At 39.4% G+C, this 144,179-nt stretch overlaps 7 protein-coding genes across 10 annotated transcripts in view; 4 read left to right on the top strand and 3 right to left on the bottom strand.

Annotated features, from left to right (window-relative positions):
- Positions 1-5,883, top strand: part of TMEM183A (transmembrane protein 183A) — an 11,694-nt gene extending 5,811 nt beyond the window's left edge. For 2 of the 3 annotated variants that reach the window (XM_083357767.1, XM_083357769.1), the window contains 4 exons: positions 1,155-1,335; positions 3,307-3,381; positions 4,197-4,352; positions 5,636-5,883. In XM_083357767.1, the coding sequence (XP_083213893.1) occupies positions 1,155-1,335; positions 3,307-3,381; positions 4,197-4,352; positions 5,636-5,818 (595 nt within the window). In that variant the 3' untranslated portion in view covers positions 5,819-5,883. The remainder of the gene's footprint in view (positions 1-1,154; positions 1,336-3,306; positions 3,382-4,196; positions 4,353-5,635) is intronic. The other variant, XM_083357768.1, reaches the window with a different exon arrangement.
- A 5,796-nt stretch (positions 5,884-11,679) lies between these two features.
- Positions 11,680-13,570, top strand: LOC310638831 (putative G-protein coupled receptor 139; the record flags this gene model as incomplete). Its single annotated transcript, XM_083360191.1, has 2 exons — positions 11,680-11,752; positions 12,642-13,570. The coding sequence occupies 2 exons, from the start codon at positions 11,680-11,682 to the stop codon at positions 13,568-13,570; spliced, it is 1,002 nt and encodes a 333-aa protein (XP_083216317.1).
- Positions 13,571-38,465: 24,895 nt separating this feature from the next.
- Positions 38,466-44,160, top strand: LOC310637266 (alpha-1,6-mannosyl-glycoprotein 4-beta-N-acetylglucosaminyltransferase-like; the record flags this gene model as incomplete). Its single annotated transcript, XM_083357619.1, is given in 4 exon segments — positions 38,466-38,513; positions 38,516-38,620; positions 39,465-39,612; positions 41,644-44,160. Coding segments are annotated over 4 exon segments (1,449 nt in total). The 3' UTR covers positions 42,792-44,160.
- A 2,424-nt stretch (positions 44,161-46,584) lies between these two features.
- Positions 46,585-58,712, bottom strand: LOC310638807 (tetraspanin-18-like). Its single transcript, XM_083360165.1, has 6 exons — positions 58,527-58,712; positions 56,224-56,298; positions 54,110-54,208; positions 48,257-48,436; positions 47,292-47,375; positions 46,585-46,680 (listed from the first exon to the last, which is right to left on the bottom strand). The coding sequence occupies exons 1-6, from the start codon at positions 58,686-58,688 to the stop codon at positions 46,630-46,632; spliced, it is 651 nt and encodes a 216-aa protein (XP_083216291.1). The 5' UTR covers positions 58,689-58,712; the 3' UTR covers positions 46,585-46,629.
- Positions 58,713-69,399: 10,687 nt separating this feature from the next.
- On the bottom strand, positions 69,400-78,871 carry TIMM17A (translocase of inner mitochondrial membrane 17A). Its single transcript, XM_083357618.1, has 6 exons — positions 78,769-78,871; positions 76,245-76,344; positions 72,849-72,912; positions 71,703-71,831; positions 70,668-70,778; positions 69,400-70,259 (listed from the first exon to the last, which is right to left on the bottom strand). Exons 1-6 carry the CDS (start codon positions 78,792-78,794, stop codon positions 70,189-70,191), a joined length of 501 nt encoding a protein of 166 aa, XP_083213744.1. The 5' UTR covers positions 78,795-78,871; the 3' UTR covers positions 69,400-70,188.
- A 5,147-nt stretch (positions 78,872-84,018) lies between these two features.
- On the top strand, positions 84,019-113,680 carry LMOD1 (leiomodin 1). The gene is made up of 3 exons (XM_083361065.1): positions 84,019-84,522; positions 110,720-112,246; positions 113,059-113,680. The coding sequence occupies exons 1-3, from the start codon at positions 84,262-84,264 to the stop codon at positions 113,083-113,085; spliced, it is 1,815 nt and encodes a 604-aa protein (XP_083217191.1). The 5' UTR covers positions 84,019-84,261; the 3' UTR covers positions 113,086-113,680.
- Positions 113,681-123,184: 9,504 nt separating this feature from the next.
- SHISA4 (shisa family member 4) lies at positions 123,185-140,934 on the bottom strand. Of its 2 annotated transcripts, none has more exons than XM_083361066.1 (5): positions 140,860-140,934; positions 130,199-130,370; positions 127,713-127,846; positions 126,795-126,971; positions 123,185-125,860 (listed from the first exon to the last, which is right to left on the bottom strand). In XM_083361066.1, exons 1-5 carry the CDS (start codon positions 140,915-140,917, stop codon positions 125,814-125,816), a joined length of 588 nt encoding a protein of 195 aa, XP_083217192.1. In that variant the 5' UTR covers positions 140,918-140,934; the 3' UTR covers positions 123,185-125,813. The 2 variants fall into 2 exon arrangements, with proteins under 2 accessions (XP_083217192.1, XP_083217193.1); XM_083361067.1 differs by having other exon boundaries at positions 123,185-123,527.
- Positions 140,935-144,179: the final 3,245 nt, after the last annotated feature.

The raw sequence follows: 144,179 nt of genomic DNA, 5'->3' as shown, positions 1-144,179 counted from the left end.
GAGTCATATGATCCTCCCTTGCGTATAAAATAAATTTACAGGAATGGTTTCAATTAGAATTGGCAGTGCTATGTTGATAAGGAGCATTGTGCAGGAATTTTTCCGTTTTTTGTAACTTTCCTTGTTTAATTCTTCAGTAAGAAATAGAATTCAAAGTTGTCTTTCTTTTTGATAAACATAGTATTCTTAACATTAGTCTTTTAGCTGGCAACCCATGATCTGTTGAGTCATTGTTTCAGAACTTTCCTTATCAGATTCCTCAATGCTTTCAACAATGGCTGAACCTCAAATTTAGAATAATCAGAGATGTATCTGCCTTCAAAGTTGAACTATATAGTACAGTCAAATATCAGTGGTTGACAAAGTCAGCCAGAAGTAATATTTTATAATGTTTTGAATTATGTCATAAACTATTTTAAAAATTGGTCAAATTTCAATTTTAACGAAATCATGGATCCTGGAGTTAAGACACATTCTATGAGTTATCTATTTGAGGTACCTTGGATAAAAAATGTTGCGCTGTGATGCATTGTTTCACCTAATTTGAGGTTATGGGAATAAGAGTTTTAGTAGCATATAAATGGCTTAGAAGTATTATTTAACCTATAGAAGAGTGCCTAAATGCAACTGACAGAGCAAAAACGGAAGTATTTGATAAGAAATAGATAAATGAGGATTAGGGAAGAGGCATCATGATAGTTGGAGCATTCAACTAGAATACCCTCTTAATGTCTTCCCTATGAGAGTTCTGGAGATGCACCTTGACCTTCTGGAGGACTTCAGTTTGCAGTGATGATTGATACAAGGTTGGAACTGCACTGCTTAAGTTGTACCATTATTATTATTATTATTTTGTTTTTGAGAAGTTAAGGATGGGATTGTTGTCAGGAGGTCTTTAGTCCCCCATCAATGCAATGTCAGTGCCATAATAACTGACAGTATGATCTCATAAGCATCACAGAAAGGGGCAGTTAAAAGTGAGAATGAAAACAGTTTACTTCCCAGATGCCTCTTGCTTCTATTCCTATCCTTTACTTTGAAAAAAAAATGCCACCAAAGTCAGCTATTATGCTTCCAGATTTCAGTGGCATGATCTCAAGAGTGCAGGGTGTGCATTTCATCCCTATCTTACAATTTCTATTTTTTTTATTTAGGCATTACAATAGGAGTGCATCCCTCCCAATCCGTTTACAGCCAGAATCAATGGAAAAGATGCATTGCCTTCGTGCGTGTGTAATTCGTTCCTTATACCATATGTATAGACCTTTTGTTTCCCAGATAGCCAGAAACCCAACTATCCCGGAGACTACTCCAAGCAGTCTAAAAAATTCAAAAGTAAGTAACACTTTGAGAAGAAGAATTATTCCATTGAATATTAGCAGATTTCTTTCAAGCTAGTGAAAAGCATGCAACTGTCCAGTTCCTAATACATATTTTAGACAGATGTTGCCTTTTCTAGGGGTGATTTTGTAACCTCTACAAGCTTGTTATTAATGCTTGGCTACTTATTCTACCAATGTATTCTACCAATGCAGAAATCAAAATTTTAAACCTTAAATACAGGTATATTATTTTTGGTTTCCTGTTTGAGACATCATAGTTTTTTTGTGGAGTATCCCTTAAGCAATAAGATAAGCGATGACTATCATCTGGATCAAGCAGTTTTATATTGTATTAAAAAATAAATAACAAATTCAGCTCATTTAAGTGGATTTAGTTGATGCCCAATCCAGTACAAAAAAATGGATTTGTATCTTAAATGCTTTGTATTCACATCACAACGGCTTTGGTGTCCACAGTATCATACTAACCATTTGTATATCCTTTTGTGGGTAAAATTGGCATTAAAAAGGAAATTAAATGTAAAAAATCTGTATTGCAGTAACAGTTACAAATTTGGTTACATTCCAAAACCATAGAAATGATTCAATTGCTCCTTAAAATCTTCCATATGTGCGTGGCACTATCTTTGTTCACTGTATAGTTACTGAGCCTCTATGCTTGGACTTAGTTTTTTATTCATTGAGAATCTCCCCTCATTTGTGGAGTTCACCACCAACATTGAGTATGCAAAGTAGGAAGAGACTGGTATTTTTCTTTTTGGTTACTGAATCCAGCTTTTTCCTATTTAATTTCCTTTTCTCTTTCTCAGTGTAGCTTCTGTGGGACACTGGAGCTGTTGTGGTGTCAGCAAAGGTTGCCCTTGGAGCAGCATACCAGTTGGTACACATCTGAAGGGTAGGACAGCTGGCATGTGGATAATTTATGTCTTAGGAAATTTTTAAGCTACTTTCCTCCTTTTAACTAATACTCCAGGTTTCACAGAGGAGAGGCCTAATTCCACTAGCTGCATCCCTCTGAATCTAATGCAGATAGTCCTCTTTAGTGACTGCCTGGTTTAGCAACTATTCACGGTTATGACAGTAATAAAAAGTTAGCGTTGTGACCAGTCCTTGCATTTACAACCTTCACATGTCTGTAAAGCAAAGGAAAGCTGAAGTAAGATTATAAGTATATTTGCAATTTTTCTTAGTGATCATTTTGCTTGTGATCGCTAAATAAGGGTTACTCGTATGCACCTATAATAATTGGTTTTCTAAAGATGAGGTGCTTACTCCTCTATTAATATATATATATATATTGCTGTGCATGTCTAGACAATACTTTTGATAAAAGAATATTCTATCAGTTACGTTAACAAGATCTACCTCTACTTATTAACTTATTCAAACTTGTATGCCACTCAGTTCCCAATAACTCTGGGTGGCTCACAACAATCAACACAAAAAAATTGCAATAAAAGGATAAAAGATTAAGCTGGGATTGTATTAGTATTTTCACTGTAGATCAGCTTTTGTCATAAGAGGTGATACATTACTTTTCAAATGTGATTTTTTAATAAAGCTGTGAATGGGCATCTTGTATGACAGTTACCTTCTCCATAAACTTCTGGAATGTCTTTGCCCTATCCTGGTTCCAGTAGTTTCCTGATTTTCTCTTGATAAAGCTAATAATTAGTGATTCTTAGCAATATTTTGAAATCATTTACCTCTAGATTCAATTGTGGAAATATTTGTTTAAGTTCAGCTACAGCTTGGATTTTATTTCCATTTATCTATTTATGTTCAGAACGTAAGTGCACAATTATAACATGATACCTTATCCTTAGACTGGATTGTTTTAATACATTTATGTTCAATAATCCAAGATCTTCATTCCAAAGAGGTTGGAAGCCTAGTGCTTTATTGCTTTATGTCTGTATAACACTGTCCACAGGCCACAACTCTTTTTCTCTTGCTCAACTAGTGCCTGCTCTTCTGGTCTAAAAGGATTAACAAGCAGTCTTCTCTGTGGGAATTCAGCTTCAAATTCCAAAGGCAGGTACGAAAGCTAAATATTTATATTAATTAATTAATACTTGTATTACTTTATAACTCATTGTTCTACTTATGCATATAACTGAGTGCATCTTGCTTGGCAAGATACATGTCTAGATTACGGTCCCAAAAAAAGATTCTGCTCATATTGTATAGTGGAGAATTTGGGTATTTTGTGCATTGCTGCCCTATCTGTTCGCTTTCCTTGCTGGTGATCAGGCTTGTACTATTCTTACCAAGTTGGAACATTTTATTAAAATTGTGGCACAAAATGTACATTTCCCCCAAAAAAACCCTTCATAAGAAACAAAACAGCATGAAATAGCATGTAACAAAACTGATATAAACTGCAAAAAAATTTGTTATTGTGAGGGGTGGGGGGGTTAATGTCAAACTTGAGTGCAATATTTCTTATAGGTTTTTTTCCTCTAACAGTATAGCCTATAGATATTGTTTGTAGTTTACTTAAAGTATATCAGGGTTGTTGCTAATTAATTCAGTGTGCTGTTAATCGTACTAGCTACCACTTGTCGCATTCAGACTATACTCTTAGTCATATCCATAGCAAACGCAAGGGTCGGTGTTCTGACAAATATGACAATCTCCATTATAGCCAAGATTTGTTATATTAAAACTATTAAGTGTCACATTATTTCTCCAGAGAAAATATAACATATGTAAGTCAGTTAATCCTGATCTTTAAAGACAGACCTACAGATTCTTCTGCTTTGATCTCTAACTCTTCTGCGAGCAAGTAATTTGAAAGTTTATAGAAATGGAATCAGTTTCTGGTTAATTGAATGAAATATTTCTCTTGAGTCTCCCAAGTTCAAGAATAAAAGTTTGAAACCACTTCAACCACCTATCCGGTATGCAGATGTTCACATGAATCCTGACCAAGACTGCTGTCTGTTGCAAATAACTACTCTCGACTTTATATATATTCCTATAGTAATGGGCATGACAGTTACTTTGGTAAGTATTGTGATTTCTTTGCTAATTTTCAGGTCTTTATATCACTGCACCACTTAGTAATAAGCCCCAGTTTGGGTCATTAGGTGAGAGTATATGGTCATTGGACAAGGATCTCACACTTCTGCCCTGTGCAAACTGCTTCCACTAACTCCTCTGCCACCCAGTGTTCCATAAAGCCCTGCTGCACCCAGCTGACCGCTGTCTTTCTCCAGCTGCTGGTCGCTTGCTCATTCTCCTCATGCAGACATGTCAAACTCGCAGCATCACATGACATCGCGTGATGTATCGGAGCTTTTTCCCCATTGCCGGCAATGGGGTGGGCGCGGTTTCCTCATGATGCCTCTGGCCTGTGTGCCAACAGTTTGACACCGCTGTCCTAATGCTTTGGGAGACTTGTGAGGCCTTCTGAAACCTGCCGGGCAGCTGGCTGCAGAACAGAGCTCGAGGCAGCTCCACAGTAGTGCTGAGGCTAAAGTAGAGAACCAGAGGCTGTGGCAGCTGACGGACACTGACAAAGACCTCTTTTTTGGCTCTAGTGCTGCTGCCCAAGGAGTGCCACTGCATAGGGCAGCCAAAAGAACAGCAATGGGGGGGAGAAGATAGTCAGGTAGTGCTCCTGCAATTGTAAGTGTGAGCAGACTGCCAAGCGCCTGAATTATGATGACATGACACATCACAGCATGGCTTCCCCCCCATAACTTCAGGGATTGGTCATAAGTACCATTTGTTCAACATTGCCATAACTTGAAACAGTTCCTGAATAAATTGTCAGGAGCTAAGACAGCCTGCATTTTTGAAATAGAAAAGTCTTCAAGCTGGCAGAGGTAAGAAAAATACAGCTTTGAAAACTATATTGAATAGTCCAATAAGGAATAGCTACCACATGTGATTTTATTACAGGCTACTGTAAAATGTTTCAGGAAAAATATTCACAAGTGAAGGCAAATATATATGTCGTAGGATAATGTTGCAGGATCCAATCTGGGTCGGTCACCAGGACCAGAGGTTTTTTGTCTTCCGAGCTTTTAGACTCATGCTGGAGCCCCCATCCTCAGGGAACATCTCTCTAGCAGAGTATCACCAACCCAGATTGGCTCTTGCAAAGCAAATATTGCCTTAAGCAATATTGACCTGCTTAAAGATACAATTTATTTTTAAAATATTTACAGACAAAATCAGTTTAAAATGTTGAATAAAATGCCATTCAATTTTGGAGTTAAGGAGCCTGTATGATCCAAGTCATTGAATAGCTTCCAGAAGTCTTTTTTCTTTTTCTTTTACAGTTCACAATTAATGTGAGCACTGACATGCGGCACCACAGAGTGAAATTATTATTCCATGATTCTCCGGTATGGAGTGGCAAGAAATCCAGATTTGACCATGGGATGCAGGTTGTAATGGACCCTGTGCATAGCGTGCATCTGTTTGATTGGTGGCATCCACAGTTTCCTTCTTCACACATCTGAAGATTCCCAAGTTTACATCATAAATTGTATTTCATGCTTTTTCCATAAACAACAACATTTGATAAGCCAATTTGTGTATATGTTTAATCACCTCTTGGGGAATAATTTGTGCTAATAAGATTGGAAAGAACTTTTGTAAAGCATTTTATTATATGAAAAATAATTCATCTGCAAATATTTTAGTGCTAATGAAATTTGTCCTTTTTGCTTTTTGATAAAAAAAACAACAGCAAAAATGTGTAACCAAAAGCAGGGCTTTTCAACCAGTGGTACTGGCACCACCTGTGGTACATTGGCACCTGGCAGGTGGTACGCGACTATCCTAGAAAAGTAGCAGGGGAGGGGAATGGCAGCACCACACACGCATGAGCGAGAGATGGCTGGAGCTGCAGGGCTGTCAGGGCTCAACGGAAGCGCCAGGATCAGCGCTTCTTTGGGGCTGTCGGCTCAGTGGAAGTGCCAGGATGAGCACAAGGCTCCAGCTGGAGCTCGGCACTGATCAGCTGGAATGTTGCAGCATCTCCTGGGTCTTGTGATTTACATTCAGATGCTTGGCAACTGACAGTCACAGTGTCCTAGGGTCATGTGAAGTGACCAAAACCTGCTGCAACCACCCAGCAGACGGGAGGAATAAAAACCAAACACAGCACCCCATCCCACCCACCCCCCGCTGCCAATCCTCAACAGAAATGCTCACAACAATGAAAACCTTGGACAAGAACGGCAGGCAGGCAGGTGTCTTGCTCAGCTGTGTCTTGGGGGGGCACTCTTCAGTGCCATTGTCACTTCAAACAGTCACTAAGCGAACTGTTGTAAGTCGAGGACTACCTGTACTTCACTCTTTTTTTTTTTGGTCGTCAGGTTTTTGACACTGCTAGGCGACGTAATACTCGGATGTTGCCATAACCTAAAAGTGGTACAATGGGTGAAAAGGTTGAAAAGCCCTGGCCAAAAGCAAACATGGGTTTGTCAAAAACAGATCATGCCAGACAAATCTTACTGCATTCTTTGACAAAGTGACAAACTTAGTGGACCAGAGAAATGCTGTGGATATAATCTACTTCAATAAGGGATTTGATAAAGTAGACCAAGTCTACTACTTGATAAGATAGAAAAATGTAGGTCTGACAGATTCGTAACTGGCTGACCAACCGCACCCAACATGTAGTCCCTTCCTACATGGAGGGAAGTATGCAGTGGGGTACGCAAGGCTCTGTCTTAGGCCCAACATTCTTCAATATCTTCAGTGATTTAGATGAGATAGATGGAGAAATAATCTAATTTGCAAATGATGCCAAGCTGGCAGGAATAGCCAATGCTCCAGAAGATAGCCTTAAGATACAGAAAGATTTTGACAGACTTGAACACTGGGCCCTACTAACAAAATGTGATGACCTATAAAGCCCTAAATGGTGAGGGTCCGGGATATCTGAGGGAACACCTGCTGCTGGCATCAAGCTCCCTTCATCCAGTGCGCTCCCACAGGGAGGGTCTTCTCAGGGTGCCGCCAGTAAAAGATTGCCAGCGGATAACACCTAGGGGGAGGGACTTCTCAGTGGGTGCGCCTGCCCTCTGGAACCAGCTGCCAGTGGAGCTTAGGACTGCCCCAGACCTCCGTTCATTCCGCCGGGACCTGAAGACCTGGCTCTACGAGCTCTCTGGCCCAGGCTGAGAATTTTAATTTTTAATATTAACTGGGTTTTTTATTTGTTCAGGGATTGATATAATTTTTTAAATTGTTTTTAACTTTTGTATTTTTCGTTTTAATCACCCTGTAAACCGCCCTGAGTCCTTCGGGAAAGGGTGGTATATAAATATAATAAAATAAATAAATAAAAATAAATAAAATGAAATTCAGTGGTGAAAAAAGTAAGGTTCTACATTTAGGCAAGAAAAGCCAAATACACAAGTATAGTATACAGTAGATCAGTGATGGCAAACCTTTTAGAGACCAAGTACCCAAACTGCAACCCAAAACTCATTTATCGCAGTGCCAGGGCCACATCAGCATTGTGGTGCCCTCAAGGGGGGGGCAGGGAGGCACTTCTGAGTGCCGCCTCTGGCATGCAAAAAACGGTGCAAAAATGGGCCACAGTGCTGCAAGGCACAAAAATGGCCGCTGCCACACCACGGTGCAGATACAAGGCGCTGCACCATGGAAGAACGGGGCAGGGCTAGTGAGTATCATGCAGGCACTAGCCCCACCCCATTTGCAGCGCGTGCATACTCGGCCCCATGCGCGCATGCATGCATGTAAAATGCTTCCCCCCTCCCTTTTCTTCCAGTCCACCAATGAACAGTGGTTGGTGACCTCTGCTCTACCATCTCTACTTGAGCTTTCTAGTCAGCTGCTTCGCCTCCTTTGTGCTGGGCAGGGCTCCTGCTCCGGGCAGCGGTGGCGGCCTGATGGACCTGCTACTGGCAGCGGTGGTGTGTGTGCCAGCAGAGAGGGCTCTGAGTGCCGCCTCTGTCACGCGTGCCATAAGTTCGCCACCACTGGTATAGATGGTACCTGGTTCAATAGTAGTAACTGCAAGAGGGATCTTGGAGTCCTAGTGGACAATCACTTAAATATGAGCCAGCAGTGTGCTGCAGCTGCCAAAAAAAAACCAATCCAATCCTAGGCTAGATTAACAAAGGGATAGAATCAAGATTATGTGAAGTGTTAATACTTTATAATGCCTTGGTAAGACCACACTTGGAATACTACATCCTGTTTTAGTCTCCATAATATAAAAAAGATGTTGAAACTCTAGAAAGGGTACAGAGAAGAACAATAAAGATGATTAGGGGACTGCAGACTAAAACATGAACGGTTGCAGGAATTGGATATGTCTAATGAAAAGGATTAGTTGGTGACGTGTTGCAATATATAAGAGGCTGCCACAAAGAAGATGGGGTCAACCTTTTCTCCAAAGCCCTGAAGGGAGAAAGGGAAGTAATGGATGGAAACTAATCAAGGAGAGAAATAACCTAGAACTAAGGAGAAATTTCCTGACAATTAGGACAACTAATCGATGGAACCACTCGCCACTAGAAGTTGTAGGTGCTCAACACTAGAGGTTTTTAAGAAGAGGTTGGACAGCCATTGAAATGACTAGAAGACCACCAAGGTTCCTTCCAATTCTATTGTTCTTTGTAAAGTGGCCCGTTTTAGATTGATCCAATTCTGGAATGATCATTTTCACCAGAAAAGGGCCTATATAAACATCAGGAGGTTATGAAATTTGAAGTAGATTGTCTAGAATTGGAAGATGTTTTTGATGATATGGATATGGACCAAGCCCCAAATACTCGCATCAGCCCATTTCATTTTAGTGTGAACATTCTGGAAACTGAGCAAATATGGGACATTTTAATTACACATTCTTGCTTTGTAGCTAATAACATTCACAGTTCACATAATGGGTAGATATCCATTTCACTTCCACATGCAAAAATGTTTCCAATGTTCCACTCCTATAAAAGTGTTTATTAGTTCCAAAGACTGTCATCATCAATTATATATTTATGGAAAAGAACTTTCAGACTGCTGGCTTATTGATTACATCTTCACAGAATATAGGTAGTCCTTATTTAACAACTGCTTAGTTTAGAGACTGCAGTTACAATAGTGATAAAAAAATAACTTCATGACTACTCCATTGGTACGTCTGTATAGCAAAGCAAAGCTGAAGCTTTAAGCACAGTCATATATCATTTACCAACTGCTTTGCTTAATGACCAAGTTATTAGTCCCAGTTGTCACTTAAGCAAGGACTACCTGTATAGGAAAAACAATGGTGCAGATTCGCTTAAGTAGGAATTTTATAGGTATATTGAGATAGGTTAGACTTTTCATGTTTAAAATAGATTAATTGAGACGCTGAGCTTGTCGATCGGAAGGTCGGCAGCTTGGCGGGTCGAATCCCGAGTGCCGCGTAACAGAGTGCCGCATAACAGAGTGAGCGCCTGTTATTCATCCCAGCTTCTGCCAACCTAGCAGTTCGAAAGCACGTAAAAATGCAAGTAGAAAAATAGGGACCACTCCGGTGGGAAGGTAACAGCGTTCCGTGCGCCTTTGGCGTCTAGTCATGCCGGCCACATGACCACGGAGACGTCCTCGGACGAGCGCTGGCTCTTCGGCTTTGAAACGGAGATGAGCACCGGCCCCTAGAGTCGGAAACGACTAGCACGCATGTGCGGGGGAACCTTTACCTTTACCTTAGTAGATTTTTATCTTGTCTTTTAAATATATAACTCAAGGTAGTAAACATATCTAATATTCCAGCCTTTTGTTTTCCCCACAACTGTGTCGTTGGATACAAAATGGACAGCAAATATATTTCATAAATAAAGTTGTATGAGGTGGATTGGGCCGAGAGAGAGTAACTGGCCCAAAGTCACCCAAATAGTTTTCATGCCTAAGGGTGGCTGAGAATTCAGTTTCCTGATTTGATATTGTACTGAAGACTAACCCCTTCATCCCAATATCAAACTGGCTGTCATTTACATGTGATGAATTTGATACCTATCATACAGAAATGAAGTTTTCCCCTAGAAACAAAGAAAGGCCTAGTTGCTAGTTGTGAAATAAAACAACTTGGTGGCCATGGCTTCAAGAATAGGTAAGGGATAACTGGGTAAGAGATCTTCTGGCTATAGGAAGAAAGAAGATAAGCAAACTAAGAGCAGATAATCAAGTCAGCATAAAAGGAGATATGAATAGGTGTTCTACTACCATTCCTAACTTAAGAGCTTTTTTCCACCTGTACACAACTTCTTGCTGTACAACTTACCTTTGCTCAGCCTGAATCATCACAGAATACAATATATACTACGTGATAATGGAGGTATAAAATGGCCTATAGTATTTCAAACAGGTTCCAGTTACAGATCATTCTTTTAAAGCTTTTCTTATATTCAATATACCTCTTTCAGTTTGGTTACACATTTGTCTAATTTCAGCCATTAATATTAGTGGACTTTCTGCCGGAGGTTTTTTGTTTGTTTGTGTTTGTTTTGCTTCATGTCTTGAAATCTTTGTGGAAGATTTGGAATTTTCAGCCAATTTTTTTTCATGGATAATTTTCTAAAGTATATAGTACCACTAATGTATTTCTTTTTTAGACTCATACAGAACATTGTGATTCATAGAATCTGCTAAACCATATTTTACTTAATCATAGGTTGCTAAATAAAGCCCATGGCTTTATGCATGGGCTCATATTTGAAACTGCAAACTGGTTCACAAATCATAGAGGCTACCATATAAAGCCCAAATTAAACATATCAGTTAGTGAGGGGGATCCTTGGTGCTCTCTGAGCTTGGTTGTTGTTTTTCTAATTAGGTATTTTTGCCCATCCAACTTCCTACCTAAGGCAAGACTAGAATTCATAGTTTCAGAGTTTGTAATCCAAAGTCTTCTTCCACTACACCAAACTGGCTCTCCTATACCAAACTTTATAGGGAAACTAATATAGGATTGTATTTGCATGTTCCTAGAGTATTTTACATATTATTTCTTCATATTTTAAGTGAATGGGTTTTGCTGTTCTTAAGTTAAATTAACCAACTTTGTGGGGGAGGGAAATAACAATTTTTATTCAATAAGGAATCTATAAAAAGATGCAATTCAGGTAATTAAAATTAAACAATGCTAGTATACCTTTTTATTCTTTAGGTTTATGTTCACAGGTAATTTTCTTACGCATAATCTCATCTGCACCTAGATAATAATTTACCAATGATTTATAGATGCTATAATCAGTTCAGTGTTTAATTAAGCATAGTAGATGGAAGATAAGCAGAGGACTATCCTCTCATAAGTAAAGACAGGGTTGGTGCTGTCAGCATTTGTAAAGGAGGACTGGATTTTACAATGAAACCAAGTTATTGGATTACAACACTGAAGAAAGTATTCTACCCTCTTCTAGTCATAATTGGCATTCCATGTAAGTAGGGGAAACAACAGGAGTTGAAGGCTGCAAAATTGGAAGTTATGTGCAAGGTAATACCAACAGGGTGCAAATTAATGCACAATCAATGTTGGAAGGGCAAGAGCCAGGATGATTGGGACACATGATCTAGGGAAGAGAAGAGAACAGGAATAACTGAGTGACAGGAAAGAACAGAAAGATCCTGTGAATAAAATTCATTATTTTTGGATCCTCAACAGCCAGAATGGTTACCTATAAATTACAATGTACCTTAATTCCAAAATGGAATTCAATCTGTATGTTCACTGACTATTTTCAGTTTAATTATGCAAACTGCATTCTATGTTTACATCAAATAATGATAGTGTCACAAGTATCTTAAAAGAAAAGGGAGTGGAAGAGTTGAATGCTTGCATATTTCTGATCCTTACTGAAATCAATAACAAAATTTCCAGCTGCTGATACCAAACTTCTGAAAGGAATCATTGAGCACTTGAAAATTCTGTTTTATCCTTTTTTATTGTAATTTGGATTGTGTGATCTTGCATGTACTGGCAGAAAAGCCCACGATTAATTATTTTTCTTGCCACACAATGTAAGCAGGTATCAGAAATTAGCTTTTTGTTAAGAATATCATGGTAAAAAGAGGAAGGATTTTGGCATTTGGTTCTGGAAGATTTAGAGAACAGCACAGTAGTAGTTTTACTCATTTGTGCTAATCTTTATTGTGACAAGGCCTTTGATAAGCAAGTAAGCTGATGCAATAGGAACATACCCAATAAATAAGTAACAAGGGAACTTTAGTAGCACATGGGAGAATAATCTGGCATGCTGGTCCTGAACTTAAGTAGATGCTTGGTGGATGTCAACAACAAGAATAAACACATCTTATTTTATTTTGCAGCAAACATTATGACATTAGTGATCTTCAGTCAAAAAACTTGTTTTGTTTCCACCTCCAGTCGCTACCTCCTCATGGCTATGTCATTGGCTGACACAGTGGTCCTTATTCTTGTGGTTGGCACTGAGATAATTGTAGAGTGCTTTTGCACAAGTCCATTCTGGTACAGAGATCCTTGGTGCACCTTGCGGGATGTGTTCAACTATGGCGCAGTTAACACTTCCGTCTGGCTGATGGTTTCTTTCACCGTTGAGCGTTTCATTGCAATCAACACTATCAAGCTCAGGATGAAAATCTCTTCTCCTAGAAAAATACTTTGTGTTATTGTTGTGATTCATGTTTGCTGTTATATTATGGCCATCCCCCACTACTGGTCTAACTATTCAGAAATGGAAAATGGTACAGGACATGCCATCTGCAAAGACAACCCTGATCTCCCCAGTGCATATGTAGAAGGACTTGTGTGGTTTCAGACTTCTGTGATCTACATTATTCCATACATCATTATTTTCACTTTAAACAGCCTCATTCTAAGGCAGATAATCCACAATAACAAAGTACACAGTGTCACTTGGGCAGTCTTGCACAGAACCCCACCTACAACCCATTTTCGTAACTGGAAGAAATCAGTCATCCTTTTAGTTACGGTTTCACTGACATTTGCCTGTCTCTGCACCACCAGGTTTGTGACTCAAATCGTCATAAAAACCTCCTACTATGGCATAGATAGGCAAGATTATTCAAAGACCATTAATATCATGGCAGATATTGGAACCATGCTGGAAATGACTAACACTGCTATCAATATGTATCTCTACGCTTGTACCCAGTCTGCTTTCCGAAAGGAGCTTATCCGATACTTGCAGAGAATTCTGTGTTACTGGCCAACAAAAAGAGAGCATCCCCTGAATGTACTTTCAGTATTGCGCTAGATAGGCAAAAGTGGTATTATTTGGTTGAGCTACAAAACACTGGTGTATGGTGTTTTACTTGCAGAAATACTGGACTATCCCCTTTTAATGAGAATAAAGCTGCTAATTCTGCATTAAATTCTCTCTGCCATCATGCCACTAAAAGCATGCATTTCCTCAGCTTCTCAGCCTATTTCCAAACAACATAAATACTTTTTATAAATCTAAATTCTAAATGATTTTCTGTTCATCTTTACTATTCTGGTAGGCCTTAATTCCATTGCTATAGGAAATATTTAATCCAAGGATGAGAAAGTGACTTGAGCCCAACGGTCAATTTTTCTGTCCCCTATCTCTGTATAGCCATAGCAAGCTATATGGTACTAAAGAGATTTGCAGAAGGGTCCCTGCTTCTCTTTATTAATTGCCCATTTCTGCTAGAGTTCTTTCTTTCACATTGAATATTGGAAACAACTGGCCTTAGAAAACTGTATTATTTAGTATGTTTCTTTACTTAACTTAAACTTACTTCTCCTTAACAACCAATACCTGCTCAAGCTTCAGATAATTCTAGTACAAATTTGGAGGATACTACTATGTAACCCTGCCTTCAGCTGGGTTATGCCTTACCTTAGCTCACTAGATGCCTTGGTTATCTTCTTGCTACCATTTCCTTGTTCTTACTCCTATGAGATTGCAGACTTTTGCTCTGAGGATTGGTCACAAGTATAAATGAAATTCTTTGGGCAAAACTCTTATATGCAGTCTCCTAGTGTTAGGGGCCAAGTCCCCTCTTCCCCAGGCTGCATTTGAGGGAAGTTAGGAGAAAAAAGAATAAGAGAGTCACATTGCCACTTCTTCCTGCTAGCACAGCTTAAGCCTGATGAGAGTTTGAGAGTTGTCCCACACCTCAATTGCTCCAAAGTATCTTTAACCTTCAGATTCAGAGGTGATATCCTATTCTCCTTCCATTCAGAAATTCTCCCCGCCCCCCCCCCCCACACACACACCTAATTGTTGGGTTGGCCTAAAAATTAAGCAAACCATTTCTGGGCCAGGGAAATATTTTTTAAATGTGTTTCTTTGATGAATCTAGTGGCTGTCTCAGTTTTTGCACTCTAGGTATGGATGCCTATTTTCTTTCTTCCCTTATTCTTTTAACAAGCCAGGAGCAGGAGAGGAAAAACAATGGCCAGGATACTCGCCAAAGGAACCACTAGTGCCCACAAGGATTTTACTCTCAGCACACCAGGTGCTGCTGGAAAAACAGGTGACTAAGGAGCAGCAGTGGAGGAGGGGGTGGGAAAACAGTAGTTCTTCCCTTCCTTCTCTATCCTTCTTGCTTCATTGTTCCTATTGGGAGCCTCCACCTGAGCTACAATGTCTTGGCTGTCAAAATTCAAAATTATTGCAATTCACAGATGACTCCTCATGCAGTCAGTCCAGTTTGTTGAAAGGATGGGGCAGAGAAAGGGTGGCTAGAAGAAGCCCAGCATGTTTCCTTGTGTCCACAAGCTCTGTGGCAAACATTGTACTTCTCAATATTTATAGCACTGAGTCTGACATACGGTATGTTACCTATTTCTTTATAGCTGTTTTGATTTAAATGTAAGAATCTACAGTACGAGACTTTGGTCTTCATTTTTACATGGGATTAGCAGACCTGGCCTATCAGTGAAGCTACACAGATTTCATTTTTTAAAAATAATCCCAGGATACTTGGTTGTGCTGGGAAGTCATATAATTCATTCTAGTCTCCAGTTATACATTAATCTTGAGCTTCTAATAGATTTTATCAAATACAAAAATATTTTAAAGGAATGTAATATTTTATTCTGTACTCTTTTTTTATTCTGTATTAATCATTTCTATAACTTGCACTTTTTAGTTAATCTGCATACCTATGTGTCCTCTTTCTTTTAATACATTGTAAAGACCTAGGTTGCAAGTTACATTTTCTCAGTTGGTGTATTAAGTCCACCTGGAAAAAGGAATAAATTGGTCATGTCTTTGTACATTGCCACATGATCACGCATGACAAATATGCCTTTATCATTATATTATATTCAATTGACACATACCGTTTTAGGAATATATTTCAAATAGAGAATTGTTGAAAATATGTTATTTTGAAACTCATTCTGAGTTAATCTCCCATGGTCTGGGAACTTTGAATGAAAGAATCATCCACATTTATTTTGTCTCTATGTCTTTCTTATAACTATTTGAAACAAGGGAGCAAAAGTATTATCCTGCATGAAAAATAAAATCTTAAATGACTTATATTGATTAACAATATAACTTTATAGTTTTAATGAAGTGACTTCTATTGTTTATTTATAGTTGGATGAAACTTATTAAGTATACCAACATTCAACAAATATATGATAACATAAACTTTGTCACTTTTTCTGTGTACACATTGGCACACATTGAAAATGAAATTTTGATACCCACTCTCATGCTGTGTATACAATACACATATACAAACATAAATATATTAATCACAGTCTATTTTGACTACATAGTGGAAAAAAGAGTCTTGGGAGTTAGTAAGGTTAATACTGTATGATACAAAGCTTTTACAAAATCTAGTTCTGCTTTGGGTACCACAAAGACTCCTCCTGTAGCACTTGTGTTTGTTTCCTAAGCTGTTTTTTGTGACCAAGACAATATAAATTGCTTATATTAATTCTTACTAAAGATGGAACCACCTTCTATATTTAAAGGAAGTATTTCTCCACATATAAGAAACTTTCTTCTGTTCCAGTGAAAATCATTTGTTTTGTAACAGTGAAAACAGCTTATCTTCAGTCTTGAGCAGATCACAGTTTATCTTCCCAGCCCTGAAATAGGGAATTTCTTGCAAATCTGGAGAAGAAAAGGAATGTTGCCTGCTTGGAGGAAAAGTTGCTGGGCCATCAGCCTCCAACCTGTAGTCCCTTGGGTACAAATAATCCCCAACTTACAATCACAACTGGGACCAGCACTTCCATCGCTACGATAAGTGTTGCAGTTGTTAAGTACATCATCATGTGATTGCGCCCAATTTTGCATCACAATCATTAAGGAAACCAAGCTTCCCCTGTAGACTTTGCTTGTCAGAAGCCAATTGGGAAGGTCACAACTGAAGATCACATGACTTCAGAACACTGCAACTGTTGTAAAGACATGCCAGTTTCCAAGATCACGAACATGTGATCGTGGTGATGCTGCAATAATCATAAGTGTGAGGACTGGTTCTAAGTTGCATTTTTCAGCACAAAATTGTTAAATGAGTGATAAGAAGTCAAGAATGATCTGTATTAGACAATTACAAAATGAACGATCATGCTGACTTGATCCTAACGTTATAAAAACTATATGAAATCATAATCTTACATGGTGTAGGACCGTGGACAGTTCCACTGGTATAATTTGCACCAATCTTTGTAAGACATATTGAGATTTATGACCTCCCACAAGCTAGAAGAGTTTGAGAGGGACAAATTATATGCTGGCAGACTGAATGCAGCCTGCAAATTGCTTTTTTTATTTTCCAGAACTTAGAGCCACACTAAAGAACTAAAGAACTAAGTCCTGGCAATGAAAGTAAGAGCAGATAAAAAAGATAAAATAAGATTTTATTTGCCTGTTTGCCTGCTTCAGTAAAATTAAATCTCTCATACATATTTTATTAATCCTAAATAAACTTGTATCAGAAAAATATGTTTGTGTAACCAGTTCTGTATACATTTAATTTCCTGTGTCACAATAATTCATTATCTGATTGCTGGTTTCCAAGAAGAGGCATCTTAACAGAGGTTTTACAACTTCCTTGGCCTTTCCTGTACAGCCTTTTCATATTTTATTATTAATACTGCTGGTTTTTCTCTTTTCACAGAAATGCTGCTAAGCTAAAAAAATAAAATAGGTACAAAGTGCTTTTTCCCTTGGATTGTTAATTTGAAAACTCCCTGTGTTGTTTTTGCTGCAACAAATGTGGAGGCATGGAGAAGAAACGGGGAGAGGGAGACAGATACAGAGAAGGGGAGACTTAAGCCTGGAAGCAGAGCTTTTACAATAAATGTTAGTCAAAGATGATAGCTAGCACATATGCATGCTAATTCCATAAATACACTTATGGTGGAATAGGCAATGTTTTCTATGTCAAAAAAAAAAAGGTTCTGCTATTCACTTCTAAACCACCAATGTGGTTTCTTGGACCAAATTCAAATATTTCACAAGGAGATACTTAAAATTCTTCTTTTTTTCTTAATTAATTTTAGCAGGATTATTTATTTATTTATTTGTTTATTTATGGGATTTATATCCCGCCCTATCTCCCGAAGGACTCAGGGCGGCTAACAACAAAACATATAAGTACAGAAATTAAGATAAAAATGGCAAATATGTCCAAGATTTCGAAGCCCTGTTTTACTCCCTTCGGTAGGTTTTTTTTACATTGGTCCAACTTCCAGGATGCATTGGCTATGGCCTGTGGAGGCTGCCAGGAGTGGGGCAGAGAAGGGAAGCCTCAACTACAATTTGATTAAAGGAGACTCTATAGCTGGGTAGCCCCGCATTCACTCTATCCACTCCTCTGCTCAGGTTGGTTGATTTCTTTTGTTAGTCAAAGGAACGGAGCACCTCTGAGGCTGCAATACAGTATGAAGCTATCTTTTACACTGATAACTCACACAGCTCTTGTGCTACAGACTGAAGTGTTTTTCAAAGGCAGCTGAGTCACAATTTTTAATGTTCCCAGCATCGCCCAAAAGTTGAGCATGTAAGTGTCTCTTTTCCTTCTGAACTTGGTATAGTGTAGTTAGTATAAGAGGCAAGGGAGCAACTGCAGAACCAGAAACGATATGGTGAGAGGAACAAATAACTTGGACTCAAACTTTTATCTGGAGGACTATGTTGAGGACTAGGGTTTGTCAACCATGCCTCTCTAACCTGGGAGTACCCCAGGTATATGGAGATTCTGGCATTCCCCCCCCCCCCAGCTAGCATGGTCATTACCTCCATAAGACACCAGGGTGGGAAAGGTTGGTCTGTGGAGAAGGAGCCACATGGGGAAAAAGAAGCTCCACACCTTAAAAAGTTTACTTTCTGCCAAAGCCAGGGACATAACAACTTCAAGCATGATTACGAAGAAAAGAAATTAAGTTGGTATGAAAGTGTTTAAGATCATGAGCTGAGTTTCTTCTTTACGGCTCTTTTCTCTGACCTTGATGATCCAAATTAATTATTGTGAATAATATTAATATAAAGCAGTGTTGTATTCATCGCCTCCAAGTGGAGTTAGAATTAAGTCACTTACATTCCTATCTACACTGGCATATGGATAGAAGTGTAATAAAGTGATTTGGATTACCTATTTACATGTAACTATATAAATTATAGCATTTGATGTGGAAAATACTTCATATAGTAGGCATATACAAGGAGAAAGTTACTGCTGCAGAGTGTAAGGAATCTGTGGGTTGTCTGCACCTTGTATCTGCTTCTCCAATTACAGGGAGAGCTTAATTAATTAAGACCCAGGGGAACAAAGATACTCTCCCTGGGTTTTGCCTCTAGACTGCAGTTTCCTGTTTCAGCATTCATATGGCAGAACTGAGACATTTTGTAACTGCAAGCAACAAAATGCCCTGCATTTTATAAACCTATAATCTACTTTCCAGAGTGGACGTAGAAGCAGTGACATATGTGGAGGCTTAGACTTTTGTAATAACTACCTTTTGTGTATTAATAGTTTGAATTTTATTCTTTATAATATTGTATCACAGAAAAATGGAGTAATAGTCAGGGTCATTTCAGTTCTCAGATGCTCCTGCTATCGTACAGTAAGTAGCAGCATTTCTTATATCTTGATTGATGATGGGGGGAAAAAGAATACTCCTGAATATTTCAAATATATTTAGAATATATGTTTATAATTCCTACATTCATAAACAAGCGACATTTTCAAGATTTGGGTTGTTCTTGGGATAGGTTTGAATATAACCATGAGAAAAATAATACGCACAATCTGTTAATATGTAAAATCTTCCTCAAACTGAATTTGACTCTTGGTAACCGGTAGACAAGTCCTGGTTGATGTCATAAGACAACGTTCTTGTCTGGTGTGGACATGTGTGTGTGTGGGGGGGGAACGGGGTTATGCCCTGAAGCACTCTGCAATGATTGCGTATTTGAATTAATACACTTACTGAATTAATCCATTTCTAGGTTGCTCAATAGGAATCAAGCTAACAAAATTTTGGTCAGAAAAAAATAGAACCAATATTAACACTAAGTAAGCTTAGTATGTTGTGCAAATTCCAGCATTAGATCATCTGACCAAATTGAATGTGTTATGCTAATAGAGGCATTAAACTGTTAGCACCACCACATCTAAGCCTATTCACAAGTTTGGCACTGTGCATATTTGTTATATAATCCAATCTGAGACTTTCAAGACTTCTTCTGATAAGGCAGGAAAAAACATGTTTAAAGTTTTTGAAAATCAGGCTAGTTTACAAAACATCATAGTAGGGGTAATTGAGTTGGTAAAAGAAAACTTCTCTTTTATAATACTCTGGGGCTTTTTATTCTAATCTGACGCCTTTTCTGGAGCTACTTAATAATCTGATCCCTTTCATGATGTGCATTCACATAAATAGCCTCTTTCAATTATCCTAGCAACTCCTAGTACACCCTGTGAAAGTGGAATGAAATGGGCAAGAAGCTGCAACAGTCTGCCAGTCACTGATATTTGTAAATTAGACTTAATGGTCATGTTTTGTGTATGTTTTTTTTCCATTATTTACTTCATATGAATGTTGCTCTCTATTTTCTATCTTGTTTCTAAATAACTCAGATGAATCATTCTAAAAATGGAATTTATTATAATAAATTCAAATTATATTATAACAGCTTGGCTCCTGGAATTGTGTGTGCAACATCACTGAGGTTTTCAAGAAAATATTGGACAACTGTTTGTCTGGGATGATATAAGTGCTCCTGCCATGGGTAGTGGGGTTAGACCTCCAAGGTCCCTTCCAACTCTAGGATTCTATGATTCAATTTAAGTTACATTTAGTTGTTTCCTTCTCCCTTCTACTTCTTGTAAATCTACTTTAAAGGTGTGATCCATGGCATGCTAGTCAAACCTTAGTCATTTGTTAAATCACAAAAGGACACATACTCTGATTTATACACTGATACCACTTAAAATATATTCTACATATAAAATCTGACCAAGAATTACAATAGTAGTGCCCCAAAAGCAGGAGATGATGTTTCTCTGAACAGCCTTCCTTGGCACATCAATTACATTAATAGCTGCTATTTCAAACATGTATCTTAGAAATAGGAGCTTTTAGCTTTTTTTATTACTGGAAAAATTATAAAGTGGAGGGGGAGAAATTATAGCAGTAATGTCACAATACAAGCTCCACCCCTTTGTACATGCATTGTGATATCACATGTATATATAAAAGGGTCAGAGCTCATGGCATATTTTAGCAACACCTCCAATCTTGTAGACACCTCCAATTACTGTACAAGAAAGGTAGGAATGTTAGTTTAGATCCACGGTGCCAACTGAATTAAGAACTTTTAAGATATGCCAGGTAATGTGCAATAAAAATGCAACATTAGTTACGTTGTATTCCACTTTAGTGTGCCTACCAAACAAAACTCTCAAACCTACTTATAGTCCTGGGGGCTCTCTGTGTAAGATCACTCAGAGAACACCAAGGACTTAACAATTTTCAATCCTGAGCTACATATATTCCCTTCTATTATTATTCAATTGTCATTCAATTTATAGTTTTTATTCCATTGTTACAGGAGACTATTCTTGCTAGCGGGATTATTATAGCAGGGGAAAGGTGTTCAATGACATTTTCTCACTGAGATAAATTGGGCAAATTTCTCTTTCTTTTTCCTGTCAAACACCCAGTGGCATTTGACATGTCATGCACTTGTGCAAACATCAGAGGTTAGTAATTAGTAATATTGCTAATAAGTGTCAAAAAGTATCTTGCTTCTGCCACACTCTGTATCACTTTACCAATGTGTTTTCCTGGTTGTTGCAAAGTTGTTTCCCCCAAAATGGCTTTCTCCAGATATTTTAGCACTACAGTTCCTAGATTCCAATCCATTCCAAACATGAAAAATGTCTTGTTGGGAAAGGTTATTTTAAGCATTTCTCATTACATTATGGCTTTTTAAACTTGGTTGTCTGTAAATCTGTTTCTCCTAAAGAATTCAGAACAGTTGCCCCACTGCTATAGAATAAAGATTTGGGGCACTATCATAAGGGGCACTCGCTAGGTATGATCCCTGAAATTAGATGGACATGTATGTAGCCTTTTCAATACATTCTAAACTAGATCAAGCAGTGTAATTTACCTCTTTGGGCTCAGTAGTTCAGAGAACTCTATTCCAAATGCATGTAGCCATTACTTGTTTTCCATGTGCCCTTTTTGACTGGTATAAAAGAAATAATAATAATAATAATAATAATAATAATAATAATAATAATAATAATAATAATAATAATAATAATAATAATTTATATACCGCCCTTCTCCCGAAGGACTCAGGGCGGTGAACAGGGCAGATATATAAATAGCCAGTGTCTTATATAAAGTTCTTTCAGGGTAAGTCCGATCAAAAGAGATTTCTTTTTCTATAAGTTTGTTTAATGTCCATTAGAAACCAGAGGTAGATAACTGATATCTTGATTCTAGAAGTATTTTGAATGGCTCAAATATGATTTGAAAGCTATTCTATTTTATCACTCAAAGGTTTAAAGACAACTGCACATAAGTAAACAGATTTTGGGGAAAAAATCAGGACAAGGGTGGAGCACTCTAGTCGGAAGCCTAATTTAGGAAAGATAAAGATTTCATAAACTGTTATGAATGATGCAGCATGATGCACAATTAGGCTTATTATCCAATTATGTTCTGGAGTGAATTCTTTTCTCTCTGCCAATAAATTTAATACAGGATTATCAATATGACTGGAAGTCTCACTGAGACTACAGCAAGTATGTTCTGTGGCTTCAGAATTTTAATGTAAATAATGTGCAGTGTTTATTATGTGCACAGTGGAATTCATCTAGAAGAGTGGGTGATAGGAATAAAAGCAGTGATGGGCAGGTGAAACATGAATTCCAAGTACAGGTAGTCCTTGTTTAGTGATTATAAGTGGTAACAGCAATTGCTTTACTAAGCATCACAATTGGAAATCATGTGACTTGACTTAAACATCACTTCCCATTCACTCATTAACTGAAATATCATTTGACCACAATTTATGATTTTACATCTGTGTTCTCCATTAATTCTACTTGTCACAAGCAGGCTGGAAAGCACACAAATGTCGATCACATGACTTTGGGATGCTGTATTGGTTGTAAATGTGTGCCTGTTAGAAAGTATCTAAATGACAATCAGGTGACTACAGGATACTTCAACAGTCATAAATGCAAGGATTGGTGGCAAGGTTTTCTTTTATAATGTCATAATTTGATAACATTAATAACATGGGAGCTGAAACATGGGTGCCAGTAAGCAAGAACTACCCTGTGCACCCCGGTTAACATCTTGATGTCAACACACTGAGGTTGGGAGTGGAATGAAATGTTTAGAAGAAAAGCAACAAGAAACAATTTAGCCAAACAATATATATGCTGATATGTTTTACGTGCAAAGGGCATACATTTTCTCTGCATGTTCCTACCTGTTTATTAAATTTTCTGTGTGACTTCAAATTTGAAAAAGATTTCCCTCCAAAGGAGGTCGGGGACTCTAATCAGGCTTGCTTGGCATTAGAAACTTAGAAATTAAAATTTCATGTGGTACAAAATCTGCAAGTGCTACAAAATGTTTCCTTGGTCATTTTCCAAAAAATGAACTTTTGGGAAATGACCAAGGAAACATTTTGTAGCACTTGGAGATTTTGTACCACATCTTAATTCCATTTACCTGAGAATTTAATGAGGAGACATATATGGGACAAATAATACAAGATTTACAAATATTGCATTTGTTTGTTTCAAATTTGGTTTGTCAAATCATAGTTGATGACCATAAATCATCATTACTAATCCCAATGCTTGGGTAAAACGCATCACGGTAAGTCAGGCTCAAACAGACAAAAAGATGTAAAGGGGAAAAGGCGCTCTGTGATGCCCAATCCCAATTAAAGATGAGTACAGTTACGGGAGTTGGCAAGCAGAGCTATATATATGCATCCACATCTTTGTCCCTTTGACTCTACCCAATTTACCATGGAAGGGGAACTGCCAAGTAGGAACTCTCAAAAGTTGCAGGCCAGATTGAAGATGCTGAATAAAAAGAGAGGGGGGAAAAACCACTTCCTATAGTTCCCCAGGAAACTTTTCCCTTTAAGCTCCACTGATTTCAGTCCTATTGGAGCAGATGCAGGAGGTGTGGGGAGAGATGGGTGGAGGAACACAACTTGCTGGGAGTCCTGTGTCGCAGGAGAGGCTAGTCCAGGGGTCGGCAACCTCGGCTCTTTTATGACTCGTGGACTTCAACTCCCAGAATTCCTGAGCCAGCATAGCTGGCTCAGGAATTCTGGGAGTTGAAGTCCACGAGTCATAAAAGAGCCGAGGTTGCCTACCCCTGGGCTAGTCAGAAGGTTCGTTGGCAAGGATGGCCCCCTCTACCTTTTCTCACACGTTCGAGGAAAGAGAAGAAACAGGAATTTGGGGGGGGGGGCTGTTTTTTCAGTACCCGCGCCGGAAGCCCGTTGGAAAAGCTGCTTTAAAGTTGGCGAAGAGACGAGAGTAGCCGCGGCGCGCAGAAGGTGCTGGAGCGAGGTGGGCCCAGAGGCGGGCGGTGCTCAACGAGCTTCGGGGGGAGGGGAATGCCTCATCCATGCAAGAAAAAAGAAGCGAAACGCTGGGGAGCCTCGGGGCATCCGCCTCCACCAGGCCACCTCCGAAACGGCTTTCCGCGTTTCGAGCGAGCTTTTTTCTTCCTCAGGCGGGCAAGGCTGCGCCCGGAGGTTTCGGCCAACGGGAAGGCTTCCCGTCAAACATTCCCTGAGACTCAAGTGGATGTTAGTGCCCGGGCGGGCTGCGCGTCGCGGAAAAGGGCCAAGGCTAAGTGGGAGCCGCCATCTCGGTCTCGCCGAGGACGAAGGAAATGAGGAAGACGAAGGTCGGCGTTTCCCTGGGAGACGGCCCCTTTCGGCTCCTCGGAGACTGGAGTTGAAGGAGAAAGAGAAAGAGAAAGAACAAGAACCCGGCCGGCGGAGTAAGAAGGGCTGCGTCGCGGCCGAGCAGCAGCCAGCAACCTTTGCTCGGCGCGGCCACGAAGGGCTCCTGAGGAAAGGGCCTTCTCTGTGGGAGCGCCAGTCCTATGGAATCAGCTCCCCCCTTGAACTTCGGATGGCCCAAAATCTCCCAATCCTTTCGCCGCGGCCTCAAAACACTCCTTTTCCACCAGGCTGACCTGGACCGACAGGCATTTCAATTAATTATATTTACAATTTTTAATTTATTTTTAGTTTTCAATTTTAATTTATTGCACAGATGATTTTAATTTTATCTTTTATCTTTTATTTCTGTACTTAATATATGTTTTGTTGTTAGCCGCCCTGAGTCCTTTCGGGAGATAGGGCGGGATATAAATCCCATCCATCAATAAATAAATAAATAAATAAGGCTGGGCTGGGCAAAAGATGCCAGCTCTCATCTCGAGCTTAGCCACAACCGTTGCCGACCGCGCGGCAGGATAGGCCGCGCTCTCTTTCTGCCCCGAAGTGCATAAATCTCGCGGGCCTTTTCGCTATTTTCTCTTCAAGACTCTGGACACGTGCCTGCGTTGAGATGACATCCAATTAAATCGAGCAGCCTTAAGGCGAGGTCTGCATTCCTCGGCCGGAGGTGGGACTGCTAGGCAAAACAGCGGAAAGGCGCTTTCTTCGGCCGGGAGCGAGGAAGAGGAGGATTTGCGGTGGGGGAAGCTGGGAGGTTCCCCGCCGGGGCGCTGGGAAAGCCGCCTCTTTTTCGGATTGCTCATTGCACGAAGCCCCGAGGGACGGAGGGGCGCTCGGGTTTGTGTTGGGGGAAGTTAACCGGATTCAGGAGCAGCTTCTCGAAGTAAGTGATCATTTGCCCGTCGTTCGTTTTCCTGGTAGTCCTACTCTTCCAAAACCTCGGAAAAAAACTCCACAATATGCAGCCTGTTTCTAAAACACGTTAGCTTCCCTTCAAGAGTTGCTATCTCAGATTTAAAAATATCTGGTGTGGGATAGAGCATTTGTTTACCGCTGATTGTTTAAACCTTCATCTGGGAGCTTAGATCGCCAAAGTTACTTTTCTGACATGTGCTTGTTCACATCTCTTAAGGAAGGCAAGAGCAAAGTTGCCTTTTTATTTGTTTTCAGCGGACCTGTTAACCGTCCCTGGTCTAGGGGAATTGCTTATTGTCAGGCTCTACTGTTGACTTTGAATGTTGACTCATGTAAGTTTAGTGAGTCTAATAAAGTGCTTAGGGACAGAGCTCCATCCTGATGGTGACACTGATACTTCTGTCACTGCTCATTTTGAGAATCTTATTCAGAGCCTACCAAAAGGAAGCAGTTAAACGCATTAATCTGCAAGATGATATGAGCAGGACAACTTCCATAGGAACTCTTATATATAAAGCCAGTCCTCTGCTTCTGGAAATTAATAAAAGTATAAAATCCCTTTTAAAAGAAAAAAAGGCTGGGCATATAGGACCAGCTAATTACAACCCCAGAAGTAAGAGTATAGCCGAATTCTGACTTGTATCAACAACTAGTCTGTGGATTCCAAAACTGCTTAGTTCGGCATTTCATATTCCAGTAGAACTTTGGCAGCTCTTTCCCAAATTTCATGTGCTTGTTCTCAGTATCAGCTTGTACCCAGTCTAGTAGCCGATTCTCAATCCAACTGAGAAATCAACCAAATGAAAGGGCTTAAAATTTCCAGTGCCAATCTTATTTCAGGTAAAATGCTTAAATCCAATGTTGACGTGGGGAAAACAATTCTGGCACTGCTGTTTCCCTTTATTGTAAAAAAACGGTCTAATTTTTAAATGATTGGAGCACAGGCAGACTTTATTTGCAGTAATATAATAAATTGTGCAATAAACATAAGAACTCCACAATTGACAGTTATCAAAGTTATAAAAAAATAAAATGTTGGAGATTCCTGTTAAGTACAGGAAATCAGGTTTATTGTATGCTAATTCTCTCTACAAGAATTTGAACTACTAAGGGTCAAAGCAATTTTGTGGTAGATAAGAATCAACAGATTTCAAGGTGGACTGGACTTAGACCTCTTGTGGGTGCAAAGGAACTTGAGACTGATGGTGGGTTTGACCCCTCCCTTGGGCTCAGCCTGGTTGTCTTTGCAGTTTAATGCCAATGCTCAACTTATGCCAATGCTCAACTTTTTAACCTAGTGATACTATCTTAGTCCCTATTTGGCTTTAGGAGAGCCCAAAGATTCAATATTGGTTTCTGGGCTTAGCCTGTAATTAAATAATTAAAGTTGAAGATTATGGTCTTCACTGACCAACTAGGGATATACAAGCAGTAGTGTTAATTAATAGATTAATTGCTGTAAATAAAAATAGGTGCTAACTGGCTGCTGAATTTTACTGGCTGAAGACCAGGACCTTTTCCTAAGATTGTTTTTATAGTCAAGGAGGCAGGATTGTCACAGTGGTCCTGAAGCCCTTTATAGTCAAATTGCTGGGTGGAGCTCTATTAGACCTTGAAGCTAAGTCCAACATTTCAGTGTCTATTTCTGAGTGCTCTGTTTCCACCAACAAGACAAACGCCTTGTGCTGTATTTTGACTGGAGTCAGAATTACTGAGTGTCGATAGAAGAGTAAACTTTTTCATGTTCAAATACTGATGGAAATTATAATTTTATCCATCAGTTCTAGCCAGATGCATAACTACAAATCACCTATGTACCCAACAGCCAGCTATGTTAAGACTCAGTCTGAATATTTGACAGTAATCTTTAAGCCCAAATATTTCTATCTGCTCTGGGCTCTCTAGTGGGCTATTGAGCAATATAACACTATGTATCTGAAGACTGACAACAGTCAGAACTATTGGATGCATCCATTTTTTCCCCGTAAGCTTTTTCATGAGGAACTGTTTTTTATTTTATTTTATTTATTAAATTTTTACACTGCTTTTCTCCCAAAAATTCTCGGCAGTTCACAGTAATAAAAACAAGAACAACAAACTAGGCAACAACCAAAAGCAAACCACACTACCTAGAAGAGAGCTTCAGTCACCCCTCACCCAAAGCTTGGGCTTCGAGACCCTCTGAAAACAGCATCAGGGTGGGGGGCCATCTACACCTCAGGGTGAACCTCAACATATATCAGCTTTACAATATTTCTAACACAGAAACTTACGATGTTTATTTTCTTTTATCAGACAAGCACTTGATATTACATAACAAAATAATCAAATTCTGTTTTTTTCTAGAATCCATTAGAATGTTCTAGTGCAGGGGTCGGCAACCTGAAAAAGCAAAAGAGCCACTGGGAACCGGTTCCATCACACATAAAAAAAAGTGGGAGCCGCGCGCATGCGTCTACGGACACGCATGCGCAAAAAACAAAACATTTTGTGCATGCACAAAATGTTTTGGTTTTTGCGCATGCGCGTACGCACGTGCGCGGTTCCACTTTTTTTTATGTGGACGCACCTGCACAGCGGCGGCAACGGGTCTCCCTAGTGACAGGCGCTGGGTTGCGGCGCCGCCTTCAGCCTGGGCACCGCCGGAGCCATCCCCGGGACCTCCAAACTGCCGCCCGTTCGGAGAGCTGCGCACGCAACTCTCCAAACCTTTGGAGAGGTGCCCACGCACCTCTGCCCGAACGGGTGGCAGCGGTACCCATTTGGAAAGCTGCCGTGGCCCGTTTGAAGAGCTACCGCCTTCGGAGGAAGGCGGCAGCTCTGCAAACGGGCCGTGGCAGCTTTCCAAAGCGCTACCCTTTTTGCGGCAACTTTCCAAAAGGGCGGCGCTTTGGAAAGCTGCCGCGGCCCGTTTGCAGAGCTGCCGCCTTTAGAGGAAGGCGGCAGCTCTACAAACGGGCTGCGGCAGCTTTCCAAACAGGCGGCGCCACTGTCCGTTCGGGCGGAGGTGCGTGTGAAGCTTTCCAAAGGTTTGGAGAGCTGCGCGTGCACCTCTCTGAATGGGCAGTGGCGCTGCCCTTTTGGAAAGCTGCCGCGGCTCGTTTGCAGGCTGCCGCCTTCCTCTGAAGGCGGTAGCTTTGCAAACGGGCGGTGCCACTGCCCGTTCAGAGAGGTGCACGCGCACCTCCGCCCATTCGGAGCGGTGCGCGTGCACCTCTCAAATGGGCGGCACCACTCTCCGTTTGGAGAGGTGCGCGCGCACCACTGCCCGTTCGGAGAGGTGCGCGCGCACCGGGCCACTGGGAGCCGCAGGAGACGGCTTAAAGAGCCGCATGCAGCTCCGGAGCCACGGGTTGCCGACCTGTGTTCTAGTGGAACCTCTGCCTCATTTATAAATGGGATATTTTTATTATATTTCTGTTAGATTTTAAATTGAGAAATGAAAGATCTTGGACTGTAATAAAGAGTTGTCTTGTGGGACTTCTCAAGTAGCAATTAACATTGCAACAGCTGAGTTGTTCTTTTGAAACACCTATTTGAAAAAACTGCAGAACAAATCTAAAGGGATCAGTTTTTTATCCACTTATAAGTGTAGCCTAAAACATATACATGTGGAAAGAGTTTTTGTCCTGCCTTAGCAAATCTCTATGTATTATTCCCTCTGTTTTTTTAATGAAAAGCATAAGCCTGAATATGTGTATTTAGTATAAGTCCAATTCCACTAAGTAGAAGTCACTCCCATTTCAAGTATCAACTTCTTGAAGCCCTGGTTTTCCACAATTGCTACCTTGGTCAGCCCCTGAGATGGTGCTGTGGCCCCGACCCCCACGCCTGTCCTAACCGAGGAAGAGGACTCTGAGGATGATGGGGAGGGACTGGCAAGGCCTCCCTCTCCGGGGCCCTCCTCTCTGGCAAGGCCTCTGTCTCCATCTGAAGGCCTAGAGGAGCAGCCTGGGAGTAGCCAGGCTGGGAGGGAGCTCAAGCAGCTGCAGCAAATACAGTCTAGTGAAGATGACTCATGGCTAGACCCTCGAGAAAGACGCAAGGCCAAGCGTTTGCAGCCACGTAGGTTGAGTATGAGGGCTAGGGAGCAGCTGAGTCATTGAGCCACACCCCATAAGGTACAAAAGGGGGTGTGGCTGCTCTCAGAACTTTGTGACGAACAATAGTTTAAACAACTTCTGGTCACATCTTTGGAACTCTGCTTCTTGTTTGAAACCCTGGTCTGAATTCTTGGCAACGCTTCTGTACATCTGCTTCTGAACTGTTTGGACTTATCTTATTCCAGCTGACTTTTGAGGTAACGAGCCTATTTTGCTGCCAAGGCCTTATCTGAAGGCAATTAACTAAAGCCTGTAGTATTAACTCTTGCTAGTCGTGCCTGCTTGTCTGTTTGTTTGTACTCCGGGAGGGGGGAACAGAACAGATGGGTTGTATCAGGAAACAGGCAGGGTGGATGAGATTCAGTTGCTCCTCTTAGAAATTTCAGTGTCTTTCTATTTCCCTGCATTATGGTATCCTTCTCAAACAGGCTGCCTGGGCTAAGTACTGGAAGTATCCCTTAGTACTCAGTCTATTCCTGTTGGATGGCTAATTCCAGAACACAGTGCTGTTGGCTTATTGTTTTGTCTCTCTCCGGTGTCTGCATGAAACTATTAAGAGATGATTTGTGGCAGTAGGAATGAAAAAACTGCTGATGTTCAAATCCATATAGTATTTGGCAAGATGGCAAGCAAAGCAATACGTGATGTTGAGTTGGTATAATAAGGATATTACCCTATTAAGTATTTGGAGGTTTTTCTTATGATTGCATTATTTTTCTCAATATTTTAATGTTGTTTTTGGCAAAAGCTATAGGAAAATATGAAGGTTTAATTATGATTATAGGAAGATATCCAACCATTAAGGTATTTAACCTTACAAATACAACAGAGTTTGAAATAGCCTAAGGCAGTGGGTGAGTGATGACACTTTTGGTGATTTCCTCTTCCTCTTTTTTATAGCTGATGGTAATGTTGTTCTTTTAGCATATATTATAAAAATCAATCAAACAGTTGAAGTAATGTACTAATTCAAAATAATTTCTGAAAGTATTAGTAGCAAGTAGCTGAATCAATCAGATGCCACTTCTTTGAGCTCCTATCCACTAAGGCCACTAGATTGGAAGGAGGTAACTCTTTCCAGTAAGCGTGCAGGCTACTTGTCAACATAAATGTCATCTGAATTCAGTTTCCTGCCTACACTTCAAGAAATTCCTTTTAAATAAGAATCTGAGGTTGAAATGTTGACCATCTGGCATCCAGCATTGCTCCCAATTTATAGGGATTGCTTGAAGGTTCTTCAGATTAAGAATAACCTGTAATGCAGGTTATTAATGTTTAACTAAGTTTTCTTGATACTAACAAGTAACAGTACGGTAGTGTAGCAAATCCCGATTTTTCCTGGGTTAAAGGATAAAAGTTGGACTGTGGCTAGTACTCTGATGAATGACCAGTCAGGGCTTCATATCAGATTATCACAATTAAACTCTTCCCAAACTGGCCCAAGAAATTTAGCATAATAGATTTATTGCAGAAAATTAGGAAGCCAATGCATACAGATCTCTCTCTAATAGCAATTCAGAATACTTCCTTCTATAGAAGTTAAAGTTTAAAACCTGCTCTCTTCTTTCCACCTTTGTGAGTCAACAGTCATTTCCTTTTCTCTGAGGGTTTCTACTATATATCTTTTACAAAAATGGCTTGATTTGGTGTGAGAATTTGGTGTGAGAATTTATTCAAAGCATTCCAGAGATATAGGGTAGACTGGGAAGTAAAAAGCCTTCCTAGCAAAGAGGAGAAGGGAAAATGGCACTGAATATACTTCATGAGTATATTCATAAACTCAGTTCAAAGAAAGGTAAATTTCCATAAAGCCACCTCCCCGCAACCAATAAATCACGGATATCTATTGGATCAAGGGCAGTTTTATATAATCAAAGCAGACAAACCAGATTTCTCTCTCTTGCTTCAGAGACTGGAACTATACACAGTCTAAATAAAGTTCAGAGGTTTTTTTTTATATCTGCTATAACCTCTGTAGAAACTCTTTAAGACTCTGAATATCTAATATGGAATTCAAAAAATGCCTCTTTTACTTTCATATCTCTAACTTGGGGGGAAAAACACACCAACGTTTTATACCACTAGTTCAGTTTGTGAAACAAGTAAGATCTCTTCCTTTTTATCTCGCCTTTCTAATTGCCCAATAACCTGAATGGAGAAAAACTCCACTCATGGATTAGACAGTGACCTGATCCTGAATCATCACCTTCCCACTTATAACGCAGTCTTTTCTGCACTTCTAGGAATAATTATACCATTGTATGCCCAGTCAATCAAATGCCTAGCTAGACTCCCACAAATAACCTACTGTAGCTTCTTAGTGGAAATTCCATACCTCTATTGGATTCCTTTTTTCCACTTTCAGGGATACCTTTAGTTTATGACCTCCATTTTTGGGTCTTCATGAAGATAGGTTTGCCTGGCTTTATGGACCTGCTTTTACAGACTAGATACTATATCTGGGAAGAAAATCTTTTTTGCTACTGATGGTATTTCAGGTATCTCTAATATTTCCCTAGACCTGCAACAAACCATGGTGTAATAAATCCATTTTTTTTGCACCACTGAAAGTCTCCTTGGCTAGCAGGCTCCTACAAATCTTTGTCATTGCTTTCTGGGAATATTGCCATTTGAAAAAATGTCTGTGGTGATTCTCACAGTTAGTTGCCTTTAAAAAAGCACCTTTGGGACATGCCAGTTGGAAAACCAGGAAACAGAATTTTGCATTTCTGTGCTGTATTATCCAATTTGATATCCTTCTGTTCCAGTAAACATGGTGAGTCAATGACTTACATATTGAGAGCTATACATCCCTGATACTTCCACCGGTAACCAGAATGGGTCAAGGAAAACTCTGTGCAGGATTAAGCATTCATGTCTCGTCCTTAACATCAAGATTATTAGACTCGATAAGGATCTGTGCCTTGCTTCCATCTCAACTTTCCCAATCAGAATTTGCTGCTGATAACTGTTTATATTTCTCCCACTATCTCTTATCCTCATATTCCAGAAATCTGGTCAATAGCAGATGCCTATAGCATCGGGCTAGAAACAAGGAGACCATGAGTTCTAATGTGGCCTTAGGCACAAAGCCAGCTGGATGACCTTGGGCTAGTCACTTTCTCTCAGCTCTTGGAAGGAGGCAGTGCTAAGCCATCTCCAAAAGAAATTCAGGGACTTGTCCAGGCAGTGTCTGAGAATTGGACCAACTCCATTGTATGATCCTTTGGATTTCCCATGCAAGGCCCCTTTTTGGAAGACCTAGAGAATGGGCCGCCTCACCTCTAGGGAAAGAATATTCCATAGGGCAGGTGCAATGGCAGAGAAGGCTCTTTTCCTAGACCCTGCCAGCCCCGAGTTCTTTAATTGATGGGATCTGCAACATACCTTCCCTCCCTGGGTGGGCTGGGCCAATGTAATGGGGTGAAGCCGCTTCCATAAGCAGCCTAGCCCAGTGATGGCGAACCTTTTAGAGACCGAGTGCCCAAACCTCAACCCAAAACCCACTTATTTATTGCCGAGTACCGGGTGGGTGTGGCCCACTGGGTGGGTGTGGCGGTCATGGCAGAGTGGGTAGGTGTGGCCAAGGTGGGCGTGGACACCTCAATGTTGCTGGTGGGGAGGGACACTTGTGGGGGTGGGCAGGGATGGAGGAAATCCAGGGAGTCTCTGGCAGGCATGACGGTAGGCAGGAGGCTTGTCCTGTGGGGTGCGGCGAGGTAGGGCGGGGGTGCCATTGCCATGGGGCAAGGCAAGGGCCGGGGTGGCTGCTGCCTGACACCATCGGCCCCTGCACACAGAGGCCAGTGAGCGCATGGGGGCCAACGGTGTCTGTCAGCAGCCACAGCCTGCCGGCTCCTCGACCGGCACATTCTGGGGCTTCGCAGCCCACCAGCAGCAGTTCAAAGAAGCTGCCTCTCAGCTGGATGGTCAGCCAATAGCTGAGGAGGCGATGCAGTGGGTCGTGCCCAGGAAAAAGAGAGCATGTGAGGCCAGGAGGGACGGAATGGGGGGGAAGGGAAACCAACCATGCTGGGATGCATCTGGCCACATGGGAACTTGGTGAGTTAGTGGGCGGCTGCTTGAAGAGGCCCGGTTGCCATCTCTGGGGCATGGCGAGCGTGCCCACAGAGACACCACTGGCCTAGCCCAATGCCATGTAGGGCTTTATAAGCCCTAATCAGCAGCTTAAATTAGACACAGAAGCAAACTGTTGCAGCTCACGGAGCAGAGATGTTACATGTGCCCTTCTTTTGGGACCCAAAACAGCTCAATATGCTGCACTTTGCACTACTTGAAGCTGCCAGATGCTTTTCAATATACTGTATACCTAGCTATTCAATATAGGAGTAGTTTCTGGAGTGAGAAAGTTTTATTGCCACAGCTGTATAAAATCTGTCACATTGTTGTATTCATGAAGTAATCCGTAACTGAATTTGACTCAAAATCTAAAGATAAAAATAAATCTTATCCATACTGTTGTTAATATTTCCCATACTTCCATAGAAAACAGTATAAATTTGGGTTGTTTTTCATTTTCTTCTACTTCAGGAATTTTCTTCATATTGAATAAAATACACTCAACTACCTTCTAACCCATAATACACAGAAATTGTTCATAGGATCAATCATCAACAAGCAGTCAATATCTTATAATATCTGTCTATACAGGTATATCATCTTGACTTGTATTACTGCTGATAAAATTATTTTAAGCAGTGTGTTTATTCATTGCTTGAACCAAGAAAGATAATTTACTGCAGAGCTTTATCTATTTAATGGTTTGACAATATATGACTCAGTACCTAACTGCAGTGTGTAGTAGAATATGGTTTTATTAAAAACTTGGCTTATCTCTTCTAATAACAGAGTTTAACTACCTTGGCAGAGGGATAGCAAATAATCTACTCAAATTAAAATAACAGAATTATTTATTGTAAAACAATTAACAAATTATTCCTCTGTTGTTGCAAGCCCAGTTATAGGAATCTATTTTGGATGGTGGACTCCTGGGTGCTCTTTGAGTTTGATTGTTTGCTTGCAGGCATTTCATTAGCCAACTGCGAAAAATCATTGGTATGAGACAGTTTATACTACTTTTATATCGAGTAATTTGGCCCTGCCAGTATATACAGTATTTTCTCCTTGATAGTTCATTGATTAGGGTATTGTTTTCTGCTTAATTGCCTGCTTATTTGGTGTTGGCTGCTGGAAAGGATGCATTCTAGTCTTTTTTGTTTCCTTCTCAGCTTTTTTATAGTCTCTTTTGGATGGATGGAATGAATGGAATCTGTTTGAATGTAATTAGATTCAACATGTATTTTTATAGCCAGACACACTGAGCCACCTATAAATTAGAAGATGAACAACTGCTCAAAGAGGAACTTGACTTTGAGATAACACTGTAGAGAAACATTTTGAATAGCCTTCAAAATCACAATACTAACTTCCTGTCTGAAAACCAAGGGTTAGGTTTACCACTGATCTCTCACAATATAACGCAGCAGCAGTTCAGTTTAAGCGAATTAGCATTGGCTTGAAATACTGTACTGAAATCCCTCTGATAAAAATGTTTTCATCAGAATTAAACTGCTGCTAACTACATTGACTGATTTAACCTCAAGAAGTCTGGAAACAAACAGTTTATCAAATTTCCAAGTGACTGGGTTCACAATTTCCTCACAGTCCTCAATGCAGCCTATCACAAATCTACTTGGTTCAATTACAGCTGAAGGAGGTGTAGTCCTAGATTGTTGTTGTATGGGATATCTTAGGGCTTGACTCTCTCTTCCCTCCTGTTTAACATTTACATGAGGCCATTGGGTGATGTTACCAATAAGCATGGAGTTGGCTATTATGCTTCTTTTGCCCACTGTACCTGAGTTGCCAGTTATACATCTCAACCCCTGACTGCTCAAGTGTTCTGTCAGATGAGATTGGAAGAACAGACATAGACCAAAACGTAGCAAGACTGGTGGTGAATATTGAAACATCCTGGATCTGGAGCAGTGTTTCTCAGCCTTGGCAACTTGAAGATATATGGACTTCAACTCCCAGAATGTCCAACCAGCAAGGGGAATTTAACATTCAGACTTAATGGTATGGTGGGTCCTCTTAGGGCAGTGTGGTGGCTTGGTGTTTAAGACATTGGGCTTGTCGGCTGGAAAGCCAGCAGCCCAGGTTCGAGACCCAAGTGCCACACAATGGCAAGCTCCTTGCCCTAACTCCCACCAACCTAGCAGTTCAAAAGCATACAAATTTGAGTAGATAAACAGGTACTACTTCCATGGGATGGTAGCAGTGCTTTGTGATGTCATGCTGGCCACATGACTGCAGAAATGGCTTTGGAGAGTGTTGGCTCAATGGCCTTGAAACAGATGAGCACCACCCCCTATAGATGGCATCGACTAGCAGAGTAAAATCTGCAGGGACTCCTTTTTCATCTAGAGCGACAAGTCTTTCTTGATAGTAGCTAGCAGCCCTGGCTCAGAGTGCTTTTGCGAAATTGTCTTATGTACCAATTGTACCCAATCCTGGATCAACAGAATCTACTCATAATTGCTCATCCCCTGGTCACTTCTCATCTGTATTACTACAGTGTACTTTATATTGGGCTGCACTTAGAAACTATAGTTGGTTCAGAATATAGCAGTGCAGGTGGTTATGGGGATACCTGGAAATGTCCATGTAACACCTGTATTCATGAGCTGCTCTGGTCACTAGTAGAGTTCAAGGTGCTTTAAGCCTTCCAGGGCCTGGTTATTTGTAGAACTGCCTGTTTCCAAATAACACTACTAATAGAAGATCTAGCTAAATCCATCTCTCAAACAAAATCATCTCAGGATCCAGGAAATGTGCCTTCTCTGTTAACTCCTTATAGAATATTCTCTCCCAAGATCCATATGGCTGTAGCCTTACCTTGATTCTATGAGGCTTTGAAGGTAAAGTCCCCACTCCCAAGCATTGGGTCAAGAGGATTTATGAGTCTGCCCATTCTGATTGTTCTGATTAATGAATTTGCCTCTGGTGGAATATATTTTATGGTGTATTATATTTTAGGTTTTTAAACTTTATGTTGTTTTCCTTACGCCCCTGAATAGTTTTTCGGAGGAGAGCTATATTATATTACTAAATAAATAAAACCAGGTATTTTCTTAACACTTATACTTTATTGATATAGCTAATTAATTTCAGAACATTTGCCCCAAAGATAACAATTGCATTTGCTTCCCATATTCTCCCTAATGCTTAACACTGGGCACAAATAACTGCAAAGATTTTGGCAACTAATATTTATGTGCACTTCAAAAGCCAAGAAGTATGGTGGGAGGAATACTATTGCAAGTAGCTTGAAAATCAAATGTAATGAGTAAGGTATAATTTCTAATTTGAAAGGGTTGTCAAACAGAAAAGGATACACATTTATTATCTATCTGATGGATAGGAAGAGCACAGTAGTAGATTGAAACTGAACGTGTGGAGAAATGTGTTAACATTTCAACCTCTAGCCAATCTTGAATCTTCCAGCTTAACATTATATGATATCCAGTAGGCAGTATTAGAAGAGCGGAGCATGGTGAAGACCTTTGCCTCCCACTTGGAAGGTTGAGAGTTCAATCTTAGGTAGTGGGAGATGTTTCTCTCCTGGGGGGGGAGAATAAATATCTGCTGCAAACTTCGCAAAGGCATCCAGGAAGGACATCCGGCCAGTAAACACTCAAGTCCTTACAGTCGCTCTGATTCTACCCTGAATAGGGACTGCAGAGTCATAAAAAGGGAATTTAGTTGGCAGGATTAGATTAAAAGTATTGTGAGTTGAGTGGACTGGTAATTTGAAATCTCATTAGCCGAATCGTTTTTTCAAAAGTCCCTCAATAAAATATGCTTATGAATGATTGCCTGGCCAGACTAAATATCCTGACATACCCTTCTTTGTAAAGCTGAGATCTCCTATAGAGGCTTTTTCCCTTCAGAGCAGCCTCAGATTTTTAGAGTTTGCCAGAGCCTGGCAATAAATATCTAAAAACTCAATATTTCAAAGCTAGCAGCAGAAAAGGCAAAGATAAGGCTTATATAAATAATCTGTTTTGTAGATGCAAGAAGCTCTTGAATTTTGGAAGGATATCTGCTAGCAATCTCTGTATAGTCTTGACACTTCTGTAATATTAAACTGCCTGACAAGACTGTCAATAAAATCTCATAAGATAAGATAAGATAAGATAAGATAAGATAAGATAAGATAAGATAAGATAACCTTTATTGTCTTTTTTTTTACTGTGGGCACAACGGCACACATCAAAAATGAAATTTATTTGCCCACTCTCAAAGTGAAACACATATATGACACACACCTAAACATACTATATACAACATATGTATAGACCCACACTCCTACTTATACATAACAAATAAATATTAAATGTTTGACTTGAATCATTTTTACATTTCCCAGTTTCTTTATCAATTGTATTTTTTATACTAACAAAGATAAATGTTACAATTTACAATTAACTGATGTTAAACTTTTGGGACCTGATTTACCTCCAATACAGATGTGTTGGCAATACAGTTAGTGTCTGACTCAGGTATGATTGTGGTGTGTGGGGACATTGAGAAGATGTTTATAATATCCTCTTTTTTTCCACACTTGACAGGGTGAGAACTGAATGCCTGCAGACTCACTAGCTTCCAACACTTTCTTTCCAAAGTGTCAGGTGTCATGAGGTGTTCCCTGAAACGATCACTTGCAACAGCCTTTACTCTGTTTGTGTTGCTACTCATCATAAATCTGGCTTCTTGGCACCATGAAGAGGATGTGATGGTAAGTGTAACATAACACATTTGCTGAGAGTGAGGGAGTGAGAGAGGGAAGAGGGAGAGAGAGAGAAAGAGAAGAGAAGAAAGATATCACGTGAAGTGTTAATACCACTTTATAATGCCTTGGTAAGACCACATTTGGAATGCTGCTTCCAATTTTGGTTGCCTGAGATGCTAGAAAGAGTACAGAAAACAAGCAACAAAGATGATTATGGGACTGGAGGCTAAAACATATGAAGAACAGTTGCTGGAATTGGGTATGTCTAGTTTAATAAAAAGAAGGACTAGGGGTGACATGATAGCAGTGTTCCAGTATCTCAGGGACTGCCACAAGGAAGAGGGAGTCAAGCTATTCTCCAAAGCACCTGAAGGCAGGACAAGAAGCAACAGATGGAAACTAATCAAGGAGACAAGCAACCTAGAACTAAGGAGAAACTTCCTGACATTTAGAACAATCAGTGGAATATCTTTTCTCCAGAAATTGTGAATGCTCCAACTTTGGAAAAAGTTTAAAAAGAAATTGGACAACCATTTCTCTGAAGTGATATGGGGTTTCCTGCCTGAGCAGGAGGTTTGACTAGAAGACCTTCAAGGTCCTTTCCATCTCTATTATTTTGAGTTTCTCTTTCTTAAAAAAAGGTTTATTAAACTTTGGAAGCTTGGGTTGGCCATATTTAGTTTCTAAATCCAAATGCATGGGCGGATTTTCTTATCATAAAAATAATTATATTGCAGCACTGCAATGAGAGACAGTGACAAGTTCCTACTTTACTGAAATCATTTCATAGCCATAGAAAGTACTGCACTGATTGGGTGAATATTTACTATTATTGCCTGTTTCTGCACAGAACGATGTTCAGCAGTGGGCTCAGAGAGTGGGTCTGCACCATACTGTGTCTCACTGGACCGTTTATAGCCTCCGAATGTTTATCAATGCCACCAACACATTGAACATCTCTTATGACTACCTTGCTGGTTTGCCTCCACTCCAGAAAAGTAAGTGCCAGCAAAAGGCAGATCAAATACAGGTAATTCTTGACGTATGACCACAAGGGGGACCAGAATTTCTATTGTAAGTTAGTGCAGTCATAAAAGGAGTCATTACATGACCAGACCCAATTTTACAACCATTTTTACCACAGGCATTAAGTGAATCACCATGGATATTAAGCATATCATGCAGTCGTTAAATGAAATCTGCTTCTCCAATTGACTTTCTTTACAGGAAGCCAGCTAGAAAGTTTGCAAATAGCAATCATGTCACTGCAACCATAGTAAGTGCAAGCTGGTTACCAAGTGCCTGAATTGCGATAAGGTGACCATAGAGGTGGTGCAACAGTTGTAACTTTGAGGACTAGCTCCAAAGATAAGTGGAATTCATTTTAGGACATCCAAACAGGCAAGACTTTATGATGGCTAAGATTTTTAAAGCAAAAATAAAGCACTTTTCCTACCTTTAATCAAAAAGTACTCCAAGAGAACAATAATCTTCATGCCAATTTATCTCAATAGATAGGACAACTATGCAGCTTTTCTGCTCAGTGCTAGCCTCATGGTGACATCCAGCAGGTAATAGAGCTAGTAGAACAGAGTGTGTAATGGTAAATCTTTCTTCCTCATTTCTGTTTCCAAGTGGAAACAGGCTGTTGCTATTGCTCAGACTCTCTTCTTAAGAGGATGCAGTTGGCTGGTGCATCTCATTTCTAGCTCAGTGGTTCATTTGATATTTTGTCTCCCCTCTCCTTTAGCAATCAGAATTTTGGTTATATCTCACAATAGTTAAGGAGAGGAAAGGGTGCAAGCAGAAGAACAGGCATGTACTAAAAGTTTTTATCTATACCTTTTTTGGTATGAGTGATGCCTTTGAGTCAGTGTTGACTCCTGAAGGATGCTTGGACAAGTCCCTGAAGTTTTCTTGGCAACATTTTTGGAAATGTTTACCATTGCCTTCTTCATAGGGCTAAGAGAAATTAAGTAGCCCAAAAGTCACCCAGCTGGCTTTGTGCCTAAGGCAAGATTAGAATCCACAGTCTCTGGTTTCTAGCCTAGTGCCTTGACCACTACACCAAACTGGCTTTTATGTCTTTCCTACTGCCTATGAAATATAAAAGGAAGAGGGTACAGTGTCTGATTTAAGAAGGATAAAGCAGTACTTCTGGGTTGTGTGTCTTATGTTGTGGGCACCTGGCCAAATATGCCTTTATGGAACCATTGCCACCTGCACTTCTGATGGAAACGAGAAGTATGCACTATTGGTCTTTAGTCATCTTCATCCTCCCCCATGTTTGTGCTCCTTGTTTATTGTACTTTTATTGTGGAGGACCATTTTTTCCTTCTCTGTTTCTGATTTGACTTTGCCAGCAAACCAATAGCTGCATATTGTAAACTCAGTGAAATTTTTCAAGGCATCTTAAGGAAATGCATTGATGTTCCAGGTAGCTCTAGTTTTTTCTTGGAATATTTAAAGGAAACAAAAGCAAAATATGTCCTAACGTGTTTGAAATTAACAGATTTATTATATTGCAGGATTCTTGTTTCTGTTAAGTGGCCCAGGATTTCCAATCACGTTCCATCTATACCATACATAACAGGAATTCAATTTCCATAATCCTATAACAAGCATGTCTTGTTGGAAAGGCTGACTTAGAGAATCAAATTCATTTAGCAATGCATGAAAGTGATATACATTAAGAACATAATAAAACCTCTGCTGCATAAAATAATTTTTTTGCAAACATACACGAAGGAAATCATTACGTCTACATCTGGACATGGAATTGGTCTAAATATTTTAAAATTACTAGAACTAGAGTTGTTACCATCTCTTGTAATAATTTCCATCAGTGCAAAATTACTTTCCCTGTTTGTTCTAAAACTAGTGACAGTCATTTTTAATTAATGCCCTGGGTTTCTTGTTGATTGATGCATATACCAGCTACATTAAGACTGAAAATATACAGAATAGTAAGTACGTGACTTGCAAGGTTCAAACTTACAAGGTGTATACATTTTTTCTTTTTACTGCAGAGTTTCTGACTTTAGGACTCTGTTCTGTCAAGCGGGTGAGAGTGGACTATCTCCTGGATACCCTGACATCCATCTTTGAACAATCTTCTCAAGAAGAGCTGGAGGAAATGGTGGTAGTGGTACATTTAACAGATCTAGATTATAAATGGAATTCTCAAATGGCGTTGGAAATTGCCAGAAATTTTCCCAATCAGCTCCATCAGAGAAACCTAGTAGTTATCCACACACCTCTTGAGTATTACCCTCCCTTGGAAGGCCTAAAAAGGAATTTTAATGATCCTGAGGATCGGGTCCGCTTTCGATCAAAACAGAATGTTGATTACGCTTACCTCATGAACTTTGCATCCAACCTCTCCACCTACTACCTCATGATTGAGGATGATGTCCATTGCACCAAACACTTCCTCACAGTAATCAGAAGAAATCTGGCATCCGAGGAGGACACCTCTTGGGTCACTCTGGAATTTTCCAAACTTGGGTACATTGCCAAGCTCTACCATTCTAGGGACATCCCCCAGCTTGCTCGATTCCTCATGCTCTTTTACCAAGAGATGCCTTGTGATTGGCTTTTTGTGCATTTCCGTCTCCTGCTTGCACAAAAGGAGGAAATTCGTGTCAGGCAATCCCTTTTCCAGCACGTTGGTCATTATTCCTCCTTCCGTGGTACACCAAACAAACTGAAAGATGAAGATTTTGAAGAGGATTTCTCTAAATTCCCTGACAATCCCCCAGCAGATATAGTAACCGATATTGAAACATTTTTGGGTCATATACCCCGTAAGGCTTACAGTAGAGTGATAGGCTACTTTTGGGGTAAGGCCCCTTCTTCTGGCAATTCCTTCACACTTATCTTTAAACAGGCTGCCCCCATTTTCCGCATCCAGATCCATACAGGCTCTCAAGAATACCCAGATAGCTATCTCCATAATGGGGTTGTAGCATTGGGCACTCACAAATTGCATACATCAAGAACACATTGTGCTAACTACGTCACCATTGGGCACTTTGACAAAGGAAATTTTGACAAGCAGAACCTAGAGAATAGTACCACCTCTGACCCTGACTGTGTGCACATTTTCGTAACTAAGACTCAGATTGAGTCGTTGATCATAAGTAACATAAGCATATGGATAAAGCCTAAATCCTGACTCCATTTGAATGATCAGGATCTCTCACAGTATAAGAACATTGCTTGCAGACAAGATCCTTTCTAGATATAAAAATCCAGGATGCGGTGGAAGAAGTCAATTCTGTGTTTTCAGTCCTAATGATGATATGTTTGTGATCTATTATCTTACAGCATAAGAGCCCACCAACAATGTTTTTCAAAAGAGCAACAACTTGCATTGTCTTCTGCTTGTCAGAGACCCACCTTTTCCAACTGAGTGTTTCCAGGGTTATTTTGCATCAATCTATTTTTCATTCTCCCAGCAACAATGTAGCTCTATATGAAAATACAGTGAGATAGGACAGGGGTCTCCAACTCCCAGGCTGCAAACTGGTACAGGTCCATGGCCTGTTAGACACTGGACTGCATAGCTGGAGGTGAGCAACAGGCAAGCAAAACTGCACATGCATGTGTAAGATCTAGGTTATGTTCTGCATCCCCACCCCACTCTGGTTCTTGAAAAAATTGTCTTCCACAAAACTGGTCCCTGGTACCAAAAAGGCTGGAGAGCACTGAGATTGGATGCTGAAATAAGCTCAGCTGATAGTATTAGGAACCAACTGTGTTTCAAGAACAACTTCCTGTGTTTCTGTTATTCAAGCTTAGTATCTTTAAATGGTAGTTTGGAAAGATGGGGGCTATGTGATAAAAGTTCCTTGAAGCATAATATGTAACTTTAGATCTGTTAACTTCTAAATCAAACTCCAGGATGTGCTCTTTGATTTCAGAGATAGTTTGTTCTAGTTCCATCACTGTTAGTACTTGAATTGAGAAGTCACATAAAGAAAAATGATTGTGTTTGTGTTTGGGGGGGCGGTTTCAGTAAGGTTTTAAATATATGAGAGTAAGTAGGGCCAATGAGTCACTTCTACAATTTTCATCCTTGCAACAGTCTTGCAAATGATAGGACAATAGGTGAGTAACTAACTGTTCACAGTTAGATGAAGTAATTTTTACAGAAGTGCAATCTTTTTTCTAAAACTATATGAACAATAATTTGCACTTTAGCACTGCTGAACAAATATTTTTAGATATTTTTAACAAAATTTGTCCAGACACACATTTAATGATTTTTTCTAATTTAAAATTATGATTGCATAATATGTTTTACATAAAATGCTGACTGATGAATGTAATTTAAACAGCTGTCACCATATAGAAAAATAACTAGGGTTTACTGTTAATTTTATATTTGTTGCATACAGCTTTTTTTCATTTTCCTTTTTCTGTATCTTGTTTGTAATTCTTGCTTTTCTTTATTCTATTCTACGTATTTGTTTTTCATTCTGTAATTTGTATTTTATTTTTGGAAAAATAAAAAAATATTTTTAAAAACTGTAAAAGGTGTTTCAGATTAGCATAAGTTGTGACATTGTCATCTGGAATGCAAATTTATGGCCCAAGTTCAAAGTGAAGCGGTAGTGTAGGTCTTTACAGCTGAGTCAACTGATGACCCAACCTTAAGTTCTAGCTATTCTATTCAGCACTTTCAGCTCTCCATTTTATTCAGCTTTCCTAATTTTCTTTAAACAAACACAAACACATTTAACAACAGTTTTGATCTCTTCGTAAGAATTGCAAAATCCTCGTGGATAGATGAATCCATATTTTTAAAAACTTGGAAGATTTACAGGAAATCATTATACACTAAATTGATTGCCATTTTAACATATATTCTGAATTTTAATTCTGGATTCCTTTTTTGTTCTCTATACTCTGTTCTCAGGCATATTTGAATCAAAATATAACAAAATATTTATACAATTATGTTACATGATAACCTAATGTAACATGGTACATGTTAGTTTTCTTAAAGTATAACTTATTATAAAATGTAACTAATCCAACTAATATGAGTTTACTATGGAACCACCCTTGGTTAATTTATACTGTCTATTCTGTTTTTTATTTTTTTGCCAAGTTAATATAAACCAAAACTTTCTAATCTACTGGAAAAAGGTGACATTCACCTTGTCAGAATCTTAGAAGCACGTTGTTTTGCTCTTGCTTTTGCATAACTGGAAAATTCTTAGCGTGGCCAGTGACTTCCCATATAGGCAATTAACATGCAAATAGAAGTGTCCTAAAATAAAATTAAGGTCACAACAATGTAAACTATGCTGCTTGTATTAACATTTGTAATGCAGCTTTTGCAGAGTACTGAAAATTAGGATCTCTAATGGAGAAGAACACCCTGGAAATAGTTATATGATAGTGTAACTCGCAGTTTGGATTGTACATTTATAGTGATCATATATCCCCTTTTGCATAAGTAATATTATGCAGAGTGAAGGAGAGGAATAAGAAATAATATTTCAAAGAGATTAGAGAAAGGAATAGGGTACCGTATATTTGAATCTGAATTACAGAATATATCTAAAACTGAAGAGTTTGGACAAGAAAGTAGGATTGTACAATGCTTTTAACATTGGACTCGATCCCAAACAATTGCTTCAGAGCTCAAAGGACTTCTTGTCATCAAGTTACTAAAGCAGCTATAACTTTTCCCGGCTCATATGGCTATTTCTGGGAGGCTTTTGCAGCAGCAAACCCTGGAAACAGTTGTGACCACTTTTATGAATTGCCAAGAGGTGTTGCATCTGCATTGTAACTCAGCTTTTCAGCATCAAATCTGGATGCACAAATGCAACTGAAAACCATGAAATGGGTGAAAGTTGAAAGATCAAAATTATACTTTTTTCTATTTGAGTTTGTCAGTAAAAAATAAAACCTCTTTATACAGTATTCTGATCAGAATTTATTTAACTACTATCACATCTGCATTATTAATCTTCAATCTGGTAATAAAATACTGCTGCAAAATATGATCTCAACTCTTCTTCCTGACAAAGTGCACATGAATATCCCTTGGTATATTTCTTAACTTTGCAAACTGCATGTTGATTCCGTATGCTTTTATCAAGTTTCCTTTTCACATCATCCCATTCCAAAAACGGTTGAAGACTGAACAATCTTTCCTCTGGTGTCTTCTCCAGGATCCTCTAGAACTGCTGTAAATCTCAATCATTTTTTCCCAGTCCCTGTAATGCCACAATGTTAAAAAACCTTTCCCATCTATTTATTACTTCTATTTTACTTTCTAAAATTTCCACTTTGTCATTAATTTAACTTCTCCTGTAAATTTATTTTATTATTTTATTTAAATATATATTTCACCTGTAATATTTGGACAAGTAACTCAAGGCAGCGAACATATCTAACACACATTCCTCCTATTTTCCTCAGAATAACAACCCTTTCTTTCACCAACCAGCTGTACAGGTAGTTTTCTGAATTCTTGTCACCATTTTTTTCATTTTTGCACCTAGCATCTGTTTAATGCCCACTGAAATGCCTGCAAACATAGCAAGGCAGATAAAACATTTACAGTGATGATCTAAAATGAGAAATATTAAAATACCAAATCAAGGCATTTAAAGCAGGGCTGAAATACTTCATAAGAACTCAACTTACTTTGAGTCTGTCTCATAAAATTTATTCCGGTGAGTCAACATGTATTTAAAAAGGGGGCTTTTGAAAGCAAGAGGCATTTCTCTTCTCATACTGGCAAAGAAGCACTGAGGTGAAAAAAAATAGAGGCAGGACCAGAGTAGATGACACTGGTGTTCCAACTAGGACCCGCACAGAAATACTAGGGCTACAGGTCCCTTGTACCCATGATTCCCCAGCTGAACCCTTCAAATTATGGAGTATCTGAAAGAGACAGCTTTTATCTTTTCTTTTGAACTGAAACATGAGATACCAATAAAATTACCCAATATTGTATGTTTAATTTTCTCCTGAATTAGCAAGCTAGATCAATCATTTAATTCACGATGCAGGTACCATGCAGTTGCCATAACAAATATCTGAAATAAATATCAAGATAGATATATTAGTTCAACTTCCAACTGTCTCAGGTTTTTATTTAATTAGAACATGACATCAATTTAAGAAGCAAATTTCCTCTTTCCAGAAGGAAATTTTGCCTGATGTAATAAAAAAGAAACAAGAAATCAGAATATTTAGGAATAACCTAGCTCCCCTCCCCATTATTTTTTGTGTAGTCCCATTCTTTCTTTTGGATACTTGCAAAGATTCCTCTATTTTATGTAGAGTCGGCTATATGTTGCTTTATTACATCTTTATTCCCCTAAGAGATTTTGATATATCAAGGGAAGTAATTTTCTGTGGTCATGATTGAAACCCAAAGTAAAACTTATTTAATCAATAAATGTATCCTCCATCTTTTTTGGAGAATCTTCACAAGATGTATAAAGCAAATAAAAAACCAATACAGTACATCAAATGTTGATCACCTGAAGCTATAATTTAAGTTAACAATGGTTTGTACCAAGTCATGACTTTCTGGAAAGACTAACACATTAAATCAAATTAAGTGAACCATATTATTGAATCTAAAGGAGAGGGCCTAAAGAAAATATGAGCTTCCTTCACATATAGACTCATGCTTGCCTACCTCAGCAGCTAATACTCCTAAACAACAGCCCACAAAAGTCCATGTGTACCAATAAAAGAAATATGAAATTGTACGGAAGCAGCCCTGCAATAAATAAAAGAATCATTATGCAAATTTCTCCATCAACTTTAACAAAAGTAACCCAAATACACAGCATGAATCTTTCTTAAGATGTTGACTTGTAGAAGGGCTTATATTATGTATATTATGCTATATTATATATCTTATATTATATATCTGATTAGCAGAGGAACGGTTTCCCATTCTCTGCGTGTCCTGATAATTCCTTTAAAACAAAAGTAGGACCCAACTTAAGTACCCTAGTTGGATTATCTGAGATTTGATACTGGTAATTTCAAACTGAATTTATTTATTTATGCTGAAAAGCAATTGTTAAGTTGGAAAGCTGGTACACACAACTAAAATAGACCTTCAAAGATACTTCAGTGATATCATAAACTCCTTTTAGGGAGGTGGGGTTTTAAAGTTAATTTTGACTAAATCCTGGCGATTACATGGATAAGTCCATGAAGTCTTCTTGGCAACTCATCAGAAGTGGTTTGTCATTGTCTTCTAGGGTTGAGAGAAAATGATTGGCCCAAGGTCACCAAGCTAGTTTCTGTGTTTAAGGTGGGATCTAGAACTTTGATTATGCCAGTCTTAAACCAGCTTCTTAACCATTAGACAGAATTGGCTCTCTTAATAATTGTTGTGTGTGCCTTTGAGTCAGTAGTGATGAATAAGATGTTAACTTTCTAAGAGATTCAACTTTCTCTGTTTGCAGACAAGTGTATGATAATTTTAAAAATGCAAATGCTAATTACTTACATTATCAGAGTCCAAAGCAGGAGAGCAATTATATCAATAAAGGTCCTATTTAACTGTTATCAGTAAATTACTCTGTATAACTCTCTGTCTGAGGATTACTATGATTAAATAGCATGCAGTTGAGCAAACATCCTTACCAAATTATTGACATATCCAACTGTTCCTTCCTGACAGAACTTCACATCCAGAATCTCCTCAGGTGCAGGGGGCTTGGCTCGAGTACAACAAGCACGTGGCCATAAGTCTTGTGGCTGTTTTTCTCTGAACAATTCAGCATTTTTAAAATCTCCAGGTCCTAAAATTCCACAACACTGAAACTAAAAAAAGAACAAAAGTGTAGCAATAAAATCTTAATCCCCTAAAGTTATTTTTTTTATTTTTTTTATTAAAAAGTTTTATAAAAGGTACAATATAATCCCCAAAACCAACCCACCCAAAACCACACCCCTCTCCCTCCCCCACTTCCCAGAGCTGAGTACAGGGTTACAAATATAATAATCATAATCTAATTAACATTAACCAACTATATAGATAACCAAGTTCATAATGCGCTTTAACTCTCCTTTAACATAAATACAAACAAAATAAAAGTAGACATAATAATAATAAAAATATAAACAAATTAATATCCAAGTTATTAAACAATACTACTAATAATAATACCATATAATTAAAATTAATAAAAATTCCACTACTACTAGTGGAATACTAGTAATTACTACTAGTAGTAATAATAACAATCTAAAATTTATTCATAGGCTAGATGGAACTTTTTAGTCCCATATTTATTCTGAATATAATCTATCCATCTTCTCCAGACCGAAATGTATCTTTCTTGTGAATGATCCTTCAGATAAGCAGAAATTTTAGCCATTTCTGCTAAATTTGACACTTTAAACGTCCATTCTTCTATAGTAGGCAAACTATCCTTCTTCCAATATTGCCCTACCAATAACCTTGCAGCTGTTATCAAGTTCAACATCAAATTAGTTTCTTTAGTATCACAATCTGTAATAACACCCAATAAAAATAGTTGTGGAGTAAACTTTATCTTTTTCTTAAAAATCTTTTGAATGTTCCACCAAATTTTAATCCAAAAAGCTTTTATATTTCTACAAGTCCACCACATATGAAAATAAGTAGCATCCAAATTGCCACATCTCCAACATTTGGCCTGTAAATTAGGGTACATACAAGACAACTTTTTAGGATCCAAATGCCATCTATAAAACATTTTATAAAAGTTTTCTCTTAAATTTTGGGCCTGGGTAAATTTTACATTTCTAACCCAAATTACCTCCCATATATCCAATGGGATTGGTTCTTGAATATTTTGAGCCCACTTTACCATACAATCTTTAACTAATTCCATTTCCAAATCCAATTCTATTAAAGCATTATAAATTCTCTTTATATGCGCTCGATTTTGATCTTTAATCTGTTTTACCAAATTTTCATCCGTTAATGTAATGCCAACCTTCTGATCTAACTTCCACCTAGCTTGCAATTGAGTATACTGGAACCAGGACTGTACAATATTTTCTTGTTTTAACTCACCTAACTACTTTAATTGCCAATCATTCCCTACCAATCTAAGTAATTCCTTATAAGAAATCATATCCAAACTCACACCCATAGATACGCCCTCTATCGCGTGTCCAGGAATCCCCCAAATTGGTATTTTATAATTTAACTTATAATAATACTTTTTCCAGACACGCAATAAAGCACTTCTTAAAATAGTCCCCTAACGTTATTTAATTAAGCTAATTTCTTTGGGATTCTTTTTGCTATCTGAATTTCTAAGAGTTTTTGCAACCATTTCTCTTTATAGTTCCTGGGATTATTTATTTTATTTTGCTAATATGTGTTTACAAGAATTCAAAAGTATTGGCATTAGGCTGTCAATAAATAGTATCATGTTCTGATCATTTCGTAAAAATGTCCTGTAGTAATAGTAAATGGTCATAAAGTATTTAGAAATGGTAATTTTCTTAAGTTTGCATTATTTACTAGTTTTCTTTCTTAGAACAGATACATCTTTGGAGATCCTTCTTTCTGTTCTTTCTGTATCAATTGATTCTTATAAGAAACAAGATATAGAAGTAATTGTACTTAAGGATGCTGGACTAGTTTTATATTTGTAATTAGAATGATTAAGCCTATATTGTGATAAAGACTAGTGACTGAAGCTTTTCCTTAGGAATGCTTATTAAGAACAAGTTATAACTCCCATTTTATGCATTGTGTGCACCATCTAGCAATTAATATTCTAATTTTATTGGCTATCACTATGTTTAAGAAACAAGTCAAAGTCCTAAATGGTTTATAGGTAAAGTAAGTGAAGGATCACTTGCTCCCATTTAAAATCTGTACAACTATTCAAAATTTAATCAAAATTTCTCCAACCTTTGTGGTAGTAACAGCTATAAAAGAGCCCCCCCCTCCTTCTTTAAGCAATTTTTCTACTCTGAGGTGGGAGAGGAAGAAGGGGGAAAAACAACTATCTCTGTAGGCATCTTTTAGTTTTTCTAAACTAAATTTAAGAAAGAATGGCTTCAATATATATTATATATTACACAGCAAGGCAAATATATATAGAAATGCATACATGTGTGTGTGTGTGCGCGTGTGTGTGTGCATGCACACACACACACACACACACACACACACACACAAACACCTATGGGTGATATGTGTCCTCCTCTATCTCTGTTCCCCAACCAGAGGCCTGGGAGTTTAAGGTTCTGTATATTATCATACTATCTAGCACTACCTTCTTCTGGACAGAGAAGTCAGATATTGTTCCTGGGATCTGTTGGAGCCCCTAGCCCAGCCTACATGTAGTCACACAAATATAATTTTAAAGATAGCAATATTTTAAAATATATTAAGTATTTCTATCCAAAATATATTTCTATAAATAGAGGTGACCTGTTAAGTTTTTGTTGATACAACTTAAAAATAGAGAATAAATGTGAGTTAAATCTCCTGTTTTAAAAATCAATTAAAGGATTCTTTAAGATTATTTTGTGCTACAGTAATTTTTAATCCATTATTACATATTATAATTTCAAGTACCATGGATCCAAAGAATGACTTTAGCTTTTCATTATTTTGTTGTTATACCTGAGCTGAGACCTAACAACAAAAAAGATGTAACTTATTGTGTTGCCCATTTGTATGTTCTTGGAAAATAGATTTAAAGCTACAGTAATATTAATGATTAAAAACCCTTGTATAATCTTTCCAGTTTCCTCAAAAATGTTCAACTAAATGATAACATGCATCAATTTGTTTACATCTCTTTCAAAATAGTATATAAAAATTTCAGTTTATCTAGTTAAGGAAGTGTACTTTAATAACCAATACTTGGCCATTTTCTGAATTTATTTATTTATTTATTTATTTATTAGTTTTTATAAACCGCCCTTCTCCCGAGGGACTCGGGGCGGTGTACAGAGGAAGGAAGGTATACAGATCGAACAATAAAGATAATAAGAAACACTAATGAACACAAACTGGGACCCCAATTAACGCTATCATGCCAGGCCAGCCTGCTGAAACAGGAAAGTTTTTAAGTCGCGACGGAAGGTACGGAGGTCAGGGGCCATCCGGATTTCTGTTGGTAAGGTGTTCCAGAGGGCTGGCGCACCCACTGAGAATGCCCTCCCCCTGGGGGCCACCAGCCGACATTCCTTGAGCGGTGGCACCCTGAGGAGGCCCTCTCTGTGGGAGCGCACAGGACGGTGGGGTGCTGACATCGGCAGAAGGTGCTCCCGAAGGTAGTCCGGACCCATGCCATGTAGGGCTTTGTAAGTCATCGTTAGCACCTTGAACTTCACACGGAAGGCAGCCGGAAGCCAGTGCAGCGCACGGAGGAGAGGTGTGATATGGGAGTATCGGGAGGCTCCCAAGAGTGTCCGTGCCGCCGCACTTTGCACCAGTTGAAGCTTCCGAGTGGATCTCAAGGGCAGCCCCATGTAGAGAGCGTTACAATAGTCTAGGCGAGATGTCACAAGGGCATGGGTGACTGTACGTAAGGAATCCAGGTCCAGATAAGGCCGTAGTTGGCGAATTAGTCGAACCCGGGAGAAGGCCCCCTTGGTCACAGCTCCAATGTGGTCTTCCAGGGAGAGCTGCGAGTCTAGGAGGACACCCAGGTTGCGGGCCCTATCAACAGGGGGAAGTAACTTGTCCCCAATGTTAAGCAGTGGGACGTTCTGAATCTCCTGGCTTCCCGGTACGTACAGCCATTCAGTCTTGTCCGGGTTCAGTTGAAGCCTGTTTCTCCCCATCCATTCCCGGACCGCTTTCAGGCAGCGGGACATCACGTCTAGGGCATCACTGATATTGTTTGGAGTTGAGATAAAAAGCTGGGTGTCATCAGCATACTGATGGTACCCTACTCCAAAACTGCGAATGATCTCACCCAGCGGTTTCATGTAGATGTTGAACAGGAGAGGCGAGAGGACCGACCCCTGAGGGACTCCGCAAGCGAGAGGCCTCGGGGTCGACCTCTGTCCCCCTGTCAGCACCGACTGCGAGCGACCCTGGAGAAAGGAGGAGAACCAACGCAGAACCGTGCCTCCCACTCCCAGTCCCCTGAGGCGTCGCAGCAAGATACCATGGTCGATGGTATCGAAAGCCGCCGAGAGGTCTAATAAGACTAGGACAGAGGAATGGCCCCTGTCCCGGGCTCTCCAGAGATCATTCATCAGAGCGACCAATGCCGTCTCCGTGCTGTAGCCCGGCCTGAAACCCGATTGGTACGGGTCTAGATAAACCGCTTCATCCAGGATCTGAGGAAGTTGGTGCGCCACCACGCTCTCAACAACCTTCGCAAGGAAGCGAAGATTGGAGACTGGACGAAAGTTATTCAAAGAGGATGGGTCCAAGGTGGGCTTCTTGAGGAGAGGTCTCACCACCGCCTCCTTCAAGGCGGTGGGGAAGTGACCCTCACTCAGAGAAGCAGAGATGACCGCTAGGAACCAGCCTCGTGTCACCTCTCGAGCTGCATAGGCCAGCCAGGAAGGGCACGGGTCCAGTAAGCATGTGGAGGAGCTTAACCTTCTCATAATCCTGTCCACTTCCTTAGGAGTTACAGGATCAAATTCTTCCCAGATGACGTCGACAAGACTGTCCATGTCTTGTTCTTCCATCTCAGCCCAGTTGGAGTCCAGACCAGTTCGAATCCGAGCGATTTTATCCAGCAGATATTGACCAAATTCCTCGGCTCGACCCTGCAAGGGTTCCTCCCTCACCTCTTGGTTTAATAGGGAGCGAGTCACCCTGAACAAGGCAGCTGGGCGATTATCTGCGGACGCGATGAGGGTGGAAAAGTAGTTGGATTTTGCCACCCTTATCGCAGCGAGATAAGACCTGGTGAGGATTCTTAGTCGCAATCGGTCGGATTCGGATCGACTGGACCTCCAACGGCTCTCTAGGCCCCGTCTCCGACGCTTCATCTCCCGGAGCTCCTCGGTGAACCATGGGGCTCGCTGGGATCTGCGCCGGGTCAGAGGCCGCAAGGGTACAACTCGGTCCAGAGCCTCCGTGGCTGCCTTTTCCCAGGCTTCCACTAAGGCTTCCGCCGAGCTGTGAGCAGGGGGTGCATGCGAGTCCCTAAGCGCTGCCTGGAACTTATCAGGGTCCATTAGGCGCCTAGGGCGGTACCATCTGACTGGCACCGTGCACCCACGGTGGGGGGTGGCAAGGGGGAAGTCTAGCCGCAGGAGGTGAATTAGATATAAAAGAAATTTAATGACATGAAGAGTTCAAACTGAGTCATAACATTTATATTAATTCCTCTTTCAATGATATTTTAAGGCTTTCGAGATAACATATTGCATTGGATACAAGACTTTTATATAATTATTTATGTAGTACATTGATTTTACATGTTGTGGTTATATACCATTTACTCTTAATGTTCATAACTAAAAAAATCTCATGACCTTAAGATAAAACTATTGCTCATCTTGCATTACCATGATCATGAAGCCATTTAAAGCTTTAGAGTATACATTTGTGCCATTGTCTCCCTCATACTTCTGGGCCAGCTGATTTACAAGGTATGTGTCACGGATCTGAAAAAAAAGTGTAGAATTTATCTTGCTACCAAGCACAAAGCCTCAAGTGGTTATGCTAGACATGGTAGGGATGTCAAAGCATGTGAAGTTTTATCTCAACAATCATATTTTTAAAATATTCTTTTACCAGTTGTTATACATAGAAAACCAAAGAAGGTGCATTTTTTCTCAAAATTCATCCACAAGGCCAGTGTATGACAAATTCTATAAGCAATCTATTTCTATATGATCCTCTCTAGCAAGTTTGATTCTATTGATTCAAAGATATGTCTACATAGAAAAAGCTGATACAGGTGAAACTTGAAAAATTAAAATATCGTGCAAAAGTTCATTTATTTCAGTAATGCAACTTAAAAAGAGGAAACTAATATATGAGATAGACTCATTACGTGCAAAGCAAGATAGTTCAAGCCGTGATTTGTCATAATTGTGATGATTATGGCTTACAGCTCATGAAAACCCCAAATCTGCAATCTCAGAAAATTAGAATATTGTGAAAAGGTGCAATATTCTAGGCTCAAAGTGTCCCACTCTAATCAGCTAATTAAGCCATAACACCTGCAAAGGGTTCCTGAGCCTTTAAATGGTCTCTCAGTCTGGTTCAGTAAGAATCACAATCATGGGGAAGACTGCTGACCTGACAGTTGTGCAGAAAACCATCATTGACACCCTCCATAAGGAGGGAAAGCCTCAAAAGGTAATTGCAAAAGAAGTTGGATGTTCCCAAAGTGCTGTATCAAAGCACATTAATAGAAAGTTATGTGGAAGGGAAGTGTGGAAGAAAAAGGTGCACAAGCAGCAGGGATGACCGCAGCCTGGAGAGGATTGTCAGGAAAAGGCCATTCAAAAGTGTTGGGGATTTTCACAAGGAGTGGACTGAGGCTGGAGTCAGTGCATCAAGAGCCACCACACACAGACGGATCCTGGACATGGGCTTCAAATGTCGTATTCCTCTGGTCAAGCCGCTCCTGAACAACAAACAACGTCAGAAGCGTCTTACCTGGGCTAAAGAAAAACAGACCTGGTCTGTTGCTCAGTGGTCCAAAGTCCTCTTTTCTGATGAGACCAACTTTTGCATTCATTTGGAAACCAAGGACCCAGAGTCTGGAGGAAGAATGGAGAGGCACGCACTGCAAGATGCTTGAAGTCCAGTATGAAGTTTCCACAGTCAGAGTTGATTTGGGGAGCCATGTCATCTGCTGGTGTTGGTCCACTGTGCTTCATTAAGTCCAGGGTCAACACAGCTGTCTACCAGGAGATTTTGGAGCACTTCATGCGTCCTTCCACAGATGAGCTTTATGGGGATGCTGACTTCATTTTCCAGCAGGACTTGGCACCTGCCCACACTGCCAAAAGCACCAAAACCTGGTTCAATGACCGTGGGATTACTGTGCTTGATTGGCCAGCAAACTCGCCTGACCTGAACCCCATAGAGAATCTATGGGGCATTGCCGAGAAAGTTGAGAGACATGAGACCGAACAATGCAGAAGAGCTGAAGGCCGCTATTGAAGCATCCTGGTCTTCCATAACACCTCAGCAGTGCCACAGACGATAGCTTCCATGCCAGGCCGCATTGAGGCAGTAATTGCTGCAAAAGGGGCCCAAACCAAGTACTGAGTACATATGCATGCTTATACTTTTCAGAGGTCCGATATTGTTCTATGTACACTCATTGTTTTATTGATTGCATGTAATATTCTAATTTTCTGAGATTGTGGATTTGGGGTTTTCATGAGCTGTACGCCATAATCATCACAATTATGACAAATCACGGCTTGAACTATCTTGCTTTGCATGCAATGAGTCTATCTCATATATTAATTTCCCCTTTTAAGTTGCATTACTGAAATAAATGAACTTTTGCACGATATTCTAATTTTTCAAGTTTCACCTATATTTGTATGAAGAAAAAGAATTCTAAAAGCAATAGAAAAGCTGCTTTAGGATAACAAAGGAAGCGACAAAGATGAAAAATTTCAGACACATGCTCTAATCCATGACTCATTATTACCTTTGCTGCAAAGAAATAAAGGAGTATAATAATCAGAAGCTTCAAAATGGAGATCACCAGGACCAGTATGACGAACTGTAAAGTGAAAATAACATGCAAAATTATGCCCATCTCTTCCATACATACACAAGACTCCAGTTTGCAGATTATCTTCTCCACATGGAGAACAATCAAATCCCCAAGATGACAATGAGATGGACCCCCCCCTCACCGCCCTGATGCCAAACAACCAGGAGGACTACCTTAAAATACATGTTGAAGAATGTTCATGGAAGACTTAAAGACTCTAAACATCACATGGGATGATGATGATGATGATGATGATGATGATGATGATGATGATGATTGGAAGGGACCTTGGAGGTCTAGTAGTCCAATCCCCTGCTCAGGCAGGAAACCCTATACCATTTCAGACAAATGGTTGTCCAGTCTCTTCTTAAAAACCTCCAGTGTTGCAGCATTCACAGCTTCTGGAGGCAGGTTGTTCCACTGGTTAATTGTTCTGTCAGGAAATTTCTCCTTAGTTCTAGGTTGCTTCTCTCTTTGGTTAGTTTCCATCCATTGCTTCTTGTCCTGCCTTCAGTTGCTTTGGAGAATAGTTTGACTCCCTCTTCCTGTGGTAACCCCTGAGATATTGGAACACTGCTATCATGTCACCCCTCATCCTTCTCTTCATTAAACTAGACATACCCAATTCCAGCAACCGTTCCCTATATGTTTTAGCCTCCAGTCCCCTAATCATCTTTGTTGTTGTTCTCTGTACTCTTTCTAGAGTCTCAACATCTTTTTTTACATTGTGGTGACCAAAACTGGATGCAGTATTCTAAGTGTGGCCTTACCAAGACATTGTAAAGTGGTATTAACACTTCACATGATCTTGATTTCACAGTTGCTACTATTGAGCAAGGTACCACCTATACTATCCTGTGCATTTGGTTTTTCTTGCCTAAATGTACAACCTTATTTTTTTCACCATTGAATTTCATTTTGTTAGATAGTGTCCAATGTTCAAGTCTATCAAGATCCTTCTGTATCTTAAGCTTATCTTCTGGAGTATTGGTTATTCCTGCCAGCTTGGTGTTGTCTGCATATCTGATGAGTTCCCCATCTATCCCCTCATCCAAATCATTGATGATGTTGAAAAGCACTGGGCCCAGAAAAGAGCCCTGGGGCACTCCACTACACACTTCCTTCCATGTAGATGCAGTTCCATTGAGGACCACATGCTGAGTATGGCTGGTCAGCCAGCTATGAATCCATCTGGTGGTGATGCTGTCTACCCCACATTTTTCTATCTTATCAAGTAGTAGGTTGCGGTCTACTTTATCAAATGCCTTACTGAAGTCCGAGTAAACTATATCCACAGCATTCCTCTGGCCCACTAATTTTGTCACCTGATCAAAGAATGCAATAAGATTTGTCTGGCATGATCTGTTTTTGACAAACCCATGTGGGCTTTTGGTAATGACTTTTTTTGCCTCTAAGCGTTCAATGATTCATTGCTTGATTATCTTTTCCAAGATCTTCCCAGGTATTGAAGTCAGGCTGATAGGTCTGTAGTTTCCTGGATCCATTTTTTTTCCTTTTTTGAAGATGGGAACTATTTCAGCTCTCTTCCAGTTGTCTGGTAGTGCTCCAGGATCTTTGAAAGATGTAGTGCAGTGGTTCTGAGATCACATCTGCCAGTTTCTTCGGAATCTTGGGGTGTAGTCCATCTGGTCCTGGTGATTTGATACTTGTCTAGGGTGGAGAGGTGCTCACTTACCATTTTCTTGCCTATCTTAACTTGTTTTTCTTATGTTTTTTACAGTAGTGTTTTTGAGAGGTTGGACTGTTTTTTCCATTTGTGTAAATATGAATGCAAAAAACAAGTTGGGTAGTTCTGCTTTCTCCCTGTTGCTTGTCACCTTCTTGCCACTTTCTCCCACTAATGGTGATGCTGCAGTACTCGCACAAGAACAAATATTCTAGAGATTCTTTGCTGCCCGATATGCTAAATAGCATGGGAGGATCTAATGCTAATGCTTCCATACAAAATGTTAGAACTGGATGTCATGTATGAACTTAATCAGGAGATATCTATTAATAACAATAATAGAAAAATGTTTTTCTCATAATAATTTATGCTGCATCTAGAAGAAATATACAGGTTTAAACCACAGCTCTAACAACTATCAGACTGCATTATTCTTAGTCAGTGCATGTAATGTTTCAAAGTTATAAAATGAATTCCAAACTTACAAATCTTTTGTATGTTTGCATCAATATGTAGTTTTCAATACCAGTGAACTCCATTTACTTACATTCTTCAACAGCTGTATGTCTTCAGTAACAGTTCCATATATGCCCAAATAGCTCAGCCATGAAACCAGTAGACCCACAAAGAGGATGACAGAAGCTGCTATTTTTAAGAAATAGTTGGGATGGATATCCAGAATTCTTTTAGGGTCAATGATTGCCCACATAGCCACAGTAATAAGGCAGAGTGACCCAATCTGAAAAATACACAGAATAATCATTCAATGTATAAAGTCCTCTGTAAATACTCTTTAAAAATTCTAGTGGCGCTCAACTTAGATAAGAATAGTATTCTCTTAGGAATCCAGTTCCAAGGGGAAGAAGACTGGCTCATAAGGCAAGAGTGGTCGGATGCTAATTTTGGTCAAGATTACTGAGAGGTCTATGAGGCTGCCATCTGAACACCAAAGCACACCTTTAACAGATATTACAAGTCTCGCATTTCAGCATTCTGTGGAAAATCCTTTGGCAATGTAAAGCTGCAAGGGTTCTATTTCAGAGGGAAGAGGCAGCACTGGAAGAATATTAACTGTAGATCCCAGCCCAGGTAGATGGTGTTTCAACACATCTAGCTATTGCTCTTCAGAAAAAAACCCCCAGAAATTATCTATTGTATAGCAGGTAACTGTTTTTCTTAAGTCTAAAGAGACTAACTAATCCCAGGCAAACTTCCTGCAGATTGCTGGTCAATTCATAGAATTTGTGGTAGACCACCTGGTGAATTTTTGCAGACCAATGTTCATCTACGGAACCCAGATTGAGAATTGCTGTTTTAAAGATTTGAGAATTTACTTAGGCCTGTCCTGTACATATAAAATCACACATAAAACAGAAAATAACATGACAAGAAATAACAAAGGGCGGACATTGTTTAATGTGAGCAAATGTAAAATGATGCACCTTAGAGCCAAAAATCATAACTACTCATAGAAATTAATGGAATCAAAGCTAACAGTGACTGACAAGGAAAGAGATTTTGAAATAATGGTAAGGTTCAATGAAGTGTCAACACAATGTGCATTTCCTATAGAAAACACCCACAGAATGTTAGATAGTAAATATTTTCCCCTTCTTAAAACTCTAGAACTAGATATAACACTATGAAACTGAATCTTGGAAGAATTGGGCAAATCTGTTTTCCGCTGCTGTTCCCGCGCCGAAACTGTGACTTTTCCAATTTTTGAAGAATCACATCGATCTCTCCATCCTCCCTGGTGTCTTCGCTTCCACCGTCCACAGCACTCTCGTGGTGAACGGACCCACTAGAACCGCTGCTGGGTCTGGAAGCATTTTTCCTGCTGGTAATCTCATGAGCCATTATATCATCTATTACATCTTGAAGACTCATGGTCATTTTTGCCATTATCTTTTCCTGCAGCCGTTCATCCCGCAGACCGACGACGATCTGGTCCCGCACACGGTCTTCTAAATCAGAAAATTTATACAAATGAGAGGCTTGACGTACCGCAGCTATGTATTCGGTTGCCGACTCGCCCGGTAACTGTTTCCCTTGGTAAAACTGTACCCGCCAGTACAGCTCAGACCGCTTGGGCAAAAAATGTCTGTTCAATTTGGCTGTAAGGTCATTGTAGGAAACAGCAGCGACCTGAGTTGGCGTGCACAATCCAACAGCTATCTTATAGATGTCTGGACCGCTGATGCACAACAATGCTGCAGCTTTCATGTGGTCTTCAATGATGCGATTTACCAGCAAATAGCCTTCCACCTGGCCCAGGTGTGCTTCCCATTCTTTTGGGTAACGAACATCGAATTCACAGATGTTTCCGAGCTTAGACATGCTGCCTCAGTCCTTGACAATCGTTCGCAGTGAAGAAATTAACTCTGTAACGTTCAGAGTGCAACAAAGTATCCCATCCTCGTCGCCAGTGTTATATATTGTCAGGACCACATGGACAGAAACAGACAGGATTCACAGCAACAGTCTTTATTGTGTGCAGGCAGGAACAAAGGACAATGGAGCCCATCCGTAGCCCCCTTAAATACCTAGCCAGGTACATTCCCAAAACCAATCCCCACATCTGGAATTCCCGCCGAATGCTGACCAGCCAATCTGAGCCTTGACTGGCGCCACCTGTTGGTCCTAGTGGCTTGCTGTGATTGACAGTCCCCAGCATACACAACAATCTGCTTGGAAATTAGTGGGGCTTCCTTCTTTTGTTGGTTGGCCTCTATGACAACAAATTGCTGGATCAGATAGGCTGGGGTCTAATCACGTAGGGCAATGCTTATGCTGAAGTACAATCTATCAGAATTTTCCTGGATTTCATTATTTCAGAAGAATTTAAAATTTACAAGCATACCTGTGTTTTTTTCACTGTATACACAGTAACAGGGCTCCCCAACCTCCAGGCCTCAGCCCGTTCAGAACCAGGCCACAGAAGAAGGGGAGAAGGTGATCATGTATTCACAGCTCGATTTGCTCATGCAGAACCATCCCCTCTCCCCCCCCTCCCCCAAAGCCTGAAAGATTGGGGAATGCTGCACAATAAGGAAACATTTCAGGTTTTAGCAAATGAAATAACTGACCATCCACCTGAGATGATGCACAAGGCTTAAACAGTTCTCATTTATGTCAATGGGCCAGGTTTGAAGGGGGATTTATTTTAAGCACAGTCCTATAATACTTACAAACACCAGAACACAGAAGAAAAACATCAGGTATTTCATGCAAAGTACTGTATCCATTTTAAGGCTAATATGAGTTGTCTGGATTTCAGCAGAAATAAGCTACAATCTCTGTAGAGAAAAGAGAGGGAGATCAATATGGGTTTGTCTTAGCTCTATCTTATTCATCTTTCATCCTTTATCTGAATACAGATGAGCAAACCTAAATTAGATACTTTGTAACACTGCTAATGCAGTGCTGATTATCTTCCAGTCACTTTAGACTTCAGCTCCGGCAGTCTTAATTAACATGGCTAATGATGAAAGATTATGAAAATTGTAGTTCAAAACTCCCGGAAGACACCACATTGTCTGTTCTGAGATACAGTGTAGATTTACCTTGGATGAAACACCATTGAATATAATGAGGCTTGCTTTCAAGTGCCTATGTAAGATTTGACTTCTAAAAACTGATGTCCCTGTTCTAAATGCTGTCCAAGGTCACATATGACTTAATCTCTAATACTTGTCACACTAAAATATTCTATTATAAAGAAAAAAATGCATTTCAATAAAAAGCCCCTAAAAATGTAACTAATTTAAACTAAACATTTCTTTATTTCAATAGGTTGTTACTGCTCCTGCCTCTACTTTTTTTTCTCTCTCTCCATTCTATACACCAGCGTTTCCCAACCTTAGGAACTTGAAGATGCGTGGACTTCAACTCCCAGAATTCCCCAGCCAGCATAGCTGGCTGGGGAATTCTGGGAGTTGAAGTCCACGCATCTTCAAGTTCCTAAGGTTGGGAAACGCTGCTATACACAACTAAAATTCTCATGTCTGTTTGCTTCTAATCTTCAATTGGGCAAAAAGGTGTATCATAGGGCAATAATTTTTAAATCAGTATCCTTCAAATGAGCTAACTAAAAGATGCATCCAATATCTGAAATCTATGACTCCGATGGAATTGAAATTTGGCTAAGTTGTGGCACACTTAGTGCTGCCCTGCTGCTGGACCACCACCTTGCCATGGTCTGCCACCATCATGTTATCATTTCCAGAAATCACTGCCACTGTTCTTTTGCCCTCCTCTGGTCATTCTGTTTTTTTTTATTCAGTTAAGGAGATATCTTTGAAACAATGACCCAGTGAGTCATAGATTCTCTAGTTTTATCTTATGAGCTCCTCAAAACCTCACAGCTATGTCCATAATTTTGGAATTATGTGATGAGTTACTGTTATTATCATTCAGGCTTAAATACTGGTAATATTAGTCTTACCTTGTTCGTAAATTGCCCAGACTGAACCTGTGTTCTTAACTGAACATTCATTCAGATTGTTTAAAACTGGCTTGGTTGTTTAAAATTGGCTAACATTTATGTGAATTAGATGGTATTTAGGTATTCTGAAAATTGAACATGCTACCTGACATTTCTGCAAACTGTACATCTAACATGTTTTGACAGTTCAAAATTGCAGAAGAATCCTAGTAATTGTAGGGCAAAGGCAATTTAGAAACTTATTGTATGCTTCAAATCTTGTATATTAACAGTGGCACAGAGATATAAAGATCAGCAGTTCTAAAAGCATATTACAGGTACATTAAAAGTTAACTTATTTACTGGGGACTTCTGGCTCTGTTAAAATTTCTTTGTAATTCCTCTCTGGACAAGGAGAGGACTTGAAATTACCCATAAGTGTTCCAGACAGTTGCTTCTTGCTTTCCATCCATTTGGAGCTCTGGGAGACAAATGAAAGCCATCTTCATTATATTTGGTGACTTCAAAAAGACCCCAAGTTCGCATATTTCCTTTTCTATTTTTAAAAAATTGCTTATTAACTGCTTTTCAGCTATTAGAAATTGTTGAAATGACAAATTTTATTGGGCATTGGGTGAATTTCTTTCAATCCTTAGCAAAAGAAGTTTTAAATGCAAGGACTTTAAAAATAGTTTTAATAAACTATAAAAGGTTCATTAGAACATTGATTTTGGAAAGTTAAACAGGGACCAAGGATCCTAATGCATCTGAAATAAAATTTTCAAATTCATTATAAGAATTCTCCCCATAGGAAAATACTGTTATTTTGAATTCTTTAAAAAATGATAGGATGGGACTTTGAAAATTGGACGCTAGAGGGAACCAGAAGAAAGTGAAGTTACAATTAAAGGAGAAGAACATTTAAATTTGACTTACTAATATGGATAGTACTGATTGATATTTGTGACCCAGAAGTTTTCATTATAGATAGGCTGTTTTTAAAAGTTATTATGGAAGAAGAGCAAGTTTTACCACATAGAACTAAGATTGGTCTGAAAGTGGATCTAAAAATGGCAGGCTACAACAATTATATGAAAAAAAGATGCTACACAAATGAAACCAGATGAACTCTTAAAAATTAAACGGGATGCTCAAATAACAAACCAAAAGAGTGACCTAGTTAACTTTTCTAAACTGAATTTACAAAGGAGACTTGTTAATGTTTTGAAGAGTTTTGTGAGAATAAACAGAAAAAAAATGAAAATAAATCAAGTTCTGGGACATTATTTGAGGGGATTAAGGATCAAGATTGTTAAAAGTGAAATGGTTTATTTGATCAAGGTTAAAATAGGTATGTTGTTATCTCTACCAACCCTTAATGGACTTTTGTTCACCAGGACTGAATGACCAGACTTTAAGGATTTGTAGATATGATATGATTACAGAAAGAAGAAATCTTTTGTCGCTCCTTCCGACGCGATCTGAAAACGCATTTATTTGAACAAGCCGGCTTGGCCTGATGGGGGATGGGTTGGGTTTTTTATTGTTCTTAATATTTGTATTTATTGTTTTTACCTTGGGCATTATGTTTAATTCCTTTTAACTTTTGTATTTTTGTATTTTATACATTTGCCCTGTTCACCGCCCTGAGTCCTTCGGGAGAAGGGCGGTATATAAATAAAATTATTATTATTATTATTATTATTATTATTATTATTATTATTATTATTATTATTATTATTATTATTATTATTATTATTATTTTAAGAGAAGGTTATAAGTTAGAAAAATTGTTTGTATTGCATATAACTGAGAAGTCAGTTCTTATATATTTCTTTTCTTTCTCTTACTTTCTTTCCTTTCCTGCACTTTCTCTTATTATTTTATATTTTTAGTTAGTATTCTTTATATAACATTTAGTAAAATTATTATAAAAAAGTTAACCACTTTACTGAATGCAGCAAGCAGACTCTTTTATACTATACATACAATGGAGTATCCTGGAAAATAGTTTTGCAGAATATTTGCTTGTTTTCTGGTTCAAAACAGTATAAGGTAAGATTTTGAAGTTTATGATTGTCTTGAATTATGTTGCAGTTAAATAGTACAATGGTAAATGTAATTACTTGGAAGTGGAAACTTATAGAAAAAGACTAATTCTTTTTTAAAAGGAATAAGAAGCTTCAAATATAAAATTATTGAAGGACATACTGTATGTATAAGGAAATGTAACAATTGAAAAATAGAAAATGTTATCATTAGGGAGAAAAAAAATCAGATATAGGCCTGTTACAACATTCTCTTATGGGGAAAGTTAAGGTTCCCCAACTTTTTAGATCCAGAGACTTATCTGAAATTTTGAAAGCAGATTATGGGCACTCTCTCTCAAAATGGTGGTCATGGTGGCTGTGGTTAATTACAAAACCATACAAAGCATAGCTTGCAGCAACCTACTTATTGATGCCTCTGGAGTCCATGTGGCATCCAGAGGAATTGTTGGAAATGCAGGTATGCTTGAAGTTGTTGTTCTCTTTCTCATTTAAATTTTTTTAAAAAAAAAACCTAAATGGAAATAAGACAGGTGAGAAAAAAATTGCTAACAAATTATCATCGTACAGTACATCTTAAGACTTAGGTGATATGTTCTTTTAGATATGTAAATGTTCAAATATGAAAGAGCAGATGTATTCAGTGTTAATTGGGTGTGGGGAGGTAGAGAGAACTGTTAGGTGATTATAATAGAAACATCTCTGATTCATTTGTAACTAGGTATTTGTTTGATAAGCAGCTTAAGTGTATACAGTAATTGTACTTAATGGTATCTGACAAAAATCAACACTGTGTTTAGATGACACTGAATCAGAACTTAGCTAACCACATTTTAGCTTAGTATGTTGTCAAAAGCTGTATCATTAGTACCATGTTTACCAACATGTCACAATAAAAGAAAAAGATATACCATACCCCACAAAATTCTATTTATTTGCTTGCGTTATTATTGCCGTGGCTGCTCCCTTCACCCCAGTGGCATTCTGTCTCTCAGACCTGAAAAGGATTGATCCACCAAAATAAGATAAATATAAGTTGCAAGCATGAGAATATTCTTCCCCTAAGCCCAGACCAGAATGTAGACTACACAAGGAATAAGCAGTAATTGCATATAACAAATTATGCTATAAGGGGTAGGGTGGGAACTGGAAAAGAAGTGCTGCGTTCACTGATCTCTACTGATTTATGTGGATTGGCAGAGAGCTCTCATCAGTTCTGTGGAGGATTTTAGTTTGTAAGAATTTACTCAAAATTTTACTTATTGCATTTATTCTATGCTTGATTGTTTTTACATTGTGTATGCTAGTAGAAAGCAAGCAAATGTTTTACAAAAGGCATCTTTCTTTTCCCATGTGGCCTTTTTAACTGCAGAATGTAAGGAAATGAATCTAGTTTTGTGATGTTTTGGTTAGATATTGGTTCCAGCATAGTACAACAGTAAGATTAGTACAATAAAACACTTTTTTTGATAAGCAAGGATTATGCATCTAATCAGACTAGAAAGAAATCTTGTCTGTGTCAAAAGTTCTGCCTGGTAATATTAAGCTTTTGGAAATACAACAGTGCCTAGGGAAAGACATTTGCTTTATCCACCCCTCTGGCACATAGCACTTCTGGCTGTTGATTCCTACATTCTAAGTTCTATTTTTCTTTTCTCTAAAATTTGCCAATTTCATTAGCAAAAGAACCGATACAAACTGTAATATAGTCATCAAGGAGATGGACTGGAGACAAGGGATGAGTGTCACTGCATTGGTTTGGTTGAGGAAACCACAAAGACAGCACCCACCATCTCATTCTTCTTGATATCATAACGCAGTTCTATCTCAGAAGTTATTTGGGATGACAACATTAACCTTAACTGAACAGGGCATCATTTTCAGGCATTTAGGCCATTTTCTAACAAACATTATTTCTGTTTCAGTCATAACACAGTTCTATCTCAGAAGTTATTTGGGATGACAACATTAACCTTAACTGAACAGGGCATCATTTTCAGGCATTTAGGCCATTTTCTAACAAACATTATTTCTGTTTCAGTCAAACCAAGACTGATGGCAGACATACTGTGGTTCAGTGTGCCCTCACAAAATGGAAAATTGGGTGAATTATAAACCCTGGTTAACCATGGATTAATATGTTATGAGAATTTATTGTTGGGGGTTACCCACAATTCAAATATAGCCTTCAGAGGTCTGTCTTGTGATTTTCCATGGTTCTCTCTCTCTTGCTACAGCCCCCTTACCCTCCTACCACTGTTGTTGTCACCATTATGTTTATAGTGAAGTTGCTAACACCACTGCTCAAATCCTGAGATGTTAGGAGCCATTCTGGCAGTTGCTCTGACGTTCAAACTAGGGCTCAGAACAGCTGCCAACACTTGTGGGCCAGTTCTGCAAGTTCTAGAGGACTCTATGGTTATATGATTGACCATAGAGTTATCTCAGAGCAACTGCCTGAGTGGTCGATTACACTTGCAGCATCAGAGCTGACAGCCCCATATTAAGAGGGACAGACGTGAGAGATTGCATCATGATCTTCATTATCATCATCATTAAAAAATAATAATTAAATCAGCTAGAAAGGAGGGAAAAGGAAAAGCTTCTTTTGGTACCATTGATCAAATGCATCTGAAGTGATTAATTTGTGAACTGCACAGTTCTGGGGGCTTTTTGTTCATCCAGTTCTATGAAGTCCTAAAGTGTGAGGAAAAGTGAAACATTCAAAAACTGAAAAGAGTTTTGTAGCATTATTTCATGTTAGCCAATTTTGTAAGCCCAACCACTATGCCGCTTAGCAATTCACCACCTTATCACATACAGGTAATCCTCAATTTAGAACCATTTGTTTAGTGACTGAAGTTACGATGGGACTGGGAAAAGACATGTCCATTTTTCACTCTTATGACTGTTGTAACATTCCCATGGTCACATGATCAAAATTTGGACACTTGGCAAACTGGCATGTATTTATGACAGTTTTAGTGTCATATGATTATCTTTTGCAACTCTCTGACAAGCAGCCAATTGGGAAATCAGATATACTTAACCATGTTACTAACTTAACAACTGGTGATTCACTTAACTGACAAGAAAGGTCATAAAATGAGGCAAAACTCACTTAACAATTGTCCTGCTTAGCAACAGAAAGTTTGAGTTGAGCTGTGACTGTCAGTTGAGGATTATTATATTTGTGGTAAATTACATTGAGTTTTTATTTGGCAAGTTTAAATTCAGTTTTTAAAAACCCAGTTTAAATAAGTTATAGATTGGTACAATATATTAACCCAGCACTGAATCTTCTCAAAAATGCTTATTTAATTGGCTGTGTGATTAAATCCTTCTCATCACCTTACATGCCGAGTATTCTGTATAATTCTAATACCCTTGCAATTAGTTCTCTAAAAACAAATAATAGATGTTACTGACCTCCTTAGATTTTGAGGTCCAATATTCTCCATTAAACATCCTCTTGATTCATGTATTTTGTTTACATGGATGTAAATATGCATCCCTATATGCAAATAAGATAGAGGAGTCCTTGTTTAGTGACCACAATTGGGATAAGCAGCTCCATTAAGCAAAGAGGTTGCTAAGTGAAACTGCAATTTTGCTTATGATCTTACCTTAGCTTTACTTTACTTTACTTTACAGACCTGCAAAGGTCTTAAACATGAGGATTGGTCACAAATTTACTTTTTCATCCCTATTGTAGTTGTACAAGGCAATCACTAAAGAAAGTCATTATTTGTATTCATAAGCCATAAATTTATCCTAATACAACCTACATTAAAGTACTGCTGGTAAAAAAAGCTGTCCACACTATATCAAAATTGTACTGTATCTCAAAAATATCTGCAGGGTTGTACAGTCTCTCCTATCATGTATCTCAACTGTGGCTTAATTTAAGTAGAAATTTGCAATAATAGAACACACATAAAACCCCAAATAATTTGATAATTGTCAATTTATTGGAGCTAACTTCTTAGAATTGTTTATCCAAAAATCTTCAGTATTATTGAATCCCATTGTACTATTGACATGCAATTCTCCATGCAAGACAGTAGATTCAATTCTTAATTAAAATGACAAAAGATCCTGGGACTGTACTAGAGTACAGATAGGAACTCCCAAGACTTCAATTTTTTCCACATGGAGAACAAGTTTAAGCTGTCTTCTCTATTAATTTATCTTTGTTTAATTAAATGCTTATCTGAAATGGTGCAGCCCAGCCACAGTTGACTACCTCAAGACAATGCAGAAAGCTGTTATGTGTGAATCCTTACAGAAGACGCATTTTAAAATGTAACAATAAGATATAGGTGCCTTCGGAGGGCAGTAATTCAAACTTCACAAAGACTATTCTGTGTTGCCAGTTTTTTGCAACTAGTATCACATAAATCACATAAATAGGGCTGTTCAGTACTTTAGATCAGCAGTCCCCAACCTTTCTGATACCAGGGACTGGTTTCATGGAAGACAATTTTTCCATGGACCAGGGGTGGGGGAATGGTTTCATGCGCAACCTAACAGATAACAACATAACAGATCCCACATCTGTGGAGACAAAGCTTTGCTCACTTACCCACCACTTGTACAATCCGTTTCCTAACAGGCTGGGGGTTGGGGACCCCTGTTTTAGTTTACTAGGAGTAAAGTTGTTTTAGTGTGCATTTAGGTCTGCATATAGCAACTCCAGACCAAGTGTGTCTTTTCTCAACATCATGCTACCATTATGGAGGACAGCCATGCAATCATAGGAAGACATGGCTGCTTTAACAAGTTGCCAACAGATGCTATATGAACACCCCCAGGCATTCTGAAATATATTTTCCCCTTGGTAATGTGAAATGCTGCACATCCGTAACTTTTCCAAACTACTTAAGAAATTCATAGAGCATTTTGTCTTGTTAAAGCAATACTTCATTCTCATGTTGAGTCTTAAAACAGGTAATATATTTATATTCTTTGTATAATTGCTTGGGGAAAAATAGTAAACTCATTTAAAACAGACAAAAGTTTTAAATACAAGTTTCAGATAAGGCTGATATGAGGGACAATTGTGTTGTTGTGCAGATAGGATAAGGAACTTTAGACATGCAAATTATACCATCTGATCACAAGCATTTCATCCACCGTTATGTGAACAGCATATAGGACTTATTCTCCAAAGATTAAAAAAGCTCAAGAAAAAAACAGATTTTTTGCCAAAATAGTCCTTGAATCTTTTGCCAACAAAATGCATTATTCTAAATATTCAGTAAAGAACTATTATGATCTGTCTTAATATTTCAATCTCACTATTGAGAGTATATTAACATTATAAAAAAATTAAAATGAAATTAAATATTTCTTCTTTACTTTGCACCTCTTTCTGATTATCTGGAAGAAAACAATGCAGCTCACTACAGATATCTGTTACCAGCACATATTCTTCTAATGCATTCCTTAAGTTTTAATATTACATGGTTGTTATATCCCCAGTGATTTGTATTATACTGAAAAAGGCCACAGATCCATATGTTGCTTGATCCTTAAGTTAAGGAATATCTATGGAGTTTGCAGGCATTTCATATTTATTTACAGTGATAGATTCATATTCATTATCTTTTAAATATTGTGAAAAATACAATAACATCTACATGTACACATCCAATGAAAAGTCTTCAAATGAGGCTGCATTTTGCTTCTTCTTTTAAAGGTAAAACTTTAAAATTCAACAGAAACAGAAGAAATCATTGGTACTGCCTATAGTCTCCAAAGGGAGAGGCCTGTAACTGAGATGGGTCATCAGAAAGCTGAGGACCTGTAATAAAAAAAAAATAACAATCATTTAACACTCTGCAGTACATTGCTGCACTGAATATGTTTCATTAGGGTCAAGGGAGAAAATGGGAATTCTTAAGGTATGATTGTTCGTGCAATTGGGAAGGCAACCACAGTTCAGAAATTACTGTAATGTGTTAGAACTGGAATTGACAACTCTATGACACCACTATTACACAACTTTTTGATGCCTGTTATGTGAAAGTATTAAAAATTTGCAGATAGTTTTAAGTAGCTGCAATTTTTTTTATTTGAATGCTTTCTATTTATTGCTATGAAAATTACTCCCACAATATTTAATGGAACTTTTAAAAGAAGTAAAATTGTTCCTCAGTAAGAGAATTAAACATCAGGTTTTACAGCACATTAAACTAAGCAATTATCTTACCGTTTGGAAATTGTGCAGATGCAAATCTTGTTAACAGGATACCTGCTCCTTCAATTAAAGCTAGAAGAATTCCTCCCATAGCTGCAGACCCAACCATGGCAATTGGTCCATCTAATAAAAGTTGTTTTTTAAAAAAAGAAAAACAAGATTTAGAATAATTTTTAAAAATCATCCTATAATAATACACCAGATTACATGTTATGTTGGAAATATCAACCATATAGTAGTAATAACTTATTAAATTCCGAAAGTCTTTGGAAAGCGATGAATGGTTCCAGAAAAATAGACATGTGTGTACAATTAAAGATGGACTGCCTTGGGTGGGGGAGAAGCTATATATACCTGCCACCCAGAGAATCAATTTCATGCAACTGTGCCATGATACAAAATCAGCAGGATATTTTGGGTTTGTAAAAACCTTACATTTAACTAAAAGGCAATTTTGGTGGCCATCCATGAAAAAGGACATAGAAAGCTATGTGGGCAGCTGTCAAATTTGCGCGATGGCTAAGAGGCTGCAAGGGAAATTGCCAGGACTGTTACAACTGGTGGCGAACCCCTCAGCCCCATGGAAAGAAATAGCCATGGATTTTATCGTAGAACTACCATAAAGTAATGGAAACACCGTAGTCTGGACCGTCACAGATCTGTTCTCTAAGCAAGTACATTTCATACCTTGCCAAAAAATCCCGACTGCAAAAGCATTAGCGAAACTTTTTGTACAGCATATTTACAGATTGCACGGGGCACCACAACGCATCATATCTGATAGAGGGGTGCAATTTATGTCGGCATTTTGGAAATTTTTTTTATCCCTTTTAGGAACCACCCAAGGACTGTCATCTAGTCATCATCCTGTGGGTCCTGACAGTCCAGCTCCTAGCGTTGGACAGTTTACAGTTGCTAAACATTTAAAAACAAAAGAACAATACAAAACAAAAAAGACAAAAGAATAAAGATAGCAATAAAATAAACCCAGTGGGGACTAGAAAGGAAGAAAAGGGTGAAAATGGGTATCTCTACAATAGTCCTTACTTCTTGAAGCTAAAATGGCCCCTGTTAAAGCACCACTGGTAATAGAATTCCAAGGATCTTCTTTTCCTCTTGCTTTCACCAGGCTACAGTCAATCATGGAGAAGAGACCACCCCAGATAGCAAAGCTACCTATTTGAATGATAAATAATTCAGAACTTATAACCAAAGTTTTAGTGGTCATTTAAAAATTTGGATTCTAGCAAAAGAAGCTAGAGAAATTTTATTTAAGTTCAAAAAGAAACAGAATTTATAGTTATAGGGAAACACAGCAAATATTCAAGAATTTAACACAAAAAGGAAGTATAATTAATGCCCAACAGAGCTCCTTAGGGATATTCCAAAGGGCAAATACATTTGTTTAAAATCTGCATCTCCTTAATTCCTCAAAAAAGTTCACTTACTAAATAAAAGATACTTTTTTTCTTTCTTTCAAGCCATTCTGGACTCCTGGTGATTATATGGACAAGACCATGCATTTTCTGGAAGTTGTTTGCCACTTTTTCCCCCCTAGGGCTGAGAATAACTGGCTCAAAAACCAGTCACGTGGCTTTTGTGCCTATGACATGTTTAGAACTGAGGCCAAGCTAGCTCACAGTTCATATATTCAATGATAACATTTTACCCTCTTTTGCCCTATTTTAAGATAACTGTTTTGTCCTCGCATTGGAATTGAACACATATTTTCTCACAAATGAATATACAAGGATTCTTGTTGACAGTACTGATCTATGCTTCTAAATAACTTTATTTCCTTACTTAGAGAGAAAAGAAGAAATCTACTCTCTAGCCAGGCAACAAAAGTTTCTCAAAGTATAAATCTTGAAAGATAACTATCAAATGTTCTTTTCTCCCTGCTTAGGTAGACCAGGTACTTGAAAGAGGTGGTCTCCCTTCTCCACCTAAGAAGAAAATGCTCAAGTAAAAAATATATTGACAAATGTAATATGAGTGTTTTTCCTGATTTAAAAGAAAATAGGCTTTTGTTCCCTTCTTTTCATTGTCAAAAGAACATGGCAGTTAATGGCACAGCTATAGTTCCCCCTTCTTCAGTTATATACTACACTAAAGATAAGTAAAAACCATGTCCCCCAAGAATTGTTACCACTTTTCTTTTTAAAACAGAGAAGAAATTACAACAATAATTACCTCCTAGCTGTGGTGCTCTGGTTTTAATAGCCGTCAAACTACCCCACAACCGGTAGTTTACACCCTGGAAAAAGTACAAATACACTATTAGAGCAATACCAAAGGTTTTTATTCAATTTACAATCGACAGAGTTTAAGCTATGATCCTGACACTGATATACTAAGCTAAAATACTACTCATCACCATCCTATAGTTTAAAGTATCAAGAAAGTGAATAAATGGCTTGAGGCTACATTAGGTTGGTTCACTGATCATTTATATGAAGTCTGGGTGATAAAAGATAAAGTAAAGCTAAAGCTACAAACTAAACTGCCTAAACTAATTTTTCATGGATTAGAATCCAATTTATCAGAGGCACAAAGAACAGACCTGTGAGGTGTATATTATGTATACATATAGCTATGGTGGTTGGACTATTGTAGAGTCAGGTGGCTATACAAATGTGATAAATAAACATAAGAAGGGGTAATAATGAAAAGAAAAATGAAAGACAGACTTGCTTAGAAATGATCAAACAAATTGTTGTACCTCAGTTCTCCAAATTCTTCACTCTGCTTTATACAGTTATACTCTGCTCTGATGTTTCAATTTTAATTGATCATTCTGATTTTGTATTCCCCATTTTGTAGACAAATATATGGTATGCAGACTTTATTGAAATTAGTAAGTGTACTAAAAACTAACTTTAATAGAAAGATTGAGAACCCAATTAAGTTAATAAGTCAAATATTATACTTCTTCATTTATTTTTTGAGGTAAATTATCCAAAGCTACATATTTGTGCATCAGTCTCTAAGATTATCAATTTATTTGAAGGGGAAATTAGAGTCAACTGTTTCAATCAATAGGTGATTATCAGGTGTGAGTGTGGGAAGTCCTGTCTTACTTAAAGCATATAATGTTGGAATTTCACTATTAAAATCTGATCTTCAGAAAACAGGTATGTGGAAATGTGTCATGGATTCAATAAAGGAGATTTCTGTGGACCTCTGAAAGATAGTTGTTGATGCTCACCAGTTTGGAAAATGTTACAAAACTATTTCCAAAGACTTTGGACTCTACTAGTCCATTTTCAGGCAGATTATGTATAAAGTGAGGCAATTCAATACCACTGTTACCTCCCCAGGAGTGATCAACCAAGATCAGCCCAAAAACAAGGCATGACATACTCTTAGGAAATGTTGACTGATACCATCAAGAAATCAGTGTCCATGGCACTGTTGCAAGGAGAAAGACACCTCTCAAAAAAGAACACTGTTGCCCAACAAGAGATCATGTGGATAAATCATAAGATCTTTGTGAAATGTGGCAGCCTTATCATGGTTTGGGCCAGCTTTGCTGCCTCTGACCTAGGGTGTTGATGAAACTACGAATTCCAAATTTTACTCACAAATCCTCTAATAAAATGTCAGGGTATCTGTGAAATGAAGTTCAAGAGAAAATAGGTCGGGCAGCAAGACAATGTCTTAAAACAGACAAGTCACACAATCAAAAAATAATTAAAGCAGAAGAAACTTAATGTTTTGTAATAGCCAAGTCAAAGTCCTGACCTTAATCCTAGAGAATTGTTGTGGAAGGACCTAAAAGCTGGCTGCTTCTGCAAGGAAATCCAACACCCCTAAGTGGAAGCTGCTCCGTAAAGAGGAATGAGCTAAATTTCCTCCAAGCCGATGTACAGGACTGAATCAGTATTATTGGAAACATTTAGTTGCAGTTATTGCTGCCCAAGGGAGTGGGAGAAGCACACCAGTTACTTAAAGCCAGGTTCATCTAGTTTTGCCATACAAATGTGTAGCTTTGGATCATTTTCCTCAATAAATAAATGAACAAGTGTAAAGATTTTGATTCATTTGTTTCATTGGATTATCTAGTTTTAGGACATGTATGGAAAATTGAGATCATATTTATGGAGACACAGTGAAACTACAGAAGAGTTCACAAACTTTTAAGCACTATTGTGTGTATGGGTCCACTAGAGTGATAGCAACATGAGTGTTGAAAGCATCTGGATTAGGAGGACAGGGCAAACTAGCAAAAGGGGTATCTTACGAAGAGTCACCTGCAAACTACCCATCCAGTCAGAAGTAGATGAAGATATTTAAAGCAGGTAACAGAAGCCTCAAAAGTGGTTATGGTAAGAGATTTTAGCTGTTAAAATACTTGTGGACTAATTTTGTCAAAACAAAAAATGGCTGATAAATCTTTGATTTGCATTGATCATAATGCTATTTTTTACTTGGTAAAAACGGTCAAACAGCTCATGGATTTTAGAAATAACCTGTTTTAATAAACTAAAAGAAATAAGGAAGATACCATAGGAAGGAGACTTTAAAGGCAAAGATGTTGATGGTTTTTCAAACAGAAATTAAGGATTTAAATCATAAACAGTATCAGTGAGAAGGCAAACTAGATTAAAAGGAGCCAATGTGGTTAAATAGGCAGCTCACAAAGATGCTGATACTAAAGAACGATGCTCAGTCGAAATTGGAACGAAGTGTTAATGATCAAGGAAGTTTACAAAACTTCAGCTTAGAAATATAACAATAAGATCAGGAAGGCAAAAATGGAAAATGAGCTAAGGCTACCAAGAGAAGCAAAATCTAGCAGGATGGGCTTCCTCAATTCTGTTAATAGTAAGAGAAAGACTAAAGTCTCAGTGGCTTCACTGCTTAACACACAGGGAGAAATCTTAACCAATGATCAAGAAGAAGCAGAGGAACTCCTATTTTACCTTTGTCTTTACATCCAAAGGAAATAGTGATCTGAATAGCATAAGCTGGGAATGAACATAGCAAAAGAAGACACTTATAGGTTAGGACCTTGATGAAATAAACTATACAACATGGAATGAACTAGCTGAAGAGCTATTGGGACCTATTTGCCAAGGCACTGAAGCTGAGATACTGAAGGGATTGGCACAGAATGATTGATGGATATAATTGGTTGTTTTTGTTTTAATTATATTGTGGTTTTGATTCTTGCTTGCTGCCCAAAGTTTTTTCTGTAGATGAATGGCTATATGGGCTAGTTTGTTTAATAAATAAAAATAAACATACCGTAAATTCTCCATCTCTGGAGAATTTTTTCTCCAGTTTTTAAGAAGAGGCTGAGCATACCTCTGAAGTATGGGTTAATTGTTTTTCCTGCACAGTGCAGGGAGTTGGATTACATGATACTTGTGGATCCTTCCACAATTATATGATTTTATGATTTTAGAGAATAGACATATTTAAAAAATGTGCTACATATTGTATATTTAAATATAACATATATAATTTTATATATTCTAAAATATAAGAAATTATTTGCACGGAATTCATTATTTCAAAAACTCTATATTTAAACATTTCAGAAAAAGTAATCAAACCTTGTCTCTAGAAATTATTTTAACTCACCACTGGAGAATTTCTGAATCCTTTGACGGCTTGAAAGATGCCTCCACCGATGGCTCCCATTGTGAAAGCACCACCACAATCATCCACTATTCTCCAGGGGCTAAAAATATAAATATAGATAAATCACAGCAAATAATTCCTCAGATACTTCAGCTTCAATGCATTATGTTTATTACCTTGCTAACAAATGCACATCCCAAAAATATCAAAACAAAAACAAACAGACAAATACAGTACCATATTTTCCGGCGTATAAGACGACCCCCAACTTTTGAGATGATTTTCATGGGTTAAAGTCTTATACGCCAGAAAATACGGGCAAGTCAGGGCTGCTTCTCAATTAGGTGAAGGTTTATCAAGAGCTTTTGGCCTCGAGATCAGCTTTGCTCTGCCTCGCCTAAACCTCGTCTCCTCTCGCGCTGGCGCCCCCTTATACTTCAGCCACACACGCTGGCTGTTTCAGCCAGGAGCGACAAGCATTGTGGCCCAACACTTCAGGAAGGCACCAGGTCTGAAAGAAGGCGGTTCTTTCCATAGGTTAGTTAATGAAAAGGGCGGCGGAGGGCGGGTGGTGGTGGTGAAAGAAACGGGCTCAGCCCTGCGCCGCAAGTTTGAGATTCCCTCAAAGAAAGCCCCGAGTTTCCAAGTAACTAGAAACCAGAAGGAGCCCTGCGTGGCACTGATCGAGAAGCCCGTTTACCCTCCCCTGCATTTTGCTGTGCTTTTCTAAAGTTTTCCAAGAAAATGCAAACTCGGGGTTTTTCCTCCTTTCACTTGCATAAGTTATCGCTGGAGTATACAGAAAGGGGAAAAAGAAATAAAGGGGAAAAACCCCGCACATATTATAATATTTATTTTTCAAAAGGCCGCCTTCTACTTCAGGGCGGAGGGGCGACCCCGGGTTGCTGAAGCCCCAGCGCCAGCTTTCCGCTGCGGTCTGCCTGTCGCAATTCCCGAGTTGCGCCTTCCCGGGCGGGTGTTGCTGTAGGTCTGGCCACGGCACCACACCCTGAAGTCGAACTCCCAGGGTCGGGTGAAGCTCAGCTCCGCGCGAATATGTCAGGTCAGCCTCCGCCTGGCTTCCCGTGCTCCCTTGAGCTCTCGTGCTCGCCGAGCGCTGGCGGCTCGGCACGCGCTTGACTCCCGCTCCCTTCCAAAAAAAAGGGGTCTGCTGCCCTAGGACGCCGGTAAACTGGAGCCTCAGCCTCGGTTGGGCTGGTCGGTTTATTTATGAGGAGGCCATCTTTCGCCATTCTTGAGCGCTGGATTTGTCCGTTTCCACTAACGTCTCTGCTCCCGAGGATTTACTATTTTCCGGCGTATAAGGCGACTGGGCGTATAAGACGACCCCCAACTTTTGAGAAGATTTTCATGTGTTAAAAAGTCATCTTATACGCCAGAAAATACGGTATATGTTTCAAGGTTATTTTTCATTGTGGACACTGCTACAATCTTGAGACTAGGTAACAAAACCTTGCAACCTTGTCAGAAAAAGGAAATCAACACAGAAATCATCTGAAAGGCCTAGAATTGTTGCTTAAAAAAGAAAATAAGATTATCATGCTTTATCAAATAACATCTATGGTATAAAAGGACACATGTGTTTGATTGAACTTCTCTACCGCATAGATATTTGGGGAAAACTCCAGGAGACGGTGAAAAATAGGGGAGCCTGGTGAACTATGTCGTTTAAGTCAGAAAGATGGACACCACTTAGCGACTGCACAATAACCACCACACTGATAAAGATGATGCACTAAAGGAACATTGTGGTACCTGCACTATAACAGCGCTGAGGGGAGAGCATTGCAACATATCCTAATACAGGTCCACTGATATTTTTGGTTTATCATTGTATGATGACAGGAAACCACATGTCTCCAATTAAACATTCTGGTATCAGCAAGCAGGCTGTATTATAATTAACAGCAGGGATGGGGATACCCTCTACTGTGCATAAGGTGCTGAGTGACGATTTACAAGGCCCCTTGGTTAGCTGCTGGGAATTGATCAAGAGTTCTGCATTATCAGGTTGGTTAGCTGCTGGGAACTGGACAGTAATTCTGCAGCATCTGAAGACCACAGACTCTCCTGTTTGCCAAACCGGCAAGGAATATCTCAGGGCAGGTGCCGTCTAACCAAGCCTCCGAGGCGCAGCCACTTCATTCCCACGTGCCTTCTCTTGTCGCTTCCCAGTCAAAGGGCGCCGGGTTCCGGCCACCCTAAATGAAGCGCAGACGACGGTGCCTCTTTCCGATCCCTTGCCGATCCAACTGTCAAAGGAGCCGCGCCGGCTGCAAGACGTCCCGCCCCGAGCATGCCCCGAGTCCCCTTGCCCTCTACGAGGAAGGAACAGCTGACTCGCCCAATCCACATCCCCAAGGTGACCGGCCGCACGCCGCGGCAGGAGAAAGGACAACGGCGCGGGTCCCAAGGCGGCCCCATTAAGGACGGAGCCGGCTGTCGCTCGAGAGATTAAAACAGGCAGGGAGAGGCCGGAGCCACAGCCACGGCTCTCGCTTACCAAGGCTCCCGCGCGTATTCCTCCATCTTCCTCCCGGTTTCCACACAGCCGCGTGACGCTCAGAGCCCAGACGCCTGCCGGCTTGTGAATCAAGCGGCTTTCGGGCCACGGCGACGCGAGGCGCAGCCATTGGCTGCCAGTCCTGAAGGGGCCGGGTCAACTCACCAGGCCCAGTTCCGGAGCTGAGCGGCCCGAGAGATTGAGGCGCCGCCCCCACCTTCCGCCCTCCGGTTGCATCAGGGACGCCAGGCCGAAGGAAAATTCTGGAGGAAAATTGGTTTGATCTCCGTGCTATAAAGAGGTGGGGGGGGGGGAATCCACCAAACGTGGAGTTTTCTAGCGTCACGGGTTGTTGTTGTTAGTTGCGAAGTCGTGTCCGACCCATCGCGACCCTCTGGACAACGTTCCTCCAGGCCTTCCTGTCCTCTGCCATCTTCTGGAGTCCATTTAAGCTCACGCCTACTGCTTCAGTGACTCCATCCAGCCACCTCATTCTCTGTCGTCCCCTTCTTCTATTGCCCTCAATCTTTCCCAGCATTAGGCTCTTCTCCAGTGAGTCCTTCCTTCTCATTAGGTGGCCAAAGTATTTGAGTTTTAGCTTCAGGATCTGGCCTTCTAAAGAGCAGTCAGGGTTGAACTCCTCTAGGACTGACTGGTTTGATCGCCTTGCAGTCCAAGGGACTCGCAGGAGTCTTCTCCAGCACCAGAGTTCAAAGGCCTCAATTCTTTGGCGCTCAGCCTTTCTTATGGTCCAGCTTTCACTGCCATACATTGCAACTGGGAAGACCATAGCCTTGACTATACGCACTTTTGTTGACAGGGTGATGTCTCTGCTTTTTAGTGTGCTGTCTAGATTTGCCATGGCTTTCCTCCCCAGGAGCAAGCGTCTTTTAATTTCTTGGCTACAGTCCCCATCTGCAGTGATCTTGGAGCCCAGGAAAATAAAATCTGTCACTACCTCCATTTCTTCCCCATCTATTTGCCAGGAATTGAGAGGGCCGGATGTTGGTTTTCTTAATGTTTAGTTTCAACCCAAGTTTTGCACTCTCCTTCTTCACTCGCAACAAGAGGCTCTTTAGTTCCTCTTCACGGGTAGGAAAGCAAAAGAATAACTCACAGTTAAATGATCAGCGTTGATCGATTTATGGTAGTATATTCGATGGATACTTTAAATTTTGACGACGGACATGCTGAGGATAAAACAAAGTAACAACAAGTCAAAGTAGAGTACTTTTATCGGGAGTCTAAATGACAACTCCCTACCGTTTCCGGACTATGTGGCTCACATGTGAAGGGGTGAAGTGACTTTTTGCTGTACAGTACTGGATATCTAGGCAAACTCCGGGAGACGGTGGAAAATAAGGGAGCCCGGCGTACTATGGTCCTTTGAGTCACGAAGAGACGGACACTACTTAGCGCCTACGTAACCTCCCACCACACTGATAAAGATGTTGCACTAAAGCAGGGGTAGGCAACCTTGGCTCTTTTATGACTCGTGGATTTCAACTGACTCAGGAATTCTGGGAGTTGAAATCCACGAGTCATAAAAGAGCCAAGGTTGCCTACCCCCTGTGCTAAAGGAACACTGGTATGTCTGCACTGTAACAGTACAGTGTGCTTAACAAAGAGTGTAAGATGGAAAAATCATAAAGCTGCAAATTCTTCCTCCTGTCTCTTTCTGCCCCTTGGCCACCCTTTCCCCTATATCCCTCTGCTGTCCTGATCCCTGTCTCTTTGCACATGTGAATTGGACCAGCCCACGACTACTACATAACCCAAATATGGCCATTTTTCCGTTGCCCAGATAGCATTTTAATCCCATCACAAGGAGAATAATGCAAAACTCACTGAAAGCTCATCTAGAAAGCAAGAGGCAAGAAATGTACAGTACAGTAATGACATTTGAAGGGCAGTCTCCATGTTGGAGAAAGATCCTAGGAGGCATTCAGTGATTGGATCTTTTATGACTGAATAGGACTATCCTTTGCATGCCAAAACAAGGCCTGAACAGCGGAGAACCAGGAAAAGAGCTTTCCTCCTGAGCATGTATGTGTGCAAAATTTTCTACCTATGTCACGAAGGATTTATTTTGGAGATTATGCATATCAAATGAATCAAGACTGTCATAGAACAGGGAAGTCAAACTCGCAACGTCATGTGACATGTCATGTGACACGCCCATGGGTCAGCAGTTTGACACACCTGTTGTAGAAGGAGAGCCAAGATAGTGTATGATGGCAAAAAAACTAAGAGTAGCATCTGTTCTGGCAGTGCCTCTTATTAACAAATTTCATTAAGGTTTAAATGGAGTGAGGTAGGGAGAAAGGGAAAGTACTGGTAGTCCTCAATTTACGACCACAAGTGAGCCCAAAATTTCTGTTGCTAAGTGAGCCATTTGTTAAATGAGTTTTGCTTCATTTTATGACCTTTCTTGCCACAGTTGTTAAGTGAATCACTGCTGTTGTTAAGTTAGTAACATGGCTGTTAAGTGAATCCAGCTTGTCAGAAGGTTGCAAAAGGGGATCACCTGACCTCAGGACACTGCAGCCATCATAAATATGAATCAGTTGTCAAGCATCTGAATTTTGATCACATGACCATGGGAATGTTCAACGGTTATAAGTGTGAAAACTGGTCATAACTCACTTTTTTCAGTGCCATTGTAACTTTGGATGGTCACTAAATGAACTGTTGTAAGTCGAGGACCAACTAAGCCTGGTTATGCAGATTGTATATTAGATGGATTGCATCTACCTTACTATTTAACAATTTCCTCCTCACTCCAATTTAAATTTTACATCAATCAAGCCACTTCACGGATCTGATGTAGTAAGCTGCAGCTTAAGAAGATCTATGCCATTTGATGAAAAGAACAGAAAAATTGCTACTGGACTGATGTTTTTGTCAAGAAAAGATACAAACTGTATTGCCACATTTCCTTCTTAGCATTGTATTGAACAAGCCCAAAATACTGAACCTAAAAGCAAAGTAACAACACTTATCAAATATCTATCTAGTTCAACAAAAGTAGAGGACTGAAGGCCAGTGAGGCTTTTATTTACAGTAACACAAAGTTGAAGTATTGCACTACATTTGCATCATATAATAACATATTTACATGTTGTGTAATAATAGTGACTGTCAGTAGATGGAGTGCATTGTTTGTAAAAATTAGGTTTAGGAAAGGTCTGAGGGAGATGGGAGAAAAAACGAGGTAAAAAAGAATGTATTTTGACTTTGCTTTGGCAATTATTAGCTTGCACTAAAATTCACAAGGTCTGATGTGCAATTTGAAAAAAAAATTTTAAATAGTGTAAATATACATTAATACAGTGATAGTTTGATGTGTTCATTCAATATTGTTTCTTAATGACATAATCCAGTTTTGATTACATAAGCAGCATTTTTGGAATTACATTTTTCTATTTTGACATCAGTCTATTTCTTTCAAATATCATTAAGATATACTGTAATAAATTATGATGCAAATTATGATGCAAACCATCTGTCAGAATCCATTTATATCACATTCATAAATGTATGTTTAAAACATTATTTCCCCCCCCCCCCATATGGATTCTGCCATCTCCCGAGGAAGGAGGAGCATATGTGGATTCATCCTGCCTTAGGTTATTTCAAAGACCAAGGAAACCTTTTGAACTGGGGGGATCAAAAGGGAGGGTTAGTGAAGAAGGTATCTGGCTTGTGTTTTCTTTTAATTCTGGAGAGGAAGAAGGCAATAACCATAAAGATTCGAAGTTCCTTTTTTCCCCACGAAAGGGATGACATGAAGTAGAAGGATGGGGGCTGACCAAATGGGGTTGAGGGAAGGGGCGGTTGAACCAGGTACCCTTTATAAAATTTCAATTTGTAAAACAATACTAAGTCCTGTCTTGTATTCCCACAACCAAGCATGTCCTAGTAAAGATTCCTTTTGGACTAGAACTGACTCCAAGAGTTTTTGTCTTCCTAAGACGTGGTTTGGGGTGGGTCCTGACACCATCCATCCCCAAGCATCTCCTACATGCTATTGGCAACTCAACTTGAAGTTGAACATATCTGGAAAACACTAATCTGAATAAAAAACATAATGCAAATATCAAACGATGAAGCAAGTATTAGTTTTTCAGCATCATTTCTAGATTTGACCTTCCAACATGAATACTAGTTGTTACAAAGCAGGCAAAAGAAGATGGAGATGAGTTGAAGAAAAAGCAGAAGTATGAACCCTCCATATTCTTTGGATAATAAAAGATATGAAATATTTGGTCAGAATTTCCCACCTGGAAGGCTCATGAATGGAGTACTTGTTCAATACCTTGGTAGAATACCATTTTGTGAAATTAAATTTAAATTAATTTAAAACCTGTCAATTTTCAATAATACTACTGTAGCATTTAGTGAGCTTTTGAAATAAAACCTGAGGAAGAAAAACTTTCCAGTAATAGTTCCAGAACTACTCAGAAACTACCATTCCTACTGTCCCTATATGTTGCTAGCAATGTAACATATTCAGAGGACACTTCAGAGAAGAAGGACTGAAAAATCTACACTGTTTTTACTGAAAATCTCCCAGATTAAAATGGAAGATGCATCCTATTGTACTCAGCTCTCCACTTCCTAGCAACTGTAGATAGGCAATCCAACTCTGCAAATGTATTCCAAAGAAAATCTGATGGGCTTTCTATCTAACTTTAAACTACATGTTGATGAGGGTTGGGGCCTTGTTTAATGACTTATACATTGAAAGCGTGCTGTACCACAATAAGAACTATAATTTTCTATCATTTGTGTGAGATTCAAAAGAAATATCAAATTCAAAACTCTTGTAATTTTAGTAGAGAAGTAGAAGATATGCTGCTTTCAACGACTCAATATTTTATTAAATTAAGAAAGCTTCAGGCATATTCTGATTTTACATACTGTATTAGTATTGAGAGAAGTGAAATAAGATGCTGCATGCCAACAAGGAAATGCATTTGTTTGTAGATGTGTGAGCAGTTGATATACATACTTAAAGATTTTGTTTTCATTTCTGCATCCATGCAGCCAGCCAGCAGCTTAGTGAATTTTGTTTTGCTTTTCTTTTTAGAAAATATGCAAGTTTCTCTTCTTTTTTCATTGCCTTGAAAAACCTAAAAGTTCAAGACTAAATTTGGTCATGCAGCACTTCAAGATTCCCTGGAATGTCCTCAAGTTTCAAACTCCTCTGATAGATATCAGCTCCACCTCTTGTCTTGTAGGATTGGCTTTGCTCTGCTTGGCTAAACTGTTGTTACTTTTCATTGGCCAGTTTCTCTACATCTGCATAGTCATTATAATCCAAGCTGTAAAAGGCGTTTGGTTTCTTACATATAACATTTCAACATCTCTACAGTACCAGAAAAAAGAACTTGGTTTTGCAGAAATCCCAACTTTTTTTAAGCTTGCTTTTTAATATATACACAAATACGTATAGATACACATATAACAGTGTACGTACAACCTGCCAAGATGTCTAAAGTAGCAAAATACCGACGGCAAGTCAGTGAAGATCCAGATATTGACAACTTACTATCCACTTTGTCTCCAGAGGAGATGGAGGAGCTAGAAAAAGAGCTAGATTCATCTGATACAGATGGGAGCATTCCGGTAGGCCTCGAGCAGAGAGATAAAACTGACAAGCAATTGAGTGGCAAGTGCAATCGAGAGGAAACACTCAGCTACTCTGAAAAGGAGAGAAAGAAATTTATTCCAAAGGAAGAGTCAACGGATGTAAGTTGCTCTTTGGGAAAGGTGTGCTGGTATAAGGGGAGGTGGAGTAATGCTAGCTGTAAACTATGGCTGGAATTATAGTTTGCTGAATTAAAGCACCACATTTGGGGGCGGGGTTGCGGTGTGAAAACGGACTCAGAAAGTCAAAAGGAAAAGATTGCTTTTCCATAGTAAGATGCAACCTATATCCTGTTTTTCATAAACTTGATCAGTGCAATCAAGTTTACTGAGCTGCATTAAGATATATATTTATTGCTTTTCGTAGTCACAAATATTTTCCTAAAGTTTGACCAAATAAAACTGAATGGATTTACACTTCCTACAAAATCATATTTGTTTCATCCTGTTTACTGAGTCAATCACAATGATTAAGTTCATTTATTACGTAAAGTCAAAATGATACCACGTTATTAACATGAGTAAATACTGTCACAGAGCAGTTTTTTGGTTTCTTGAAGTTGCAGATAATTGTCTCATGTAGGGAAGTGAAAGTTGTTCCCTGTTAGGTTGGGCTGAAGCCCCAAAACTGTTTCTGTTCTAGCTTTCTAATATTGGGAGTCCAGTCTTAATGCTTTTGTGCCTGTGCCAGTAATATCTGAAAACTTGGTTGCTGCAAGAGATAAGATGGAGAAAGTCACCCCACAATTGCGGAATTTATGAAAGTCATCATTTTCTTTAATGATGAATTGTTGTACAAGCTTGAATAGTTTTGTACCACAATGGTAAACCTTAAAGTATGATTTGAAAATCACAAAACTAGGTTCATATGTCACTCTAGGTCAGAATCAAATCATTGGTGGCATGAGTTAACCCAATGATTAGGATTTGTTGAGGCATGGTTTATAGTTTAGCATCTTGGGCATGCTAAATGTCCAAATATCTATTCTGACATTTAATAAACTATTATTAAGCGAATCCACCCACTATTTTATTCTCTTTGTCTTTTACGGCAGCTAACATCAAAACACTACAAGGGATGTGTTTACATAGTATGCAAAGCCAAAATGTGTTTTAATTGTTTGAGGTTTAGCATTTCATTTGAATCCCATTGTTTTAAAAAACTATGGGATAGAGTGATAATACCATTCCCAATCCTTCTGAAGTCTAGAAAAAAGTGAGATAAGTACCCATGTGATTCTACAATATGTTTATTATAGAATTATGGTTTACTAAATAGCTTGCATTTTCAGACCACCTGAAAATAAGCTTCCACATGGTCTGGGTTCAATACCAAAAGACAAATTCATTTTAGAGTAGTGTTTTGTTCAAGCCCAGTCTATATGTCATGGCACCTGACGAAGAATGATATATGTCAGGGGTGTCAAACTCAATTTCATTGAGGGCCGCATCAGCATTGCGGTTGCCCTCAGGGGGCCGGGTGGGTGTGGCCAGGGTGGGCGTGGCCTACTGGGTGGGCGTGGCTAGAGTGAGTATGGCCTACTGGGTGGCCGTGGCCAGCTCTACATCATTCGCATCAAGGGTGCCTATGGGGGTCTGGGCAGGAGTGGGACAGATCTGAGGGTCTCTGGCAGAAGGAGGGTCTCTGGGCCAGGGCCAAGGCAGTGGGGGCCATTCCCTCACTGTTTCCAGGATGGCTTCGCGGGCCACATGAAACCACTTCGTGGGCCGGATCTGGCCCCCGGGCCTTCTGTTTGACATGTCTGATATATGTCATGCCACCTGACAAAGAATGATGGGAGGTAAGCTCTATACTATGTTTATAAATGTACCAAACCATATTTTGTTTACCTATGATAACTACATAAATCACAGTTGACTAAATTCTTTCAAAACAGTCACCATACAGTAGTTTATTAACCACACATTTTTGACCTAGCCTTTTACGTATACCCAGGCTTTGTGTTATGTTCCTTGAGAGGTGAGGCTAGATCACAGGACTTTGTCTTGCCTGCAGCAACCACACTTGCTTACCAGCAATAAGTATAAATGTAGATGGGGAGGAGCTGAATCTACCCAGTACTAAGAGATCCCATGGGGAAACAAGAACCTTAACTTGCAACAAACAAGGCTGGTTCTGTCCATAAGCATAATGAAGCAGAGGCTTCAGGTGCTGGATTAGGAACACAAGTCCAAATGGAACAAGCTAAAAAAAAATCTAAGGACAGCTTATGTTTTTTGCTTGAAGCACAGAATATGTTGTCAATGTATATATTCTGAGCCACAAACTTGCCAACCAAGTGTTAAATCTAACATAGTTTGAATTCATCCCACATGTTAATGAAAACTTTAAAAACTGGGATAATTTCATAGCCATGATTTGTTAAACCATTAGTTGGTGCATTGGTTGAACATAATGTTTATATATATATTCTTTCTTCCTTATGATATCTATCAAACTGACCACAAGCTTAACTAGTTAGCCCCAACAGGACAGGCTCATCTTTTAATTTCAAGGAATGGCCAGCAAGCTGCCAGGTTTGGAGAATGAACCTTCACTTTCAACTAATTGATATTGCTTAGCTTCTGGCACCTGAAATGTCTGGTTTTGATCACTCCCCAAATTTGTACATTTAATCCCTGAAAATATTATTGCAGTTCTTGAATATCTTTTTCATGTTTTCTCTTTCCCTCATATGTACATATTTAGGCAGTCTCTGTGTTACACGCTGAGCCACAAATTAGCCTCATTTTAAATGTTGTACAATCTCCTCTGGTGTGCCTAGTGCTGTTTGAAATCAGATTAACTGAATAAATCATGTTTGAGTTAACCAAGGGAAAACATATAATGAGAATACAACAATAGATGCATACACCAAATGATGAAAAAGAAATGGGCTGTATACTTTGGCTCAGATATAGATGCCTAGACCTGCAAAGTTCTACCAGCTTGTCTTGCAAGTGGGTGAGTGGATGCAGCTGTCACCAAGTAAAATTTGGCAGAGGGATAGGAAGAATAACTTCTTTGCAGATGGTATGGGGATTTTTTACCCTTAAACATGATACAAGGAATACAATTTGGTTGACTTCTTCCAAAAGCACATTAAAATCTCAGCATTTATCAGAAATACAATATGTAAAAATGTTTTCCCTTTATTTCTCTAAAATCTACTAGAATGTTAACATATTTTGGAAAGCGTATCTATTTCCTTACATCTCTATTTTACTTTGATGTATTGCCATGTTTCCATAATATGCTAAGTTACCATACTTGGTGAAAGGGATCACGCCTTCTTCCAGTTTCACTACACCCATCTTCCCATTCCCACAGCTCTTTAACCAAAGACAGAGTCTTACCGATGATTTGGTATATTACACAAATGTAAAGTAACAACACTAGTTAGCAGGAACTGGGAAGATAATTTCAAATTCAGTTCTTGCTAACAACCTATCTCAACTCAAGTGTTTATGGGAGGGGGGAACTTAAAAAATATGCATGCCAGTTTATTTTGTTTTGCTGGCTGATTGGAAAGAGGGTTAGGACAATAATAACACATTATGGTATTTCAGCAGAATGATCTTTCTTGAAGATCATTTTTTCTGTCTCATCCTAGAGATCATCAGGAAGCATCTTGAACTCGAAAGTTGGTGAAAACAAAAGGAAACAAGCAGGAAGCAAAGTAGACCATGCACTTGCCCTTCAGAACTTGTAATTCGCTAAGCTGAAGTGGAGCTATGCATGTTATGTGTAACGTATGACATGTATATAGCTAGCAAGTGGCTTGATTTTGCCATTTCAAGAAGCAGTGGTAATAATATGTTCTTTAAGCTTTTAGTATCCAGAGGTTAGTGAATTATCTTTGCTTTGGTGAGTCACAAGCTCTTTGATTCTTGCATAGGAAATACTTCCAGAAAGCTTTAGACTTGCATAGATTTATGGCATGTTTCTCTTTATTTCAATCTTATCTAGCCTGATGACTGGGCATTAAGGATTTGGTGCCCCCAATACTTCTAGGGGGCACCAACTTGGACTAGATTGCTTTATTTGTTGGTGAACAGCTATTCTCTGTGTAGATTAAAGGACACAGGAGTAAATTTTTGCAAATTAGGAATCAAAGGCTCTACATGGGTTTATTAATGGAGTTCATAATTGCATGTTTTAAATATTGCTATAATAAGAAATAAGTAATTTTAGAAAAAATAAAATATGCAATGCTTTCCTCATAGATAATTTGAATGCAATGGAGGATTTACATTTCTCTCACAACATAAAACCTTTTCTCTGGAGCAGGACTTTTTAATTACTATGCAAGTACACAAGTAGTTCAATCTTAATGAAAGATTTAGACATTGTGGCCAAGAATTAGCTTCCACTTAATGGCTGAAGCACTGTAGAATCCTTTGACAAATTGAGAAAATGGACATCTGTGAAATCTATTGACTAACAGATCCAAATAAATTACCTCATGTCACTTATTTTGTTTTTTACGTTATATAGGGAAGGATATCCAGAGTCAGAGTGTAACAAAATATATAGCTTTCTCAAGCTAAGATAAACACAGATCTCTTCTAACACGTTAAAACACTGCTCAGCATCAGGCCTTTTTGAGTGAGGATTGCTATCTTAACTTACTCTGAAGTTCTGTTCTGTAATGCTGAACTGTGGGAAACAAAGCTAGTTGGCCAGTGGTCAAACTCTCTACTGTTGTAAATCTGCTCTTTTAGATCATCTTACAGTAAATTGATATTGCTGAGCTGACTTTCTTCTTTTTCTGTCTCTAGGGAGAAAGAGAAAAAAAAATATCCTGTTTATTCCTTTTCTTTTCCTTGGGGCTTGTTAGTAGCAGGTGGATTAACACATCTGAAAGCAGCAGTAGGAAGGCTAGAAGGGCCAAGTTTGTTATGACACCACATAGTTCTTCACCATATGGGGAGAACAAATCACTTGATCCTAGACCAGGGGTCTTCAAACTTGGCCCTTTTATGACTTGTGGACTTCAACTCCCAGAATTCCTCAGCCAGCTTTGCTGGCTGAGGAATTCTGGGAGTTGAAGTCCACAAGTCATAAAAGGGCCAAGTTTGAAGACCCCTGTCCTAGACGTTCTCTACATTCTTCCATAAGGAAAGACTGATGGCTTTTCATTCTTGTGTTTCATTATGTCGTTCCAGAATGCACAATGCAATTGAAACTGTTAAGAGAATTGACATTCCATATAAGTAACTTTATTTGTTTGTCGCCTTGTTTTCAGGAATTCAACACAGCATACACTGTAGTCTGCCCTCGTATTTTTTTCCTATGACAACCACCCTGTAAAATAGATTGGGCTGAGAAAAAGGTGACTGGCCCCAAAACCGCCCACACCCAGCTTCTGTGCTAAGTGTGGACTAGAATCTAAATCTTTCCAGTACCAATCCAACCCTTAACCGCTATTAATACACGAGCTCCCATTTTATAATAATTTTCTCAAGGCTGAGAGCATTTCTATAAGATGCTACCAATTTGCTTACATAAGCAATCATCTGATATCTGTGCAGATATTGTGCTTAAATTTAACCTCTTACTGCTGCAGTTACAAGACATTGTGCAAATAGAGAATTTCTAAGCTGCAATTGTCTCGGCAGAAGCAGCAGCACTGCAATGCAATGCTGGTTTTAAATGACTAGTCCAAATAGGTCTTTGGAGGGGACATCTGGCATACTTCATCTTCCTGCTCTTGCCAGCTTGCCAGGAACAGAAAGCCAGATGCAAAACCTGTAGCTTAGTAACATTTATTATATTTGGTTTTTTTGGAAGTGGAAGGGGTTTAATTTTCAGCATGAAACTGAATGTAGAGTATTCTGTTGCTGGCCTACAGATTGGCACAGGGTGGTTAAGACATCTCAGCCAGAAAATTCAGTTATAGATTCTGTATGGACGTAATGGTAACAGGGGTAACAGCATCCTGATCACTTTAATATTTCATACAAATTTGTCAATTTGTTTCATTTCGAATAAGAAGTTAGTAAGCTTAGTGAAGAAAAGGCTGGTCTTCTGAACGTGCTCTAAAATCAGTCCTGAGTGGTATGAACCTGATCAAGACTGAAACTTTAATGACATTTTTTTATTCTCTGCAGTTATATGCTATTGCTTACACAGATATACACCAGTTATAAAGAAGCAGAAATAATACCTGAGACAGTTTTATTAGCACTTGATTATTTGAGCTGCTATCATGGTAATCTGAAGTCTTGACCATATTAACTAGATTTTATTGCCTTAAGGAAATGCAATCTTGTGATCAGATTCAGAGCCATGTGGATTATTTTGCATACACTAGGTAATTAGTGTAGAAAAATAGTACTAGAAATATGTAAGATAAATGTTGATACTGTACAAAGTTACACTTTAATAACAGCAAGGAAAGCAGTTTAAGATGAGATTCAACATGCATGTAGCTATCTTCTAAACTGTAGCACAGCCACTTATTTTTAATTCATGTTAATTTCTCTTTATTCCAAATAATTTGATTCCTTTGCTGACAGTCAACCCTATGTGGGATTATATAAATTAGCGGAGGCATAACAGATCTATCAACAGTTAATAGTCATGATAGTTATAAATGGCATTGCCAGGTTCAGAGACATTATATCTCTGAATAGCAGTTGCTGGAAATAAGGAATTGAGTGCCTGACCATTAAACCTCTATAGCATAACCAACACAAACTATGAAAAAAATAACACTAACACACATTAAAAACATCTCAGAAAAACAACAACAAACTACTACGAGCACACAGCATCACCATAGCACACAAACCAACTAAACCTCTAAATTAAACCAAAGACCCAGTAGCCAAAGAAAAAACAGGAGTCATCTACAAAATACATAATAAAAGACTGTAATCAGGTGGGTTGAATTGAAAGACAATATCTAGATCATAATGAGCTCTACAGCTGAAAAAGAGGGTGACTTCTTGGATCTCCTGGACAACATACATTTACCAAGTAACATCCCTACTGGTTTCTAATACGTCTCAATGCATTTTCACTTACGGTAATATTGACAGCTTTTTCAGTACAAGCAATTAGCTGTCAAAGTAGAAGATAAAGCAGATTCTACAGATTGGAGTAGGCATATATTTTTGTTCCTTATTTCAAGTAATCCCTATTGGATTTATGGCCAGCTTAATTTGTCTAAGCTTAAAATTTTAGTTATCAATTGGTTCAAACCATAAAACCTCTGGAGCATATATGGTCACGAATCTGATGAATCTTGTACTATTTGTCTAAGCTTAAAATTTTAGTTATCAATTGATTCAAACCATAAAACCTCTGAAGCATATATGGTCACGAATCTGATGAACCTTGTACTGTTCAGAGAAAAAAAAAGGTTCTAACCTGAATCTCAAAACTCAAGTTATATTTAAAAGTATTCTAACCAGATAGCATGTCACCTTTTTCTCTGAATGTTAAGATAACCATAGGTGCCTAGTAAGCTTTCTATAAACAACCCAAAATAGACATGAGTGTCCCTATGATACTTTCACACTCAAGGAGCCAAAAAAAATAAGCTCAGAAGCATTAGTTAACCTTTATTTTCTGTTCCTACCAAAAGGTCAAAACCCAGTTTCAGGCGAGCATCATTCTATAATTGTGGGAAATTGCCAGCCTATACAAAAAGCCATAACTGCAAATAAACCTCATACCAAACTACATATTTCTGATATTTGCATATAACAAAACCCCAGTGGCTGTTTCTTGGGGACATCTGTGGCAACTGAAAGAACAAAACATTCATACTGGTGATTACCTATAAAGCCCTAAATGGCATGGGTCCGGATTACTTACGGGATCACTGCTGCCGGCATCAGCTTCCCTTTGTCCTGTGCGCTCCCACAGAGAGGGCCTCCTCAGGGTGCCGCCGGTCAGAGAGTGCCGGCTGGCGGCCCCCAAGGGGAGAGCATTCTCTGTGGGCACGCCAGCCCTTTGGAATCAATTACCAGTTGGGCTCCGGATGGCTCCTGACTTTCGCTCTTTCCGCCGTGATCTGAAAACTTACCTATTTGAACAAGCCGGCCTGGTCTAATGGGTTTGGGGTATTTTAATTAGTAATTTTTAATTATTTATTGTAATGGGCTAGTTTTATTTAATCTTATTTTTAACTTTTGTATATTGTATTTTTATTGTATTTTTATTGCCCTGTACACCGCCCTGAGTCCTTCGGGAGAAGGGCGGTATAGAAATTAAATTAATAATAATAATAAATTAATAATAATAAATAATACTTTCCCATCCAACTGCTTTTCCCTTTCCCTGCACCCTAGATTCCAAATACATATAGTCATTCAGTTGATATTCAGCATGACTCAGTTATTAAAGTCTTAACCTATTATATAAATGAAGAACATGGTTTGTATGCACGGTAACCCATACTTAATGAAACTATGGTTTACTATTAATGCAATTATCTGGATTTGCACAAATATACTGAACCACAAATTAGCCAACCACATTTTAGTCTAGTGCATTGGTTGCTAATGCCATCAGTAGAGCCATTTCACCATGTTTCTACAAGCACACCTCCATGCTGCAATTCAGGCAGTAGAATAAAATGCTGCATTCTTATTCTGCCCTGTACTTGAATTCCTATTCGTTGAGATGTCAAAGTGCCAGCCAGAACATCATATGGTCAAAGAGAAGGCAGGCTGTGAATTACATGTAGGGAGGCAAATAATTGTCTCTCTCTTGCCTTTTTTTTATCCTTTCCAGATGAGCTCTCATAAGTATTTCTAAGAATGCTATCCAAATTTGTCCATGGTAATACTATGCTTTGGGGTCATCAGTAGTACTGTGAGATGTGGACATCATTTTTTTTCTGTCTTCCACGTAACTATTTAATGGACTAGCTTAAAATAATGTTTGGAGAAAGAAAGACCAAGACTTGCATAAAGTAGAACTGTACTGTATGGCTATTCTTCATCTCCCTCCTTATCAAGCATGTAGTAAATCCACTCATCAGTTTTAAAGAACATGTCCTCATGATGTCAAGTCTGTCTTATCCCCAGCCTGCTATGGAGACATCTTAGAATTAATTTTAGTTCCAGTATGAAAATGGTATTCTTCGGATACAAAACTTGCCATAGGACTAAGAATTCCTTGGTCTCAAGTCTAGGGATTATATAATCAGGGCCAGAGATCTATCCATCTCTTATTGACCCCCTAAAGTCTGCTAAGATCATGGCCTCTCTCTCTTCAGGTTGCTCTATATGCATTTTCTCTTGAATGACTACAGCTCCACTGAGCTTCAGGGCAGGTAGTTTTTTCATTGGTGGGAACTCTGACTTCACCCTGTTCTTGCCTTAGCATGGTTCTCTAGGTTAACTATTGGGGTGTGAGGATAATTGAAGGTCAGTTTCACATTGCTTTTGAAGGATTGAAGGCTGGAAGCAGTAACAACATGGAAGTACCTTTAAATTGCATAGCTCTTGAATCTTTTAAAAGTCTCTGTGACAAAGGCAAACCAGATCATCATTTCAGAAGTGCACATATGTAGATTTAAAAGGGACATGGGAAAAAGTCTAAGTTGGCTCTAAAGAGTCCTGACAAATCAGTACACCACAGTACTGCAGTTAAGGAAATCCAGAGTTCTTTAAACTTGGGGGTAGAGGGCTGGGAGATACAACAATGCAGTCCAGGAATAGTAAGTAATAGATATTGTGCCAGATGGATCCACTCTTCTAACTGCATTCTGCAGTTCAGAAGAATTGATATTGCTCACTGCTGCTTTCTAGCTATTGATGTAGAGGTGGAAATTGAGGGAGTAGTCCTCTCCCCCCCAAAAAAATACTTGATTAGAAGCCAAGGAATGCTGAGTATCATTTGGAAAGAAAAAATGAGGAAGATGATGGATGAAATTATGCATTTTGGAGGAGTGCATAGCTAGATAGGTATGTTCCCATGCAGGAGCATCCCTTTTTCAAAGATATGAATATACCTGGACAATTTGTTGGGGGTCTCACTTGAATGTACTCATTTTTCCTTATAATAAAAAGGGGGAGCCAGAATTGCCTTAGAGTTGGATCTAGAACATAGGTGTCAAACTCGTCACATCACATGACATGTCGTGACGTATCACGACATTTTTTGCATTGCTGGAGCTGGGGCGGGCATGGTCTCCGTATGATGCAACCGGCCCATGGGCCAGCAGTTTGACACCCCTGATCTAGAACATTAATTTTAAAAATCACGATACCAAAGAATGAACTAAATCCTTTTTTAGGTATGTAGATGAGAGGAGTCATGAAAAGGTTTCTTTTGACTTCCACAACTTCTTATATTCTCATGTTGAACAGCCTCAGTGGCATCTCTGACTGTTGATGAACTGGCAGACAAAGTTAATTTGCTGTTGCCAATGTTACATTGCGTCTGACCAAAAAGTCCAAAGACATGAGTCAACTGCAGCCTGGGAATTGCCTTGGTCTGGTAAAAAGGGCGATAAAAGGAAGCTTCACAAAGAAAATGTAGAACTAAGGAGTCTGAACTGCTAGCAAAAACATATAGATCTGAAATCTGCTATTAGTCAAAAGTTAAAGTTGCCTTCAAGTCAGGTTTGACCCTTGATTTTCTTCGCAGTGATAGGAAAGTGGTTTGCCGTTCTTTTTTTTTCCAAATTTTTTATTTGTTTTTATTTTTCTGTCTATTCTACAGCTCAGGGATTTTGGTTTAATTAGTTCTAGATGCCTTTATGTCCCCCGTAGCATCTCTGGGTTTCAAGTCCAAAGCCTTATTCTATCACAGTTCATGTGCAGATGGAACAAAAGTTGCAAGTTTTGCTGAACATATTATTTTTGTGTGGAAATGCAACAAATTGTATGTAAACGCAACATACTTAAATGTTCACTTTGCATGTTATTACAGTGAATCATAAAAGGTATTTATTGAAGATAAGAAACAAGATAGCTGCTAGATGTTGCACATATGGGATCCCAAAAGTGCTTGTGGGGCATGTCTTTTCTACATGGTATTGGATCCAGGATTCTGCATACTATATTTCCTGATCACAGCATCTGAATGATTTACAGGATGTAACTGAGTATCACTCAACATTTTATGACATGTTGACACCTTTCAGTTGAAAGAAGTAGACAGCAGTATGTAGAAAGCTGACACTACATGTATAACCTTTTTGCATTTGGTACTAGCTGATCTATTATCAGAGCATATAGCAATAGCAATAGCACTTAGGCTTATATACCGCCCCATAGCGTTTTACAGCGCTCTCTGGGCGGTTTACAATGTAAGTATTATTTGCATATTGCCCCCAACAATGTGGGTCCTCGTTTTACCAAGCTCAGAAGGATGGAAGGATGAATCAACCTGGAGCCCTGTCAGGATCAAAGCCAGACTGTGGGCAGAGTTTGCCTGCAATACTGCACTTTAACCACTGCACCACCAGGGCTCTATTTTTGCCAGTCCTTTTGTACATGATTTCTCATGGAGTCCAATAAATCCTAAATATTATTTTTTGTTGCATATGGAGCCAATACATTCTAAATATTTTTGGGGGTTGTATAAGTTGTAATTTGAGGTCCATTGACACTCTTGCTTTAGAAATTAAAATAATCTCCCATTGTCACTCTAGGTCTAGGCAATATAGGAACCTCTAATTTTTTTATCCAAGCATCTGCATATCAAATTGATTTATTGATAATAAATATTTATAAAAAAAACTAATAGTAGGTTTTTGGTTTTAAGGGGTTTAACATGTTTTTCTAGCATTTCAGATGTTTCAGAAGCTGAAAATGCTGCTGATCCAAGCATATTGTTAACAAATATTGTAGCTGTAAATGATGCCATTTACACACCTGATAAATAATATTTATCTCTTAGCAGTGTATCCTAAAACTTCATCAATCAGTTGAGCCAAAGTCAATATCCCCACTTTCATCCAATTTTTCATTATCACTATCTTTTTCCCAAAAAAATATTTTTGGGGGAGGAACAATAGATTACATATCTTCCAAACTGATGCAATTGTTTCCAGAGATACTAGAGTTTTAATGTACATAAAACGTAACATCTGTCCATCCAAGGCCCAAATCAGAAAGTTAATACCAGTTGTTGGCTTTCAATATGTAATACTTGACAATAGGCAAGCATGATAATACAGCTTCGGATTTGAGAAACCAAATCCTCCCTCATTAACTGGTAATTGTATTTTGTGTAAAAATATTTTCATAATCAAAGAACCCCATCAAAACTTTCTAAACAAAGAATTTATTTTCTGAAAATATTTCCCAGATATATGAATGGGAATTCTTCTCAAAGTATGAATTAATCTAGGAATAATATTCATGTTGAGAGCATTCATCTTTCTCCATAGGGTGAGGTTTAATTATTCCCATCTATTAATGTCTGAAGAAACCTCTCTCTATATTTTATTTCTATTACATATAACTGAGTTTTGATATACACACATATCTAAATACTAATTGAATTTGCTACAGATATGGAATTGATATTAAATAGATTAAGGGGTAAGCAAATTTTCATCAAATGACGTCAGTTCTAATAGTGTATCCTGCTATTTTACTGAAGGCATCTATCATTTGCATCAACACTGCCATAGTAATGTGAGGTTTCAAAATAAACAAAAGACAAAAGAATTTCATTTACAAGTAGAATGTCATTTGCATTTGTATTCAACTGTTATGCATTACTCCATAGAACTCCCTATGTTGTCTAATAGCATAAGCCAAGGTTTCCATGCAGAATTTAAAGAAGAGTCGACATCCTTCTCTAGGCCCTCTAAAAATAGTGGGAAAGTAGGAGAAAACATATCATTAACCTTTACTTTAGATGTGGGTGACTTATATAATACCTTGATCCATTTTAAGAATTCCAGGGGAATCTGAATCTGTTTAGTACAGCAAGCGTATGCTGTTTACATACCTTGTCAAATGTTTTTTAACCATTTAATGATAAAATTATTATTTATTTATTGATTGATTTATTGATTGATTGATTGATTGATTGATTTTAATCCCATTTATATCCCGCCCTTCTCCGAAGACTCAGGGCGGCTTACAATCTAAGCACAAATCAATGTGCTTAGCAATAGCCTTCATTCTATGTATATGCCTGCTTATTAGGGCTTCCCCCCCCCCCCATGGCATTATTACAAAGTCAGCTTATTGCCTCCAACAATCTGGGTCCTCATTTTACCTACCTCAGAAGGATGGAAGGCTGAGTCAACCTTGAGCCTGGTGGGATGCAAACCTGCACTAATTGCAGGCAGCTGATGTTACTTAAGGAGGCATTAGCCCACTGCTCCACCAAGGCTTTTGTCTTTATGTAAGTCTATTAAATCTACAACTACAGCTAGTCCTTAACCTAAAACTGGTTGCTTAGCAACCATTTGAAGTTAGAATCCAAATTTGAAGTTCCAGTGTCTGCCCCTCCCATGATCACATGACTTCATTTTGGGCGTTCAGCAATTGGTCTGCATTTATGGCAGTTTGCAACACCCTACAGTCATGTGATCACATTTACAACGTTTTTGCTGTTCTTTACGTCTGGTTTCTGGCAAACCCACTTCATAGTAAATAATGGATTCACTTAACAATGTCAGCATTCAGTTAATAATTGCTACAAAAAAGGTCAGGCAAGGTGACATGGTGACCCACTTTACAACTGTCACAACTTACAACCAAAATTGCAGGCTCAGTTACAGTCATAAGTTGAGGACCACCTATAACTAATAAGTATTGGGCATCATCTAGATAAAAACCAAGGAGGCTGTCTCTGATATTCAAAACAGAAAACACCTATCTGCTTTTATTACCAATAGGTACCTTTAAAATGAAAATATTGCAAGGAAAGTCAGAAAGTGCAGATACAATGCCATCTTGACAGACATTATGCTGAGAAGTGACTCTACAAGTCACCGGAAATAGATACAAATGCTTTCCCCAGCACTGCATTACACAGAGCAGGTTCGTAAACTGCAGTATTTTGTTCTTCCTGAAATCCAGTTTTGCTAAAAGCCTCTTCTCTGTTTAGCTAATATTTAATCTGAAAAGCACCCAATTGAAGAAGTTGATTTATGCAGATTACTGCTTGAAGGCTATACAGTATGAACTTTCTTTCATAGATTTTGGTCTGAGGAGCCAGATAAATATTTAAATTTTCTCGGTTTTAATTTCTAATACAAGAAAGAATGATAAATACAGCACACATAATCCAAAGCTCTTTAGGGCCCTCAATCATTTTTAAGAATATAAAAAGATCCTAAGACTCACATGTTTGAGAACTGCTGCATTAGTGCTGGACCCTTTAAAGCAAAAGGGAGCTGCACTGGAGTTACTGGAAATATCTCTGGTGAGCTGATGAACTGATTCCAGCCAAGTTACGCAGCCCTGTGAGATAAACTGTGCATTTCCCATAGATGGGTATTTCTCTCTCTCTCTCTTTATCATGCAGTGTACACCTAATCTTTAGGGAAAAAATTATATGCTGTGTGAAATGCATGGTTTGCATGATAGGAATCCCTGGGCAGAGGGAAAAGTTTTAAAACCACTTCCCCTAGCAGTATCTTAAAAATCCTCAGGAAGAATTTTGTTTTAGATCCATTGGCACCAAAGAAGTATTTTGTTTTGTTTTTAACATCCTCAGGAGGAAGAAAAAAGGTTGGAAAACATGGCTGGAGGAAAGAGTTAAAGTATTTCCTTTGCAAGAGGCGATATCAGTTGGCATCAGCGATTAAGTTTCATACTATATCCTAATGTCCTAGTTTAGTTTGGTTGTATGAACCCAGCTGCTGTGATTGGTAAAGCATGATTTATGCCTATTCAATAAACCATTGCTGCGCAAAACATGATTAGCATGATGTGTCAATCCAATCATAGTTTTTATTCATGCTTATTAGAAAGCAGGTATTATTAACTTTTGACTGCCAACAAGTTCTTGAAACAAATTCATAATTTATATTCTTTTCCAACTTCTGCAAAGTTTTGCAGCTCTTTTAAATATGTTTATTGGTATAAGCTAATAATATCTAAATCATTTGTTCTCTGGGTCCAAATCCAGCAGAGTGGCTGCACTTGAAGAAGACCAAGTCAGGATTAATGCATCATTGTTTAGATTCCAAAACAAGACATTTCCAAAGTTGCCTTTTCCTTTTAAGGGAACATTGCCGTGGAGTAAAGTTCAGCAAATTGCCAGCAATGACCAACAGCCCTTGCTTTCTCGTAAGGAGAAACTAGCTCCATTTTAGTTTGTCAAAACATTTGTGATTAATCCTAAAGGACTGCTTCTTTTTAAAGAAAGTGCAGGGGCAAAGAATGGAAAGTTTGTGCCAAGAGCTATAAGACATGGTGAACTTGGAAGACATTTTCTGCATACACAACATGGCATCACATATAGGATTGCAAACATGAACAAGGCTTCAGAATTATAATTCTGGGTTGTTTATAAATGGACCAGATTCAAAAGCAACAAGGATTGGCATCCTTCAATCTTTAAGTATTTAGATGGCCTAGGAACCCAACTTGTTGGAACAATAGTATTTGTTCATTTATTCATTTAACTTGTATACTACTAATTCCTACAGTATCCCCTGTGGTTAATGGTGCTGAACAGATTAAAAAAAACTTTTATAATAAATGCCCTTAAAACAGAGAGAAACATTACAAATTAAACAAAATCAGCCATAATAAGAACTTAATAATATATACATTCAGATTAAATGGTATCAGTCAGCCTACTAATGCTTCATTGGAAGAGCTGAGTTTGAACATATTCTTAAAGGTCAAAATTACATTTGCAAAACATTTATTCATCTATTCATCTCTTTCTCTATTCTACTACTGTGAGATTATGTACAGATATTAAAAACAAATCCCAATATTTGCCAGGATTTTAAAGGGGGTCAAATAATAACTGGAAAGCAGAAACCAAAGAGGAGCTGTATTCTAAAGTTGCTTATACCAACCAGTGATCAAAGAAAGAGAAAAGAACAAATGACCTGAAAAAACGGAAAACTAACTCCATTAGGTAATTGTAATTTGTACAATGAAAGTCTTGTAGGAAAGCCTTGATATGTATCGGTATTCTGTAAATTTAAAATAATGTAGGAAGTCATCTCAAAATATAATCTTATTCATAGATTAGTCTTAATCACATTTATATTATCCCCTAAGCTCAAAGGAATTCTAGACAATTTATCTGGGTTTTCTTTCATTTATATCATAATGGGTAAGTTCTGATTTACTGTTTGAGATTTCTTAGGGATTTTATATCAATCCTATTCTTTTCAAAAGTATTGATACCACAGTGGCTGTGGTATCAATGTGATACCACTGTGATGTGGTAATGAAATAAGATGTTCTAACATACTTTAATTCAGATCATCTTCTAGAGGAATTTTATGTTCTTTCCCCTGCTCTAGTAGTGTTACTATTTGCAGGCATCCTAATTATATAGGCCAGAAATTTAAAATAATGGGGAAAAGAGGTTCAAAATTTAAGAAAAGTAAAATAAGTCAAAATGTGCTTCAGAAACTTCCAAGAAGGTTTTCTCAGCATGAAAAAAAATTACAGTGGCTGGATTTTGATTGTTCAGTGTCATGGAAGAGCATTATTTAAAATCTGATTGTTATTAAAATTTGAAAGCCCTTAATTATAAATCCTGCCTCAATTTGATGCACAGTAGTTCAAAGAATCAGCTGCAGTATAATCTAAAAGACAAAGTCCTTGGGGAAAAAATACTGAATCAATACCGTGTAACTATTTCTTTCCTTGCTTTGGGCAATGCAATGTTGATGGCAATACAGGTCTTCAATAGACAAGACTCCTTGCAGCTTAATTATTTAATTAACAAAAAACACACATTTCTGGGTTCACACATTGTACCATATGATAATGTTAGCTGACAATGGAATGGCTAGTCAAGGTGAAACTGTATGTATTAATAGGTGATTGTTGACACAATCAATTAACCTACCACAACGTTATGGTCCAGTGTATCATGTGAATTTAGAAAACTAGGTTGAGGAAACCAGAGCTAAATAAAAAGTATAACACTGTTATTTCCTTTTTACTTTTTTCTTGAGTGACAAGGAGGATTGGACTGCAAATTGATGAGAGGAAGAAAAGGATGGTGGTGTAATGTAACACTAGGCTACATTTGAGCTTCAAATATGTAAATAACCATTAAAAAGTAAAGGTAAAGGTTCCCCCGCACATGCGTGCTAGTTGTTTCCGACTCTAGGGGCCGGTGCTCATCTCCGTTTCATAGCCAAAGAGCCAGCGTTTGTCCGAGGACGTCTCCGTGGTCATGTGGCCAGCATGACTAGACGCCAAAGGTGCACGGAACGCTGTTACCTTCCCACCGGAGTGGTCCCTATTTTTCTACTTGCATTTTTACGTGCTTTCGAACTGCTAGGTTGGCAGAAGCTGGGACGAGTAACAGGCGCTCACTCTGTTACGCAGCACTCGGGATTCGACCCGCCAAACTGCCGACCTTCTGATCGACAAGCTCAGCGTCCTAATCCACTGAGCCACCGCGTCCCCATTAGGTGGCAGCAAAGGGAGGAAAAATATTTAGTGATCCTCTGGGTGTTTTACTTCAGATCTAGCAGCCCTTCTGAAAGGTAAATGAGATCATAAACTGTCTCCCCTGGAATATTTTGTTTGTTTGTATTCCTAACCATGAAGCGCAACTTAGATATTTACAGTGCAAATAAGGCCAACTAATCTCAAACTAATTACAAAAATTCTTGTTTTCCAAAAACGGAACTTGCTTATTTCAGTATATAAACAGTAGCTTAAGGCAAACTCATGTGATGTTATTTCAACTTGTTTAGAACAGATGGCCTTTTCTGTACATTTTCTTGAACAAGAAGGTAGAGAATCACTGACTCCTGCTAATGCCAAAAATGAAAATCCATATAAGTCTGGGAAATTAGGCTAAGCTATTCTTACATAGGACTGGACAACTAGATGTTATATTTTAATACACCTCAATTCCACTCCAAAGGGCAAGTTTATTGACCATAGAATTTGGTTTAATCCATCCTAAACAACTATCTTATGAGTTCTCTCTCTTTTCAACAGAAATAGCAAAACACAATATACTGTATGTTCATTAATGGAAAATACTCTTTGTACTTTATTTGCTGATTCTTTTAACAAAATAATGGTTCGTATGAATCTCTTTGTATTGTGCAATTTATGTGCCTGGTTCATGGACAACACTGACAATTTTTAACATTCCTTTGTTTTCCAACTACCTCTCATCATTTTAGTTTTTGTTTAACATTCATTAAGCAGCACAGTAGTTTTGCAGAAATATGAATACAATATGCCAGTGGTTCTTAAACAGGAAATAATTAACCCAAGGGGTTAATTTGGGCAAATCCTGTGGGTAATGTATAATTGCTTCTTTGCGAGTCAAGGATCCAGTCTGGGACTACCATGAGACTCTTGTATAAAATAACAGAATCTGGGTGTAAACGAATTATTCTAAATTGGGGGAAAAGGTTAATTGTGTCAAACAATTTAAGAACCACAGCAATATGCAGTAAATAAATGGTGTGGAAAATGTCTCTGTAAAGATTATTGAGTTGTGGGGATTTTTCTCAATTCTCCATTATTCAACTTGCATTTTCAGTCATATTACCAGTATACACTGATGAACAAGTCTTCTGATAAGCACTTGCCACCTTCCCTGTCTTATTTTACAAACAAATGAAATGAAGCTATATTATGTAATCCAAAGCAGCTGATATTACAGTGACAGCTGTAATTCTAGTAAATGAAGGCACAGACATGATCCAAGGTAATGTTTCAGGATCCAATCTGGGTCAGTCACCAGGACCAGAGTTTTAGTCTTCTGAGCTTTCGGACCTGTGTTGGAGCCCATCCTCATGAACCTCAGAAGACAAAATCTCTGGTCTGAGCTTTTGGACATGTGGTGGAGTCCATCCTCTTGAGAATGGGCTACCAGCACAAGTCTAAAAGCTCAGAAGAATAAACGTCTGGTCCTGGTGATCGACCCAGATTGGATCTGTAATTCTAGTGCCAGACTCAATTCCCATTTACCAAACTGTCTAAACTCATGTTGTACTCTGTCTATTCATTTGGTCTTTTTTGGAGGGGGGGTCCACTTATAAAACTGTTCAAAGAAAGGATGCATACTGCGTGTTTAATTTTTTTTTTTTTATTTCTACCCCAAACCACCCCAGCGATGCCCTCGATATGATGTCCCGCTGCCTGGAGGCGGTCCGGGTCTGGATGGGGAGGAACAGGCTTCGACTCAACCCTGACAAGACTGAGTGGCTGTTCGTGCCGGCATCCCGGGAAATTCCGATTATTCCATCATTGGCCATGGGGGGTGAGCTATTACCCCCCGTAGATAGGGCCCGCAACTTGGGGGTCCTTCTAGATTCACAGCTCTCTTTTGAAGAGCATATTGGAGCTGTGACTAGGGGGGCCTTTGCCCAGGTTCGCCTGGTGCGCCAGTTGCGGCCCTATCTAGACCGGGATGCCTTGCGCACAGTCACTCATGCGCTCGTGACCTCTCGTCTAGACTACTGTAATGCTCTCTACATGGGGCTGCCCTTGAGGTCCACCCGGAGACTCCAGCTGGTGCAGAATGCAGCCGCGCGAGTTGTCTTGGGAGTTTCCCGATACTCCCATGTTACACCTTTGCTCCGCGAGCTGCATTGGCTACCGGTTGCTCTCCGGGTGAGGTTCAAGGTGTTAGTGATGACTTACAAAGCCCTTCATGGCATGGGTCCGGATTACCTACGGCAACACCTGCGACCGGCGTCAACTTCCCTCCGTCCAGTGCGCTCCCACAGAGAGGGCCTCCTCAGGGTGCCACCAATCAAAGAATGCCGATTGGTGACCCCCAGGGGGAGAGCGTTCTCTGTGGGCGTGCCAGACCTTTGGAACAGCTTACCGGTTGAGCTCCGGATGGCCCCCGACCTTCAGTCCTTCCGGCGCGATCTCAAAACTTTCTTTTTCGAACAAGCTGGCCTGGTCTGATGGGATGGGGTTGGGTTTTATAAATAGTTTTAATTGTAATATGTATTAATTTTAAGGGCATAATGTTTAATGGCTTTTTAATTTTTGTATAATATTTTTATTGTGTATCGCCCTGTTCACCGCCCTGAGTCCTTCGGGAGAAGGGCGGTATAGAAATCAAATTATTAAATTATTAAATTAAATTAAATTGTGCTTTACAAGCTGCCTACGATACCAAAGTTGTGATTGCTGGTCAACAAGTTTTGGTTCTAAAAGAAATTCCTCCAAAGATTTTAAAGAGAAGGAAGGATTTTATATTTCTTGTGCAAGAGCTCAAGCAAAGAGATATAAGGTTCAGATGGGAGATCCCAGCTGGGTTGAGCTTCATGTATGATGGCAAAAGGTACTGTTTGAGTAATGTGAAGCAAGCGCATGATTTTTATAATAATGTCTTGAAAGTAACCCCATCAACACTTCTGGAAGCTGCAGAGGGATCTGGAGAAGGAGAACATCAAGAGGATGAAGATGCACAGATAGACGAGAAGGGTACAGGAGGAGTTCAAGCTGCAACTCTTTTGGATGATCTTAGAGAACAGAGGGTGACGCGTGCTGCCTTAAAACGCTCAAAAAAGGAAAAAAAATAAGACCAGTAGAAATCTATGGAACTTCCACAAAATATTTATAGTTAAGTGGTAGTTGTGTTTTTAAAAAAAAAAAAAAAAAAAAGTTTTGGGATGCTATGTATGGTAATAGATTTTTTTTTTTTTAATTTGGAATTAATGGACAACTTACTACAGAGGAAGAGGAAGAAAGTTTTGTGGGTTAATGTGGGTTAATTTGTGTAAGAACTATTTATTAATGTGCAAATGAGAATATGTTAAGGTAATAGTGAATTGTGGAAGAACATAGATGGGAATGATGCTAGTTTTCTTTTATTTTAGTTTTTTATATATATTTAGTATTATTAAGGATTGGTTTACTATATACAAGCTAGAGAGTGATGGATTTTAGAGTTTATAATTGTTAGTATATGATTGTTTATGATTGCCTTTTAGATATATACCTTGTATTTTGCTCTGGGAAGTCGGGGGGGGGGGGGAGGGGGGAGGAGGGGAAGTGGAGGGGGGGAGGTAGGGGAGGGAGGAGGGGGAGGGGGAGGGGGGGAGATAGGGGGGAGGTAGGGAGGGGAGGAGGGAGGGGGAAGGGGGGTTTTTTTAAAGGAAAATTGTATTTTATAAAACTTTTCAATAAAAAAAAATTCAAAAAAAAGAATAAAAAAAAAAAAAAATTAAATTGTGCTTCTGCTCACAGTTCTGGCTGCCATTGTAAAAAGCAGAACATGCAGGTAGCAATACCAATGCACAAAGTAAAACAGTAGGATCAGAAGGCTCCAGAGTTTGATAGTGATGCCCCTTGAGCTCATAAAGTCTTTGGCAGGTGATCAACATGTTATTCTTCCAATTTTAAAACACACTGCCGATTAGTCACAACATTCTTGACTGATGCCAATTATTTATTTTGGCCCAGCTCTTTTTGGTTGTGGAACATTATGCTCATTTGAGGGGGTACCTTATGCCCAAGTAGTTTGGACTAAGGATCAAAATAGAACACAGCTTGTGCGGTTGCGTTTCTTCAGTTATATCGAGTCCAAAATGGAATTCGGCAGGCCAAGGCAATTTATAAGAGGAAGATGGAAGATCATTTTCATAACAATGATGTGAGGCAGGTGTGGCAGGGGATCCAACAAATCACCAACTATAAACCCAATAACATCACTCCTGTTGACAGGGATGCTTCATTGGCAGAGGAGCTGAATCATTTCTTTGCCCACTGCCAAGTGAAGCCATCAGAGACAGCTGTACCATAGCTACTAGTCCACCACAACCCTCCCCTCACTGTGGAGGAGCATGAGGTGAGGAGTACCATGAGAGCTGTGGACTCAAGGAAGGCTGCTGGACCTGATGGCATTTCAAGCCGGGTGCTTAAAACACTACGCAGATTAGTTGGCTGGGGTCTTTACCAAGATTTTTAATCGGTCTCTATCCCAGTCCATTATTCCATCACTGTTCTATTACCTCCATCACTGTTCTATTACCAAAGAAGTCCTTTATTAACAGTCTCAGTGATTACACACCAGTGGCACTCTCCCCTATTATCATAAAGTGTTTCGAAAAACTGGTCTGCAGACACATCGTGTCCTGCCTCCCATACACACTTGACAGTTACCAGTTTGCATACAGAGCAAAAAGATCCACAGAGGATGCCATAGTCATCACTCTCCATACTGTTCTGACTCATCTGGAGCAGCGGGGGACCTAAGTAAGGATGCTCTTTGTAGATTTTAGCTCTGCGTTTAACACAATTCTTCCATACACAGTGGTGTCTAAACTTTTCAACCTAGGTCTTTCACATTCAATCTGTCTTTGGATTTTTAGCTTCCTATCTGGCCGCTCTCAGAGGGTTAGATTAGGCAACTATATTTCTTCAGCCCTTATTCTTAATACTGGCTCGCCACAGGGCTATGTGCTGAGCCCCCTACTTTATACCCTCTACACTTATGACTGTACCCCAAGTCATCCCAACAATATTATTGTTAAATTTGCAAATGATACAACAGTCATGGGACTTATCTCCAAGGGGGATGAGTCTGCCTACCAGAATGAGGTGGAGCAGTTGCTCTTGTGGTACAGAGACAATAATTTGGTTCTCAACACCACTAAGACCAAGGAGCTTATAGTAGATTATAGGAGAAATAGATCAGACATTCAGCCCCTGATGATCAGTGGAGACCATGTGGAGCAGGTGGCCAGCTTTAAGTTTCTGGCTGTTACCATAAAGGAGGACCTGACCTGGAGTGCTCATGTTATAGCATTGGTTAAGAAGGCCCAGCAGAGATTATATTTCTTGGGACTTCTCAGGAAACAATAACTGAATGAAAAATTGCTGGTGACTTTCTACCGTTTCTCCATAGAGAGCATTCTAATCTATTGCATTTGTGTGTGGTTTGCTAACTGCACAGTAGCAGATAGGAAAGCACCCCAGAGGTTCATTGCCATCATCCAGAGGATTATTGGCTGTCCTTTCCCACCCCCACCCTCCCCTGGAAGAACTGTACAGTTCCTGCTGTCTCAGGAAAGCTCAAAACATTCTTAAAGACTGATCTCATCCCAGAAATTCTTTTTTTGAACTATTACCATCTGGCAGACAGTACAGGATAATAAAAACAAAGACAAATAGGCTGAAAAAATAGTTTTTGTCCCAGAGCTGTAGCCATATTAAATACTACTGTATAGTGCAACATTGAAGTACAATATTAGGGGCAGCGCAATGGTGAATAGAATGTGAAGGATGTGTGTATATAATGTATGTTCTTATTTTTGGTTTTTACTTGTGTATAGTGTGCACTGTGGACAACACTTAATTTTGTTGTGAGTTACACAGTGACAATAAAGATTATTCTATTCTATTCTATTCTATTCTATTCTATTCTATTCTATTCTATTCTATTCTATTCTATTCTACTCTAGTTTGGTCTAAGGATCAGAATAGAACACAGCTTGTGAGGCTACATTTCCTCAGTTATATTGAATCCAAAATGGGAGATGCCAAATTAAATTTTAACAGTAAATGAACCAAGGGGCTTCCCCAGTTAAAATACTCAGTTTCTGGGTTTGTGCTTATTTACCGGTATTTATTTATCTACTTTGCAGAAAATATATACCAAGACTAGTAGTGGAATGCCCACAAAATATTCTCTAAATCACTAATTGACTTTCAGCATAAATAATTTTGTAATTTTGGAGAGTATGTTTTTGTAAGTGGTGCTGAGTACCTTTCAGCTCTAAATACATCATTTCTACAATGTGTTGAGTTATGGCCCATGATCATCCACTGTTGCTTGATTATCTTTGGTTGCCTGTATGTCTTGTTATTCCTGCGGATTCACTGGAGTTAGTTCCTCTAGGACAGCACTTCTCAGCCTTGCCAACTTCTTTAAGTTGTGTGGATTTGGTGTCCTGGAACTCCCAAGCCAGCAAGGGAAATTCTGGGAGTTGAAGTCCAAATATTAGCAATATCTTCAAATTGCTAAGAAACAATGTTGAGAAACACAGTTCTAAAGGTTTCAGAAAAGCAGCAGAAAGCCTAGTAACTACTATGTCCACCAAGCATAGTTTGATCAACTGTGTGATTGATCAGTTGTGTGATCAATAACATAATAGTGATTGACAATGTAGGATTATAAAACAAAAGCCTTTTAATCCTTACTTTATAAAGGGGGGAAGAGCAGCAAAACAATAAATAGACATAGGAAAAATAACACTTAAATGATTACAATGAGTAAAGACAATGAGAAAAGACCACAGCAGGATAGCTCTGTCTAGGGAAGATTATTGTGCATGATGATGTCATAGATGACATTTTAACAAAGAGAATTGTACTTTTTTGAGGCAAAAGAAATAGCTGGTGGGAAAAAATATGTTTTGCTTATTGTTATGATGAATAGAACTTATTATTATAGAGCCCCACAAAAACACAAGCATTTCAGCTTTGCAGAATTAATAAAAACAATATAGGAATACTTGGTTCCAAAATTATTGATTGTAAAACATTTTAAGTTTCATAACTGCAAGCAAAAAGTTGGAGAATAGGCAGCTGGGGTTTAAATATTTCTGAACATGGCATATTTGATGAAGGGCTCAATGATGCATTTGGAGATCAACTATTTTGTGGAATTCTGAAAGAAAACATTTTAAAAACTCAGCAAATCTAAGATTTTCAGGACATTTAACTTGTAAAAGAGTAGAAAATTGCTATACAGTATCCATGGAAACTAACATTAAAGTTACAGTAGAGTTTTAGTGAGAATTGAAATCAAATGTGAATAAACTTGGCAGTAGCATATAGACAGACAATAACAAGTCAAAAGTAGCTGTGTTGTCATTGTGGCAACTATTTACACATATAAGCTGAATGCAGATTTAAAGGAAACACCTGCAGAAAATGAAATAAACTTGGATATATTTAATGAGCCTCTCATTCAAAACAACAAATCATTTTCTAAAAATAAGCAACCAAGATGTTGATTAAAAGGAGTGCAGTAGCGTATGCCATAGATAAAGAATTTGAAATGAAAGTGAATTGGGAAAGTAACTCTAAAAAGCCATAGCATAAAAGGTGAAATGAGACCAAAATATGCCTCATTCCAGAAACAGTGGTCAAAACTACATCATAGCAATGAAACTCTGCACTCTCAGGAAAATAACAGCATGAATTTGAGCAGCATTTCAGACATCCTAAATTAAATCCATCAAAGTATTGAAGAAAAGATTGTCCCCAAGCATTTTACCAAAAACTAACCTAGTTAAGCAGAATATCTTAGATTCTACAAAGGTAATCTTTATGAACATGTACCACCACGAGCATATCAGGCTGAAAAGTCTGCCCCCTGCCTCGGAATGTGGTTTCATTCCATGGCCATTTTTCAAATATCTTGCCTAAGTATCTTAGCATCTGGTATCCATCATAGTTATACGAGTAGTCCTCGATTTTACAACCACAACTGGGGTCAGAATTCCTGCTGCTAAGCAAGGAATTGTTAGGTGAGCCGTGCCCAATTTTACAACACTTTTTGCTACGATTGTTAAGTGAATGACTGAGACTAAGTGAATCGTGCAGTCATTCAGCAAATCCAGCTTCCCTCGTTGCTTCTGCTTGTAGGAAGACAGCGGGGAAGGTCACAAATGGCAATCGCATGACTCCAAGATGCTGCAACCATTGAAAAATACATGCCAGTTGCGAAGCACCTAGATTTTGATCATGTGACTGTGGGGGTGCTATGTTAGTTATAAGTGTGGGGACTGGTTATAAAACACTTCTAAAAGCGCTGTTGTAATTTCAAATGGTTGCTAAACATGGCTGTAGGTCAAGGACCACCTGTATCAACTTTTACCTTTCTCCCAATTCATAACTGAGTAGAACTTCAGCATAAAGCATCCTACAATTGCAGTAACTGGTACACTTTGCTTCAAATTCTAGACTTCTGCTGTGTCACTCTGTGCTAACACCACTGTTGTATGCAGTTTTTATTTTAAATAGGCATCTATATAACTAGTTTTAACTAATATTTGGAAGAGGTAATAATATTAGCTCTGGTTTTCACTGGCTGGCTGCTGATGTTTATTCTACTAAATCTTTATTACTGCATTTATATCTTGTCTATTTTTCTGTGAACTCAAGATGCCATGCATAAGATCATTCTCCCTTATTTACTGTTGTTCTCCCCACTCTTAAGGAAGCAAAGGCAACGGAGAAGAAGAAAGAGGCAAAGATTCTTGAAGACAAACATAAGGAGCCTTACAGCAGAGATCTAAAAAAAAGTAGAACTCCTGATCTGATAAAGGAAGGGAAGAAAGAAGAACAAGTCCAGAAAGCAAGTCAGAAGGGAAAGGATGAAACAGACAGCAACAGCAAAATGGGACAAGCCAAAGAGAAAACTGGCAAGGATGAAAAAAGGTTTTCCAGAGAGAAAGAAAAATCCCTGGCGGCAGATAAAAGTGTCACAGGCCAAGTGAGAGGGGAAGAAAGGGGTAAACTGCTAAAGAGCAGGTCAGTAGAAGAGAAAGGAACGCAAGAGAGGGCAGCAGAACACAAGAGAGGGACAGGGTGGGAGAGAAAGACTGAAGATAAAAAAGAATGCGAAAAAATAGGAGAAAGAAAATCAGCTTTAAAACCAGTCTCAAAGAGAGAAGATAAAAGAGAACCCCCCAAAGCAGGAGAAATAAGCTCAACTCCAAAGCCAGGCTCAAAGGCTGACAATGAAGAGAAACTCTTGAAGGATAGTAAAAGAATTCCAGAGACAAATGTCCCAATTTTAGAGCAAGAGGGCATAATCCAAGAGCCTCCTGATAGCAGCCCCTCTAAATCTGCAGACAATTCTTCAAGCCAGAGCCAGGAGGATGAGGCCACCAGCATCTTTGATGAACCCTTGGAAAAGATCAAGAATGATGACCCAGAGATGGTAGAAGTTAATATCAACAATTCTGAGTGCATCAACAATGAGATCCTGGTACGCTTTGCTGAGGCCTTGGAATTCAACACAGTGGTCAAGGTCTTTGCTCTGGCCAATACGCATGCTGACGATCATGTTGCATTCGCCATTGCCATCATGCTAAAGTCCAATAAGACACTGACAAGCATAAACCTAGATTCCAATCATATCACAGGCAAAGGGATCCTGGCCATCTTTCGTGCACTGCTGCAGAACAACACTCTGACGGAGCTGCGCTTTCACAATCAGAGACATATTTGTGGAGGGAAGACTGAGATGGAGATAGCTAAGTTGCTGAAAGAGAACACCACATTGCTGAAACTGGGCTACCACTTTGAATTAGCTGGGCCACGCATGACGGTCACAAACCTGCTAAGCAGGAATATGGACAAACAGAGACAGAAACGCTTACAAGAGCAGAAACAGGCCCAAGAAAAGATGGAGAAAAAGGACTTCCTTGAGGTGCCAAAGGCAGGATGCTTGTCAGCTGGCTCTCCAAAGATTTCTCCAAAACCATCCCCCAAAACCTCCCCAAGGTCTTCCCCTAAAGCTTCTCCTAAGAAAGCTGGCACCCCAGATGCTCCTCCTCCCCCACCCCCACCTCTAGCCCCTCCCCCTGCTCCTCCCTTGATTAATGAAAACCTACGCTTGTCCCTTTCTCCGGCCACTCAGAGGAAGATGGTGGAGAAAGCACTTCCTCCCCAAGAGAAGAATTCCAGAGATCAACTTCTGGCTGCCATTCGCTCTATCAACAAGAAGCAGTTGAAAAAGGTACATCATTACAGCACTAAGTTATAATGTGGCCTGCTTGGTTTGCTTAATCTTACACATTGACTGAACCTTGTGGTTTATAATCCATATTTTATGCATAGTTTTACTTATATCTCTGGCCATAGTTCAACAAGCCAGTTAAAAGAAACAATGGTTTACTGCTACATGTGAATCAAGACACAGTCATGGTAGTCATATTGGGAGGTAGCACTTGAGTTATTGCTGGGTTCAATAAAGCTACCACTTTTGATAAGGCTAGTTGTTTTGATGCTTACTTGCACATAGTGACCTCACATTTCTGTGTCTAATGATTGGAACATTTCTTCATTGTTTCTGCAAAGGCTACATTCCTTAGGTATTTACTAACATCTCCTGGTGGAGTTTCACACACAAAAGGCCTCCATTTAGTAACTCTGTGGGACTATGGATAGCTAAAGTACCATCTGTGTTTACCCACTTATTAAGATCATCTCTTCAGATGCCACTATTTTCTGGAGATAAGACACAAGGCAGTTGAGACATAATGTCAAGATCTTTTAGGTTTCAGCATCTGCCTTTAAAAACACCATTCTCAACAGACAAACCCTTTTCGACAAAGCTATTTCAGGACTAATCTAAATTAAGATGTGATTTTTAATAATTAAAACTTTCTAAAATGGGAAGGAGCTACAAAGGGATGATAGAAGAGAATGAAAGAGGGGATATATACACAACTGTTTGATGAACTGCTATAACCTTGAATTGCTCTTTGGATCTCCATTAGATGCCTCTAATTTGAGAATTTGTACTAAGTTCATGTCTTATTTTGGCAGGTGGAGGTTCCCAAGTTACTTCAATAGTAGGGAGAGGAATCTTGGACAGAGGAGATTGCCAAGGCTGAATCACTGTGTTTGTCTCTCGGGTGACTGTTTACATGAGAAGAATGCAACAGAGCAACAGCCCGCCCTGTGTTAGTCCCAGATGAACAGTGTTCTCTATGGGATTAATTTGGACAGAAGAATTAGATGGATTGCCAAAAGGCATTGTTATCAGGAAGAAATAATATTTATTTTTAGTCCTTTTTAATAACAAAACTTATTTTTCTCCAGAAAAGAAGGGTCTGCAGATATGGTATATTTGAGCTTTTTGTCTAGTTTTCCTTGTGGGAGCTCAGAAAGTAAAGGGGCAAATGTGATCAGCCTTGAAGAAGTCTGAATTTGGGGTATCTCTGCTTATCTCATCATTTCCAGGCAGCAACACTGCAATCGCTTACCATTAGGAACATATACAGAGCTACACTGGAACAGCAGCATCATGACAAGGTGTCCAGCATATTGTTGGTACAAGAAGACTCTAAATGAAGCTATGTCACATTTGTGCCCATTGCTGCTCTACTGACATGGCAATGTCATGTTCTGTTTTGCCTAGAGTACTCTATACTGAAGCAAGAGGGTGGGGGAGAAATTGTGGAGACAAAACTCATGGTTCAATGTCTCTGTGATCTCAAGGATTCCATTTTTCTGATAGCAAAAAGCAAAAACAGGTTCTTATAGGCCATGGCTCCTTGGTGGAAAGAAATGGGTGTGCGCTTCACCTTTGATTGCTAAAGACTTGTCATGGTGCCATGATGTAGCTGTAAGCAAAGGCAGCTGAATGGACTGCATTACTGCTGGGTCTGGGTGTTGCTGCTTCTACCTCTGAAGTAAGCAGCAGTTTCCCATCTCATTTTAGAATTTAGAATACTTAATCTTAGAAGTCATGTAGGAGAAAAAGAACAAGCTTAGCTATGAGTGGGAAATAATGAAAAAGGCAAGCAATCCACATATATAATCACCTGAACTTTGGAAACTCAAATTTGAAAAATTCAGACAGCATCTTTAGGGTTTGAGGCAAAGAATCAGTTTGAACTTTACCTAATCAAGTGGGCAATAACTTAAAAGATTATGTCAAATATCTCTCAAGATATTTGTTTACTACAGACATGGGAATAAATTTGGGGGCCAGAAGGTTTTTGTAATACTTTTTAAAAATATGCTGATTTATGGAAAGAAACACTCTCAAGGAAGAGACATTATTTTTGAAATGTCCATCAATAAGCCATGTTATGTGGACTGAGAATGCTGTGTGCTCCATCCACTCTTGTGTCAGCTTCCTTTCCTTGCAATCTCAGTCTTCTTTCCCACCAAATGAATCTCAGTTTCATGAATTATATTTTTAGCATAATAGCTGTTAAATACTTCCTGGTAATATGTGGCTATTTAGCATCACATGGTGGTTGGATTACATGAGTGTATACAACCTCAATCGTCTTGAAGAAGGGAATACCCATAAAATCAGGGTATGGATGGGATGCTGACAGAATACTGAAGTCAGTCACCAGTAAGTAGTTTTGACATAGCAAATAAACCACAAATGGAATGTATGAAGTGATCCTGAAAGTATTCTCCAAAGCACCTGAAGGCAGAATGAGAAGCAATAGATGGAAACTAATCAATCAACCTAGAAATAAAGAGAAATTTCTTGACAGTTAGAACAATTAATCAGTGGAATGGCTTGCCTTCAGAAGTTGTGGGTGTTCCATTACTGGAAGTTTTTAAGAAGAGATTGGACAACCATTTGTTTGAAATGATATAGGGTAGGGGATTGGACTAGAAAATCTCTACGTTCACTTCCCTGTTGTTCTGTTATAATAGAAGAATGACAGCAATGTTTTTAGAAAATTGTTGAATCTGTTTTTCTCTCATTGTCTTCCCCCATCTGGCTCTTCTGTTATGTTCTGGCTACACATTCCCCATTCACCAGCCATCCTAAACATGACAGTGTAGCCCAACACTTCTAGAGGGTATCAGGTTTGTGGGATCAGCTCTTAATGAAGTAGATACCATAAACAGCATGAACTGGACAGGGAGCACCAAATACTTGACCTGAAGAAGAATGTAATAGACAACAATATTAAAGGGACTATTTTCCCCCCTATGAAGGGTAATGAAGAAAGAGCAACTCCATCAGCAAACCAGTTTAACTTCCTGGTAGGCTCAATAATTTCCTATATCTAAATCCAAGTATTGAATTCAACTAATTTCTGGCTTGGGCTGTAAAGGAAAACGTATTTTTTACATTTAAGGGACTTTAAGAGATTAATATATAAATGAACAGATAAATCTAATTCTCTTGGAGCCATGTTTCATGGGTCACACAAAATGCCGACATGTATCTGAATTAAGATAATGCAGGGTTCTCTGCAAGTGTAAACAATTATAGTTTTTCATCGTCTTGTGTATTCAATTAAGTTCCAAATAAGGAAAGCAGCGAAGGAATTTCAGCAGCGTGATAGAAAGCATTCATAGCTAACAAAATACAGTTCCTTCTCCCAGATTGTGTGTCTTGACCTTCCTGTTTTCAAAAATAGGTGGCATACCTACCCAGTTATGTTGGTTCCCAATTCCCCTCATCTCCAACAAGAATGACCAAGCTAACTTATGGAGATCATGACAACTAAACGGGCCTTCTTTTTCCTGACCAAATGAACAGAGACAGGCAGTTCTTATTCACATTGGTGAAATATTTGAAGAGATGTTATCTACACTTCTATTATCTTTTAAAAGGTGGAGGATAGGTGAAGGTATTCTTGCTGAAGAGAAAGGTTTATATTTTCATCACATTTGCAAAAATAATGGAGGGAAAATCAAGAGACAAACCACTTGAGCATGTGATCTCAAATTGCAGACATTGTTGCCATTTTCAACTGTTTCTCAAGAATTTTGTATTATGTATACCGTTACCTGCACTTTCATTAATAAAGCTCACAAAATGCCCCTGACTGTAATGAAACCTTCTGGGCCCAGAGGCTGTGAAACCCTTCAGATGTGCTAGTTGGTACAGAAAGAGCAACTTGATTGATGTGTGAGCTAATCCCACCTAGTTGCCTAAAATTCTTCAATAGAATAATTTTCCAGCCTGTCTCCCAACTGTTTACATTTATAACTGTTTCACAATGGGTAGTAGGGTTATGATTGTTCTGATCACTGAAGTCAGATTTCTTATTTTAGATTTTCCATTCCCTGGATCATTTTGGCTCTAAAACCCGAGAAAAGAAAAAGGTTGCTCTAACTACTGACCAGAGTATAGAATTTTATATGTATGTGTTTTTATTGTGATAAAATATCTAATTTAAAAAAAAAATAAGATGCAAAAGTATAATATAACCAGGAAGGCAGGATTTGATGATGCCTTTTAATTTAAGTTAAAACTATTTTAAATTTAGCTACTACAATACTGGTATATTAGAATTATACTAGCATTAGAACTAAAAAAGTAGAAACTTTATGTATATACAGTATAGTGTTTGTAGAGGATATGGTCATAGAAGAGATGAAATAGGAGATTTCCTTACATCCCTGTAGAAATTGCAGTACATGGGCAAAATCACAAGGGCAAACTGATTAGGATAATTGGTGTATCTCCTCGGGAGATGAGCACTGGTGATTATGAGTTGTTCTGTGCATAGAATTTTAAGAAAAGACACTGGGGTGGAACATTCCTGTTTGCATGCAAATGTGAATCCTCCATATGGTCTGAGTGTGTGTGTGTGTGGGGGGGGCATTATGCCAGAGGAAAGGAGCTTTTCCCTCCTCTGACTGCCAGATCACTGGGTTGCTGGCCAACACTGCAAAACTGAGGATCCATCTGAGTCCAAGGCAGCTGAGTTATTTCTCTGAAGCCCAGAGAAATGTCTATATTTGGGCATTTTGCATGGACTAGCCCAAGCAAAGCTTCATTCCTTTGCACTTCACAAGAGTGGGAAGTCTTCCAGCTGCCCAGAACAGACCGGAGGAGAAGAAAAACATGGTTTGACACAGCTCTTCCTTAGCCATTCACAGCCCCACTTTTCTTCATTGGTTCCCATTCTTCTTGTGGCTCCCCTGCCATTCTCACTGCATGTGCATGTATGTTGATTACCAACCAATACACATGTGTTATTGAAATACCTATGGGCTTGTTGCTGTCACAGATGTCCCTGGTTTTGTAAGTTTCCACCACATTTGGCAAATCCTCTACAGATAATTATCATGGATAATCAGGAGAGGCTGATGCTTTCATGATACCCAAATGACAGATGGTATGAAAACAATGCCATATTTTCTGAAGTTTCATTTTCCCACAACTTAGAAAGTATTTTTGGTTTATGGTTATAAAATGGTAGAGTCTGGCTTACTGTGTCTTACTCACATTCTGCACTGTCATGTTGCTTACCATGGGTATCAGGGTTGTCAACAGGGCAGAGAGAAGTCAACAACTATGCTGAAAGTGCCCAGGTTAAAAGCCTCACCCCCCTTTTCATGTGTGTGTTACACAGTATAAACACGGGAAAAGGGGTGGTATTCGATAGCATGATCATGTTCACTATTTGGACGCTGTGGACCTACTGATGAATGCATGCTTGTACATGCGTGTGTGCTTCTGCTTATTAGTCTGGCCAATCTGACTGTTAAGGTGAGAGTCCAGGCTGATGATCAGTCTAAGAAGGAAAAGTAATCTTTGGGGCTCCTTCTTTGCCTCTGTACTTGCAGGAAGAGAAGTTTCCTGCTTTCTTCACAGCAAGCTTCCTCTAAAAACAACAGGTAGAATTTACACCAGAAGAAAAGTCTTCTGGAATATCAGTTGTTATTCCAATGTGTTTTGTCACATTACATTTATAGCTCCTTACCTTCAAGAAGTACCTTGGGTAAAGCTGAAACATCTGGCACCAAAAGACACTTTGGGCTTCTTCAATATAATTGGAGATAATGCTATACTTTAATTTAGATGCTCAGTGCCCATTAATCCTGAATAGTTTAGGCAGGACTGAACAACAACTATAGAAAAATTATATATACTAGCTTGAAATAATGATACTTGGTAGTCTTGACTGAAAAACAGGCTTCTGTTTTATATAATGTCATATAGTACACTTTTACATCAGAGTAAAGAGTTACAGTTCCATCAACCTCCATGCCCTTTCTCTCTGAAAGAACAACACAAGAATGTACCGAGAAGTAATGGTAAGAAGCTGGGTTGTTCAATGTAGTTTTTCCTGCAAGCATGAAACAATAATGCCAAATTGGCGTAAAGCCCATGCCAGGCCTTCTGCTGCATCATGAGAATTTCATTCCAAACAAGTGTTCTAAGAGGCAATTTATTGAGGTCAAAACTTTTCTGTAGAAACTGCTTTTTCTTAGTTGAGACGAGAGCAGAATTTGGATGATAGGCAAAGTTTTGAGGCACTTTGTCTACGTTCTGAGCATTAGAAACAGAATGGGAGAGTTAAAGCTCTGGGTCTTGCAATCATGATCAGAAAAACCTATGTGGAAAGAGTGAAGCAATGGATTTCAAGTGGACCACATAGAAAGAATACTGAAATTGCTAATGCCTTAAACCAGAAGAGTGCTCTGCTCCCTATTAGCTGGTTTTTCAACTTTGGTAATAACTCAGCACTAGAATGAATGAAAAAGAGTTTGGGACATTGGTTTAAGAATGCCCTCATGTGGTAAGAGTTTTACCTCATATTATCAAGACGCAAATGTTTCCAAGTGGGTAGTTCTTAGTGCTACTACTGCAATACTTGGTGCAGGTATTTCAGCTTTTCCTCCAAACACACTTTGGAAGAAAGAGAAAGGAATATAAACACAGTGGGAAACTACTCTGGCATTTCATATATGGTCCTATATTTGTAACATTTGATGTTGGAAAAGACTCCTGCGAATACCATGGACAGCAAAGAAAACAATGGATCATCAAATAAATCAACCCAAAGCAACTCATTGGTGGAACAAATGATCAGGCTCAAATTATCCTACTTCGGACATATTGTGCAAAGACCAGTACTCTGAAAATAGCTCCAATATTGGGAAAGGAAGGAGGAAAGGATGATCAGCAGCAAAGCAGATAGACATTGTAGCAATGAGTGTACTATTGGAAGCCCTGAAGGACCAAGTTGGGGACAAATTGTCGTGGAGAAACTTTATGCTGTCACTAAAACTTGAAAAGTATTTTTTTTATTACATTTATATCCCGCCCTTCTCCGAAGACTCAGGGCGGCTTAAAAGCTTAGCAGTAGCCTTCATTCTATGTATATGCCTGCTTGTTAGGGCTTTCACACACACACCCAAGCGGCATTATTACAAAGTCAGCTTAATTGCCCCCAACAATCTGGGTCCTCATTTTACCTACCTCGGAAGGATGGAAGGCTGAGTCAACCTTGAGTCTGGTGGGATGCGAACCTGCAATAATTGCAGGCAGCTGGCGTTACTTAAGGAGGCATTAGCCCACTGCTCCACCAAGGCTCATTTGATGGGGCATAACCAATAACACTATATTTTGTAGCAAGGAAAGATTCTGACCATTGGACCTCATGAAGTCTGTGAAGCAGAGCAATTGTGTGATACAATTCATTTGTGGAAGCAGACATTATCACAATAAATTTAACTGCAGTAATATGTATCTTCAGAAACAACAGACAGACTCATGATTATGCAGATATGATTAATTCATTTAATGATTTTAAGGTATTTTAATAGTCCATCCGTTATTAAGGTCTGTAATTTCCTTAGGGATAGTCTTAGCCCTCTCTTTGGAATTAACATAGTTTCAAGAAAGCAATGCTATATACACATCTGGAAATCAGTCCCACTGAAATTTTTGATCATTCTGGAGTACAGGTTAGGTTGGGAATGGTTGATCCTTGTATATGCCATTTTCTGGATCTGAATAACTTTTTTTTTATAATACCTACAACATTTTTAAAGCTGCTTTAAAGACTCTTTTGTGATGGCAGAGTAACTGTATGTCTGGATTTTCCAGGACATAGTTGGATTCCACTGCTGGCTGCCCCATCTGGTCAAGAATAACAAAATTCCCCAACTGGCTCAGATGGGGTCACCATGGCAGTGGCACCCAGTGCAGTAGAAATGTCTTGCTTAATAGTCAGGAAGGCACTTCCCAGCTATTGGAAAACGGCAAGGCCAGATGCCCTGCTCTGATTGCATTCCGCTGGGCAGAAAGGAAGCAGGTTGCAAACAAGTAAATTTATTTATCTCATTTTACAAGCTGTTACAGTCCCAACATCCCACACATGGAGAGGGTCCCCTCCAAAATATGGCTCAGTATCAAAATTATAAGGATCAGAACATGTCACTCAAAGGGATAACATTACTGCAAATTTTAACCAAGCACTAAGAGATATAACTGTTTACCTCTTCCATGAAAATCAGAACTCTTCCCCAATAAGATGGGAGAAGAGACTCCGACTGAGAGACTGAAAACTATTCAGCTAAGATAATGGCATCAGCCCAATTTTGTTTGATTCAGAAGCTTAAGCTGAATTATGCTCTTGTGCCTTGTTAGTACAGATAGTCAACTTATGACCACAACTGAGCCCCAAATTTATGTTGTTAAATGAGACATTTTAAAGTGACCTTTGCCCCATTTTACCTTTCCGGCAATAGTTGTTAACAGAATCACTGCAGTTGATAAGTTACTAAGATGGTTGTAAAGTGAATCTGGCTTCCCTGTTGACTTTGCTTGTCAGAAGGCTGAAAAAGATGATCACATGACCTTGGAACACAGCAACGGTCATAACTGCGAACCAGTTGCCAGGCCTCTGAATTTTGATCACATGATCGTGGGGATGCTTCAACAGTCTAAGCGGAAAATGGTCGTAAGTCGTTTTTTTCAGTTGCTGTTGTAACTTTGAACCGTCAATAAATGCACTGTTGTTAAGTCGCAGACTACCTGTACTTGGATAGGAAACCACCAAGAAATCCTAGATCCGTTTGCAGACTAGAGCGGGAGGTTGCAAAAGTGTTAAGATTTAGAACAGGGGTAGGCAACCTCGGCTCTATTATGACTCATGGACTTCCAACTCCCAGATTCTGGGAGTTCTGGGAGTTGAAGTCCATGAGTCATAAAAGAGCCGAGGTTGCCTACCTGTGATTTAGAAGAATGCAACAACAGGCCCTTTCTCTTAACATTATCGAGAAAACGACCTTGCTTTCGCGAGCACCCGCACCCCTCCCAACACGCAAAGCAGGGGTCTTCCAACTTGGCCCTTTTATGACTTGTGGACTTCAACTCCCAGAATTCCTCAGCCAGGCATGCCTGGCTGAGGAATTCTGGGAGTTGAAGTCCACAAGTCATAAAAGGGCCAAGTTGGAAGATCCCTGACGCAAAGCGTCTGGAGCTACAGTACCCGCCTCGACTTCCCAGAAGGTCGCCTCCGCCAGGGGGCGAAAGAACGGCGGCCGGAAGAGCCGGGAGGGCCCGGCGTCTCTTCCCAACTAAGACCCCCCAATGCTTTCGCCTTCTGCGCCGGCGGGGCGCGCTTGGCCGGCTGGAGCTCCCGCGGGATCGGGTGACGCGGAGTCGGGCGAGGAGCCGGACAGAGGCAACCGGCTGGCGACAGGGGCCCGCCGAGTGGACGGCGCCGAGTCGGAACTTCATCCTGCAGGAGGCCGGCCTGCGCCGGAGCGACAAGGCTCAGCTCCGGGGCGCACAGCTGGTTTTCGGCGCCGCGTCGCCGGCAGCAACGCCATCGAGCAGAACGTCCGGTGGCGGATTTGGAGTCGACCGGCGAGGACGAGAACCGCTGGCCGGGCCCCAGGCCGCTCGCTCACGCCATTCCACCCGAGGGCAGCCGAAGGGCAGCGCGGAAGTTGGGGCCGCTCTCTCGGGGTCAGCGTTTCCCACCAAGACTGAGCCTCGGATTGCAATGGGGCAGCAGGGAGGGCCTCGCCTCTTTCCTGGCCGCTGTTTCGTGAAGCCCGCCGTCCTCTTTTCCTGGGAGCGCGGAAATAGTTCGTGACTTCCAACCCTGGCGTTATTGTGGCAGGTGCCTGACTGCTTGAATTCTAAAGCCCTGGAGGACTTTAGCGGCTTCCTTTTCTGTCGCTTTGTCTGCCTTGGGGTCCCACCGGTTCTTGCTTGAAGGCAAATGGTATTTCTTGCAGATGTTCAGTGCGCATCAGTTTGTACTTTGTCCATACTGTGTTGTTTGTGGTCAAGTCTGCTTAACTAGGTGGTCTGCTGTTTCTTTGGTTTCTTTCCGGAGGTGGCAACTGCTGTCTGTTTTTATTCCTATTAATTATCCTGCCTTTTAAAATATAACTCGAAGTGGCAAACATACCCAGCATTCCTGCCTCCTATGCAATGGTCACTCTATAGGCTGCATCAAGAAAGATGGCTTTGTTTCAGAAAGAACAGTCTAGTTCAGGGGTAGGCAACCTCGGCTCTTTTATGACTCCTGGACTTCAACTCTCAGAATTCCTGAGCCAGCTATGCTGGCTCAGGAATTCTGGCAGTTGAAGTCCACGAGTCATAAAAGAGCCGAGGTTGCCGACCCCTGGTCTAGTTAACCTGAAAGGCCATCATCTCTGGCCAGCCGCAACGTCAGCTAAAGATTATGAGAATTGAAGTCTAATGCATTTAGAGGGAGCCAGGATTAGGAAAGCTGTTCCAAAGTGAAAGACAAAATCACATTTGGAAATTCTGCAAGTAAAGAACTATTAAAATCTTAAGACTGAGCTGAAACTTTTTTTGAACACCAAAGCTTTTGATCCAAACAGAAAACCCCATTTCTATGGCAACCAGACTTTTGTTCAGTATTTAAGATATACTAGATGGGATGACCTGGCATATAAACTAAGAGGAAATTTTATATTTTAAGAATCAGCAAAACGTACTTGCCATTGATTCAAAACATTATGGCTCTTTGTTCCCCTCCCTGTGAATATCCTCCTCAATGTATTGGAGACAATGAAAGTACTTGCTTTCTCTTCTCTTTGTCATTTATTAACATTTTCCTTTATCAGGTTCTTAATTATTGGCAAAGGAAAGTTTACTTCTCCTGTTCAGAAATTATTCTAGGAGTATCTATCCGCTAACTACAGAAGTAAAAGAAATACACGCATACACATATAGCAGTCACTTAATCAGTATTTACAACTTTAATCTACATTGTAACGAACATTTTGCAAAGCAAACGTTTGCCATTCTGGTTAGAATAACAGACAGCGGTGCAACTGTTGCCGCAATTCAGCAGCCATTCCCATACAGTGGGAATATGGTTTGAGCAAAAGGGTTGACTCGGTTGACTTCTTCCTCCAAAAGTTTCTTTCAGGATTCAGAAATGGTCAAATGCATGGAGAGGATGTCTACATTGTGGTGCTTCAGCATTGCTAAACACTTTGGTTTTGCAGAGCTCTGTGCAACATCAAAAGGCATATGCCCAATGCATGGCATCTTCAACTGAGTGAACACATCTTCCCAGCTGCTGGAAACCATGAAGTTAGTAAGCATCATAGCACATGATGGCCTTTTCATTTTCTTGCACAGGAATTGTCTTTATACTCTGGTTGAAGCATCATGCATTTGTCTTGCTTCCCAGGCTTTCTCTGTGCTCCAAATAACTTAAATACAGCCTTTGCAACACTGGCAGGTACAAAGTTAATATCCCTTCAGCAGGTGGGGAGAAATAGGTGGGACTGTCCAACCTCATCACACTAAATCTTGTTGATGTTTGGAAAGAACAATGAGATGTAGCGGCAGACTGATAAATTGGGTCTTGCAGAAGGAATGTGCAAAACGTACTATTCTGCAACAGCTTCTAAACTACACTACAAATGACTTTCTGTTCTGGAAATCTATGAAATTGCCCTAGCATGGCCAGACTGACATAGTGAGGAAGAAAACAGAAAACCTCAGTGTTCTCTGCAACATTCCAGCGGCAGAATGATAGATTTTGCACATAATAAAATGCAGATAGAGCCTCAATAAACAGCAAGGACTTCCAGGAGAAATAGGCTACACTGCATAAAAAATAGGCACCCATTTCTTAATAGGGATTCCCATGCCCCAGGAGTACAATTAATTGATCAGAGGCAAATCTGAGAGGCTGCATTCAGGACAAGTAAAGGGGCTAGCTAATCTTTCTTAGAGAAAAGAAAGGAATCTAGACTGAGTTAGAATATTATGAAAGAACATATATTTATGCATGTGAAAGGGGCCTCACCATGGGAGAAAACATTTTTTTTCGCGTAAGATTTGAAAGAAATTCTTGCAGTTACTTTTGGGCAGTGATTAGTAACAAAAAGAGCAAGTATACTAAATGATATTGCCCTCTCTTCACATTTGCATAAAAACAAAAGTGAAAGATGCTGTTTGATGAGTTCTGAGATTTAAAACAGAAACCATGGAGAATGCCCAGATTGGGGAAGGCTGTGTTAGAAATGCTGGAAACTCTAGATCAATCCATTTGGATGTTGGTGGGAAGGATTTGTACAGAAATGGAACTAACCAGGAAAAGATGGACTAAGATCTCAACTCTCCTCCAAATGGCTATCCAACTACCATGCCTTAACCAAGGCATCTCCCTAACAGTATTGCTGAACCATTTTGAAGCTTGTTTAAATTCTGAAATGCCAGTTCTTGGCAGGGTCTTTTCCCCCCCTTGATTTACCTTGGGAAATGATTTCTTTACAGTGAATTAACAGATATTTATGAACTCACAGGATACCTCTGCCATTAGTAAAGAATTCAGAATCCGATTTAAATGCTTACTTTACCTTTCCAAATACCGATATTTCATATTACTGTAAGGGCAGTTTATACTGAAAATTATAATATGATGGTGAAAGGTTAACTCTCATTAGATTGGTCCAGAAGGCACAAGAGAAATTTCAAAATGCTTTTCAATACAGCAGAGAAATCATTTTTAAAAATCCCTCTGAAAATTGAAATTACACTTTTGTCACCCATTTCTTTTCTTGAAAAAACACAGAAAATCTGTACTTTCACTTGCAGATGAAATCCCAGCAGTTTGATATCTGTACCTTCAGATGATATTGGACTTATCATTCTGTGCTGTAGAGCATGAAAGACAATGTGCCTTCTCTTCTATAATTCTCATCTTTAAACGAGTCTTTCTAGGCTCATCTACTTTTCCTATGTATTAATTGCACTTACAGCTTTATTTGGGAATATTTATGGGTTTTCAAACAGCTTCTCTTCCAGATTCTGATCAAGATCTACTTAATGTAATGATCAGCACCAACTATCTTTCAACTTTCAATATGTATATCCATCTTAGGCCTCAGGGCTTCCTTAAGACAGAAAACATCACCTGAAAGTTGTGATGAATGGGTCTAAAATTGACCCTCCTGGCTATTTAGTGAAAGACAGCTTCATTTAATTCTTTGCAACCCCTGGAGGCAAGCTGCCTACTCACTCTGAAAAGTTTGGTTGGAGAGAGGGCAAATTATCAAATTACATGTATGGTGCTTGCACCAGTTTTGTGCACTTGCATTTGTAATAATCAGCTACTTCCTGAACTATATAGAAAATGAGGAGGATAAGGTGATTCAATATCTAGGATGAAGAAAAGAATTAAAAGTCACAATGCTTCCTACCATGCAGAATAACTAAAAAAAAAACACTGGAAAATACTGACACAGGCTGGACTTTCAGGACAGTAGGAGTCCCCTTACAAGTTCTGTAAAAAGGGAGTTAGCAGCCCCAGAGAGAAAGGCTTCTTTTGATTAGTCCTCCAAGATTCTTCTCAAGTACTAGGCTGTGTGACTTGTGGTGGGATGTATGGTGGGGGAGCTGTAGAAGAAAGAAACTGACCATTAGAATAAGCTTAGCAGCACCTTGCCAATCTTTGCTGGTCTTTTAAAAATAAAGCAAGGTCAGACTTTAGTGCTTGGATAGGAAACCAGCAGCCAGTAAATTGCCATACACTAAGTTGAACTTGAAGCAGATTTTTACAGAAACACCAGAGGTGAAACTGGGTCTAATTCAAGGTTAGATATTCTCCACATATAATAATAATAATAAACCTTTATTGTCAAAGTACAACATGTGTACATTGAGATTAGCTGAGCTACCGTAATTATATGAGGATTATAAAGTTACTCTGGCCTGTAAAAATCCAGACAACCTCTAGGTGATAGCAAAGGAAATTCTTTGCTGTCATCTTCTAGTGGTCATCATCTTTGCAGCCCTGATATAGATAGAAGTCCTATAGAAATGTCATATTTCTATATCTTTTATTCTGTTACATTGCTACATTTTATGTTACTGTAGCATTGGGATAAGCCTCTTATTTTGCCTTGCTTTACTCATGGCCATCTTGGGTTTTAGAGGACAAGCCTACCTCCATGTTTTTCTTTCTTCTTGTTCCTCTAACCTTAATGTTCCCTTCCTGCTTTTCCACTGTTATTCCAATACATCCTCAACTTTAATCAATCCTTCCCCTACCAATTAAGAGATGCTCTAGAGATTAAATCTCTCACATGAAACTCAATTAAGGCTTACCATTGCCTAACCAAAAGCATGCATTGATAGAATTTCTTCTATCTACTGTTCTATCTACTTGTTTGGTGCCTGTGACATAATGAATACTGTGGATCATTTGTCCATGATATTTTTTTAACAGTATCTCTTATAATTCTTAAATGACATTTCAAGAATTCACACTAAATATGTCTGCACCATACCTGGATAGGAAGTTTATCATAGTTTTATACTCTTTTCTCACCTGAAGGATTGTAGTATGGTGGCCCGGGTGGATATAGAGGATACTGTGCTGCTGGAACTGTAGGTGGGTACGGAAACACAGGTGCATATCCAGGATGAAATGCTGGCCCTGCTTTTGGATCCACAGCATAAGGGTCTGGTGGCTGATCGGGATAACGAGAAAGTGGAATCTCCTGACCTGGATTGGACAAACTTTTGTGAGTGCATGGTCTGCATTGATAGTAAATCTGTGCAGCAATCTGGATTTGAAGGAGAAGAGATGACTTGGAGCATGCATGGACATTGGCATCACATCTATTGAAAGCTGCATCTTTTCCCAGCCTGATAACACAATCCCAGGAAATGACATGTTTGATTTAAGGAGATGCCAGTAGGTATAATCTGCTTGCTGGTGTGCATCACCTTTCCTCCTTTGAATCCAGCTCACCAAAAACATGATTGAAAATTCTCCATATTATAAGGTAGCCTTCTCCAGTTTGTAGCCCAGATGTGTTCGATTGCAGGTCCAATCATTTCCTAGCCAACCTGACACTGGGAAAGATTCTCCATCAGTATGCTCATATAAGCAGCATAAGCCTAATTGCAAATATAGTATTATATCTATGAGAAAGAAGATTTTGGTATAAAGCCCGGTACAGCTGGCAAAATCAAGAAAACAAGAATGATATAGATTATGTCATAAGATAATGCTACTCTGAAGTAAAATACAGGGCTCTGGAATTATAAAAGGAGATTCCCAGTTTCCTATGTAGTGAGAATTAAAGTAGAAGCTGCTTGGAAGACTTTTCCCCAGGTCTCCCCTTCCCACCTTGGGTTGAATGGCTATTTATGACATTATCAGTCAACTAACTCTCCCTCCAGCATTCCCAGTTCCCCCTCTATCTTTCCCAGGAGGCCACAACAGAAGGGCTTTTTCTACCTTGATAAGGAGTCTGCATGTGATGCCGTCGCTGGTACAAGTAGCAGCAGGAACACAGGAAGCAGCAGACAATGGTGGCAACAATGGCCACAAAGAGAATCACAGCTGAAGCGATGCCAGCAATGGTCCTTGGCCTGCAGAACACAGACAAAGACAAGTGGATATTGTTCATGCTGTAGAATCTGCCACTGAAACGGATACTAATGGCTCCTTTACATGACAGGGATGGATGAATTCTCAAAAATCCAGTCACTTCTTGCCTACTATAGAAGAATGGGTGTTTAAAGTTTCGAATCTTGCAGAAATGTCTAGGATTTCTGCTTATTTGAAAGATCATTCACAGGAAAGATATATTTCAGTTTGGAGGAGATGGATAAATTATATTCAGAACAAATATGGGACTAAAAAGTTCCATTTAGCTTATGAGTAGATTTTAGTGGGATATTGTTATTGGTACTTTGTTTGTAGTTATGTCAAAGGGGAGTTAAAGCACATTATGAATTTGGTTAATTGTATATTATGCATAATTTTTATTTAGAATATGATTATTGTAACTATAATCCTGTATTTCGCTCTGGGAAGTGGGGGGGGAAGTGGGTGGGTTTGGGGTGGGAGGGATTTGGGGATATATTGTAAAATTTTGTTTTTGTAAAACTCTTTAATAAAAAAAAAATCCAGTCACTTCTACTGCCCACCTTAACGAGGTACCTTTGGGTCCAGTTAAAAAACAAAGAAAAAAAAATTCTGTCAAATATGGCAAAAGTACTTTTAAAAATACAGCAGGTGACCAAGGAATCTCTTCCTGATTTATTTAAAATTTTAAAAGAAATATGTAGTAGCAATAGCAACCAGATATTATTTGAAGGCTTCTTGCTTTCTTGAGATCTTGGATGGATTGGGGTGTCATGCAGACTGTCAAATGGACAGCCCAAGAAATGATCCACAAAAAGAACCAGTGTCTGGGCAGATTCTCACATTTCTGTGATCGGTGGATTTTTGCAGCAAAGATGGACTTTTAACAAAGCTGCTTAAAAAAAATATTTCCCCAGTCCTTCTGTGGCCTGTTTGGGCCCACAGGGAAGGTAGAAGAGGAAAGAAGAGGAGGATCTTGGTGGTAATATTTATTTGACCACGATATTGTTTAATATCCCCCTTCAAAATCCACCTAGAGGAAATCCTAAATACATTTGTACATTCCTACTAAGGAGTAGATTTAATTAAGATACAAACAAATCCGCTTGTCTTAAAAATAATTTTAAAATAGTATTAGAAATAGTTTCAAATCCGTTATAAATGTAAAAATCTCTACCTTATGCTTCAGCAACCACTGAAGGAATAGATCAAATTATTTCAATATTTCAATACTGTACTTAAAATACTATACTTAAATTCAATACTTTAATATTTTAATATTCTTGCTATCGTCATTATGATTGAAAATGAAAATAAAATCACAACTTCCTTCAAAAGGATACCAACAAGACAGTTGGCCAACACAGATCTCGCTCCAGAACTTTTGGAAGAGGACATTTTAATTAAACTTGATTTTTTTTTATCTTTTCAGGATTATGGAGCTCCATAAGGCTTAGTCTCATTTGGAAATGATATCCAATACCCACCATTTATTCTTGATCAATACTTTTCTAAGTTAGAAGAAATGTGTGAAGATATATCAGATATGTGTTAGAAACTCTTCCTACTCAGCATTCCTAAAAAGGCTTGAAAAGTTTAGGTAAGTAGATCTGCGTATCAAAAATTATCTGTTAGAAATTTTCTTAAAAACACCCAACGACCTTTTTATATATGTCTACAGTTTAATTGTTGGTCTCATCTTGCTTTAAAAAAAAGTTAAAACTCAGAAGCCACATGGTTACTTACTTCCCTTTGGAAATTTGTGCTGTTCTCTGGCATGAGAATTAGAGATTTCAGCCTCTCCACCTTCAACTCTTATAAAGTATGCAACTAGTCTATCAATTCTCATCCTAAGCTATATAGCAAGAGTAAATTGGATTCTGACTTAGCAAGTTATGTGAACCAAGCTTTATGACTTATAAATCATGGGTTATGGCAGGAGTCCATAATCAAGGCCTGAATACCATGTGGCTCAAGAAAACTTTGGGTGCTCGCTCCATGCATTTGAATTGAACTGCAAGGGAAACTGGATTTGATCAGGACAAGGAAGAAAGGAGAGCTCACCCCTTTCCCCATGGACATTTTTTTCAAGCCACAATTAACATTACTACAGCTACAAAGGAAGAATTTTGACTTCAGAAAACTGAAGACACCCTCCTGGGAAAGGATGAAGCATCCCCTCCCCTCCCCACTCCATTCTGCTCTGATCAAACTGAACTCCTAGCTATATCTCAGTCATAAGAAGAAGAATATATATCGGAGGGGTTGCTTATATCCCACTTCAGAGGTAACTAAGTCTTCAATCACAATCTGGATGCTTCCAACCACTTTCTGTGGCTCTGACATATTTTTACCCAAAGGCCATGCAGTGCTTTTGCTGCCGTTCAGTGAGAAGGTTCCTGAAATCAAAGCAACAGAAGCGATGGTAGCAATCACCGCAGCAGAAAGAGGGGAAGTTGCAGTCTATGCCACGGTGCCAGGAGCCATTTCTGTCTATGTACCACTTGCAGTCTTCATCAGCCGAGACTGGAAGGAGAAAGAAAACACTCCTTTTATCTACTCCACAGAAAATAGAAAGCAGTGAGAAACCCTCTAAGGACACTGTACAGGGACCACCCTGAAATTTCCTACCCAACAGCCTCTAGGAATAACATGGTCTTTCACAGTAGCAGGACCATCCCAAAGTTTAAAATTAAACTTCAAAAATGTTTGTGAGATTATCAGATCTTACAAAATCATGTAAGATGTTCTGGGACATTAGGCAAGAATGCCAAAATCTTGCAAGATTTTGGTTTTTCCTGAAATCTCACACAATTTTGTACTGAACGGTGAGTTTTTCCATTTTTTTTAAAAAAATGTTTTTAATTATGGGGTTCCACATACATTATTTATGGCTTTCTCATAAATTACACCATTCACAGTCCCAGATTGCTGCCACTAGATATAAACATCATTCTCTCTCTCTCTCTCTCTCTCTCTCTCTCTCTCTCTCTCTCTCTCAATATAAAAGCAATATTGCAGAGGTTTGCAACATAATTTATTTATTTTATTTTATTTTTTTGTTTGTATACCACCCTTCTCCCGAAGGACTCAGGGCGGTGAACAGGGCAATACATGTTAAAAAGACAGAATACAAAAATTAAAAAAGATTAAACAAGTGCCCAGAACTCTTAAATAGATTAAAACGCATTTAAAAGTAATAAAAACCCAACCCCCTCCCATCAGGCCAGGCCAGCTTGTTCAAAAAGATACGTCTTTAGATCGCGCTGGAAGGAGCGAAGGTCGGGCGCCAGGTCGATAATGGATGATAATGGATATTTTCTTTGGCAGTTGTAAGACTCTCAGGCTTAATATTTTTCTTAAAGAAAGTTTAATAGGAAGCTGCTATGTAACAAAGTAAAGTGCCAGCTTCCAGAAATATCAGAATGCCTCAAAGCAGAATAGAAATTATAACAGGTATATTTACAGTTAAAGTATACCAGGGGGACATAGTTCAGTATTTTCTTAGACAGTATGGGTATCTGCCTTCTACAAAACAAAAGGAAATGAAAAGCTGGTATAAAAGACAATGCCTTCTAGAGCAGGGGTTCCCAACCAGGGGTGCGAGACGATATTCCAAGGGGTGCAAAAACTTGGGTTTACAAGTTTCAAAATTATAGTGTATATGCATAATTCATTTTGAACTTTTGTAAGGGGTGGGAGAATATATCAGAAGCGTTCTAGGAGTACAGGGTATAGAAAAAGTTGGGAACCACTGTTCTAGGGGCTGATCCACATCAATTTTCTCTTCAAGGAAAAGGGTGTATTGGCCTTGGCCATCATGGCAACCATGTTATATAAAAAATACAGTATAAACAGCAACATAAATGCTGCTTAAATTTGTAGATTATTGCCACAATGCATTATGTTTATTCTAACAAAATTAAAACAGACTGCGAATTACATGCAACATATAGCATATTCAAATATGAGATATATGTTCATTGTTGTAATAGGTGTGACTATGTAAATTGTCACCACTATCTAAAGTTGTATTATTTTGTTATATTTTTTTAAAAAAAATGATAGAGACGATGAATTACATGAAACCTTGTATCATTAAAATAAAGATAAGGGATACATACTCAGCTTGCTGTATTTCTTAGAAATACAGTTGACTATGCATTTATAAATGCTGTCAAAAGGGAATAAAAAATATACATAGGTTGATCATGCTATGTCAAACTTAGACAAGCAGAGGAAGATAAAACTAAAAGTCTTGTCCTGTCTGGCATACTTAGGTTTGGTCACGGCTCTGGTTTTTTATTACCACTCAGAATATCAAATGAGTTCATTCCTATGATTCAATCCCCTTCATTTAAACATGTGACATCCATAGATAGAACACGACCAGCTGTCTTGAGATGACTGGAAATGCTTACCCTGCACTCTAAACATTGCAACCATTTTATCGATTACAGTTACATTATGCCTCTTTTCCAAAAGTTCAAGTGATGTATATAATTCTGACCCTTCACCCATGTCTTTGACAAGAGAGTGACACCCATCGCTTTATCGCGCTTGTCATCTTTTATTTTTTATTGATATAATTATAATACCTTTGATTGCTGCAAGTGGCCCAGAGTTATTAGGAGTTGGGCAGCCTAGAAGATTAATAAATTATTATTATTACTATGGTTGGTCATGCAGTCAGCCAGTTGTTTAGACTGGTTTTGGCATTCTTATCCTTCCCATGGACCTGGAATAGGCAGACATTGTTATTTTATAATTTTGAAGTTATTGCTGATGTAAGCTGTTTCAAATAAAGCTGCTTTTTGCAATTGACTGATGGTGATTTTGTCAATACCAATGGTGCTCAAATGGTGCTTCAGATATTTTGGGATTGCCACAGGCATTCTATTTTTATTTGCAGGTCTTTATATTTTATGATTTTCTCATATTCTCTTCTGTTTTGCTATCTGCTATCCAGACTTTTGGGGGCGGGGAGGGGTTAATCAATATTTATTAAATCTGGGCTGTTATATGGCAAATGCCTGTCTGCTTGAATTCTAAAGTCTTAGAGGACTTTGGCTTCTTCACTTTCTATTATTTTGTCTACTTTGTGGTCCCACCAGTTCTTGCGTGAAGGCAAATGGTATTTCTTGCAAGTATGCAAATGCATCATCGATATTACTTTGTCATGCTGTTGTTTGTAGTCAGTATGTGCAATTTTCTTGCAGCCACTAACTAGGTAGTCCTCTATTCCTTCAGCATCTTTGCAGAGGCAGCATTTGCTGTCTGTTGCTCTTTTCTCAATGCTGGCTTTGCATGCATTCGGCCTAGTCTTGTGTAGCCAGAATTTGTCCCTCTGTCTCTTTCTTCAAGTTTCCTGCTCTTAATCATCACCAGGTCTTATTTTTATTTATTTTTATTTTTTATTTTAATTCCATTTATATCCCGTCCTTCTCTGAAGACTCAGGGCGGCTTACAAGCTTAGCAGTAGCCTTCATTCTATGTATATGCCTGCTTGTGAGGGCTTTCACAGACACCCCAAGTGGCATTATTACAAAGTCAGCTTAATTGCCCCCAACAATCTGGGTCCTCATTTTACCTACCTCGGAAGGATGGATGGCTGAGTCAACCTTGAGCCTGGTGGGATGCTTTGCCTGCTCTTTTTGTTTTAAGTAACACTTTGCCTTTCCATACTGCTTTTCTATTCTTCATTGGGTAGGCCAATTTGGTCTCACCATTACTCAGTAAGCCTGCACTGGGTCCCAACTTCAGTGCATCCCCTTTATTATCCTTCATATATTTTCCCAATGTCCCTTTCTCTTCTTAACTTGTCTGGTATTATTCATTACCCTCCAGACAACCCCATTGTAAATAAGTTTGTTAGGAAGGATAGTCTATTCCAAGAGAATATCATAATTAAGTGGATATTTTAATTTGGACATTCCAAATCTGACACAATACAGTACTTTAACCCATTATATACTATGCTGTATTTTAGCACAGTGATTCTAAACACCTTGCACAGGATTTGTAATCTTAAAACTAATTTCCCTGCATAGGAAGATATTTTTCTTATAGAGCAGGGGTGTCAAACTCAATTTCATTGAGGGCCGCATCAGCATTGCGGTTGCCCTCAGGGGGCCGGGTGGGTATGGCCAGGGTGGGTGTGGCCTACTGGGTGGGCGTGGCTAGAGTGTGTATGGCCTACTGGGTGGGCGTGGCCAGCTATACATCGTTTGCATCAAGGGTGCCTATGGGGGCCTGGGCAGGAGTGGGACAGATCTGAGGGTCTCTGGCAGAAGGAGGGTCTCTGGGCCAGGGCCAAGGCAGTGGGGGCCGTTCCCTCACTGTTTCCAGGATGGCTTCACGGGCCACATGAAATCACTTCACGGGCCGGATCCGGCCCCCGGGCCTTGTGTTTGACATGTCTGTTATAGAGTAAGATAGCTACTCACCACTATACAGCATTTAAAATACAAGAATACCTCTATTCTTTCCTTGCTTATATAAAACAAAATTCAACCACAAATGTATTACTTATGATTACATCTGAACAATATTATGAACATAAATAGTGTCTTTTTTCAAATATACACATTGGGTTCTACCTCTTCCTCTAATCCAGACATGTCAAACACAAGACCCGGGGGCCGGATCCGGCCCGTGAAGTGGTTTCATGCAGCCCGCGAAGCCATCCTGGAAACAGTGAGGAAACGGCCCCCACTGCCTTGGCCCTGGCCCAGAGACCCTCCTCCTACCAGAGATGCTCAGATCTGTCCCACTCCTGCCCAGGCCCCCATAGGCACCCTTCATGCGAACGATGTAGAGCTGGCCATGCCCACCCAGTAGGCCATACACACTTTAGCCACGCCCACCCAGTAGGCCACGCCCACCCAGGCCACACCCACCCGGCCCCCTGAGGGCAACCGCAATGCTGATGCGGCCCTCAATGAAATTGAGTTTGACACCCCTGCTCTAATCCATATAAGGTTCTTGATTAACTGGATTAAAGGGACTCTATAGTAGAGTTTTGCAGACTTGATCTGTTGGAATGAATCATGTTTATGAAATGACTGGTGTTCAGAAGTGAGATGGAAGTACACTGAGGAAACACAAAGGTGCTCCATTCAGTCATTGAACTAGGACAAGCAGACCTCATATTTTGTTTTCTGTCTTATGTTACCTTTCCTTTCTTTGATTCTCTGTTTCTGTAAGAGAAACAGTAGCATTTCTCCCTTTCTGTAGAAAAAAGCTGCAGGCTTCTTTTCCCTGGCACTGGACAACTATAAGAAACAATTAACAAACAAATCCTTTAACACAGATTTATTAGTGTTTTTATTAGTGCTTTTGCCATTTTAAAAGAAAGGCAAAATGGAAGAAGGCAGCTGGAGTTCCTTTCCACTGACAATGAAGAGATGAATCGGCAAGGCAACAGAAACCTAATCTTCTGACATGTCAACTATCTGGGTGCAGAAAGATGTTAATACATATTCATCAGGATATTGGTATTTTCTGATTTTCTCCAGTTTTTCTCTCTCTCCCACTGTGCTATTATCCAGTCTTCATCTTTTTTTATCAACAATTGTTAAGCCCAGGGTGCTACATGGCAGGTGCTTGTCTTTCAGCCACTATAACACATAAATTCATATCCATTTGAACCTTAGATGATGAGCTCATGAAATGTACCGTAATTGGTTTTTCTTAAATTATGGATTGTTAAAGTTAATTACTTTTTTATATTTTATTCAAAGATATTACCAAGCATGGGAAAGCATGGGAAAGATTTTCCCATAACAAAATTAGAATAATTAAAATTTCTGGCCCTTAATTCTTCAATGCAGTAAAAGCATCTGCTCCTTATTGTATGTAGGACTGGGAAAAACTTTCCTTTCTCTTCAATTATTCTGGAGGAAAATGGGCATTTTCAGGAGGGCTGGATTCCTGCCTGAGTTATATCCTTTCTCTTTGTGATGAGACTTCTCTCTAGTCCAGTTTTCTTAATTTCCCTTTTTCATTTTGAATCTTCAGAGATGTATTCAGCCTGAATAAACAGTTTGATAAATGTGCAATCTTCTGCAAGTAAAATTATTCCATGATTGATAGCCAGCACGCCCAACATTGTTAAGACGTTACTTAATTATAGAGACCCGGGTTTCTCAATTAATAATGGAGCTCAACAGGTAATCTTGACCAATAATTCACTCTCACAGGATTGTTTCCAAAAACATTAAACTCTCAAAAAAGGCAAGTTATAAACATAACGGTCAGTTAAGAAATGCAACAACAATAAATAAAATGTCCAGGATTTTTTTCTAGCATGACCACAGCCTATATCTGCTAGAAATCATGAGAATTAAAATTAAAGTCATCTAGAATACATGAAGCTAGGAAAGGCTGGGCTAAATAGTTTAATTATTGCTTTGACTACATAGTACTGTATTTGTATTTATAGACTCACAATAAGAGAACCCTTTAGCTCCACTTCTCTGAGATAGTGCCCTCGACTCCTATGATCCCTAGCCAGAACATCCATTAGCTATTGTATTAGTTGGATGTACTATCTGGGAATTAAAATTGAATTATACAAGACACAGAAATGAAACATTGCATAGCCTGTCTCAAGAATTTTTTAGAATATAAAGTCACTATCAAAAGGCCAAGAAACTAGCTACCTTGATAAAATATCATTTACAGAGTTTGCAGATACAGCATACCCATTACAAGCAGGGCCTCAATGAAGAAACACCCTCAGGTTGTGTGAAAGAATGCAGGAGTCTTAATCAACTGCAGGTATCAGCACCATGGACAGCACCACACAGATGAAGACCAGGTTGCAGATACAAGCAGGTTTCACCAGTCCTGACAATGAGCCCAAAAATGAACAAGGGATCTTGAGAACATCCAAACTGGACAATGGGATACGAAATACTTTCAAACTGAATAAATAGCTTTAGGCATTAAAAATAAAGCCTGCTAAATCCCTTCATCAAGGAATTACTGAGTCAGTGGGACTTCAGCCATCAGCCATAATTTCTATTTCGTTCTACAATCCCTTCCTTCCTATATAATGTTATCTTCTCAGCGGATATCTCATTTTTTCCCCCTCCTTGATATTGGAATTTCCTGATATTCAACTATTTTGGAACTTCCTTTCCTTCAAAGATCCATAGCAAATTCTCATTTATCCCAGATTCAGAAAATCCAAATTTACACTAATTTACATCTTGGAATTGCCTTGAATGTGTCTGCTCAATTAGCACCACCAACCATGGACCAACAGCACCGTCCCTCCATCCCCCACTGTAAAAACAAAATTAATATTTTCTAACTTTCTCTGAAGCTGACAAGAAGCACTTTAACTCTGGCAATGGAAACCTCATTTAATGATTACAAGTCTGTCCTTTTGGATGCTGTTCTACAGCCAAAAGGGATATTAGAGTTTTTATAATATGTCAAGATTTTATTCTAATTGTATCTATTTTTATTACTTGTTATTATGATGACAGATGGTGTAAAATAAAACAAAACCCAAGCAAGTAGCATTTTACTGCTCAAAGATCAGTGTAATTCCCAGCTGTCAAAATACAAGAAAAGAAAAGGGTTCTAAACACATTTTGTATACAAAATTTCAAATTAAAAAAAAACACAACCCTATCCTCAAAGGAAGCATAGGAGGAGAAAATTCCAAACAAAAGACAAAACTCTTCTGCATTGTTCAGGGTTGCCAACACTAGCTAAAATCAATCTTTGAAATTTCTCTCTCCCACCCAGTAAATTAGTCCGTATGTCACAGGAGATATGTGTGTGTATCTTTGGCTTCCAGAAGCAACATCCCCCTCCCAAAAGGCTGCTTTGGAACAAAACTGTATTTATGTTAATGGAATTAATAATTACTAATTAAAAATAAGTCACCCCACTTACAATATTAAATGGTCCCCACAAAAAACTCACACATATAAACCACTTTCACTTAAAATGCTGGTATGCACACATGCACGCTCACATTCTTCTTTCAGCAAGAGAAGAAACAGGATAAGGGAAAGGTAACTACATGGAGATGCAAACTGGATGTGCGTGACGCACATGAACAAGACGACTGGACTAAGAGGAAAAGCAAGGAGAAAGAAGGGTATTGCACAAAGGTTCTTCCACCCAACTTCCATATTCAGAATAGTATTAAAGCTTTGTAGGATGACGGGTATTTGGGCCTCTTGCTTGTGTATCGTTTTCAGCAGCTTCTTCTGCTCATTAGTGAAGGTAAAATGACACCTCAGTTCAGAGACAGTTATTTGGGAGGAAATAATATTCATCTAATGAAAATGTTATTAGATCTAACAGAGGTACTGTTATATATCTGAACTGAGACTTTGATAAAAGTCAGCTGGGGTTTTTTAAAGATTTTTTCTTGTCCGAAGTACCTTTTAAAAAAATTTCTACAGTTGAAAATGTTAGCTTGAATCTACACCATAATCAAAATTATTCACTGCCTGGAACAAATTCCTCAGGAGCCAGGATTTTTAACTGCAGTATGCTGCAATACCTAGATTGCCACATAATACCTTAAGTCATAAACCACCAGAATGGTCAGAATTCACAAATCAGCTAAAAACAAAGAAACTATGGGATGGCTAGGCACATTATATAAAAGTTAATTATAATGTCTCTCTGCCAGAAAATTGAAAAAATGTTTTCCTCATTATTATCCTTGTATCTTGAATAATGAAGTATTCTCCTTCTCATAATACATTTTTCCTCTTATGATAAAAAATAAGCCTTTGTCTGTCTATTGTAACTATTGAAACCAACAAGAAATCTGTTTTCAGTAATTTATTCAATTTCAGCCACAGTAGCGTAATTAGCAAAATTAGGGGATAACTGGTTTATATTAAATGTTCTCAAGTAGGTATGGAGCAATACTCTGAGAAGAGGCCACTTTCAGGACTAGAGCTGTTCCACACCACCAATATTTGAGAACATATTTCTCATCATGAAAATTACCACAAAGTTTTATGCACAATTTCTTTTCTTTCTTTTTTTTCTTTTTTTTGGCAGGATATCTGGTATACCAGGATTAGGACATGGTCCATCTCTGTTCTTTCTGGCTGAGGATGAAAGACGTTGCAGTCCACCACCTGAATACACTAGTTTGAGAAAGGTGCCTTAGAAGCTAGTTGGTCTTCCTGAAAACAAACCATCTTCTTATGTTCATGAACATAAGGATGATTAACATGCTCAGTTTATAAGTGATTAGCATTACTAGCATATTTCACTCCATGGTCCCTCACAGAACAATCTCAGCCTGATTTATTTTAGATGTTTTATGCAGATCTACAAATCCATATTTTTGAAACCATTAACTTGGAGACTATTCTATGGTGTCTCCCTGATTTGTTAACTTTTCATAAATGTTGATAGACTATACTTTCAAAGGCATGTGTCTTTTCTGAACATTCTGAATCCCATAGTGCGAAAATTCTACATTTCAAAAATAATAAAAAGGTAAAGGTTCCCCCGCACATGCGTGCTAGACGTTTCCGACTCTAGGAGCCAGTGCTCATCTCCGTTTCAAAGCCGAAGAGCCAGCGCTGGTCCGAGGACGTCTCTGTATTCATATGGCTGGCATGACTAGACGCCAAAGGCGCACGGAACGCTTTTACCTTCCCACCGTAGTGGTCCCTATTTTTCTACTTGCATTTTTACGTGCTTTCGAACTGCTAGGTTGGCAGAAGCTGGGACGAGTAACAGGCGCTCACTCTGTTACGCGGCACTCGGGATTCGACCCGCCAAACTGCCGACCTTCTGATCGACAAGCTCAGCGTCCTAACCCACTGAGCCACCGCGTCCCTTCAAAAATAATACTGTAACACTAATATCAGTGAAAATACCATTGGCACAATCGTTGTATCAGACAACTTTGTATCTGGTTAGGTGACTCCACTTTTCCAGGGATCAGCAATGTAGTTTTGGGAGTAGCAGACAGCAACAAGTTTAGTTTCTAAACATTAAGTCACTATAAGCTCTTCAACCCAGACACAATTTCACCTTTCTACAAATAGCTTCTTTATTTTTAAATCTCATATAATTCAGGTTATTTAACTCCCACGGGTTCCTATAATTATCAGGTTCACATCCTTCTTTAACCACAGACAAAAATAATTCACACAGAATCATCATCCATAAGCATTTCGACAAGGCAGGAAAAAGACCCAACTATGATTAGAGGCAGGCATTTCTGTTTGTTAAGTCTTTCCAAGGGTCTGCATTGTTCAAAGGAGTGGGGCCAAATGTCACAAAGTTCTGATGTGTAATTCTCAAGTGCCGTTTCTCCCCATCCCAAAGTCCGCGATACAGACAGTTTTGTACAGCAGCAATGGAACACACTCGGACGTTTCCCCTATTCGTATCACTTTTCAAAATTGATGATTCTTTTCTGGCCCTCCAGTTTCCAAGATTGATTTCAGGATGATATTCCAGTTTGAGGGTTTCAATCCAAATGACACAAACGACAACCCCTTCGGACTCTCTTATCCTCTAAAGAAAAAAACGCGGACCAGCTCGACAGAGATAATAAACGCGTGTTCAGACGAACACGGCAGCGTTCCGCGGACAGCAAAACAACAAAACAACACCGCACGTCCCGCTCTTGAATCACAGAGATAGAGGGGAAGAAGGATGAATCGCGAGGATTTTTTTTCCCCCCCACCTAATTCCTCTAGCGATGGTGGGTATTTTCACACCTGCTCAGGAGCGCCCTGGTTGTTCCTTTACTTTCAAGAGGGAATGCAAAAAATAGCTTCCAAAACAGTAACCGGGTTCAACCAGAAAGAGCCCAGAGAAGCACTCTCGCTCACCCACACCCTCTTCTGACCAGGCACAGACAGACCGAGCGTTTGCTTCACCCAGCGGGCCCTGCGCCTCCCTCCTGTTCCCCTCCTGCCGGGGTGCCCAGCGCCGGATCCACGCCTCAGCTGCCTCGGCCGCGCTCCGTTTCCCTCACCGCCGCGCGCCCTCAGCCCGGCCTTACCCAGGGTTGCAGCCAGCAGGCTGCAAAGCACCGTCCACGCCAGGGCCCAGCTCCCCATCGCCGTTCTTCTGAAGGGCTTCCAGACGCCCGGCAGACGCTGCGGGAAGGGGCGGGCGCGGAGAAACCGGATCCGGGGACGGGGGGGGGGGGCGGACGGGACGGACGCCTCCTCTTCTCCCAAGAAGGGAAGCGCAAACCGCGGGGGGAGGCTAAACCGAGCTGTTTCTCGCCGGCCGGCCCGGGCTGTCGGAGCCGCGGGGCCTGCTAGGGCAGGGGTCGGCAACCTCGGCTCTTTTATGACTCGTGGACTTCAACTCCCAGAATTCCTGAGCCAGCTTTGCTGGCTGAGGAATTCTGGGAGTTGAAGTCCACAAGTCATAAAAGGGCCAAGTTTGAAGACCCCTGCGTTACATCACCAGCAGGGCACGACGTCCTGGTCGGCTGCTACTTACCTTTGCCTTCTTTCTTGCTTCCCTGGCTTCCCAGTAGGAAAGTCGGAGCTGAGCTCAACAAAGAGTCAACGAGCTGCTGGCCACTTGAGAGTCTCCCAAGTTAATCGATCTTCCGGGACTGGGCAACCAGCAACTAAGGCAGTATTTTGGGTTCCTCCCTCGTCATCTCCCAAGGGCCTGAACCTGCAGCAAGGGCCGGTTTGCACGACCCAGCCCGGTGTAAGACCGGCACCTCAACCCCGCGTTGAGGAAATCAGGGATAAACTAACCAAGAATAAATCGTGAAAAGAGAGAATTTCAAGATACTACTGTATCAGGGTCTGGCACGCACAAAGCTAGGCAGGGATTCAGAGGGTGCTCCACATTTCCCACCTCCAATTAATACTGTAACACTAATATTAGTGAAAATACCATTGGCACAATCGTTGTATCAGACAACTTTGCATCTGGTTAGGTGACTCCACTTTTCCAGGGATCAGCAATGCTGGCTCAGGAATTCTGGGAGTTGAAGTCCACGAGTCATAAAAGAGCCGAGGTTGCCGACCCCTGTGCTAGGGGATCAGCGAAGACCGCAGTTTTCGTCGCAAACTGCTTTGGTCGGCAGCCGGGGGTGGGGGTGAACTATGGTATTTGTTAGATGATTAGTGCCAGCCATGGCAGTTCCCCAAAAAGGTCATCAGATGGGAGCAAAGAGGCTTCTTTGCTTCCACGGATGAGCCAAGGGTCTCAGACCCGACAGCCCCATTGGCGAGAGAGTTTTATGGTCAGGGAGGGACCAAGACCCCCCCCTAAATACCTCTGCACGAGGGGCTGCTCTTTGTTCTACTTCTAGTTCTAGCCTCTTAAGATTCTACTCCTAGCTTCTAGTTCTTCTTCTGTTTTAGTTATGTAATGCTAGCTTGCTTTGATTTTGTTTCTCTCTCACATGCAGGCATGAATGCTTTCATGCCAAGTATTTCTTTCTCTTTGATCTGTCATTGAATAAAGCTAATGTGATTGCATCTCTGCGTGATGCCTTTTACTTGGAAGCACCTTAACGATACATCGTCCTCGTGAGATCATCTCACAGTATTTGTGTTCTCTCAGCGTCTCAAAGAGATGCATGGGGGGTGGGGTGGGGGCAGTGAAGGAAAAAGCAAGGCAACAATTCCTCACTGTGCGATTGAGGAAAGCGCCTTTAACTCTTCGTTTCTCTCCCTTTCTGAGTTCTCTGAACACCCTTCGGCCGTGATTAAAAACTAAACGATCCTAACAAAACTGAACAGTATGCAAGAGAAAAACTTCAGGGACGCTAAGTGACATTAACTCATAACAACCTGGCAAGAGGCAACAATTATTTTTAAAACGGGCTTTAAGTGGGAAAAGTTAAAAATGTTTCTAAAGGATCAGTCCAGGAAAGCTCCAGGGACAGAATTTGACAGCTCAGCCTTCACAATCCAGTTTATAGAGCAATGGTGCCCCACTTCTTCTACCAGTAATTGTTTGCTCCATTCAGAGTTGCCTGAAAATCATTATTGCAGCCAAATATTTCTTGATCGAGATCCCCATATTCCTCAAAAACTGATGCCTATGAATGAAAGACATTTGAATCCCCAAATAATCTTTGGATCACCATGAAATTTATACTCTATCACTAGAAAATCTCTTATTTTATCATAATTGCACTCAGACCAAACCTTCCTTTATCTATCAGTCAGTGAACATAAGATGAGATATTTTTTTTCCCTGAAAGTCTGGAGCACAAGGCTGCTTCAAGATCCTTTGATGCTCTGGCCCAGCCAGCCAGGTCAAAGTGCAAAATTAAGCCAAACAGCCAAGTATTCAGCGCATATGCTCATCATCCACAGTTGTTTGGACATGTCTACATAGGCCTTATTTTCTGGTTGTAGGTTTATAATTGCATCATAATTGCATACCTTCTCTCTTGCCGTTTCTCCTTCTTCCCTCCTTTTTTTCCATATTGCCCATCAGCCTCGGAGGCCCACTTCCCATTGTGAATGCCAACTTGTTCCTAAGCCTCTAGTTAGCACCTGTCTAGCTCTCTCCCTGAAGAGTGCTCACCATTGCTCTTTACACCCTTCTGCATGAACACAGATTTCACTCTTTAGCTTTTGATTTTCCCCTCCCACTAGCTTTTCCTCTCCCTCTCTGTGTATCTTTTGTTTTGTGTCTGTTTTGTACTTCCTCTGTTCCTCAAATCTCACTTTTGCTGTTCCCTGTCTTGAACTTAAGAAGATGTGATTTCTGGGGTGTCCAAAAGGGGGGGTTGCTTTATGCTTCTTCCCTTCCCAAGTCTTGCATGTTGGCCCACATGTCTGAAACACTTTATTTTCTGGACTTTGGCCCTCTTTTCTTCTTATGTTTTAAACTATTCTGTTGCATCTTAAAGTATAACAAACCGATGCGATTATTAAGATACGAAGAGAGGCACATGGTAGAGACCTGCTTTTATGACGTGTAGGAGAGAACCTGTGTTGCTCTCGGGCTGTGGAATGTCTCCCTGGGTTGTGCTTGGCTTGCACTTTCTCTCTGTTTGCAGAATAATTAAAGGCATCTCTTCCACCAGGCTTTTAAGAATTAAGATTATTTTCAATGTTTCTTGTTGCTACTGGGAGAGGTAGTGAATACTGTGCCAGGTACTGTAGATGTTAAAGTTTGAATGTCAAAACTTTGTTACTTGGATTCTTGAGATCATGTTAGTATCATATTCCTGTACTTTATATACCAGTACTATGTGTTGAAGCATGCTCCAGATAATAAATGCTACAATTTCTTACAAAATGTAGTACCTTGGGATGGTAAAGCAAAATCTGGGATAAAATATGTATTTCCCATACAAGTCAGGTGGAAAAATCTCGGTTCCTTCAT

The sequence above is a fragment of the Vipera ursinii genome (assembly GCF_947247035.1).
Source record: "Vipera ursinii genome assembly, chromosome: 3".
NCBI lineage: Eukaryota > Metazoa > Chordata > Lepidosauria > Squamata > Viperidae > Vipera > Vipera ursinii.
The sequence above is the reverse complement of the archived record's forward strand: the minus strand, read 5'-3'. Positions and strand labels throughout refer to the sequence as shown.

Coding starts and splice junctions, on each gene's coding strand:
- TIMM17A (XM_083357618.1), bottom strand. CDS start 78,794: ATGGAGGAATACGCGCGGGAGCCTTG. Junction 76,345..78,768: donor GAATACGCGCGGGAGCCTTG/GTAAGCGAGAGC, acceptor TTATATTTTTAG/CCCCTGGAGAATAGTGGATG. Junction 72,913..76,244: donor GATTCAGAAATTCTCCAGTG/GTGAGTTAAAAT, acceptor TACTTTTTCCAG/GGTGTAAACTACCGGTTGTG.
- LOC310638807 (XM_083360165.1), bottom strand. CDS start 58,688: ATGTGGGCAATCATTGACCCTAAAAGAATTCTGGATATCCATCCCAAC. Junction 48,437..54,109: donor TAAATGGCTTCATGATCATG/GTAATGCAAGAT, acceptor TTCTTTTTTTAG/TTTCAGTGTTGTGGAATTTT. Junction 47,376..48,256: donor TTGGATATGTCAATAATTTG/GTAAGGATGTTT, acceptor TATTTATTGCAG/GGCTGCTTCCGTACAATTTC.
- SHISA4 (XM_083361066.1), bottom strand. CDS start 140,917: ATGGGGAGCTGGGCCCTGGCGTGGACGGTGCTTTGCAGCCTGCTGGCT. Junction 130,371..140,859: donor CCTGCTGGCTGCAACCCTGG/GTAAGGCCGGGC, acceptor TTCTCCTTCCAG/TCTCGGCTGATGAAGACTGC. Junction 125,861..126,794: donor ACCATACTACAATCCTTCAG/GTGAGAAAAGAG, acceptor TTTCTTCTACAG/CTCCCCCACCATACATCCCA.
- LMOD1 (XM_083361065.1), top strand. CDS start 84,262: ATGTCTAAAGTAGCAAAATACCGACGGCAAGTCAGTGAAGATCCAGAT. Junction 84,523..110,719: donor CAAAGGAAGAGTCAACGGAT/GTAAGTTGCTCT, acceptor CCCACTCTTAAG/GAAGCAAAGGCAACGGAGAA. Junction 112,247..113,058: donor ACAAGAAGCAGTTGAAAAAG/GTACATCATTAC, acceptor TTATTTTGGCAG/GTGGAGGTTCCCAAGTTACT.